This window comes from Apus apus, chromosome Z, assembly GCF_020740795.1.
Source record: "Apus apus isolate bApuApu2 chromosome Z, bApuApu2.pri.cur, whole genome shotgun sequence".
NCBI lineage: Eukaryota > Metazoa > Chordata > Aves > Apodiformes > Apodidae > Apus > Apus apus.
The window spans coordinates 16,060,354-16,204,532 of NC_067312.1; the positions used below are offsets into that span (position 1 = coordinate 16,060,354).

Sequence of the window (144,179 nt, forward strand, 5' to 3'; positions counted from 1 at the left end):
AAATTAAACGTCTATGCAGCTGATGACTTGATGCTTTATTCAACAAATTAATTGGATGTCCCAAGCAGAAAAAAATTATTCTATGTCACTAAACAATAAAAATATATTTTATCAGATATTGTTTTTTTAAATTATTATTTATTTCCATTAATATTTTATAAATAGATAATGATGCCCTGACCCTCCACAAGTGAGGGTTTGATACTGCAGGGTGCAGGTATAGAAGTGTATGGGGTCTAAATTTAAAGATAAGAAAGCTGAGTGACATATTACTTAGAATTACAGAATTGTCAGAGTTGGTAGGGACCTCTAGAGATCATCTAGTCCAACTCTCCCACTGAAGTAAGATCACCTAAAGCACATTGCTCAGGGATGCATCCAGGCAGGTTTTGGGTATCTCCAGAGAAGGAGACTCCACAACCTCCCCGGACAGCGTGTTCCAGTGCTCTGTCACCCTCACAGAATCACAGAATCTTAGGGGTTGGAAGGGAAAGATCATCCAGTCCAACCCCCCTGCCAGAGCAGGATCACTCAGAGCACATCACACAGGAACATGTCCAGGCGGGTTTTGAATGTCTCCAGCGAAGGAGACTCCACAACCTCTCTGGGCAGCCTGTTCCAGTGCTCTGTCACTCTCACAGTAAATAAGTTTTTTCTGATGTGAAAATTATTATTTGTGACATGGAGGCTCCAGCTCCAGCTCCCTGGAGAAGATTTTCAGGGAAGAGAGATAATTTGGTACTTAAATGTCATCTTTATGTCTTTGAAATGTATCAATACATTTACTGGAAAAGGTCTTCCTGATATTCACATGGAACCTCCTATGCTCCAGTTTGCATCCATTGCCCCTTGTCCCATTACTGGTCATCACTGAAAAAAGCCTGGCTCCATCCTCCTGACACTCGCCCTTAACATATTTGTAAACATTGATGAAGCTGCCCCTCAGTCTCCTTTTCTCCAAACTAAAGGGACCCAGCTCCCTCAGCCTTTCCTCATAAGGGAGATCTTCCACTCCCTTCATCATCTTTGTGGCTCAGGCCTGGACTTTTTCAAGCAGTTCCCTGATCTTCTTGAACTGATGGGCCCAGAGCTGGACACGATGTAAAGTAAAGAAGTTTTTCCTCATATTAAAATGGAACTTCCTGTGTTCCAGCTTGTGCCCACTGCCCCTTTTTCTGACACTGGGAACTACTGAAAAGAGCCTGTCTCCATCTATCTTGCACCCACCCTTTAGATACTTGGAGGCATTGATAAGGTCTCCTCTCAGCCTTCTCTTCTCCAGGCTGAAGAGTCCCAGCTCTCTCAGCTTTTTCTCGGAAGGGGACGCTCCAATCCCCCAGTCATCTTTGTTGCCCTCTGCTGGACTCTCTCCAGTAATTCCCTGTCTCTCTTGAACTGGGAAGCCCAGAACTGGATGCAGTATTCCAGATGTGGCCTCACCAGGGCAGAGTGGGAGAATGACCTCTCTTGACCTACTGGCCACGCTTTTCTTTCTGCAACCCAGGATTCCACTGGCCCTCTTGGCAAAAAGGGCACATTCCTGGCTCATGGATAATTCACTGTCTAGCAAGATTCCAAGATCCTTCTCCTCCAAACTGCTTTCCACCATATCCACCCCTAACCTATATTGGTGCTTGAGGTTCTTTCTTCCCAGGTGCAGGACCCTACACCTGCCTTTGTTGAACCTCATTAGGTTCTTGTCTGCCCAACTCTTCAGCCTGTCCAGGTCACACTGAATGGCAGCACAACCCTTTGGAGTTACCAGCCACCCCTCCCAGTTTGGTATCATCAGCAAACTTGTTGAGGATACACTCTGTCCCCTTGTCCAGATCATTGATGAACACGTTGAACAGGAGTGGATCAAGTATTGATCCCTGGGGGACACCACTGGTTGCTGGCCTCCAACTCGACCCTGATCCATTGATCACCACCCTCTGAGATCTGTCACAGAGCCAGCTCTCAATCCACCTCACTGTCCACTCATCAAGCCCAACTCTTCCTGGGTTTCCTAATGAGGATTTTATGGGAGACAGCATCAAAAGCCTTTCTGAAGTCAAGGTAGATAACATCCACTGCTCTCCCCTCATCTAGCCAGCCATTAATGGCATCACAGAAGGCAATCAGGTTGGTCAAGCATGATTTCCCTTGGGTGAATCCATGCTGACTTCTCCCAGTGACACTCTTTGCTTTCACATGTTTTGGGGTGATGTCCAGAATGATTTTTCCTATCACCTTACCAGGGACAGAGATGAGACTGACAGGCCTGTAGTTCCCTGGGTCCTCCTACCTGCTCTTTTTGAAGACTGGAGTGACATCAGCCCTCCTCCAGTCCTCGGACACTTCTCCTGTTCTCCACGACCTCTCAAAGATGATGGAGAGTGGCCTAGCAGTAACATCTGCCATCTCTCTCAGAACTCATGGGTGCATCCCATCAGGGCCCATAGATTTATGGATGTCCAGTTTGGCCCAGTGGCCTCTAACCTGATCTTCCTCTACTGAGGGAAAGGCTTCCTTTCTCCAGACCTTACCTCTTATCTCCGGGGTCTGGGATTTAAGAGGGCTGGCTTTTGCAGTGAAGACTGAAGCAAGAAGGACATTCAATAACTCCACCTTCCCTGTGTCATCAGTCACAGGGACACCCACCCCATTTATCAGTGGGCCTACATTTCCCTATTCTTCCTTTTTTTATTGATGTCCTGGAAGAAGCTTTTCTTGTTGTCCTTGATGCTCTTCACCAGCTTTAGTTTCAGGTGGGCCTTAGCTTTCCTTGTTGCACCCCTGCATGCACTTGCAACATTCCTGTATTTCTCTCAAGTGGCTAGACCTGTTTTCCACATTCTGTAAATTTCCTTCTTTAATTTTTTTCCAGAAGACCCCTACTCATCCATGCAAGTCTCCTACCTCCTCTCCTTGATTTCCTTCTCATTGGGATGCACTGGTTTTGAGCTTGGACCAAGTGGTATTTGAAAGATTTGAAAGTCGCCCAGCTTTCATGGACATCCACAGCTTCCACAGCTTTGACCCATGGTGTTCCAGGGAGTAGATCTTTGAAGAGGTTAAATGTTGCATTCCTGAAGTCCAGGGCTACAGTCTTGCTCATTTCTCTCCTACTTCCACCCTAAACAGTAAATTCCACAATTTCACAGTCACTACAGCCAAATTTTCCCCCAACTTACCTAGTAACCACAGAAATTCTGGTTCTGGACAATGGGTAAACAAGAGGGTTTCTTGGTACTTGGCTTTGCAAGTAGAGTTCAAAACCTGAATTAAGGATATGGATTTCTTAAAAATTAAGAGGAAGAGTTTGGGGTGCATTGGGATTCCCGATGGCCTGCAGATCAGTTTAGTGGAGCCCATGGTGACTTCAGGAATTGTCCCACATCCCATTGGTCTTCTGACCACACACATCTCCTCTGCTTTCAATGTGTGTGTGAGAGTAGGGTGCACAGTGCAAAACCAGTCTAAGAGTTTGACTAAAGTCTTTACGCCTCAAATGCCACGTTTACTTTTTTCTTCTAAAACATATCTAATATAAAAAAGAACTCCATCAGTCACCTTTCATATAACAATCAGGGCCACTTACCAACCACCTTCTAGCTCATAAGAAAGTGAGGTAACCTCAGTTTAAAACGTGTGTAGGAGGTGGCCACTGCCCCATCTCTCAGCATGAAGATTGCTACTGTAGAGCCAAGGCACCAAATTAGTGCAGCTGCAGAGGAGGGAAGCAAGGGAAAACTTGCATCCATTTAAAGGATGAGAATGTATTTAGGGACAGAATGAGTCCTAGATCCTGCTCCTTGGTTCCAGGATATTCTTTACATTGAAAAGCAGCTTGATGTAGGCATTATATATTATTGGAGGTAATGTTCCGAAAACAGCCTGTTACAACAGACAGGCTAATTATTTCCAGAAACTTAAAGTATGATACCTGGGATGTGTAAGATTGCTTTAGATTATTATAGATGCAGACAGCTGTGTGCAAGACACTTAAGCTTGGCAAGTGTTAGAGTAAGGTAAACATTTTACACATGTTACACATTAAAGTAAACTAGTTAAAGTAAACACTTGCCTATATGAAGTTTATATGAAAACCCAGGCAATTTATTTTTACTTTTGCTTTCTGGATCTCAAGAAGCAAATCTGTTAACTAAGGAGGTAGATAAGAGTCTGTAGAGAATAATGGTGGAGGGCAAAGAGAGAAGAGTCTTAGTTTATATAAATTATCAGAGTCTGGTTTATTATTTATCTGAACTGATTAGATGCTCGCATGCAGTCCTCTGTGCCGTGATCAAGCTGGCTGGAGACATATTGTCACACTGAAACTAATGCAATGTGAGTTCACAGATGGCTGAAAATAATCTTACATATTGCTCTCTGACTAAATGAATGCTTACAGGAAATGGGCAAGGATCAGCTTGGCAAGTGCAGAAAACAATTTGGGGACACAGGTGCAAGTGGATGTTCATTTATGAAAGAGGCACATGTAATTCCAAAAAGTTATTACAGCCATGTTACTTGTTAGATTTAGAATGTTTTTAGTTCATGCTACCTGGTATTGGTGAGCACTTTTATAATCAGAGAATCATAGAATGTCTTGGGTTGGAAGGGACCTCTAAAGATTATCAAGTCCAAGCCTCCTACAATGAGAAGGGACGTCTCACACTAGATCAGATTGTTCAGAGCCACATCAAGCCTGACCTTGAATGTCTCCAGGGATTGGGGCCCCACCACCTCTCAAGACAACCTGTTCTAGGGATCTACCACCCTCATATTCAAGAACTTTTTCCTAATGTCCAACCTAATTCTACCCTTTTCTAGCTTAAAACCATTACCCCTTGTCCTGTCATTACATGCTCTTGTGAACATCCCCTTTTTGGGGAAGAGGATACTTTTTCTGAATGACAGAGAAATTTGGGATAACTTATCATAATAATATAGATGATAAGCAGTTTAGAAAACAGAACCACCAAATCACTGTTGAAAGAATTTAATTTGTTTAATCTGGAAAAGATAAGAATGAAGAAGGGATATGATAACAGGCTTCAAATGCGTAATAAGTTATTGTAAAGAAGATGGTAATTGTGTATTTTAAGCCCTGAAAAACATTAATTATTTAACTTAATTTGTTGTAAGGAGCATTTATATAAGATACTAGGAAAACTTTCATATATCTAAAGGCCATGTCTACACCCAAGCAGGATACTTGGGTAGAAGCAGAATTTCCACAAATATATACTTTGCAGGATGAACTTCTGTCAGGGATGATCTAGGTAATGGTTTATACCTTAAACAAAAGGTCTGGAATATAAAATTATCGGGTTTATATCTGCAGCTCACTGATAAAAGTAAGAAGTACGAGGCAAATAGAAAATGACCTGTATATTTTCAGAGAGATTCAGTAATTAATTGCTTGGTTGTGTTCCTGGATAAGCTGCAAAATTTCATATTTGACTCACCATTCGTAAACAACAAAATAAGCATGGACTTTCTTATTTGGTATGTTCCAAGAGCAAGCTATTGTCTTAATGATTAGGTAAATAATTTTCAGCCCATTTATAGTTTTAAGGGAAATGTAGATGTGAACCTGTGTTCAGCAAATTAGTCATACTGACGCTAGGCGTGTTTTTCTTAAACCTCTGGATTCTTTGGAAACTATCTACCAAGAACATTCAAAATTATTGCATAAAATCAGATTCCTTATAAGTAGCATACTAAATTGTAATTATCATCATAATGGTATGTGGGATAACTCAGGGGTATGTAAGGCAGCCAGTCAGCATTATATAATTCCTGTTACAGGCTTTTTGAACTAAAGAATGAAAGCATAGTAATAGCTAGTAGACCAAAAGGAAATTTAGACCTTATGAAGTAAACTAGATTTTCTTTAATAAGATAGCAAATTTGAGAGATAAAAGTATTTGTGTAGGTATACTGGGTTTTATAAACTTTTCCATTTAACATCATATCATATTGCAGTTACAAAAATTAACATTATGAAATAACAATAAAACAAGTTAAATAATAATTAATTTAATAATTATGCCAATATAATAATTTTGCCAATTAATAATTGGCAAAAAGTAGGAATCAGAGAAAAACAACAAAGTATTTGATTTAGAGTGGAGTTCCAGAAGTGAGCACATTAAGCCTGGCAATATTTGGGATTTTCATCAATTACTTGGAGATAAACAAAAACTTCTTACATATGTGCACAAATTAAGTTCATAAAGCTTGTATTCAGTTGCAACAGGTGAACTAGTTTAATCCTCAGACTGATAAGTAAGTGCTTCTGCATGGTTTAGACACTAACGGTGCTGCTGCACTAAAAAAGAAGTCTTGAACTTTATCAGAGGAGGAGTAGTGTGCCTTATACTGAGTACCTGGAATAATTCTGTCTACTCAGAAACCTTGAGAGTAACTTAATTTTGGTCCTTCACAGACATTAAAACACTGGATAGCACTGCTTAGCTTCCGTGGAAAAAGGTAGATTGGAAACTAAGATTTGTATTAAATCCAGATAAACAACATTTTTAGATAAAGTATGTAACGGGGACAAAACTGGACTCACTCTGCCTGCAGATGTTCTGTCAAGATAAGACAGTTTTCAAGAGAACACCCTTTAGTCAAATGCAAATTAGGCTGCAGTCAGTTAAAAAGTAGTTGAGATAAATGTAGATAAAATAGAGAAATTTGTGAAGATGAAGTGTTATTCCCTTCTAGTTCTATGCTCTTTGGGTATATGAAAGAACGATGAACAAGATAACTATCTTGTTGCAAGAGTAATTACTGAAAACACTTTCTATCTGAGTGTGTGTACCAAACTGTTGGTCAAATAACTCATGATTGAAAGCAGAACAGTCATGGGAGTATGAAAAGAGTGTCAAGTATTTGTAGTGAATGATTAGATAATTTCTTGTATTCATGGATTTCTCTTGGACACTGTAGACAGCATGTTGAAGTACAGATAATTGCACCAACCGAGGTCTGCTAGCCTGCTGTGCTTCTGGGTTTTTTTCTCCTCTTGCTTATCTTGGTCTTTGTAGGAAGCAATATGTAGAGAAGACTGGACTCCTTATCAGAACACGTGATGTAAAGCATTGACCACATCAACTCTATTTGCCTGTTTTTTCACTGTGTAGGCTACTTGTATTCTCAGTTTACGTTGCCATTCTTCCAACGAGTGAAGTCCGATGTCATATGGCAACTGCAAACGTCTGCCAAAATGAAGAACTTCTTCCTTAATGGATTTTCTAGAATATGTTCAATGACGGATATCTGGTTTACTGTGCATGCTAAACTGTCTCAGTGTACCCTGTAGAAGTGCCTTGGTTGGCATGGGCTCCAAATCACGTGGTTGGGTAAAAACAAACTGCTGCATAGTATCACTGTCAGTGGTCCATACAGTACTGATTATATGCATTTGCAGGAAGAATGAGAGTGAGAGTGTGTCTTGTTCAGCTCTACCTAAGTGGCAAGAAATCTGTTGTGGATTTCATGCTCAATAAAAAAAAGATAAGAAACAGCAAAGGATTTCTGTGTGTTGCAACAGTACTGCCAGCTGTCCTCTGTTTAATTAGGGCTGTCCTTGTTACATGGTGCTTGTTTTACATGTGATCTGGCTCAAGTTAAGAAAATTCTCCATATTTAAATAAAACACAATAATGTTACAAGGAAAATGTTTACAATGTAGGCAATCTGGGAGGGACTGAAACAAACAAAAATCACTTTTAATTTAATAGTAGAACCAAATTGCAGCTTGATTCTAGGACTGGATTTGAAGAAAACTTGAACTTCTCCCTCAGGCTCAGGCACTGCCCAAAAATTCAAATTGAAGGTTTTCTGTGAGGTTCTGTGAAGTTGATTTAACTTATTCTTCCCAATACTCCTTACTTCCACTACTTTGCTTCCTGATATAGCCACACTTAAATTCTTCTGTTGATTTGTGATATTTCACTTTTCCTTGACCAGCAGTTTCTTGCATAAAACTCCTGTGCTTAAAACTCCTCATACCACCTTGCTGCACTTATGGCATTGATGCAAAATAAAGATTAAGGCTTTAATTTAGTTCCACGATGCTGGTATGGACCCTTTTATTCTCGGTTAATGTAGCTCTGAGCTAGCTATTTGTCTAAATAAGTAGCTAGAGGTTAAAAATTATCAATAAAACTTTCATGTGTGGCCTTCGATTGACCCACTCACCCCTTCCTGCAAGTCTTAGGTGACTCAGCTGATCATGCCACTTCTGAACAGCAATGAGCATTTGTGTTGGCAAGGTTCATCTTATTCTCCTCTGAAATACATGTAGTATTTACTACAAAACACAACTCTATTTGCATGACTACTGTATTTTTCTCAGCAGTTTTGTTTTCTAAATTAAAACAATGAAGAACTGTTTGAAGACTGTGTTTCAAACAGGTAAATATCAATTTATTTCTAGTTCCTTCCCGAACCTATTAAATGAGAAAGATGTGCCTTGTTTTGAGATGACCATCATGACCACATACCTCAAGGACTGTGTCCTGCTGCTGTTTGGCTCAGAAGCCAGCTGTATTATCTTTCCTCATTGTGAGTATTTAAAGACATGGCTACTAAAATAACTTTTCTGTCACAGGGCTTGGCACTCCTTCATTGTCTTTATATCTCTGACCACATTTAAAGAAGAGGGCTCCATGGAGACTTTCTCTAATACATCTTACATGATTTACTGTTCTCATTATACTCTCATTATTTTTGCCCCTGCCTGCAGTATGTCTGGAGGGGTTTTGTCTGTGTTCCTTCCATTGGACTGAGAAGACAAGAATACTCCAAATGAATATGTGTATTATTTTAACTGACTTTTCTCATAAATCACTCCTTTAATCACATCTCATCAGTAAAGATCATAACCCCATCCTCCCTGATATGGATTAGGGTATGCATAAGTGACACTTTAATGATAACAGTCTCATCTATTGATTGGTCTTTGTCATGTTCCACTAGGTCAGACAAGAGAATTGTAATAATACTTGAGTAGTAAGGTGTCTTCTTTTACCTTTTATTATTTGACACCTAAAACACAAGAGTTTTGATAACAATTGCACTTGTGCTATGAATAGTAAACTTATAGCTGCTATATATACAGAGAAATCAGAGCACCTGCCTTGATGACTTAGAGGTACAAGGTTTTGTTATCTAGATTAGTAAGAGCTGTGAATTTAGAGATGGACAATATCTTTGAAGGATGCTGATTAAGCTAGCTTCCTAACTAAGCTGTAGAAGCAACACCAGGGGATAGCAGCCATGCTCCTCTTGGGTGAAAATAAAGAAAACCACATAATAAGTTTGGCAGAAAACTACCGGTGGTATCTGGGTGCATGTGTGTGGTATTTATGACTACTGTGCAAATTAACATAGAATTATTTTAAGAAAATTGAGTTTGGGATGCACAGCATACTATATATATTGTGATATATCCATATATCTTGTCAGTGCTGCAATTAACTGGAAGAATAATTTTTCCCTCATCTCTCTGCATTGTAGTTATGCTGCACCCTGGCCATGCTTGAGGAGTCTAAGCAGTAACAAAATAGTGTACATGAACATTGTGTGTTTTCTCTGTTCCCTAGAACAGGGCTTAAGTAAAATGGTGATACAGAGTGTGAGAAGAAGGAACTGTGAGTAGCTGAGCTGTCCCCTCTGGAATGGGTGCCTAGAGAGGTGGTGGAGACTGCATCCATGGAGACATTCAAGGTCAGGCTTGATGTGGATCTGAGCAATCTGTTCTAGTGTGAGATGACCCTGCTTGTTGTAGGGGGGTTGGACTCGATGACCTTTAGATGTCCCTTCTAACACAATACTTTCTATGGTTCTATGATTCTAAGATAAATAGAACTATCTATGTAACGCAGGATCAGCTTGTCATTTGATTAACTACCCCATATACTTTAAAAAAGAACAAAAGAAAATAAACATAAAATGAGGACTACAAATCATCAAGGTGTCATCTGATCAAAAAACTTGCATTAAATAGAATAAATTGATTTACAGGTTAATTTATTGTGCTGTTAGTCACATCTAAAATAAGTAAAGGTTGTTGGACAGCATCTGTAAATCAACCCATGTTAGGACCTGGAACATTTGGAGGAGGAGTGGGTTAATAGTTTTATTAACTGTGATGTTATTCTTGCATGGATCACTTAAAAAATTCAAGATTATCTATGAAAATTACCTACTGCATTTTGTGCAAGTTACTAAATGTCAAAAGGAGGTGAATACTGACCTTTGCTTGGATTGTAACTGCCTGGATTGGTCTTGTTTCCTGCAATCCTGCAATGGAAGCTTAAGTTAGACCTAGATTGCTTCTCTCTCTAATGGTTAGTAAAAATGAACCAAATACCATCATGCTCTCACTTTCTGGAACAGTTTGTGCTCTGCTGAAAAAATTTACACTAGAGCTGCTTTTAGTCATTCTGATTTCTTTTATTTAGAGGGATTTTAGCTGCTTGCGTTTCCTGCTCAGCACTGCAATACACTTGTGTGAAGTAACTGATGTTGGAGAGTAGATGTAAACTGGATGGATCCAGTTTCTGTGTTTTGTCTTTTTTTTTTTTTTTTTTTTGAAATGGAATCTCTACATGTTACTGGCTTGAGTTTGAGCTAGTGGATAGTAATAAAAAGTAATAAAAGTAAAAAAAATAATAAGTAATAAGTAATAATAATAATAAGAAGTAATAATAAGTAAAAAGTAATAAAAAGTAATAAAAGCCTACTGCTTTACATAGATTCAGAAGATGAGTCATAGACTCAGAAAATATATTGCTTTAAGGGATGTTGGAAGAGAGCTAGTCCATCCACCTGTCTGTGGTAAAACCAGTAAACCATTCCTGATAGCTCTTACATACTTAAAACTCAGAAAGGTAATTGTGCAATTACCCTAATCAATTTACTCCAGAGCCTTTGGTGTTAAGAAGGTTTTTCCAAATATTTAAACTTAAATGTCTCTTACTTCAGTTTTATAATTTTGTTCTTAAACTGTCTGTGGTAAAAATAGGGATATTTTATTTATTAACAAAACAGAACACCCAACTGAACATGTGTGAAAAAATCAACACAACCAGTTTTCACTAGTCTCAACATGTTTGAAGAAATACTCTAATCTAATGGCTGTTAAAGTAGAACAGCTTCCTCTCAGCAGTAGTTCCATGTCAAAGTCAGGTGAGGCAAGCTGTACAGGGTAATAGGGGAATACTGTCCTATAATGGTCACAAGCATTGCTGCTTTTGAGAAGACCTCAGTCTCTAGAATTATCAATCCAGGATTATTTTGCAGAGCTTGTTACTGGGTACCTCTTTCATTGCAGTTTGATTTAGTAATATAATATAAACATTGTGGACAGAAATATTTAAGAGTTTTCTATGTAGTGCCACAGAATCTTGATTTTATCTCACACAGATACTACTTGTGAAGTAGAAGTTGAGGGTCTGGCTTCTTGAGATGTGTTGTATGTACTGTGTTTATGATTCAGAAGTGACTCACATACGTGCAGTCTTAATGGATCTGGGTGCCCAGCTATGGCTGTACTGCTTATGCACTGATCTGCATGAGAGCAGCGGCTGGGTGGGCATTTTTTGTAAGTCCAGAAGCCAAATGGAATTATTGACATGCCAAATAAATATGAGAACAATTGTATTGTGCCAGACTAAAAACTATCATTTATGCCTCCAACAATGAGCATAAGTCTGGAAAGAAGGATGAGCAGAAAATTTTCTAATATTTCCTTAAAGTACACTTCCAAAGTCCAGCACTAAGTAGCTCAAGCATTTTGTGGGCCAAACCTGGTGTCTTCTATTAGACAGTGGGCAAACTGAGACAACGGTTCAAAGCTCACTGAAGTCCTTTATGATGAAATAAATGATAGGTTTTAGGAAAATCTAATATATGTAAGGCTTAACTCCAAGTTGAATACCTGCCATATTAAGGGGTGAGGAGTAGCCTGCTCTTACATCTGGTCTTGTGTGTCACAGGCAGTTTTCAGTAATGGTTGTTTTTGCAAGGTGTCACCTTAAAATTTTCACTTTAATTTTTTTAGAAGTGAATTTTCATCCTTGGTACTTGGCATACATAGGATGTGGTGTTAGAAACCTCGTGCTGTATTGCATTGGATGAGTAAGCAGATTCTAGAGAAGCTCAAACTTAAGAAGGAAGTGTGCAGAGCGTGGAAGCTAGGGCAGGTACCCGGGGAGGATTACAGAGAGGTTGTCTGAGCAGCTAGGGATCAAGTTAGGAGAGGCAAATCCCTGCTAGAATTAAGTCTTGCCAGGGATGTAAAGAGGAGAACAAGGAAGACTGGGGAACTACTGTCTTGTCAGTCTCACCTCTGTGCCTGGCAAGATCATGGAACAGTTCCTCCTGGAAAATCTGCCAGCCATATAGAAAATAAGGAGATGACAGGCAACAGCCAACATAGCTTCACTAAGGCAAATCATGCCTGATGAATTTGCTGACCAGTTTGGTCTCTGTCACTTTCTGACTGAATAGAATTTGCCTCAAGTTCTACAGCTGTACACATAATCACAGTCAAGTTTGTTGTAACTTTAACATGTAGAATAGTCAAGATACTAGAGCAATCAGGGGAGCAAAGGGCCTATCACTACTCTTTCTGATTAGCTGACTTTCTTTATCTGGAGGCCCAGGCATTCTTTTACAACTCAATAGTGACTTTCAGTATGAATAGAGGCTGAACCTAGCTGAAGGATTTTGTATTGAGACACTTTGATTGTTGTGACACTGCAACTCCCCACTGTATGTCTCAATTACCAAAGAAATCTAATAATTACATCTATATGCAAGACTTTTCTCTCACACTGTATCTTTCACCTCAGAGCATTTAAGAACCATCAGTTAAACAAATTACTGAAGCAAATCTTATTTGCCTCTGTCAGGCAAAGGATACAGTACTTATTTGATAGGATAAACAGAGCCATATCTCTTCTTCCAAAGCTGGAATCTTTTAGCTTAATCTGTATTTAAGTTAGCATAAACGGGATGCTGTATCAGTAGCACTCACTAAATCAAATTGGCTGATGATAAGGAAGAGAAAGAGGCTGACCCTTCTTTTACAAGATTGCTGATATCTCCTCTCTGTTTCAACGCTGAAATAAGAGCCAGTCAAAGACACAGGTCATGTACTGGCTACCAATTAATAAAAACAATAAAGATTCTGAATAACAACAATAATATCATATAATTTCCTTCTGTTTCTCTTTCCTTGAGAAAACCATGGAAAGGGAAAGAAGAAGAAAACTACATTTCAGTTTGCAGCATACATTGTGCATGGTGGTTGTTTTAATAGCCAACCTATACTCACAATGCAGAGTTAACATTTGAACCCAATTTACATGTTTACTAGTAAGTATATGGCTAGTTTAAGGGGGAGTCAAAGGTTGTGAAAACACTACAGTGTCACTGGACCTCTGTGTTTTGTTCTACATGGAACCAGAAATATTAATAATCTTTTATTTATGGCATTAATGACAGCGTACTGCAAACATCAGTCATGAAAGCTCCTTTAATATACTGTTTATGAATCTTCTTGTTTCTAGGAATCACTATATGCAAAAGAAGGAAGAAATAATAGGAAATTACCATAACTTTACAAGAAACATAAATATACTGCACATAGAAGTATAATAGTAAATTGAAAACCACATATTTTTAAAAAAGATTCAGCAAAGAATGCATTTTTTGAACTCACATTTTAGTGCAAATTTTAAAATATTTCACTGGAATACTTATACCATGGTTTTTATGTACACCTAATACCACAATTTTTTATTATGGTTTGTTAGCAGTATTGCCTGAAAGGTCCCAGCCTACTGGTACTAACATCTAGAAGGTATTTATTGTGTTATTCTCCAAGATTCTGCCATTCCTGGACTAGTCTTTCTAAAATTGATTACTAATAAAGGAATTTTTTCAAGTAGTTAATTGTATTTGAAGCCTGCAGGGATGAATAGTAGAAGACCAAGCTCAAAGCATTTTGGTTGTCCTGAATGGATTATTTCTGTACAATTTGTAAAGAATGTTAAATTGTATGTACAGGGTGCTGATTAAGCAGTTGCCTTTCTGAAGTGTTGTCAGAAATTGTTAAAAAAAAAGAAAAAGAAAGAAAATATATAAGAGAAAGATAGGGTACTTATATGATTTTGTGATGCACATTTTGGAAAAAGGGGAATTGAGACTTTAAGAGTATTGCTAATGCAAGAAAGTATACAAATTAGCTGGGCATCATGAAAATAAGGGACTGGATATTAATTTTTCATCCCACTCAGACACACATCACTAAATAAAGCAAGTTCCTGCGTGTACAACATTAAATGCAATCTGTTTTTTTCAGCTATTTATAGCTAGGAAAAAGGTGCAGAGTCAGGTGTAGACCGATGTTTGGCCTTTTACCAGACTTCTGTGAAGACTGCTAGCAAATTAAAGGATTAAAAGTTCATTGCAAAATTAGTAAAACTGTTTCATAATAAAAAATTTATGTAACATAATGTAAACCAAGCCACAGAAGAGTCTGAATGGTGAAATAATGCATCTGAACCTTGGATGAATGGCTACACCAAAAATATGCACGCTTTACATTTCAGTAGTAATAAAGAACCTGTAATATCTTTATTCTTCATTTACTACATTATTGCAAGATAGAGTCTGAGGTTTGATGTAAATATATATTCTGTTTTTCCCACCATGGTACATTATCTGTATACTATCAGAGTCATAAATATTTTGCACAGAACTATACAGTTGGGTACTTTCTGTGGGTTTTTCAGATATTTTGATTATCATAATCTCATATTTGGACAATGGTCTGATTAGTTAATATTTTGCATTAATGAAATAATATACAGAGGCATCACTAAAGGTCATGGTGAGGAATTTCAGGATTGCAAATTCTCCTCATTTGTACTGCATTGACTTAGACATCAGTGTTCCCATATCAGTTACTTGAGGTTTTGTCATGGTTCTTTAGTTTTGCCTTTCACATTGGAGCATATTTTCTTTTCATTGTTGTGTTGGGCAAAGGACATGCTGTATTTGTTGTCTGGGATTAGTGAGACATCAATCAGGTATCTGAGATTCACCATGCTTAATTAGAAAAATCCCAAAACTTATTCTGAGAAAGCTTCAATAGAGTTAAACATGAGGTTCAAGTATTTGAGCTGGTAGGTGCGTAACTATAAAGCAGAATCTGATAGGCCCAAACCCAATTAATTTTTCATATTCTATCTATTGCTTATAATGCATTTTTTATTTGCAATTTCTCTGAACTTGTTTCAGTATATGTGTTGTTTCTGATAAGTAGCATCAGTAATCACACATTGACTAGCTGCAGTAGAAAGTATGTTTGTGCTGTGCTGCACTTTTCTTCTCTAATTTAGTTGGAAATTAGGAGGACACTACAAAAGAGAGGTTGTCTTCATGCATTAGTTTCAAGATCACTCCTTAAAATAGTTACAACTGAGTGTGTGAGTAGAGACAATCAATTTCATCAGGGACACAAATTATGAAGTTGTGCTCATACACTAGTATTCTTGTATTACTAAAGTTTATTAAACTTTGGTGATTTTAATAACCTGAAGTGTCTTGAATGAAGTAATAAAGTTTTCTGTATCTAAATTTTACTTTAAAAATATGAGTACACGTTCTTCTTCCTAAATCCCTTCATTCTTTCATCAAATATGCTTATTCTAAATTCATTGCTTTTTCCACTGTATAAACTAGGTGGACTTGAATACTTACATGAAGAATCTAAGGCATTTGGTTGTTATTAGTGTGGAGTTAGCTGACTCACACATGCAAAACATCAAAGAAACTTAAACAATTTTAAGGGATTTTTCTTTTGTTTTGGGGCTATACAGTACCAAACCACATCCTGTAGTACAATGGTTGTTTTCCATTTTTCATTTTATTTTTCAGAATCATTTCAGGTTAATAAAACAAAAAAAGAACAATACTCTTATTCTCTCATATTCTTCACATTTTATTATTTTTATTTAAATATAGCATACTATACATTGTTGCTCAGTGATTTTTTTTTTCTCTTTTCTTTTTTTAAATCCCTCCCCCATTTCCCCCTTGCGCAGCAGTTTGTTATACTGAGGGTGACAGAAAACGGAGCTTATGGTTGAGGATCTGTGATACTCTAGATAGAGTGTCTGCAGTTTGCTCTTTACAGTTAGAATTACAGTATATACCAAACACACAAGAACCATTGATTCCTTCAAGGTTTTTTATTTTGGTTAATTTTCAGAAACCAATATTCATGTCACAAATGGCTCCTGACTCACTTCAGAAAAGTGATATTTTCCCATTTTGGCCTCTGAGCAGCATGGTGTTTTGAGTTCTGTGATAACATTTATGCCTAATCCCTCTCCTGGCCGAGTCATCTAGATAATTCTGTCAAAAGAGAATTTCATTTGTACCCCAAATGTTCTCTAAGGGGTCATCAATACTGCATTCACCCAACTCACATTGAATGTTCACTGTGAGTGGTCCATTATGTTTTGTCATTTTTAATTATCTATTACAAATTTTAAACAGCAGAAACTTGCTTTTTATGATGGTAGCTAGGTTTTGCTGCGTCCTGCAATCACATTTAAAATCTGAAATTCTTATTCCCTTTCTAGAAAAATCTCATTTGTGAAAAAGAAAACTGGAGAAAAGTACAATGTCAGCTCTCATCTGAAATGTTGTCTCTCAATTAATTTCTGGTTTTAAAGCAGTTGACTTTATTTAAGGACAGTAAATACAGTCTGACCATTTTGTATTTTATGGGAAAGCTGTTATTTTTTTTTTGCTTTTCTTAAAAAAACAGCTAATATTTAAATAACAGATTAAGATTGAAGTGCTGGTTAAACATTGACTTAAATAAGTTATAGAAGATTCCAACAACACCAGCCTTTGTAGAGGTTAAACATTCTCAAAAAGACACATTAAGTAAGGCTCCCCTTTGTACCAAAATACAGTTTCCAGACAATAAAAATAAAACCAACTTTTTCACAACAAGACATACTGAAGATAAAACTGCAGCATCAATATAATCTCATAGTTATTACTTAAAGTATTTAGAACAAAATAATATTATACTACTTTTGTTTCTTACTAAAGACACTGCAAAGGCTTATTTATTTATTTAGTGGAATACAATGTGAAGACAGTGGTACAAATTGATGTACTGTTTTCTATTTATCTGCTCTAACAAAATGAATCTCAATATGGTTACATTGGTGAGCTATCCAGAGCTCTCTAAAATTACAGAGTAAAGCAAAACATAAAACAAACCTTACGTACCTTTAATTGAACAGACTTCATATTATGCTTAACTTTGTTATACTGCAGTTGCTCAAGTTAAGCCCTGGGACTAGTAACACTTCATAAAAATGTGCTGGATATTACGTATTTTGAGCCTTCAGTTACTATGATGAATATGAAAGGCATGCTAAAGCTGGGTTCCAGCACAGTTTTTTCATTGGCTCTCATATATTATATACAAGTGAGTAATAATCTCTGATAAATACACGAGCATGATTTTGTATCCCCTGTTCCTCAGTCCTAGCTTAGATAACACTCCTACTGTATGCCCATGATTCTACAAGCTGGTAACAAGGACAAATGTGCTGAATGGGCATATTAACTGAATAAGGAGTGCAGAATTGTATTGTCTTCTTAGCTTTAAGAGGCCAAATCGTACACCTGGGAATTACTGTTTAATTCTGACATTTGCAATCTCAGTGACTTTAACAGGGCTGCCCACATCTAGGTTCCAGCCCAAAGCCTGCTGAGGGATATCACCCTGATTGCAATATGTTAGATCTAATTTTGAAATGGAAATCAAAGTCAGATAAATACACATACAAATATGTTGACCCCCAAGTAGAGAAGTGGCCTCTTTTCTCATTTTCAAAATAGCAGAAAGACCATTTGAACAAAGCATTTCTTGACATTTATTCTTGAGTGCTGATAAGTAAAAAAAATTCTCCGACGTAAAGACACCCAATACCATAAATCCAAGCACTGCTTGTTTGGTCTTTTTGCTTAAGTGCAAGACAGTTTAGGAAAAAAATGGATTACACACATTAAATTCTGCCTTTAAAACCTTGTCTAATACCTATTCTCAGAGTACTTCTGAGGTTTTGACATTTTTACCTATCAACCTCTGTGTGAAGTACTGAGGAAAAAAGAAAATAACAAAGAAGCACATGAGGAAAACATTTCAAATCAAAAAGATATTTAACATCCTATTAAATAAATAACTTAGAGAGAAATAGAAAGAAATGAAGTTAGAACATACAAGTAAACCATTCTAAGTTTTGTGTTAGAACAGTTTTACACTACTTTGCTTATATTGCTTAATCCTATTAATTATTCCCCAAGGCTTCTCCAGAAATGTCATTATTTGTGCATATGACCCAAGTGCTTCCAGTAAATGCTTGTGTGTCTAACTGTTCATTGGATCATTAGGCTTGAATGAGTAATTAAGGTCTTTGATATGAGTTAGTATTCCATAAATAACTTTCCCCACGAAGATAATTAAACAGATTGTCTCATGTCCCTTAAGTTCCATTGCAGAGATTAAAAAAAAAAAATTAAAAATTGTTCACACTGGCAATAACTTCCATCCCATTTGATCCAGCTTCTATCTTGATTTTAAGATATGACAACAAACTAAATAAAAGTATTTCATGTGCCAGCAATGAGTACAAAACCTTCAAAGGCTTCCCCTGCTCTCTTTTCAAACAAGCAGATGTCTGCACTACTTCCTTGCTTTTACTCTTCAAGAGGAATACCGAATATTCTTGACATAACAGCCTGTGTTTCAACTGCATCAATAAAATATTTCCTTCATCTATGCCATTACTACCATTGGAAGAAAGTGAGCTGAAGTGTTTTTCCTTCTTGTTTTCTGTCCTCTCTTTGTGGCTCCCCTTCCATTCAGGGCCACAAACATTTGCCTTCCATTGTGTTTCCAATTTAAGGATGCATATGTGTTGTACCCATTTTCTTCTATTCTCTCCTTCAGTTTGCAATCACTGTTAAATTCCTTCTGTTAAAAGAAGAAAACAAATGCACAAATTCAGAATAACTATAATCTTTCAGATTTGCAGCATACTGAAGGTAAATAGTTTCTAAAATGTTTAAGAAGATTTAATGTGTCTATGAACAAGACAACAAATATGTCTGAATAATAAAACAGCTTCCATGATACAGATAAGAATTTCCTGGATGTTATTATCTTTTATTATCGCCAGAATCCTTATATACATCTAGGAAATATACGGAAAGTATCCACATTAATAAAAAGAACATAAGAATATTAAATATATATATTTCCCATTCCTATTTGATTCATGCATAGATTTGTGCATATTCAGAGTTTGGCTCCCAAAAATTCTCTTTGACTTTGGAATTAACAGTTAGTCAAATAATGACTGTTGGGGAAGACATTATCGAGACAAGACACTCTACAAAATGATACTGCCTGTATTCAGAAAGCTACATATAGATAATTTAATATATTTTTTGCCATAATATACCACCTCTGACATCAAAGTATTAAGAAGGTAGGTGACCATCAATCACATTTTTAAATGGCAGTAAGTTCCCCTATTTGCCAGCAGCTTATTTTGGTAAAGAAACCAAATAGTGAGTCTTCTTTTGCTCTCTCATTCTGGCCAAACTCAGTCAAATGGAAATATATTTGATAAACAGAAAACAGCATTACTTGTTTTCCCAAATACAGAATTGTACTTGAATCCAAACTTTTATCTCTATTTTTGGATAATACAGGAAGAACAGATGATGTTGTGATGCAGTTAAGAAGTCATATTGGCAGAGGTCTGAGTGTTATCCCAAGACTACTTAGCTCATTTCAAACGAATTTCAGCATAACCCTGCACCAATGTCCATTGTGCACATGCTTAAGAGTGTTTTACAATTTTTATTGGTTTTGTTTTTCATATCCATCTGCAAGCTGCCATGCTGTAGTAATAGTAATATGAAACTGCATGGCTTTGGAGGATGGAAAAAATAATAACAGAAGCATTCTTGAAATCTCTGAAGTATTATGGAATAGGTTTTGATAAGTCATTATGTTGTGATTTTATGATGTGAATATTGAAACATTATCTCAGCTGGAATGAAAAAAAAAGGCTTTTCACATTCGTAGCCTCCTGTCAACACTATTTCTAATACACCACGAATTACTGAATCTTATGGCAGCAGTTTCCACCTATGGTACATGAAAGCTGCTTTGACTTTTTTTTTGTGTGCACCTGGGTTTGGATGGACTCTGACCACATGAATCATGGCTAACAACTTGGGCAACAAAACTTATCTCAGGCTTTGGGATGCCCCATTAAAAATGCCTCAGCTAAACACTGTAAACTGAGATGTGTGAACTGAAGATGAATACTTCAGCTAACATCTTCACATATATACAGAAGCATACGCATGATCAATGTGTGTAGTTTAAATTACAAATGACAACTTTGTTGGTCACTCAGTATACCCTTTCACCTCTCGGTGGGGCAGGACTTAGCACAGCTTACTCTGCATTTCTGACCACCGTATTTCTAGAAATTAAAATCTATATTTACAGTAGTTTAAGAAACATTTATCTGGTTTGTTATTTCCTCACTGAGATTCTTCAACACTGCACAGGAGTTTAAAATTCAGAAGTAACTTTTTGAACTGAGAGTGACTAGCCACAGTGAAGATGAGAGAGGACAGTTTATCTAGTTTGTATGAACTAAAGCCACTCCTTAGAAATGCTTCCTTAAAAAAGAGGGCAAAATTACTTCTAGCCCCTTGAGTCTTAATTGAGACTGGCATTACCTCTTTAATCTCAGCAGAGGTAGGAGTCTTAGCTATGTTTCCCAAGGATGAACCCAGCCCCAGTACTTATCCGTAACCTGCTTTCTTCAAGCCTACCGATATTCTGCACAATGAGCAATTTGAAGGTTGGCTCATCATCTTTGCAGACGACTTGAAACAGTTTACTTTTATGTGGGCTCAAACTGACTGGTATTGGCAAAATAGTTAAAAAATTAAAAAACAAACCAGGTTTAAAACCAGAACAATTTGCTAATTTGTGTAATCATGTGGATGTGTGAGGGTAAACTTGGGTTTAGTAGTGAGATCTATAGATCATATTGCTTCCTATTAAAATGTCTGGCTAGTTACTGGGTTTTTTTGGTTGGTTGTGTGTGGGTTTTTTTTTTTTTTAATTTGTTTGTTGGTTTTTTTGTTTTGCTTTTTTCCTCCCCCCTTCATGAAAACATCAGTGATACCAAACTTTCACAAATACAAATTGAGTATTTATGGAAAATTTTCAAATTATACCCAAATTCTCTCCAGACAAACTTATCTATTTGCTGATTTACAAGTCTGTACCTCTCAGTGCTGCCCATAATCTTCTGTGCTAATTAATAAAGAAAATAGGGAGCTGTTTAAGTATAATATGAACTTAAAAAGCAATAGGAAGCTTGTGGACAAGGAGGCTGCTGGTTTACCAAAAGATGACATTTTGACGAACAGCTCATTTCAGCTCTAATTAGTAGTAATACACAGACAAATGAGGTTTTCAGTAGATAAGAGAGGGAACTATGCTGGCTGCTGCAATCCAGCTGGAAGGTAAAAAAATACTTACAGAGCCGTAGACTTTTCCTTTCTTGTTCATGGCTAAATAATAGTTGCTCTTAACGGACTTAACTGCCACAACTCCAATTTCTACAGATGTTATCTCCAATATGCCTAAAAAATAAAAATTGAGCTATTTAGTAACTTCATTAGAAGATTTTCTCACTATAGAAAAGACGATAAACTTGAAAACTACAAAACTTCTAATATTTAGAATAAACTGACCAAAAAACTTTAGCAAAATTCTTTGCTAAGGCATTACAAGAATATGCACAAACATTGTTTTAATTAATGTTTCCTTTGCTAACCCCACATTTTAAACCCCATACTGAAGCAACGCCATTCTTCTTAGCATAGATTTTCCTAAAATGTATCAGAAGAGACATATGAACCACATTAAACCTATTGCACATGTCAATAAAATATTACATTTACTCTAGTCTTCAAAACCAGTGGTAAACTATTTATTCCTTGTAGGACATTTAGATAAACTAAATCTCTTGGCTTCACTGAGCTGATAAATTCACTTTTGGCAAGTGTGTTGACATTTTGGGATATAGTAAGACTAACCCTAGCGGCCACATTATCTTTGTCTTTCAGATATCAGAAACTTTTCTCTCTGTTTGTAATAAATATGATTAATTTTTCTCTTTAGAACAAACTTTCTGCTATACTGGTTGTCTCAAGGGACCAGTAATAGGAGACAGATCTTTTAAATTCTGTTTTCTGCCTAAAAGTATACTGATTTGTAGGAGTTACTACAACTTATATTGCGACTTTAGAGATCCCTTCTCTGCTATCATTAGAATAACTGGATGACTGTGTGTTTTGGGCACTGTTTCTTCATAGAGGATAAATATGGCACTAACAAATAACTTCTAAATTGTTTATCCAGGTGGTATGCCTGGCTCCAAATTTCTCCCGATACTAAAGTAGACATTAAAGATATCAGAACAACAGCCCAACCAACTCAGTGGTCACTAATGGGCAATCTACAAGAGGGGCAAAAATGCTGGAAAATTTTAAAGAACATCCTAGACCAAGCCAACAGACAACGTGATTAACATTTCAGCTGGAAAAGCATGGATGAGTTGCTGCTTGCTTAAAAAAAAAGAAGACTCTGCAACAATTTCCTCTGAAATATGTTCTACGATTTTCATCTGAGCAGGGTAGTACTGGAAAAGCCATATGATTTTCATTTGCTTATGGTAACCACACATAAGCCAACACTGAAGCCAACACTGTAATGTGGTATGCAGTGATTTTTCTGGAAATGCTGATTTTCTGTCCCTGAAAACAGAATGCGGTTTCTTCAGACTACAGAACCATTTGGATGTCCTTGTTCAGAGGAGGTAACAAGGAAGTTTTTTCACTGTAAATATTTTTGAAAACGACTGCTTTATTTACAATGCAAAAGTCATTCTATATGGCCAATGAACTGGTCTATGCAACTCAGGAGTAAGGGTGTTACTTGTTCTGTGACTAGAAGCAGAGGCTTTGATGTTATTTGAGCGGTGCTGTGAATCAAGCATGGAAAACTGAGAGCTGACCTTTCCTGGATGCATTTTACAGTATATATCGGATACTTATATAAACTACTTAATTTTAATATGAAGATATAGAAATTCCAGTACAATTACCAGAGGTTTTTGTGTTTACTTAGAAAGAAGCATTGGCCACAGTTAGAAGGTCTATAGACCTCTCATGTAAGAAATATTTCAGTGAGAACTGCAATATAAAAAACAGTTGGTCTAGGATCTAGTAAAGGCCTTTGGAAAATTGACCAAAATAATCAGAAACAATAATATAAAAAAGAAGTTTATAATCCAAACCTATAAAGAACTCAAAGCAGTGGATTCTTGTCCTTAAATATCAAAATGCATAAATGTTGAGAGACATAAATCATAGAACTGTTTGGGTTGGAAGGGACCTTGAAGACCATCTGGTATTATTAAAAAAAAATAAACTGATAAAGCCTTCTGCTTCAGGATTTTTATGGTAAGTTTCTTAATTTTAATGTGAAAAATCAGCTGTAGAGAAAACTAGACCCATGTTGTGAAAGACCTGAATATCCATGGAGCTTCTTAAAGCCATTTGAGAGAAATTCTGCACTAATTGCCTCTCAGGTTGAAACTCGGACTTGAACAGAGTGAATGCCCAGTTGCGTATGGCACTGCAGGTCTGCTACGTGTGATGGTGTAAAACCAACAGTTCCCAAGATCAGTAGCACCCAACTCAGGAACAGCGAAGTCCCCACTGTTAACTGGAACTGCCTAACTACTGCCAGGCAGAAAAGATACTGCCTGTTGTTTAAATGAAAACTCTAAACACAATTTCCACTACTTATTTACATGTAATGTTAGCCTGAGAATTAGCACAAGGAGCTTAGGTGGAAATAAGAGGAGCTATAACCTAGTGGAATTCTGTAATCTAGGAAGAGGGAAGAGTCAGTTAAGACCCTTGACCAAATTTAAGGCTAACTTGCCTACTGTTGTGAAGAAGCCATATATGATTTTCCATATGCAAGACGAAAAGAATTATATTATCCCAAGAAAATTTGTGAGGGCTCCTTAATTAGTTCTTGATAGTCAGATCACATATACCATGCCATTGATACAAGCAGATCAGTGAATCCATGCGAGACAAGGCCTACTATGTTTGTATTATTCTTAAAATGTTGCTCATTTTCACATAAAATAAAAGTCAAAGTTGTTCTTTTTTTGTTCTGTGAAAGTACTAACACAGAGCGGTGGTCTTTAATATTTCTCTTCCATGAGGTAACTCCTAAAGTATTTCTGCTCAAAATCAGACTTAAGTGGAGTGCCTTAAGTTATGTGGATGACAAAATATTAAGGGGTAAGAATGTGGTGGGAACACTGCCACAATGCCCACTTCTTTTTACAGGTCTCATGTGGGTTGGTTTTTTTTTGTATTTTCTATGTAAAAAAATGATGAGAAAAATTCAATTAATTCTTTCAATAGAAATTAATTGCTATAACGTGAACTATGGCATGAGCAAACTAGGCTGGGTCCATTTCTAACAACAGCAGCAATAACAATAAAAATTATTGATTTTTATGTTGATGAGGAGTTAACTGAATTGTGTTTTGTTGTAATATCCTTGTAACAATAATATAATATATATTGATAACTTCTATAGATTTATTTAATTAACCCATTTAAAGTATTTTGCACTTGAGTGATGGGGATACATATCTCTTCAGTAAAATACCTAGGTTAAAGTAACAACAGTTTTAATATAATTCATGAAAATCTAGTATTTTTTGCTGGTAGGGTTTGTTTGCAGTCTCACACTCCACTATGTTCCCAGTGGGGGAGCTGAAAGGAGGTCATGAGGAGATATATTGCCACACTTATATTATATCCACAGTAACTACCTTGATTATACTTAGTCACACTATTTTAACTGTCTAATTAAATTTACTTTTTCAAGGGCATAAAAATGTTATATTTTCCTCAAGGTATTAGAGTTATGCATTGCGATTTGACTTCTATAGTACTGCAATAAGAAAATAATAAAATTTCCATTATTATTTTTGGTTGATAATTTCTTAGTTGTTTAGAAACATATATTTTAAAATTATTTTTCTCTTATTTTTTTTCTCAGCATATGCTGACTCGTCTCTGTATTTTTTCCCATCTTAAACACAGGTGTTGTATTTGCTACTTCCTCGGGTATTTGGGGAGCTGTTTTTCTCCTCAAGTGTTCAGAATGAACGCCTAGAGGCTTGGCCAACTTACAAAGCAGAGCAAGTAAATTTTATCAAAAAAACAGATAAAATATCCAACTGATTTTAATTTTGTTCTTTTTCCAATAAACAATAGCTTCTCTTTGGAGCTTATGTTTCTTTCCTATGAAGACTGAAACAAAAAAAGCATTTCAACATAATTCCTTGTATGTTTCTTGTATCTGATTTTATGCCATTCACAGAATCACCAAGGCTGGAAAAGACCTTTAAGATCAAGTCCAGCCTATGACCAACACCACCACACCAGCTAGACCTTGGCACTAAGTGCCACGTCCAGCCATTCCTTGAACACATCCAGGGACAGTGCCTCCACCCTTCCCTGGGAAGTCCATTCCAATGTCTAATCACCTTCTCCCTGAGGAAGTGCGTCCTAATATCCAACCTAAACCTCCCCTGGAGCAGCTTGAGGCCAGGCCCTCTTGTCTTGTTGCTAGTTGCCTGGAGAAAGAGTCCAGCCCCCACCTGACTACAACCTCCCTTCAGGTAGTTGAAGAGAGTAAGAAGGTCCCCCCTGAGTCTCCTCCAGGCTAAACAACCCCAGTTCCTTCAGCCTATCCCTATAAGACTTTCCCTCTAGTCCTTTCACTAGCCACATTGCTCTCCTCTGGACCTGCTCCAGCACCTCAATATCCTTCTTGAAGTGAGGGGCCCAGAACTGGACACAGGACTCAAGGTGAGGCCTCACCAGTGCTGTGTACAGGGGGAGAATCACATCCCTGCTCCTGCTGGCCACACTTTTCCTGGTACAAGCCAGGATGCCATTGGCCTTCCGGGCCACCTGGGCACACTGCTGGCTCATGTTCAACCAGTTGTCAACCAGCACTCCCAGGTCTCTCTGCTGGGCTGCTCTCCAGCCACTCTTCCCACACAGTCTGTAGTGCTGCCTGGGGTTATTTCATGCCAGTTTCATTGCTTGGACTCAGGTATTTCTATGCCTTAAAACTTTTCATTCCAAGAAAATAAGTAAATAATTTCCACATACAGTGAGACTTGTAATTAGGCCAGATAATAAGCATTTAAAAAAAAAATATTATTGGGTGAAAATTCTCAATAGTATTTACTAATTTCTAGTTCCATGCTTTTTAGGAACTTGGCAAGGAAATTAAAAAGAATTAAAAAATTTGCTGAGACCTCCATTATGGTTTTAGAACAGATAGCATACTATTATATCACAGCCATAATGCTGTAAAATTCAACAATTACAGCTAATCCCGTGTGACCACATCCACTGTAAAAGCATAGTTTTCAATACACAAACTATTTCCAACTCATTATAGTTAGAAACATTTTGAATATCAACTTGAGATGTGCCCTGTAGCTATGTGTGTGCTCTCTTCTCAGGTCCCAAAGGCTAGAAATAAATTCCCAATAGAAACCAAATAAATTTAACTTAAATAAACTGTATTTTTATAGTTTATAAAAGTGATCATTATATAAATAACAAGGCAACAGAAAGCTGACTGGATGTCTTGCTCTGCTCAGAGGGACTATAAAAATACAAGTGAAAAATTGTACTTACTTGATTCTGTAAGCTAACCCTAAATGGCCTGTTTTTATAAAAATGCTGGTAATATGAAGCAAAAAAATAAGAAAATGTCCTAGAACTTGAGGAAAATTATGTCAAGCAATTTTTAGGAAAGACAACAGAGTATCAGATGTATTATCAAGGCAGTCCTGCAATAAGAACCACTTCATTCTGAGACCAACTCCAACTTTGCAGTTTGAGGTAGTGACCATTTTTCTGTAGCTGCATCAGTTGTATAACAAGTTCTTAAAAAGCACTTTAAAAATCTGTAACCCCAATTGCAGTTCTCATAATGTAGAGGAAAAATACCAGATTGCATCTTCTCCCTTTTAGAGATTATCCCATATACATGGCAAACAACAGGCAGTCCCTCCTTCCCTTGCCTTCTGTCTGCAGACATATTGCATATGAAGAGTCAGTTCAGCTGGCAAGAATGTAATGATGACTGAGAACTTCCAAAGCTTTCCAGTTTCCCAAATGGTGACAAGAAGCTGCAGGGCCTGTGGAGGCAGCTGCTGCTCTTGGTGGGAAACTGGAGAGGGCAGACCTTGTTAACATTCTTTTAAATTGACTTTTCAGAATCAGTCTGTACACCTTTCAGGGGGCTTCTCTGAAGGGGTGGCTTGGACTGGCATTGACTTGGGTCAGAAAAAGTTGATGATAAGGTGTAATGCTAAAGACTTGATAGTTAAAAAACCTGTTCTTAGGATGGGGTTTAAAAAACTGAGAAGACTGGTTGGATATGGTCATGGAAGAGGGAAGTGCTAGGGATTATGAGGCAACTGACTCAATTTCCACTCTGTTTCACCACTTACACCTGTGCAAAGCAAGTCCAAAACATCCCCAAATTAGAAGATATATTGTTATTCCTATATATTATTTGTTTTGCATAAAAATTATTGACAACAGAAAGAGAAAGATGGTGGTGTAGAAGATAAAACAAACCTAGGGAACTGAAGATGGGCTAAGCAAGACTTGCTTTAGAAAGGTTTTTCAATGAAGCAAAGTAGTTACACTAAAATGTAATCTTACAGACTTTGCAGTTGTCTTTGGAAGGCAGCCTAATGTACGAACCCATGATACCACAGTTATGGGCAGAAATCTCATATAATAACCATATCTTAACCATAACTGCAGCTTTGACCTAAAAGTGAATTTTTATTTGAAGTTAAAATCAGTTTGATGCTTTTTATTAGTATTAATATTTTCTGAGATCTCCACCCTTTCTGCTCTAAATCAGAAGTGAAACTACTGAACGATAACAAAGCAAGCTGCTAATGTATCCTACTTAGATCACCTACAGCCAAATGTGAATGTCCCATGAGCTTTCCAGTCCATAACCCACATCTCATGCATTTGGATAAGCCTGAGATATGTATTCAAACTCCAGAAGGCAGAGGAAACAGGACCACTGAGCTCAGGATCAGCATAAGATGTGAAATCTCCATGGTGCATAAAAACCATGTAAAAGACTGATTATTAGAGCCAATGATGAGATCCACTCAGGAAATAAGGAAAATAAAATGCTTCTCCTTTCCTTAACCACTGCTTTTATCGCTTTAATCTCAGAGCAGAGCAAGGACCAATCAACCAGCTGTCCTCTGTAGACCAAGTAAACAAAAAGGTGGCAGCTGTAGGGTACACGGGAACAGAGAACCTCATTAGTGATGCAACAGTGAGAATTGTTAAAGAACTCTCTAAGTTTTGCTATAAGAATATCAGGAATCATTTTAGTTAGTATACATCCTGACATAATAAAAACAATTAGTTCAGGAGCACAATTAGCCTACATTTCCTGCTCTTCTCAGTGAAAGCAGGCAACTCCAAAAAACACTTCTGAACACCACCCTCTCCTTCTGTCAAATGTCAAAAGTTAGATGGGTTAAACTTAAGAAAAGGTAAGGCAGGAAGTGACTTTGAGGACATATCTATGCTGTGACTTAATATGAGTTCAGATCTGCCCTCAAGGACACCTTGTCCATCACTTTCATCCCTAAAATACGAGCATATAATCAGATTTAGTCAAAATGCTGGAACTTTTTTTATGGGAGGCTAGATAAACCTGTTTGCTTCTTTCACATGGATTTAATTAATGGTGTGGAAATGGGATGGTTACAGGTATAGCTAACTGTACCTAGCTTTGTAAATCAGAGCTCCTATTTCCTGAGCTCCATGCTTTGAGACAAGACAGAAGGATAGACAGCCAGCTATATCAATGTTGATGGAAAATATAAGGGTCTGAACATATCAGTGTGCTCGACCCTGACATTGGATGATTTGACAACTTGTATATTAGACACAGACAGTGTCAGAATTCATGATATGATCTGAGATGGAGGAGTTATAACTAACAACTTATACTAAGCAAGGAATGGTAGCAATTCATATGCCAAGAAAAAATAAAGGAAAACAAAACACCCCTGTCTAGTGCATACATCTGATTTGGTAGATTTCTTGATGAAGATGGCTTAAGGACATTCAGCCCTCCCTTCCCCCAGATACTTTTCCCTGCCTCTGTGCTGAAGTTCACTGACCTTTCCAATGTAACTGTTTGTGGAGCAGCACTATAAACAAAATCATTGCAATTATCTGGTTTGGAAATAACTCTCAATAAGAAACAAATCAGCCTTAAACCCTACGGACTAAACAAATCAAATTTTTGCACTCATTCCTAGTATTATATGTTTTCTAGACCTCCTCTTGCTCTCTTTCTGGTCTCTTTCCAATTGGCTAATTTTTTTGAAGTGAGGTGCCCAAGACTGTATCAATGTTCTAACTAAGGCCTGATGGGTACTGAATTGAGCAGAAAGATTACTTCATTTGTTTATAAGGAAACTCAGATCCCAATCCAAATCTTAATCGAAACTTGGCAGTCCATATATGTTTCCATTTAGGAGGCAGGACCAGGCCCTCAGGATTTCTGCCAGATCTTAAATTTCTAGGTCTCCACAGAAATACACAGGAGAATGGAAAACTTCTAAGAGACTAGCACAACTCAGTAAATTTTCTCAGAGGTTTGTGGAGCTGTATCTTCCAACCCAAGTGGAATCCTGAGCTACCTTTCACGTTCATGATAATTTAATTTTTCTCCTACATTTTACCATTCTTTTAAATTTCAATGTGAATAATTGCAAATTGGAAGAAACAGGATGGAGTAAAGGCTGTTCTGTTTTCCACCTATCCTAACACACAAGGCAGGGATAATACATAGGCAGCAGCACTGCAGAAGAAACAGTCAAAACACATGGTGACTGCCAGAAGTAGCTGTCCATCACCTGCAATATCAGGAAAGCCAGGTTTTCACTCAGGCAGTAAGCTGCTACTCAGTCACATGCTTCTAGCAGATACAGCAAATGGGGCACAAATTATAATTAAATGGAGCCAGTTGCCACTTATGCACTGACAGATATGAGCAGATGGAAGTGAGTCTAGGTTCTGAAGTAGTCAGAGTATGTACAAACAGATGAAAAAAGGAATCCCTGTGAGATGTTGTATGGAAGTTACGAGACTTTTAAAATTCAGTGTGCTGCAGATGGCTTCTGCTGCTTGTCTGTCAACAATCTTTATCCAAATGACAGGTTTGTTGCCTCCTACTGGGACTGTCTAACACATAGCTGTTGTTCTAGCTACGGCTGCTCAGCTCCACATCAAAATGATATAACAGTTTCTTTCAACAGTTATGTTTAATTTTGGGTCTCATTTGTTCTTATGCTTGATCTTGACTCCTCATTGTGCAAGACAACGGCACTGGATAACTGTGGTCTCTCAGTTGCTAGTATCACATACTTGTCTTCTTGTGGAAGGCAGGAGACAGAAGGACACTCAGAAAGCTTTGCAATGTGCATTGCACTGCCTGTGGTAGGTACAATCACCTCCCAAATCTGCATGAACATACTGGTCAAATAATGGGGTAATATAGAAAAATCACCTATTTCTACAGGCTTCTCCTTAAGGGACCATAACTAGGTACAGCATTAAGCAGTCTTCTGTTACTGTTATATTTCTCTGAAAATAAGGATGTTTTACTGTTTTCCCTGTAAAATCAGAAAGTTGCCAAACACACTAACCCGCCACATAATTAGTTGTTGGTTCTAATGGTTTAAGCCTGCTTTTGCCTCACATAGGATAAAGGAATCCTTGGCATTCTAAAATATGGGATCCACAAGTTTATAATGCAAGACTACTCCTGGGCAGCTCTAATGATCATCTTTTTTTTTTTTTTTTTCCACACAATTATCTGTGGTAGCAGCTATTCATCAACACTTTCAGAAGTTTTCTTCTACAAGGCATCAAATGCTCCTAATATCCTTGGTCAAACTAATAACTTTTTTTTAAGAAAACCTTATAATGACTGTGGGAACAAGAAAACAACTGAGAAGTTAGATTATGGCAGCTGTAAGGCGGTATAGGTGATCAGTATTAAGAAAACATCCATATATCAGTATTTCAAAATATCTTAACATTCCTGTTGTTTGTGCCTTGTAGATTTTTTTTTTCTTAGCAAATTCTTTTCTTACCTGACCTGGATGTGATCAAATAAAATAAAGGTCTCTGACCCTAATACTTGTTTTTACATAGCTTGGGTCAATGTTGTGCATGATTTAAGATGACCAGTCATAGATTTTGAGTAGCTCATAACCCCAGTGGGTAATTTGCAAACTAACTACTGTCTAAACGTTTACAGACAAAATATTTATTGAAAGACACAATTATTATAACAATTGTTATTAGACAGTCTTATAAATAAAGCAATAAATTGCAAGTTGTTACTCTATGACAAGATGTTAAGGCCAGCAGTTTAGTAGCTGAAAAGACCTCAGTGACCTCTGGTCTCCAGTTCATTGCTTTGTCTATTTATTTATTTTTTTTTTTAACTTAAATAATTCTGTGTATTTAATTAATCCTAAATTACAACCTATCAAAAATAAAGCATTCAATAACTACATTTTTATATTTTTATGTTATCAGATTCTCATTTTAATGCTAGATTTGTTCTTTGTCTTACATACTCTGTACAGTTTCGTCATCAAAGGTATGCTGAAACACTGAAGCAAGTAACAAGGTCTGTACTCCTGCACATAGATGTAAACTATTGCCTGCTGTAGTGCAAGCACCTGATGTATGTCTTTCACAGTGTTTTCATCTTTAATACTTGTCTGTCTCCTAATGTGGCTGGACTTGGTATCTTCAGTCTTCTAGCACAAACATTTTTTTTTAAGCTCTCATGAGCAGTGATAAGTACTGTCTTCTTAAACATTCATTCAACACCTCATCAAAAAGCAAGATGACAAAATCATCAATCTTGCACAGAAACATAAAAGGCTGATCTGCAGAGCACAATCACTTCACACCTTTCTGCTTTCATTATGTTCTAGTCTACTTTTATATTGTTTCTCATCTTCACTGCTGACATTCTGAGATAGCAACTAACAAGCATGTTTCACACACAAGATTATCTGATCTAATTGCACGTGCTTGTGCCTCATGTGTTGTCCATCTATACAAACTGTTTCCTTGCATTATGTAAGTCTCTTGCACAAATACTCACAAAATTATGCTTAGGACAGTTATTAGATAATATGATTTAGAAGGTTGGATATATCCTTTCTAGCTTTTCTACTCAACCTTCTGTATTTAAATTGGAGTTTCTGCTCACTGGAGTCTAGCAGCACAAAACCCCAATCAGCCAACCAATTCCAATCAATCACTCAACTGACAGTGACTCTGATTTCTGCTGTGATCCCAGCAGAAACCTTGTCAGGGGATGTGAAGAGAGCAGGCAAAGAATTTTCCGTCTTTTCCATGTACTTTTATGTCAGGCTCAGGGATACCTTTGCTTACACTAATGTCTAACATTGCAAAGAGCACCTGGCTCCTAGGCCATTTGGAGAAAAGTGGCTGACAATCATATTCACACCTTCTAGGGTGGTCTGGTACATCTCTGAGAGTGTTTAGTTCAATTTTCCTCAGACTATTACCTCTAGAGATTTTACCCATAACCTGTAGACATGCCTGTGTTTTTTCTGTTCCATTTCACATATTGTGAAGACTGTGCCAGCCCACCTGTTTGTTGTTTATATAGTCTGATGCCAAGGCCCTCTCAGAGGATCTGAAATAAGAGTGTATAAAACCAAAATCAGCCTGGCTTGGTCTTGTACATATTGCCTCTTAGGAGTGGTTCCTGCAGTGAACTAGCCTGAGGATTTTGTGGAAATCTCCCTCAGGAGCAAATAACTAATGGCAAAAAAAGCTAACTGTGAACTAAACTGTGCAATGTGAAGGATCAGAGTGCTGGATCCAAAAGCCATCTGGGGAACTAAGTTATTTGACAGTGTAGACCCTGTCTTAGCTATGGAGATGTGTAGCTGAAGAACAAAGTTCTGTATTTCTGTCTGGGATTTTCATGTGGAGGCAGACACTTCTGACCAATGGTGCATATGCTGCTTACACAGCCTGGGCATAGACAGTAATATAAAACTACCTGTGTAGAATGGTGCACATGAACCAATTCTACAGTTATATTCCAGCAAGCAGCAGCTTTTCTATAAATAGGTTGTGTAGCTGATGTATAGATGAAAACAAGTTAACAAGTAATGGGTTAAAAATAAGAACAAAAGCAAACAGTTTTCTCAGGAAATTAATCAGTAAAGTCCTGGCATTGTCTGTATTCAGAATATTAATTACTGATCCACAGTAACAACATGACAAACATTGCTGATTATACTAACTTATTTTTGAAGGAACTGAGTGTAACTGCAGAAGATTATCAAGATCCAAGCTGACAAGTCAATAAAATACAAGACCAAAATCAATGCAAGTAAATGTAAAAAGTGGTGCAGGCAGATAAAGTAATGGTAGGTTTAAAACCACAAAATGTGAACATATGGCCCAGCTGTCACTTAGTCTTACAATAAAAAAAATATAAATTAAAAAAAAATTGAAAATTAGGAATGTACAAGACAAGCTTAAGGAATGTTTAGGAAATGGAAAATACAGCAAAAACTTTAAATCCGTCTGTGCTTACATTTTGAGCATGCATGCTACCTGAGTCTCTCATATCATAAAAGATGGAGAAGAACTGGAAAAGCTACAGGAAAGGATAAATACATGATCAGAAATAAGGATTAACTATTGTTTGGGGAATAACTAAAACCTGGGGCTTCACAAGGTGGAACTGAAATGGTTTGAGGAGAATAATGTATAAAATTGTAGGTAGCCTTGAGAAAGTGAAGAAGAAACAACTGTGTACTGGATCTTAAATGAAATTATTTGTCAGATATTTAAAAGAAGGTAGCTTTTCACACTTGTTAGATTACAGTGATCATTGATGGGATGTGAGTTTACATGACTAGAAAAGCAATCAGAACAATTAATTCCAACATCTGGTTCCTAGAACAAGTAAATAGGTACCATCAGTAGTATCTGAATAGCATACTGATAGATACTAGGGAAGTGTAATAGGCAGTTACCACTATATACTTCTCCAGGCTTCTGCTACTGCCACTGTCAGAGCCAGAAAACCAGGATGACCTTTAGCTTGAAGCAGTGAAGTTGATCTTTAATTCTTTCATACATATCCGCTCATATAGAGAAATGGTAGAAAGCAGAGAAATAGCCAACACAGATTTTTCAAGAGCAATTTCTGCTAAATCTAATTTAATTTTATGGTAACAAAACAGGTCATATAATAAAAAGACCTATAATTTTTCATTATAATAAATATACTAGTTTCATATAAAATTGTATTTTAAGTAGGATCAAAAACAGTCTAAAAAACTGTACTTAAAGAATAACTCTCCACAATTCACTGCCAAGAAGGGATTAAGTATTGAGGAAATGCCAATACAGGAAGAAAAATAATGACATATCTATTTTGCAGACTATCTATTTTGTGGGTCTCTAGTGGTCTACAATTTGGGTTTGAGTGAATAATATGAAAAGCAAACATCTCCTTAACACATCTAAACATGAATGTAGTGTAAAAAAGAAAATCTTTCTATATCATTCAGCACTTGGAAGGCTTCATCTGGGCTCTGTGCTCATTTTGGTATATGTCTTAGGAGGACAATCAACATGGCCATGTGTCTAAAAAATATTATTTGCAAAGGAAAATTAAACAGTTTCATCCTGTTTATCTTCAGAATTGGAGATTCAGGAAATGAAGGTAACTTTAAATTCTTGAAAAATGTATGGAAAGAGGATCGGAATACTTCTTGCAAGAAGCAACGGAAATAATGGGCTCTGCAGCACAAAAGAATAAGGGAGGATGTTAAGAATAATAAGATTTGAATAAGCATGGTAAAAGCTCTCTGTATCCACTAAAGATGCAATCTTTAAGAGCAGGTGATAGAAGTGTCCAGCAAAGTTGATAACTGGTATCATCCATATGTACCTTGTGGAACAAAGGCATACACCACATGACCTCATGAGATATCTTCCAAGCCTATAAAGCTGTGCTTACACACAAAAGAAGTCAGTCAAATGTTTCTGACAATGCTGGACTTCTGGGACTTACAGGATTACAGAGCAATATTCTGTGCAGTATTTTGCACAGGAAGTCGAACGCTTCCAGAAATGTAGCATCTCACAGCGTGCATGGTGTGCAGCCAATATCCTGAAATATTCAGGATTTTTGGTTATACAAACGTCTGTCAGAACTACTCTATGATATTTCTGATCAATGCATTGGAATCCCAGAGAAAATGCAAAGAATTACTAAAAGGCTGAGACAGCAGAAGAAGCCAGTTCAGTTATGTGGTAGTTCTAAGTGACAGTAGGAATGTGATAGTTTAGATTTCACTCACAAAAACTTCAAGACCATAAATTGTTTAGAAGTGCATAATTTTTACAGATCATGTACAAACTTTGGAGATCTTCCTTCTGAATTGTGGACTTTATGCTTCTCATCCTCATATTCTTTATTTGCAAGTTTGTGCTTGTTGATCCTAATTGATATCTGATCAAATGCAACACTAACCATAACTCCATTTTATTGGAATCCATTCAAACACTGTCATCAGTGGTGTTTAGAAATGAGGATCCTTTGGTTTCTGTAGTGGAAAGCATAATTATGACGACTGTACTAGGCCTGTTATACTGAAATTTGAAAGCAACTCTGCTTAAAAAACCCCTGCAACATTATGCTGGTATGCTAGTTAACCCTACAGAACTTCGGATTCAGTGTCTGAAAGCTGTATTACCACCTCTAGTTCCTACAAGACTTAGAAATTTTTGTAAATATTTTCACAAATCAGGCTCATAGACAGCAAGTATTCTGCAAAACAAAGCATTATAACAACAGAACCACTTCTGAAAATTTGATCCCTAATGTCCAAGACCCTCTTCCCACCTACAGTGAATTATTTTCTTTCTATTCCTCCTTTTCCTGATGCCTCTTTTCCCTCTTAAATCCACTCTGTAATCTCCTCCTTTATCCTCGTGGTAGACACTAAAAAAACAACTTGATAGAAAAAGAGTAAGTTGAAACATATGACTAAGAATCCCAGTGGTTGCCTTTAAACTGTCAGCCAATTTATTTATTTTATTTATTTTGCTGTTTTGAAATTCCTGTGTGCCAAGACCACGCTCTGGGAGCTCCTTGCTGTGTATAAACTAATACAACAATCAACAGTTGCAAGCACTGCTAAATCTATTGTCATGCATCTGCACAACCATAATTCACTTCCATGCAACTACAAAGCAATTGGACTGCCTGACCCCAACTCAGTCACACCAATTGCGTTGTCAGCTGCCTAAGAAAAAATGAAAGCCCTCAGAGAAAAGACAAGTTAACAAACCAGTCTCTGGTAAGAAAGATGGAAGAAATTTTTCTATCAGGGTAGAAATAAAATTGCAATTTTTTTCCAGTTTTATGCCAATAAAGTAACATGAATATAATCATAACATCATACACTATTTGCAGGTGATTTTAAGTTTCTATGTCCCAGATGTTTCATGCATAAAATAAGCAACAGCTAGTGCTCTGTAAAATCCTTAATAAGACAGAGATGACAAAATCCCAGTTGGCAAACCACTTTCTCAGTTCTCTAGTATCAAAGTGGAACAGTTGGGGTGCAAGGAGTTCTAGGATGTTGCCTGAAGGGTCTCAAAGCTGTCAGTGCCATTGCTGCAAATGTCAGCTGAGACCAGTTTCCACTGACCTCAGCAATCATGGAGACCTTTCTAACTGAACTTAACTCATTAAATATCAATCTCTGATTTCCAAAGTAACATTCCCAGTGTTTCAGGGCACATAAAAGTGAGACCTGTGGCCACAAACCCCAGTTGAGGCAGAATACCCACGGTGAGGAAGACTGAAGTCTCCAAAGACTGATGCAAATTTTTACCAGATCTATCCTTCATCCTTACATTCCATTTCAACAGGAGATATCAGATTAATCAGTAAGTGAGCAGACTGGCACAGTTCTCAGATGGTTCACTGTTATTTGCTCAAAAACATTGTAAGTCAAGTGCTCAGAACATTTTAATTAGCAGAATTCTCTAATGTATGAAGCCTTATCTCTTCTACTTATTTAATGTATAACATGTACAGCTAGTACCCCAAAAAGTACTGCAGTAATCAGCTGACACTTCAGCAATTCCTAATTTCTGTGCTGCTTCAGACAAAATATACATAGCTCTTAAAACTAACAAAAAATGTTCTTGCAGATCTGTGGTCTGTTGTTGATTAAATCTAGCAGCTTTATTCCAGCAGAACTAATAACTTGACACTTCTTTGATTGCTTGCCTATTATTTCATAAGAGCTATATTTTTGTTTACAGGAAAACTTCAAGCTATTAATTAACAAACCTGAATGAATATTTCCAGCAGATGCAAAAGTTATTAGGAGACAACTAGCATGAATACTTAAACCTGACTTCAAAAACCTGGCTTACCTCTTAGTAACAATCAGGCTACAGTAAATCACTGATCGATTTGTTACAGAACTGCTCTATAATGTCTTCCCACTCTGCCCTCATATTTTTTATCATGTACATTAAAAACAGGTTATTACTTGTTTACTGATAACAGACTTGCCCTTGAATGCAATTTCCCTTGTATGTACATACCGGTATAAATATTAATATATCCTATAATTCTAGGATTGTTAGCTATCAGACCCAATTAGATCAGTTTGAGAAGACAGTAAAGACCATTGATTCAGAAGACTGATAGCTTTGTAGCAGTGAACTGAAGTTCATCGAGGCCAAGTGCAAGGTCCTGCACCAGGGCTGGGGCAACCTCAAGCACAAATACAGGTTGGGCAGAGAACAGATTGAGAGCAGCCCTGAGGAGAAGGACCCAGGGGCTTTGGTTGATGAAAATGTAAATATGAGCTGGCAATGTGCACTTGCAGCCCAGAAAGCCAATTGTGTATCAGGCTGCATCCAAAGAATTGTGGCCAGCAGGTTAAGGAAGGTGATTCTGCCCCTCTGCTTCACACTTGTGACACACCACCTGCAGTATTGTGCCCAGTTCTGAAGCCCTCAACTCAGGAATGACATAGAGCTCTTGGAGCAAGTCCAGAGCAGGGCCACAAAGATGATCAGAGGGCTGAAGCACCTCTCCTGTGAAGACAAACTGAGAGAGTTGGGATTGTTCAGCCTAGAGAAGAGAAGGCTCCAAGGAGACCTCATAGCAGCCTTCCAGAACCTGAAGGGGCTACAGGAAAGGTGGGGAGGGACTTTTTACAAGGATGTGTAGTGATAGGATGCGTGGTAATGGCTTCAAACTGGAAGACGATAGATTTAGGTTAGATATTTGAAAGAAATCCTTTACTGTGAAGGTGGTGAGGCACTGAAACAGGTTGCCCATGGAGGTTGAGGATGCCCCCTCCCTGGAGGTGTTCCAGCCTAGGTTGGATGGGGTGTTGAGCAATCTGGTATAGTGGGAGGTGTCCCTGCCTATGCAGGGGAGTTGGAAGTAGATGATCTTAAAAGTCCCTTCCATTTTATGATTCTATGTTTTAATGATTTTATGACCTAACAGAATAATAGCAAAGCTTGAAATAGGTCTCTGGTGTATGAGGTCTATTTCCGTGTTTTATCCAGTGAGGCTACAATATTTAATAAAGGAATACTTTTCTGGTTACCTCCAAGTATTTGAGTATCAATCTCTAAACCCCAGTTTAACAATTCCAATGTTGTGGATCACAGAAAAGATTTGTAGATGCCTTTTCAATTAATAAAATAATTTATGTTGGCAAAGGCCTTTGGAGATCGTCTGGTCCAAATCCCAGGGCCAAATTAAAAGTTTTGTCACATTGTTCTGTGTCTTCTGTTTTGCTATTTATGTAATCTCAGGCTGTCCTGAAAAGGAGTTAAGTGACTTTTATAAATGCGGATCCTTAGAATCCATCTCTATCAACCATCTTCTCCAAAACTGGATTGGCCATATGCAGACTGAAACCTCAGTGGATGTCACTGGGTTAGAATTGGCATCAGATTCAGAACCTGGTCCTGCTTCCACTGTAAATGTGTTAGCAGCATTAAGCTCAGAGAAGATCACTGACTTTTGACAAGAAGGTGGGTAATGGGACACTGAAACACATATACAAAAAGACAGTGACAGCTGATTCTGATTTTTCTTCAAACATGTGGATTATGTTACATCCACCCAAGCGCTAAGCTTTCATCTCAAACAGTTGTGAAGGTGAAGGCTTTTGGGGGTCTCATTCTCTAATTATGTCTGACTTAGAATTCACTTAACTTAGACTAACACAGATAGGAAGTCAACTTCTGTTAGCTGTTCCACCTTTCACCTTACCACACATCTGGGAAATATTCAGATCAAGATCATAACCTTGCATTTTGGCATTAGCTACCTAGAAAAACATTAAGATATCACCAACAATTTGCCTTTGACTGGGAAAATTAGAAGCATATTTGAGATGTAAACAGAGTTGTGGCACTAATATTGCTGGTAATGATTAAAGGCTGCTACTTTAACTAAAATGGAATAAACCAAAACTGACAGACTTAGTCCATGCCCATTTTCAGTTTAAACAAGATAAGGAAATCCCAGTGGTATATCATATTCTGAATGAGGGGGAAAGCTGGGAATATTTAGAGATGAGTATTTTCAATGAGGTCTACAAATGGAAAGCAGTATGTGTAAAGTACTGTAACAAATTTGTGGTTACAAAGCAGAAGTGGGGATAGGCTCTTCCTGCTGTAACAGGCGTCTCTACCACTTGAACTTAGGAAGAATTGTCTTTAATTGTAAACAGGCTAGACCTATGCCTACTGTAGAGTCAATGCAGTAGAGGGCAGCATTCATTAGAAAATTAATTTCATATTCATTGACAAATTAATTAGACTACCTTCAGCATAATTATTGTTTTACTTGAAGAAAAAATATCAGAAATCAGAAGCTGGTAATATAGGAGTTTGAATGGAAGAACAGCTAGGGATATCCACATGCATGGACAGGGAGATCCAAACTCCCTTTCCCCTGTGGTTTCAACTCAAACTTCAAGACTCAAGTCCAAAGTTGGGCTCATGTTAGAGAGCATTTGCTTCTGCAATCATGCTAGCAAACCTTGCTCAATTCTAGGAATATTGCTGACACTTTTTCTCATTAAATAAAAATAAAAATAATGCAAGAATGACTGCCTAATGTAAAATACAGCAGAGATCAAACAGCAGAAACTGAAGCCAAGAAAATTAATTCAGAATGAAAGTATAACATGTTAATGAAAAATTTTGATCAGGTTTTGCCAGCTATCAAAGAAAAAAATGAAGATTCTGTACATATTGATGTGTCTAGACAAAGTCTAATGCCTGTCTGGGATATATAATCAGCCTAATATTAATTATATTCAGAGTGGAAGCCACTATTCTTTTTGCAGTGTTAACTGTAGGAAATGCACTAGGATGCAAGATATAAGCAGTCACACTAGATGCTGTACACCTTGTCACACAAATAAGAACTCTAATAATTCCATTATATTAGCAATTTATTATAGATTTTTTTTTTAGTTTTTCTTCAAAGTTGTAGTTTTAGCTTAGAATTGTAAAAAAGTGTGATTTCCACACAGAAACGAGTTTCCTGTTGTATCAAATTTTCATATCAATAACCAACAAAATAGTAATTCTGTCATATCATGAAGCTGTATGTGCTGCTAGAGATGGTGAAATGAGATACAGCACACATCAATAAAAGCATCTGTCTTGCATGTTTAGTTACTTAAGCCTTTGATGTGCTTCAAGTATTAGTAGAGCTTTTTCCTCATCTTCCCCATTGCAGTGCAAGTTCAAAGAAAACCTATTATAAAAAGGCTGATTTGTAACAAAAGATTCCTAGCAGCTTTGAACTGCCATATACAATTTTAGCAAGTATGAGAAAAGTTATAGTATCTGAGCTAACATTATTTTTTTAGTTGGTGACCATTTATCTATCACAGGAGAAATAAATGAGGGTGATGTAAACAAAATATAGGTGCTTGGGGATACCAGGAATATACAAGGTGTGTACTGATTACAATATTCATTGTGAAAAATTTAGTTCTATAAATCAAATGTAACAAGCAAGTTTGTCTAGAGGAAAGCAGAAAATCTGAAGCATGCAAATACTTAGCTCAAGATAAAAAAGAATTATTTTACCTACAACCTGATTGAAGATCATTGCTCCTGACAAAAGTGATACATAGAGCTCATATGTGAAGGAGCTACTAAATGTTGGTGTCTCTGTAGGAAAGGTAGGAGCAGATGCAAACTTTTGAAGCCACTGTCTAATTTTACCCCATAGAAGAAGGTGGAGTGGGACAGAGAGAACATAATTTGCAAAATTCAAGAGACAAGGCATTTTGAATATACTTCCCCAAGTGTACATATTTTTAAAATTAATTTAGTTAATCAGCAACTTATTAGACTTATCTGGTCAGTATATGCTTTGATTTTATTATTAAAATATAATATGTTTGCTTCTTTGAGATAACTAGAATGTGTGCCTAAATCTGCCATCTTTACTCCTTAAGATTCTCCTCTGTTGTTTTGCCTGAAAACACAGGATAAATCAGTATTGTGAACAAAGCAGCACAACTACAATTGTTTGTAGATGTCCAAGACTAAAAGAATGAATACTGATTAACACTTACACTAAAGTAACTTTGGCATTCCTTTCCTCCAAGGAAGTACTGGTTTCAAATGTAGTTTTTTTAACACCTGTGACAATAAAATTCTAAGTAGTACATACGTATGATGTGCAGAAGCAAAATATATATGTGTTGGTGCTGGATGCAGGACTTTGCCTGCTAGAAAGAAATGAAAATACCACATTGTAAAACAAAACTAGCTCTTCTGAAATCCTTGGAATCATTAGTGCTTGTGACTAGGGAACTTGGGTAACATCACTTAATAGAACAATTAAAACAAAACTACAGAGGTTGTGCAACAGTTCAGGCAGTACAGCGCAGCCCTGCCTGAGCAACAAACTCCCACATAGGCCAGGAGCCTGCACTGATTGATTTAAATTATTTGATTTAAATAGACATATCAAGGTGACTGTTAAAAAATAAACCAGAAACAAATTATACATTTAATGCCATTATATTTTTCAGAGGCACTGTTGCCTATTTTGTACTTGTACTATGTTTAATATAGCTGTCAGCACAGTGGATTTCTAGGTGCTCATCATGCCATGCGCTAGCTAGCTCTGCAGCATGATTCAGCCGAGTGGCTTGACTGCTGCTGATACTCAGGCTAGCTATTTTCAAGTTAGCTGGTTTGAACACTTCTCTAAGGGCACGCTGAAGAAATACAGTGTCTTCCCTCCAGAACAGACATCCTTTCTGTTTGACTCATTCTGATTCTCTGTGCTAAGTCATTCTCCTGAACTAGATCTCATCTTTTTGCAGCCCATTGGTCCTGCTGACCAGTGATGTTTCCACTTTTGCTCCTGTTTTATCGTCTTCAGATACCGTTTAAAAACTGGCATCTGGTTGTAAAAGCTAAGTTGCTGTGAACCATTTTATGTGTCCCTTTACTTAAAAGGCACCAGAAAGACAAATGACTTTTAAGTTCAGCAACAAAACTGAACTGATAGAGGTTATATCTTGATGTATGCACCTGGAACTATCTACATTCATCTTGTTTGCAACATTAAATTTAACTTAGGAGAAGGTGTTTTTTTTTTGCATGCATATGTTTGCAGATGTATTAAACATATATATAATTGTATTTAAGTGTACCCCACTATGTCTCTGGTGTAAAAATACAGATGCAACCATGTGCGTGCTTGCTACTGAAATACTGTTTATGAGAACTTCTTATATATATTGAACATTTCACATATAATATAGAAATGTACTCCTAAACACTGAAGTACTTTCAACTGGATGTGAAAACCCTGGCATATTTTCCATTAAATGCCAAATTGATGCATAGCTATCAAATTGTTCATGCTCTCAAATTATGTTGAACACATATGGAGGGCACTAGTTAGTAATGAATATTCCTAATAGAGAAAATGTTGTAGAAAAGATTCTACATGCAGTAGGACAGTGACCTCTTGTAAATACTTCATGTAACTTAAGGGCGCAGGGTGAATTTGCTTCTCTTAAAATTTGATATATTTCAGTACAGGCATGAGACGTCATATATCTTCCCTTCTCATATTTCTACCCACAAGACAGATGTCAGTGATGTTTAATGGATAGGCCTTGTCTAAGCTATTTCCCATCCAGGGACAGGCAAAATAAAAGAAATAATAGACAGAACCAAGAACAATGTCTTTCAGAAAGTATTCTGAGCTGTTCACTAATTATGGGTATCTTTTCAGGTCAGTTGGGTTTAGCAAACTTTTAGAAAACATCTAGGTGAAGCACAGTTTGCTTTGGTGACACCAGAGAACATGCATGTTTATGCTGATATATCCCTAAATATAAGAATATGTAGTAATATGATGACTATTAAGCTCATTAATGCAGGTGTTTGCATCTTTCTTGACACAGAAATTTACTGCCATATGTCCCAATGCATGATTTTTCAATATATTGTAAGTAAGCAGGAACACCATCAAGTGACACGAAAGAATCAATAACAAAACCTGAAACTAATGGACTACATTGCAGTGGGCACTTCAGCACTGGGCTGAAGTGTATTCACAAAGCATACTCACAGATTAACCACAAATACATCACAAATGCATCATAAAAAATTTCTACGGGGACATTTCATTAATTAAGAAGAGATGGCAATGAAATATTTGGCCAGCTTTGCTGAAAAGGAATTGTGAAATGAAATTATGAAATCAGTTTCTGAAAATGGGTGCACAAAATGGCTGGAGTTTCAGTTTATCTTCCTGTGAGCCATGAGCAGGACAAATACAGCAGTGATAGCAGTTTTAGTAGAAATGTGTCACTTATAGCTAAATCTCAAGCTTGCTGTCTGACTTCTCCACATAAAATATTTTCACTTTACAGCCTGGAAGTCTTGCCAACACCAGAAACAATCTACTGCTTGAAAAAGGCTCAGGTCCCTGAAAACATCATGAATAATAAAAATAAAAGTTTAATGAATATTGCAGAATTAGTAGATATTATAGTACAGAGGAATGTTTATAGTTCATCATACAGCTTCCGCAGGAACATGATTTTTCCCTGTTTACTGCAGCAATATTTGATTTGTGCCAGTAGAGCGGGAAAATAAGATAAACACACAGTGACACTTGATATTGGTCTATATCTGAAAAGTTCATTCTTGCACTAAATCTGGTTCTACTGAAATTAATGTAGAATTTCTTTCAAACCTGCATCTCCCTATCCCTTCATAGTATTATGCCTCCTCAGTATCTACTGGTTGAGTGTTTGCCTCATAGATACATGAACCGAAATTACTTTGATTGGAGGTTGCCCTACAAAAGTCTGAATACAATATTGGGTTTTGCATTGATTTTGGCTGGCATAGAGTTAAATTTCTCTTTCATAGCTTTTATGGTGCTGAGTTTTGGATATGTGATGAAAACAGGGTGTTTTAGTTATTGCTGAGCAGTGCTTATCACAGTATCAAGGCCTTCTGTTTCTCATACTGCTCTGCCAACAAGTGGGCTGGGGTGCATGAGGTGGGAGGGAACACAGCTGGGACAGCTGAGTCCAACTGACCAGGGAGATCTTCTGTACTATATGGTGTCACGCTCAGCAAAACCAGGTTGAGGTGGGTATTTTGCTCTGTCATTGCCTGGGGATTGGCTGGGCATCAGCTGGTTAGTGTGTTTGGTGTTTTGTTTTGTTTTGTTTCGATTTGTTGGATTTTTTTCCCAAATATTTAGCATTCTTTAGCTTAAAGAATTTAATCACTTTTACCCTTCTGATACTGTGCCTGATCACCCTGGGTGTGGGAGTGAGCAAGCAGCCATGTGGAGCTTAGCTGCCTACTAGGGTTAAGCCATGTTAGTCTTGAAAAATGGTAGTTGTTCAAGTCATTATTATAGGCAATGTTACAGCACACCCCATTATTAAACAGTCCACCATGTCTGTCTTTTTTATAATTGCAAAAATACAAATCTGTAGCATTAGATTTGTTTTAATTTAAAAAGATTAAATGTTGACATACTATATACTTAAAGTATATAGTATATATAGTATATATATAGTATATATATATATAGTATATATAGTATATATATGATATTTACTTACCTGGTTTATTTTTCATTTCAAAAATGTTATTTAATGAGAAAGTTCAGCTGTATGACAACATATTAAGACTGACACTAAAATCCTGATATTAAATGAAGTCGTACAATTGCTAATGAAGTTAGATGTCAAACATTTGAGTAGTAAATGACATTATGAAACAGTTTGCATCAGACTTTTAGCGGAGAAAATAATTTCTTCATTATGATTTATTGAACTTACTAACTTCATTCAGTCATCCACTCAAAGTTAAGAAGTGAATGGGATTTTGAAAGATAGTGAAATTTTTAACTGAAAAGATATCAATAATAAAAAATAGTGTTAAAAGATGAGTTCTGCTGTTTTTAAAAACCCAAAGTAAACAGTAACCAGAAACAAGCAGTTTAGTATACTAACTGCCTAAATTTCTTTTAATTAATAAATTAGTTTATACTAAATGCAAAGTATGTTTTGACAAATTAATATTTTTATTTCTAACATAATATCATTTAATGTAATTTAAATAAGAAAACCATATTAAATTTTTTTTCAAATGTGACTTCACAAAAGTCATGTGTAAATTATTACCTTGTAAATAACTAACTTATCATCCCCCATTTTCTAGCAAAACAAAAAAGGAAAAATTACAAATCTATATAACTCTCCATTAAGCCATATAATTAGGTACATAGAAATCTGCAGATACTCTGTCGTTAACAAACAGGTAGCAAAGAGCTCTTAACATAGAACAGGGGGAACCAACAAAATTACTAAACCCAAGAAACACAAAAATATTATTTTAATATTAAATATTCCTGTTGTATGTTTTAACTCGTGCTAGTATAAAGTGGGGTAATAAAGCTGAGTTAAATTACTTGTTACATGAAGTAACCACATTGTCTAGTAATTTCAAAACTAGTAAACCTTAACTCCTTCTTAGGTTTTTGTTGAAAGTGATTTTCAAAAACCTGTATTGTACAGTTAAAGAATACAAATTTCCGCAAATTTTTTAAAGGGTCAGTTTTTTCCCTTTTTCTTCTGTATCATTAATCTCTTTTAGTGTAAGCAGTCATCTTGTCTCTTTCCACATCTGTAGGGTTAGTCCCTTTTATCTTCCTGCTCACATATATTAAAAGAGAAGTCTTGCATCCTCTTTCAGCCTTTCTTGTACTTGGTTAAACAAATACATTTTTTCAGATTCTCTGGTGAAACTGTGCCTCTCTATTGCAGAGCTATCCATAGATTGTGTCTGTCTCAGCTCCCATTTCCATGCTTTTCTTGACAAGAATAATATATTTTATTTCAGATGAGCTCCTAGCCGTGCCAGAAGGGAATCACAATTACTCCACTTGTACAGGAACTCTCTAATGCATTTATATTTTTTAATGTCTGCATCAAATTACAAATTATTATTCATCCTCTGATGAAGGTGTCTGCTGAAATCTTGTTTTCTGAGTAATCAATAGTTGCCTACAATATATATTCATGTTACTACCCTACAATTGCATGTCTTGCTTTTTAAGTTATCTAATTTCCTCCAACCTCTCAACAATCTCATAAAGTACTTTCTAATACTGCTTTATATTTATGAGATTTCTCAATGTCACACCACCAAATTTTATTTGCTTTGTTGTCCAAGTTGCTATTGAAAACATTGAAAATGTGTCAGCTCTCCTGAAGTCCAACCAAACAGATGAGATCTTATTAATTTTCCTTGTCCAGAAAAAACAATCCTCAAAGAGAGATAACAGATTACCCTGACATTATGCTCTCTTGGAAAATCTGTTTTAAGTTTTATGACATTTTCTATTTATTTCCATGCATTTAAAGTGAATATTGAAGAAGAGAATAATTGTATCCTATGACTTTTAGATTATCTGATTTTAATTCTGAGGACAATTCAAAAAGGAAAACAATATAATGGAGTGAGTAGAAGAATTCAAGAACACTCAGAATTACTAAGAGCAGTCTTCCTTCTCCAGAATAAGCAGTAGATCCCAACACTACTAATATTTTTTTTTCCTGATAATAACCAGTGGGAAAGCATCCCATTTCTTTATTGGATCCTACTCAGTTGAGAATATGTAATGTACTGGTGTGGCCAGCTTACCACAGGACAGAGGTCTCAAGATACCACTTTTTTTGCTAAAACCTGTCTTTAAGACCCTGTGTTCTTGAAAAAGAGCTCACCAAGTGATGCTAATCCATTTTTGTGAAAAAAAAAAAAAAAAAATAATGTCCTAAGCAAGCAGGAGGTCACTGTGAAGGATCACACTCTGTCCTTGTTTAGCAAGAGATGGAAGTGAAATTACAATCTTACTGTCTTCATGCAAATGAATGGGTAAAAGCATATGTAACTAGAAAACTAATATACTAACAGAAAAATTAGACAAAATTATTCTTTTCATCTTGTAAATAAGCTTATATACACAAGGCTTTGTGCAGAGGAGTGAATTACATCAGATCTTTGTCCGTAACTGTATCTGCATGTCATCCTGCTCAAACCATATGAAGTATGTACCTTATTTCTTACAATGACAAGCAGAGTTTTCCAAACATGGAAATTTTGGGCTATGTAGGTATGTGCATAAATAATATGTATTTCAGTTTAGCTGCGACAGTGCTTGGAGATCTAATGCAGGACCTATGGCTCTGTTTTGCAGAGTTCTGTATTCATGCTCATTCTTGAAATGACCCTGGTCCCAGGAGTTTCCACACTAAAAAATATTGACAAGGTGCAACAAATAAAATAAGTGAGCACTAGTCAACATTTTGACAGTGTGGTGAGGTCAATTAGTAACAGTTTTCTGGGTGCTTTGTGATATATGACTTGGAAGCAGAGACTGGAAAGGATGGTATAATGGGTTTTACAGACTTTTTCAAAGTGTGAGAAAGTTGAGACGGGACAAGAAATAGCAATGCCATTTGTGAAAGCTGGAGTAAATAACCAATAAAGACTAATATGGCTAGCAGAAGCCAAACCAGGCTTTCCAAAGGTTACAGTTTTCAGAATTCATAGCAGCAGACTTTGCTCAAGGAGTCACAGCTTTGTATTGTTTCCATTTCTTAGTGCAGATAAAAATACTCCAAAGATGAATTCTGGGCATAATAATGCCCGCATGAGAAAAATGAGTTGGAAATTATTTGAGGAAGATTAGTGGGAGATGAGAGAGAGAGATCACAGTGAGATCATCTCCAGATGTCAGAGACCTGAATCTTTCAGGGCAGCCGTGTGTCCAGTAGGGCCCTTTGAGATGAAACTGTTCAGAATAAGATGCTGTCAAGGATGAGTTCAAAGTCATGTTGAAATTGCTATACAGGATCATTTTTCAGGAGGATGCATGCTTGTCTTTAAGGCAAAGCAAGAAATTTGATACTTTGTCATCCATCCCAAGCATTCAATAATTTTCATGGATCATTAAATCTTGAAAACTAGAATGGGAATCTTCTGGGGTGCTCTGAGAAATGGTGATATAAAAATCTATGGGCTTTTCAAACTTTTAATCTAAGCTAAAAATTATTTTAATTCTTAGCTCTTCTTAAAACAAAAATTCTGCCAAGGCAGCCATGTTAGAAGTTGATTTATCTGGAAGTGCATTTAAACCTCACTTAAAAACTCCCATTCAAAAGTAAAGGTAATGAGTAGCTCTTGAAGGTAAGTGGCTTAAAAATAAAACAAAATAAAAATCAACAGTATATTTGAATGATATTCTTTTTTCTCACCTCACAAGAAGTACCTGCTTTCTAACGCTACATTTTAGCAATGTAGGGACCACTCTCTAATCTAGGTCTCTTTCAACCCAAACCATTCTATCATTCTATGATTCACACATTGAAATTCCTGTGTTGAAACTAATTGTTGTTATCCTACAGTTGTGAACCAAAAGTGCAGGGCAGATGTTTGAGTAATCTACGAAAATAGGACATGTTTAATTTGACATTGATTAGGAACCAGATATAAAGTTCACTGGAGTCAGTGAAAACATTTCCACAAATTTCAGTCTGGACCCTTTAATGGCACATATCTCAGTGAAACCCATTTCCTTACAACTGAAACTCAGCTCTCAGTCAGAATAAATATTACTTTATCAGGATTTGAAAATATACACAGAACAAAGATGTTTGTAAAAATAAAACATACCGTAATTACATATTAATGTAAGTTGATGATCAGCTATGTCTGCACCAGATGCAGTCAACAGTTGTTTCTTGTCAATCAACAATGAAGCACTTTTTAAAAAAAAAAAACAACAAACAAACCCCAAACCACAACAACAAAAATTATGATTACTATATCAACAACTCTCAGCAAATATTTGCCAACGGGCATTTCCTACTTGAACTCTTAAAGGGAAAGATTTGAATTCCAAAAACAAAATAGTGAAAATACAACCAAGCCCTTCCCACTCACAAACTTACTTGTCCTTACCTGTACTTACTCAGATACTTGTGTAACTCAGTAAAATAAAAGGATCCAATCCTCATCTACTTAATCTCAAAGCTGCTCCCCTGGAGTCAATGGGGTATCTTCTTCTAGACCTCAATGAGTTTTTACTCTGTTTCTTAGGATTATTTAGATAGTATAAAAACCTTTTAATTTGTTTCTTGGACATGAGGTTGTTTGGAATTTGTGAATGGGATTATATGTAAAGGCACTTGTGGTACATAACAGCCTACTGAAGTTCTTGGTTTCTGGAATTTCAGAAATTTAGTGACTTTCAAACGGGGATGCCCGGAGTTTTGTCACCTGCGACAAAATTTTATGGACAAAAAAAATCCACGGAGAACTAAAGCACAGAAAATGTTTTTCTTCTTTATTTTAGTCTGTGACATTAAATTAAGAGGCTACTTAAACACACAAAAAAGGCCTCAGCAGTTTCAACAGAGACAAATAAGCCTGGAGCTAAGGCACCAAAGAATTTGTCTCAAATTGTCGGTTTGCACACTGTTATTCTATTGCTGTAACTGCACAGAATAAAGTGGCACTGTAAGAATACAAATAGACGGATTTTCTTGCTGCTTGCAAAGTACTTTCTCTCTAAGATCTGCCATGCACCAAGAACTTTTGAAATGCCTTTATCAGTGACATCTATCTAGGGTAGTATTTTTTCAGTTAATTGTTTTGTATGAGATAAACTCTGCATAACAACCTTAACACTGGAAAATTGTGAAAGGTAGTTCAAGGGTTGCTTTAGAAGTGCCATTCTTCTTCAGAAATCGGTGGTTGACACTCTAGTGAAATGTAAACCGGCCCTATTCCCAGTGAAGTCAGTGGCAAAAGTACAGCTGGTTTGAAGGAAAACACCACCAGGTCCTACAGTTCCAGCTACTGCTTTCTTGCTATGCTGTAATACAACAAACAAATGCAGGAAATCTGCTGAGGATGCAATAGTGAGTTTGTCTGTCAAAGAACTAACTGAAATGAAAGCAGTATATTTTGTTACTCTGTCACTGATAAGAGGTTGCACCACAGTGTCATAGGAAGATAACTTTGATTTACATTACAAAAAGAAAAGTTTGCCTTGGATTTAAGCAAGAATTCTTTAATGCTTTCCACCAAAGAAACAAGAGGGTAAATCAGAACTATGCAAATTGCTTTAAGTAAAAAAAAAAAAAAAAAAAAAAAAAAAAAAAAAAAAAGTAAAAAAAAGTGTTCTTTCTTAAGGTTTATTCTGAGAGTGTTTTAACATACATTGACTGCTGAACTTTCTGTTCCCTTGTAATCAAAACTGTGGTTTCCAGTATACTGCCATTATACTATTTGAGCAAATGGATGGGCAAGGGCCTTCTCTATTCCCTTTCAGTCCACAGTTCACTTGGTTCAGTCTAATTCTTAGAATTTGCACCAAGAACCAGTTTCTTCTTATCCTTTTCACCCGACCCACAAATGTCCCTGGGGCACAGCTTATTCCAGAGGATGTTGCAGTTGTTCCACTCAATTCTGTTAACCTTATAACTAAATTAGGAAACCTTTTGTTGTTCCTAAACCAGGAGCAAATGCCTCATTTTGTAAGATTAAGGTCCTACAATTATTACAACAAACCCTGAAATCTCCAGTCTGATGACAATTCCTGACAAGTCCTCTTTCTCTTCCTTTTTTCCGTGGTGCTTCCAAAGACACAAGTGAAAGGCTTCACTTGTGCTGAGACAGTGTTTTAAGTCCTCATACAGCACTTCACAGAGCAGCTCTTGTGGTCCCAGAATTCAGCTTCTTCATACAAAGAAAACCCCTCCCAAATCAGAAGAAACTAGAGAAAAAGAAAGAGCAGCTTGACAAATTTTAAGTGTATGTTCAAAAATATGCAGTACTTTATTTTATGAGAAGAATAAATCAAGACTATATTGATAAAAGAGGAGAACCTACCTCATGCGTTTAGTTTGCAAACAACATACGCAAATTAGGGGAATATTTCTTTCAATGACAGCAGCAGAAAACCAAATTCTTTGACTGGTTGTTTAATTAGGCGAAAGGAAGCTGCATTCACTAATTACTTACTTACATACATATTTGTACTTAGTTTTTATTCATAACTTTGGTTTTCTAATGGTTGGAAATACGGAGATAACTTACTGATGTGAAATTAAATGAATTATGAATTCCAACTGACTGATTTGCTTTGGTTACTTTATAAACTGGTCCTATCTATTTATTTCTTTTTTTTTTTTTCTTTTTTTCCTTAGACAGGATCTACTAGTGACAGCTGAATGGCAACATCTGAATGGCAGTATTTAGCACTTCCAAGCCAAGTTTAGACTCAAGCAATCTTTCTTTCTGTTTTGTTTGTACTATTAATATGCTAGGCAGTAGCACTCATGAAATAACAATCTATAGTGAGATTATGATGATCATGTTATCTTAAACAATTTTCAACAAAAATTCAGACTTGAGCCAGATGATGCACATTGGTGTTCTATTTTGAGGTTTCTGCACAGACAATAACACCTCGAACAGCTTTTACATTTTCTATGAGATTAATATAATGTTAAAACCTACTTTTTAAAAAAGGATTTTGGCCTGTGGGTATGAAGCCTTCATTGAGCTCCATGAAATGAAGAAAAAAAAATCTTTAAACAGTGAAACCTACAGTGCACTTAGGCCCCATGAGTATGAGGCGATTGAGATAGTGGTACTCCATGCACCTTTTTCCTGGTTTGAACCAAGACAGAACCAACAAGAGAAGGAGAGGGTGTTGCCTCCTCTCTACAGTCACAATGTTTGCCTCTGAACCAGGCTGCAGTAGAAATGCACAGTGTGCATTAAGTGCATCTTGCACCCTCAGTCTCAAGTGAGCCTTGCCCTATTCTTTCCCTTTTCCCCTACAATATAATAACGATATTTCTGCAAAGTAAGAGAATAAATAATATTTGCCATAAAGGCATATTGTAACTGAGCTAAGGTCTTTATCTACTGGACTGGAACCAAAAGAATTCTCAGCCCGTTGGAGGATATTAATAACAAAAGACCGGTTCACATCTCAAATTCCTGGATTCAGCTTACAAGTTAACAAGGCATGAGGTGTGACCCTTAGTCTGGTTCTAACCCATCTTTATATAATGAAAGACTTTATCAAACTATTATCTATCAATTTCAGGGTGGCCCTCTTGCCTTCATACTTTTGTGCCATGAATTTCTGTGGAGTGCTGACTCCAGAGCTGAAAAAGACACCAAAAGCTGACTGCTGTATGCTGCCTGCTATGTGCACAGAGCACTGCAGCACTCCCAATCTACAGCAGTCAGCCAGAGGACTCTGCTTTTGTTGGTTCTTTGCTTTCTACGTGGCTGAGGCTTTCAACTCTCAGAGAATCACCAATTTGCCTCTGGGCTGGAGTTTGTAATGAAAGTCTTGGTGCCAGGATTTTGTACATTCTATTCTGCCTCTAGTCAGGATCAGAAAACTTGAAAAATAATTATCCAATTTTAAAGACAAAAAACAACAAATGGGTATCCAAGGAACTGCAAGGTTCAATATAGACTTATTTCCTCATACAGTTAATATTGGTTTACAAACACCAAGCCTAAGTTTAGCAGTGATTAAGATTGAAAACTCTGCAGAGCGATGGAGAAATAAATCTGTATTGAAGAAATCTACTGTGGTGGGAGAGCTGCCCTCTACAAATTGCCACCCACAAAGCCATATGAGGATTCCATGAATAAATGTGTGAACACTAGAGAGTGGGGTGGGAAACCATCTCTCTAGCCCAGGAACTATTTCACAATTTCAAGTGTTCCCATTCTGCACCAAGGAGGCTGACCAAGCCACTGTTACTATTGAAGTCAGATAGGTAGGTATTTGTGTCTGAAGCAAAATCTGTTACAATGCAAAACAGATAGTGACAAGATAAGTTTAAAAATCTGCAGAGTTGGAAAAAGAAAATTATCAGACTTTCTTACCACCAGAATCTGAGAGAAAAATTAGAATAGGAAAAACTTAATTGGAGTCTTGGTAGCCTGGCAAAATAATGTACAGGAAAAGTCCATAAGAGCTACAGCATAATTCCCCTTTCTCTTTTGAAATATAAATTATTCAGTGTGACAGCATCTAGTTATTGGATAGTTTAAGACTGGGGTGAGAAAATGCTGGATATCACAGGGCAAATCCAGAGCACCATAATCTAGTTCATGGCCTGTGCCTTGTTGCCTTCTTTCTTGGTGGATTTGTGACAGAGGTTACACATAATTTGACTGTTCCTGATGTATGTTCTTGATCAAATCTTAAACGCAATTCCATTCCCAGGTCAAGGGGATAGAGATATGGGGTTCTTCAGGACCTCTCTACTTTTCATTAACTTTAACCAAAAGTTTTCATCATGGGTTGGCAAATACATTAGCAGACTGTCCATGAAGTAAACATTCAATACCTCATCCTACAAATGACATAGATTGACAATTTCTATTTTGTGTTACTGATAAAAAAATTAAAATATTTTCATACCATAAAGACATCATTCAGACTGATATTAGAAGTAAGAATTTGCCATAAGAGTTTCACAAGGCTACTAGCTGTGAGAGACACCTTGATCTCTGCCATAATCCTTTGATTTTTCCTGGATATAAGATAGCTTAAGGAACACTGGGAGGAGAACAGGACATAAACGGGCTGAGAATGATTCAAAGAGCAGTGATGATAACAGGCTAATTTTCTGCATTTTAACCAGATATTGATGGCAAAAGCTTGAAATTTGGAAAACTTAATAGACAAAACCAATGGCTTCACTTATGACACTATTAGTCCAGTTTATATTCAAGGCTATTTCTCATTCAGACATGTAAGCTGATGGTGTTATCTTGCTACATCACATCCAAAGTGCTACAGGACTTTTATTGCTTCCTGTGCTTCCAGAACATTAATTAGCTCATGTCTGTATAGCTTTGAAAATTTGAAATGCAAATGTTAAATATTATTCAGTTCAACAGGTTGATTACTATTACATTAATTTTCACAGCTTTTATACTTCAAATAATAAACATGCAAATCAAGGAGGAAGATATTTTTTTGGCCAGTGAAATGTGCTTGCTTTGGCACACCTTGTACAGAAAAAACCCAGTATTTTCTCCAAAGGAAAGAAGCTATCAAAGCACATGGATGAACTTGAGTGTCTGATGTATACAATGCAAGTATTTTAGTAGCAGTGAAACATTGTCCAGCTGTCTCTTCTAAGCTTTCAATCTATTTTAGCAGGAAGCCAAATGGTCCTAGGCTGTTACATAAATTTGGTGACATCTAAAAGAAGTGCTGTGCTCAGTTGGACAGACAGGTTTTGCATGGGAATATGCCGTATTAGGAAAGTTATAAAGCAGCTGGAGATTTAATACAGAATCTGTGATGGATAAAATCCAGGGCTACTGGCTGTGCTACTGCCTGCCCTTAGTCACACCATCTCTACTCAACCAACACATGCAACATATTAACAATGCAATAATTAGTACACATTCCTGTCTGCTACTTAAAACTTTACTCCCAGATGCTGCTTTGGTCTGATCTCAATTTTAGTACCTTTGATGATTCTCTGCACTTTGTAATACCAGTCTCCATCGTTATTCATTAGACTCAAGAGTGGTTAGGTAGATACTAGCTGAAGCCAGGCTTCTCACAGGAATTCCCTTGTTTTTATTTAATGTGGCTAACTTATGTAAATTGCTATAAATCCTTTCTCGAAATTCTCTGCAATTTATGTCCATGCATGTGTTTATCTAGGCAAAAAACCTGCACCCATGAGAACAAAACCAAGCTGATAGATAACAAGCCAAATGATTAATTAATAAAAAAAGCCAAATAAAAAAAAAGATATTTTGCCACCTTGAATGATGTAACATCTGTTATTTATCTATTACTTGTACATACACACATTTTTACACATACACACATCTACTCTTTACAATTCTTATGGTTTCTCTATGCTCATAACACTGCAAGACACCTTCTACTCTTCTGCAGCTGGGCAGTCAGACCTGTTCATCTTACATAAATATTTCTGCCAAGAAAATGCTCATGAGATGCAAATAAGTAATGACACTTTTGTTCATTATTTTAAATAGTCACATATCTCATCTTTTATTGTTCTTGGTCTTGTCTTGTCTTTCCTATCTATTCCTTACTATTTTGTTGCAATGTATGTGAGCAGAGTGAAATTACTTGGCATAGCTTTCTGGACAGCAACTAGAAGTGCTTGAATGTGCCAAAGAGGTATGTGCATTTGGACACTATTAGTGGATGCCCAAAGGCTTCCAGCCTAAAAGATTCTGAAGTTCTTTTAATTTAAAATAAATATGAAGAGAAAGATTTAATACAAATATAAGCTGTCAAAGTTTAGCTTGACTTGATCAAAAAAACCCCAATGCTTTAAAATGTCTTTACCTACTTCTTTACTTATTGCTACAGCAAAATATGCTAAGTAAAAGGGAAAAAAACCAACCAATTACATGGTTTGCAACAATGGGAAATATTAAAAGCCAGAAACTGTGAAGCTTAGCAGACGCTGATTTTATTGAACATTTTGGGATGGAGTTGTTGCACGAGTTTATACAAATCATTAAAAAAGACACAAAACTGGTGTGATTTTTTTCTATGTGGAAATCTATCTTGAACTGGAAACTTATTTTAACATTTTTATGCAGTGAAACCCAAACCAGAAGCTGATGCTCACAAGAAAGAGCAGTATACATCTAGACTGACAGCACGAGCCCTTGACAACTGCCATTGTTGGGTTTTATACTGCTTTTTTCAAACTGGCTTGTATTTTCGAATTTTGACTTACTTTCTTTTTTCCTAGAAAAACTGAAGAGACATTCTTAGCTACAATTTCAAACTCTCTGTTTTTCTGATAAGTAGTTTAGAGGAATGTCATCTCTTATTGCACAATCAACATATATTTCAGAATGGTGCAATGGTTTAACTTGTGTTACCCATAGTGAGCAATTTTTCTACATGGACATTTCACATCGTGTTCTATTTCAAGATACGTCTTACACTACTCTACTTACTGGTCGGATGAAATAAACAAACAAAAACAACAAGCTACTCAAATTCCTCAGATCAGAGAGTGACTTATTAAGTGTTAGCATCCAGGAAGGGTGTCAAATCAAACAAGGGAAGAATAGAGCTTGTTTACCACACTCAAAAAACTACTTATGAAACACACAACTGGTTATCTTGATAATGGAAAAAATAAATAAAAACAAAAACCCTAAAACCCTACATAACTTGAAAAAGCTGGGGTGTGCAGATTTTGTCCAACTGAAAGTGCCTGGGTAACTTTCAAGGAAACTAAAGCTGATCCTGCAAACTCCTCCATCCAAGTGACATCTAACCTCAAGAAAATTATGCAAGTGACTACCAGAGGGTGTTGATAAAAAGAATGAGATCCTTTGAATTGCGAATGAACTCTAATTTACAAAAAATGAAAACTGCTTCACTTATTTTGAAAACCTGATCTCATTTGACAGAAGATAATAAGGTGTGCCAATTTCTACCACTGAATATTTAACTCTAATGAGTGAGTCAAAAGACCTTTTCCCCAGAACATCATTCTCTTGGGACCAGCAACATCTCGCCTGTCCAAAAAGAAAGTTGGATACACAGACTCTTGCTTACAAGAAATAAAAGCTCCACTTTAGAATATTTAATTCTAAAGCAAACTCTTTTCAAGTAGTCTTCTTAGAAAAACCTACCATCACATAGCAGTTATTTGCTCTTTACAGGCATTATAATATCTCAACAGCTTAATCTGTTTCAATTAATATGAAGCAGAATTCAACTCCCCTTCCACCCACTGTCCCTGAAAACAATATTAAATATAAACTCAATTATTACTATTGTGCCAAAATTTCTTAATTTCATTAAGTGGACTACCTAACACTATTTTATTACACAACATACTAGATTGTATAAACATAATTTTTGGCATATGTGTATTTTAGTTCAAAACTCTAGTTGGACAGCACAATACGACATTTGGCAAATCATAATCTTATCTTGGCTTTTGTAGTAATAATGTCTAAACAAAAGTAGACATTTACTGGCAACAGCAAGCAGCAGAACTTGTGTCTTTTCCTTTTCACCATTCATAGTATCATGCTGGCATTTGTTATACATTTCTAAGCACATTTTGACAGCTAAAAATGTCCCACATCATATCTCAATGTAATGGCTGTTTTACATTATATTTTTGTATCTAATCCACTTAAGAAAAAAAAAAGAAAAAAAAAAGAAAAAAAAAAAGGATGATCCAATTATTTTTGATACAAAAGAATTCCTTAGAAATTATGGTAATTAAATCTAGCAACCTGGAGAATTCCTTGAGTGTCCTATGATTTTTTTTGCTGTGATCTCATACAGGCAAATTCAAGACAGCTCCTATGCATGAAGTGTCCAAGTTGCTTCAAGCATACGAATCATATCAAATAGATTTAAAAGATTATTGTGCTGCTGCTCTGAAGAAGCAGGAATGAGGTGAGACAGAAGTGAATTGCCACGCTTTGAGCACACTGGTTGACCTTCCAACCCTTCCTCAACTTGTTCCTGCACACTCCAAAGCATAAAGGTGCCTCTTTTCTTCAAATAGAGTAAAGAAAATGGTGTTGGAATGTAAGAAAACATCATAACAAGAGATAGAGAGAAGCAGGTACTTGCACTTTCATGTCTGTTTTGTAAAGAAGATAACAGATTTAATTCAAGTTTAGTTTGAAATAAAATAATCTTAAAGGAGACATAGCTGTTCTGAGGACAGTTTTTGTTTGAAAACCTCATGCTTTCTGTTTTTAACCTAAGATCTACAAGGCTTCTACTAAAAAGAGAGAAACGATTTCTCATTATGCTTACATTGCTCTCTTGACAACACTTCCGTTTAATCAGTTTTACTATTTTCCCACTGAAAGTTAGGTTTTGGCTCAATATGGAAATTTCACAGTGCAAGAGAGAATTTATTTATTTTTAAACTAGCAAAATATCACAGATTTTCAAAACTTCTTGACAAGTACAATATATGCAGGTGTTCTACCAAAATTACTTCAAGCTTCTATTAAAAAAAAAAAAGAAAAAAAAAAGAAAAAAAAGAAGAAAATATTAGGTACTTTAAACTAAGAGAAAGCTTTTAGAAAGGACTATTTAGGTGTTAAATTTTTTGAGGACAGGTAGGAAACTTCTCCCCTGTATACATGACAGAAATACCACACACAGGATGTGCAGCTGACCAACAAACTTGGCTGGGCAAATGTAAATCTCCTGCTTTGCTAATGATAGCTTCTCCCAGCCTGTTTATGTAGTGTGCTGAGAGTGTGAACTGATGTGGATAGTACTGGAAACTTTCAAGCATAATTAACCTTCGTAGCCTCTTCAGGCAGTTTCACCTATAATCCACAGGTCTATATCAGAGAAGAGCAAAGAGTTTGTTTAGGTCCAGTTGCACTACATCACAGAGAAGTCACTGATTAAAGCCAGACAGTAGAAGAAAAGGAAAACAGGGGAAAAAAAAAAAACAACAAACTTGTCATGTGGTGCCCATTATCTCCATATATCAGCTGCAATAGCCCACACTTTTATGACATCTTGATGCATCAATGAAGCACGAGGAATAACTTTGGTTGATATATATATCTTAAGGTGGCAGGAACAAAGGAAATTATACCTAGAGGTTTCAGAAAATACTATATTGAAAAGACCTGTCTCAATAAAAAAAAATAAAAAATGACAACACATCCTTGCCAGCCTCTTTCACACAAAATCAAAAGACCTGTAGGAATTACACCAAATGCAAATACACAGATACATAAACCACACTGTTTCCTAAAGTGCCTTTTCTAAATGTGTGCTTAGCATAAAAAAAGACACTAATGAAAAAAAGTCCTAGTTGCTGAGCTTGCTCCATATACCAAACAAATGGCAATTGCCTTGCTACTCCTGAAAAAAAATTCAGGGGAAGCAATGCTTTGCTTGGGGACCAGAAAACAAGCACATTTCATAGAATCATAGAATGGTTAAGGTTGGAAGGGACCTTAAAAACCATCAGGATCCAACCTCCTTGCTATAAGCAGGGACACTTCACACTTGACCAGGCTGTACAAAGCCTCATCCAACCTGGCTTTGAACACTTCCAGGGACAGGGCATTCACAACGTCTCTGGACGTGCCTTACTAGCCTCATGGTGAAGAATTTCTTCCTAATATCTTTCAGTTTAAAATTATTACCCCGTGTCCTATCACTGCCCTTTCTAGCGAAAAGTCCCTCCCCATCTTTCCTGTAGCCCCTCAGGTGCTGAAAGGCCACTATAAGGTCTCCCTGGAGCCTTCTCCAGGCTGAACAACCACAACTCCCCCAGCCTGTCTTCATAGCAGAGGTGCTCGAGACACTGGGGAATGAAGCCAAGGAAATAAAGGTAGAGTTCTGCCTGTTCCCTTCTATATGGGCAGGTTTTTGTATGGAGAACACACTGTTAACCCATTATGGATATGCCTACTAATTGTCTAGGATTTCTAGCTCAATAACTCTTAGAGGCTGAAGCTGGAACTTTCTGCCCTTCAGTCATACACACATCAGTGCCTTGAGCCTTAGGTATTAACTTAGACACTTCACAGATGGTCAAACTGCTTGTCGGGGCCAAGAACTTGGACACAGGCCTGTGCGAAACACAACGTAGTCATTCTCTGTGTTTAGCATCACATCAGTGAAGAGCCTGATTATTTTGGCAAAGAATACTACAACACTCTTCTGAGCATTTCTTTGCTCCCTCTCCAATTCTTTTCCTATTCTGAAATTAGTAAGCTATACGTGAAACTTGTATGATCAAATATTATTTAATGTGAAAATTTCACTAATTATTTTCACTTTCCTGTAGAAATAATGGGATTCAACCAAAGTTTCAATTCCTCTTTCTAAAAATTATTTTTTTAATATACTTTTAAAAGAAAAACATCTTGTTAAACTTACAGTAGTAAAAAAAACAAAACAGAAATTTAATTTTGGACACTTTTCTTTATATGTTTCTAAGACACTGCCATAAATATCATGCTTCATCTAACCTGATATGATTTTGGACTTTGATTTAGTAGGAAAGTCTGTTTTAATATTTCATATTAACTCTAGTTGGGAAATGTTTTGGCATTTCAACATCTTTAGAAAAGTGGGAAAACTAAGTTCCTTCCCCAAAACACTCATACTCCTTTCAAATTTCAAGAGAAGTCATATGCCGATCAGTGAGAGTAAAACATTATATGATAAATTGTTTTAATTCACCTTGTCTACATCAATTGTGTTCTGACCATCCCTGTTAACAGAGTACTTCAGCCTTTCCAACACACTGCCCTGTTGAACACACTGTAAACCATGTCCATTTCTATAGTCCCTATTTATTTTATTTACGCAGAGGGCAGCCTTTGCCAAGTGGTGGATGTGAAGTCTTTTTGGGGGTTTTGTTAGTTTTGACAACCTTGGAATTCTCTTAGGTGTGGGACATGGTGCATAGTTCTGACTGGAGAGAGTAGGGCAATGAAGGACATTACTGGGACAAAAGAGTACAAGGACTAGTGCTGGTTATTAAGGTATTTTGGTTAAAAATAAGAATTATTGTAGCCCTTAGAGGAGTGAGAATGTGAAACCGCCTTCAGCTAAGGAGTATGGTGAGCAAACCTATCTGGTTTTAATTAAACTTGATAAACTTCTGAAGAAATTTATATGACAAACAGTGGTCCTAACAGGGGCTATATTAGGGTTTTCAGGAGGTTTTCCTTCATCCCACTTTCCTGTGACTTGATACAGTTTTAATTAATGGGCACACACTGACCAAGTGTAACAGATGCCCATATGGCTGCTGTGCAAGCAGTAGAGCTACTCAGTCATTGTAAACTCACAGCGATGCTGGCTGCTTCCTGCTTCTGGGACACAAGGCCTGCCTGACTACTTTAAAGTGATCCACCAAAAGTTGGTGCTAAAAGACAAAGCCGAAGAAAGAAAAGTAGAGGTACCATAATTCACTGCTTACATATTACATGGCTTGGCAGAAATTCTCTCTTCTAGCTACCCACCTAGCTATAACTCTCAAAATACCACAGGCCAGATGTATTTGTAGGTGGGAAAGGCCATTTGGAAGTGCCATTTTTAAGTGGACCAGTTTTTAAGGTGGCTGAAGGGCACAAAAATTGAGGAGCTTATTGTGTGTATTCAAAGTGCTTCTCCCTCCCCAGTCCAGCTTGCAGCACAAAGAATTCTTTTTAAATTTCCTTTTCCTCTTTATACCACCGCTGACCTTGTCCTTTGGCTATTTCAGCCTTCTGTAAAGCTGACATCTGCAACTTTTTCCAGGATATGCACAACCCATAAAATCCACTGTTTTTTTCTCTTGGACTAGATTCTAAGGCAGTATTATTACTTTTACAAGGTGCTGAAATAAGTCTGATAGAAATTGAAATCACAGTGTCAATAAATTGGCTACTTTACACTACCAAATTCAGGAAAATATGAGGAATGCATAAATGAGATCCTGGATGCTACACTTAGGTACACGGTCAAAACTCCATTATCTATGTTCAAAGTCTAAATTATTTTGGTAATTTTATACCAGGTGTCACTCCTTTTAACATTTTCTTTACTTTTTTTTCCTCATAGAATATCCTACATCCCTGTTATGAATCATGATCAAAAGAAAAAATATCTTTAACATCCAACCTTTACATGATTTCCCCAAACAGAGCTTAGCTGCTCTCTGAACACTCCAGTGGATGCTTGCTTTAGATCTCATCATCCAGGGTGGCTGAATTACTGTATTTAACACAATAAGATTAAGATGTGTGATTTTGCATGGGTGAAATTATAAAATGCTAACATGAGTCAGTTAGGGTTAGTAACCTCCAGTAAAATAATTACAACGTGTTGGTGGACAGCTTTTCCTCTACTCATTCTCTTCTGGTATTGATTCCATGATTGCAATTGTCTCAGGTTTTTTCAACGTCAGACCTGTTTCTCCTTCCTTTCTGTAGGCAATTTTCTATTGTTCCTGGGTCCTTTTTTTCAATTAAATCTGTCCTAAATAATTCATAAAAGCTTAACAATAACAAGAGCAAGAAATTAAAAATACTAATTTAAAGTTGATTTGCAAAATATCCTGGTTTTCAGACTGTTTGCTTCCAAAGGGACAGATTCTCTCCAGCTGGTATCTGTAGTGAATACATTGTAGTGAATGCATACATGATAAAACAAACTCAATTCCCAAATATTTCCAACGGATAGCTACAAGTTACCAGCAGCTCTGAGCTTTTTCTTATTGACAGCAGTTGATTTTCAAACATTGCCAGTTTTCTTGACTACACTGGCTGACAGGGACTTTAACCAAGACAAAATACTTTCCAATACCTCTTTCTTTAGATAGAATTGTCTGTTTTCTCTTTTAAATCACTTCTGTACTTTTCTTCTACTTTCTGTATCTTAAACTAGTGTTGAAGTTGTCATTTAATCTGTTCTAAATGTAAATTGGAGACATACTCTCCTATACAAAATAAACAGTATTACCTTTTACCCTTCAATTACTGTTTCTACAAAGAACAAGAATATCATCCTCTGCATTGTGAACATAAAATAGGTAACAAAGTAAAATAATGAGTCCAGGGTTTTATGATGGAAGAAGTATGAATAAGGAAAAAAAGATGATCCTGGTCTTTAAACCTTCTGTCTCAGTCCCTGCCTCTGCAGTAGGTGAAAATAACACATGCATATTTCAAGATTTGGCTAGCTCATGTCTGCAGAGTTCAAAACTTCTAACACTGACTAGCAAACATAAGATCTGTAACATTATATTTTTAGATTTTCCTTAACACATGAGAATTTTAACTACTTGTTACTTTCCTTTTTGCTGCAACTCCACAAACTTTCTGCCACTACTTGTCAAAAGTAAACACAGCGTTATTTTTCCAAGCATAGATGTATCACTGCAGTAAAACAGTCTGTTGGCCTAACACAGGATTCTGTAATACTGTCTTCTTTCTAAAGAACTGTTATCCAGTTGAAAAGTTCACCTTACAATATCAGTTATTTTTGTTTAGAGATATTTTAACTTTTTGTTCCTAATGGAAGCCAACGAAAAAAATGAGGGCAAGAGGTTAAACATACATCTGGTCTCCCTATTTAACACAGAGTTTTATCTTTTGCATGTTGCTTATGATAACTTGGGGGGGGGGGGGGGGGGGGGGGGTGGGGGGGGGGGCGTGGGGGTGTGAGAAGGGAAGGAAAAAAAAGCTTCATTGCCCTAACACTTGTGTATTTTTCTGTTATGAAAACGGCAGCCTCCATTTCTCGTTTGACATATGAAACAGCTCTGCCATAAAGACCTGTATTTTTTTTTGCTTTGTGTTTAATTGTTGGAGCCAAGAAAAGGAGCTGAAGAAATAAGACAGATCTAACTTGGGCTGACACTGTTTAAAAAGTAGGCTATGGCAAGCATGGCTCTCATTATATTTAAGTGAATTAGTCTGTTTCCTCTAAAAAGGGGGGGGGAAGGGGGGAAATGAGAGATTAACAAGGCACCAAGGGCCTGCTGTAAGATTTTGACACTTTTAGTGGCTTGTAACATATGACTTGTGAGTATCAGCTCTCCTTCAAAATCGGAAAACAAATCTACCATTTGGATAAGGAATGCAAAAAACCCCAACAACTGCAAAAAAAATCTGCTACAAGATCATGTTTATGAGGATTCATTAGCATGGTATTTATTGGTATTTTTTGCAGCAGAAGAATGAGATAATATCTTCAACTGACTAAACTCTGAAATTATTATTAGATACCTAGAAGTCTAACATATCCTTTGCTATGTGAAGCATATGCTGTGGTACTCCTGAAGACATTAACCTAATGTGTCTGAATACTGCAATAATGACACAAGATCTCAAGATGCTTCACATAATGAGAGTTTTCATATCATGAACTCAATAGAGAGAGCACTCAGAGGTGCTTACAACAGTAGCTGCACAAGGATTACACCTGAAGTGTAAGTGTGCTCTTCAGTTAGGGCCCTTACAGATTCTTCGAAACAACCATCATCATAAATGACACTTTAGTTGCATCATCAGGCAATCTACTCTTGCTTTATCAGTACATCTGTATGTGTGTAGCAGGAGTTTTGCACGCAGAACTTGACACATAAAACACATCTATAAAGGAAAAGCTTATGTATCTATTTATGTCCAGGTAGTGTGAAAATCAGAACAATTCTGAAACTGCCATGTAAAAATATTTAGTTGAAAACCCAACAAAATAAATATTAGAAAATGCCAGACTGTAGTTTACTCAAACACCAAAGTTATGTTCCCATCTTCATTATGTACTTAATGAGAAGTGTCTGGTAATGATAATGCTTGTTCTAAGCACAGGGTAACAAACAGAAAGTAGTTAGATGTTCTGATGTACCGATTTTCCTGCTTATCATTACAGATACTTCTTGAGTCTGCATTGTTGTGTGAGCACAGGCACTTGTGTACCTGTGCGCCCCTTTTTAAGGATTTAAAAATGAAATTAAGGTTTGGAAGACTCTGGAGAAGATAGCTGACTAACAAAATGACAGTCTTTTTAATAGCATTATTGAACTTAGTAGTTCAGACAGTACTAAAGATCTTCCTGAATAAAAGCATGTGGTTTTCTTTTTAAAAATTTCATTCTGGATACAGGAGTTGATATAATTCAGTCTGTACTGAAAAGATGCATCAGTCTTTGTTATACCCTGAGAACAGCTGAAAAAAGAAAGAAAGGTTATGTTTTGCTGACCCGTATGGTCTACTGTGTACATTTATAAAATCAGCAAAACCAAAAAGGGAAAAGTTCCACAGAAAAATTACTATAGATATTTTACAATAATGTTTGTCTACAAATCCTCCTCTTTACAAAATGTTTCCTGTTTTGCAAGCAGAGTCATCTGCAAGCAGAGTCCACAAATGCATGTGTGGTAGGAATGAAGGAATAAAGCAAGTGTGGTGAATTTTGAGCAAATCTGGATAATGCTTTGAGGAATTATTTGGTGTGTGGTCTGAGGCAAGAAGCCACAGAGAGGCGGAAGTTAATCTTATGTACTCCCCAGCTGCAGATATGTCTTTTTGAGAGCAGACTGCAGCAGGAGACACAGAAGAAATGACCAAGAGACCAGATTAATACCACATGAGCCAAGTGTCAGCCTCATTATATGTGTTTTCACTGAAGTTGAAAAGACTTTAACTTGGATGGCTGTCATTTCAAACAGAAGTTGTGACATGTGAAGCTGTAGTAAATTAAACTGAAAGAATAATGTCTGTGACACTAAAGGGGAAGTACCAATAATGAAAAGGTAGAAAAAAAAATAAAACACAAGCAAAAATTTCGGTAGCTCAACTCCAACACATAGAAAACTCTTCAAGGAAATTAAGCCAGTCCCAAATACAAATATAATAGGGCCTAATACAGTAAACATTAGATAGAGATTATGTTCAAATTTCTTTGACTGATAATACCTGACAGTAAAAAAAAAAAAGATAGTGAAATCGCAATTATATTTTGGCTTTTTAACTAAGGCACTCATATAGATCCTTGAGCTGAAGAATGTTGATATTCATACCTTTAAAGCAAAATAAATTTTGACATTGCTTGTGACTATAGCGCTCATGCAGCACAACCGGATCTAGAGCTCAGCTTGACAGGACAGATCCAATTTGTGCCTATGTTCATGCTGTTTGGTTAGGAGCTATTTTGCCATTAACTGTTGTATTATGCAAAAAAAAAAAAAAAAAAAAAAAAAAAAAAAAAAAAAAAAAAGTGTATTGAGTAACCTTGACAGAGTGCTTGCAAGAGAGGCAAGATTCTGAGGAATCTTAAGTTTTTCTAGTAAAAATGCAAATGCCTAAGTCTGGTGGAGAGAAGTAGCTTGCTCTTTCCTGTTCTGTAAGAGGAAAAAAAACCCTGCTTTTGTTATTCCTTGTATGAAAATGTTTCTGTGAAAGGAGAATGATTACCCTTTGGGTAGGCTTTTTTTCCTGGCACTCATCACAGTGTTACTGGCATGTTTAACAAATAATTTGTTTTCAGAACACCCTTGCTCATGTAGGAAGTATTACTATCCTAATTTTAGAAGCAGCAAAGAGCCAAAGAGAGATTAGAGTCAAATATATTTATACATTTTGGGGTACAATGGATAACAAACAAATATGAGACCTGATATTTCACAATACCTAATATTTTATGGCTCTTTCAAAACTCAAAATTTAGTTCCCAAGGGCTATCCTTGTGCCAAATTGTTCAATATTGTGCCCCTCCCTATAAACAGATTCCTCTTCTATGTTGCAGGAGGAGCTCCCTTTATGTCCAAAGTAACTTCACAGCACCTGGTGAAGAACATGAGCCTTTAGTTTCCCACAATCCTTCCAGCATTTCTGTGTTTCAGTCTCATCTTGTTAAAAAATTCATCATTGTCATTAACAATTTTTCTAAAATTAAAAAAAAAAAATCACAGGCTCTTCCACAAAGAGAGCTGGTGTTGGACTTTTTCTTTCCCAACCGTTTTAGTTTCAACCTTGATGGAGTAGCTGTTCTGTAGCAGTAGTGTTTTGGCAAAGGAAGGGAGTCCTGTCATCAGAACCTGGGCCATGTGCACTGCTATACATCCCTTGAGACAGAGAGGGACACAGTGAAGTCAGACAAGGTTGCAGTTCAGAGTAAGGTTTCCATTAGCTTCCTTGCCTCCAAGGAACAGGTGTCACAGGTACTAAGATATGGATGAGAGAGGTACTTTCAGCTCAACATGTTTTACACTTTTAATGTTTACTTCCAGGAAAGCCATTGGGAAAAAGATAAATGCCTGGGAAAGACACCGAGATCAAACTTTGTTGCACTGAAGTCAAAAGACTCTTTCAGTGAAGATCAGGAACTTTAGCATCTCCTAAAAATTCAGCAAAATGTATTAAAAGTTGGCACTAAAACTGCAGTCTTATAAAATTAACTTATTAAATACAGCCATTCTGCATCCTACTATAGAGTATACGTTCCCTTGCCCACTATAGTAACACCTACTGAATATATGAACTTGCAACAATGTAACTGCTTCAAATCTTAAAGATAACCTTACAAAATATGACCTACTTGATAACATTAAACATATCCACCATAAAAACGCCCTATTCCACCCTCAAAAGATTAAAACACATAGAAGTTTAGGATGTCTTTATGTCCTCCAGGTATAAATTTCTCATAAATATAGTGGATAGCACTCACAAAGTGAAAAATTGAAAAAAACCCACACCAACCAACAAAAACCTAAACATTTTCTTCTTTAACATGGCTTTGCTTGTGACTCCTTTAAAATAGCATATTACTTGCAATGGCAAGTTTGCCCACTTTTCTGATTGCAAGTAGTCAGCACTGACTTTGACACTAGTAATAAAGCAGGTTATTAAACCTTTTTAAGAGGGGAATGTAAGAAAAGAATCCCCGAGCACGTACCGAGTAGTATTTAGGATCTATAGAATATGGTCAGACACAATGAAAGTGGGAATGGGAAGAGTTAATATCCACACACTGATTCCATCCTTTAAGACAAATTCAGACAAATTCAACAGGCAACTTAATGGTTTCATAGCTTCATGCTGTGAGCAAACTGATGATGCCATGATATGAGACAGGACAATCCAACATCGCTGACAGTTGACAGCTGCCAAAACCAGTAAGCCACACTCCCCCTCTCCCTGCTTCTCTCCCACTCATGACACATGCTGCCTCTATTTTTTCTTGTCATCCTTTCTAGTGTTGCTCTGGCACTCATGACACTTCCCATCCCCTTCCTCTAATGCGGGCACGATATCATTGATTTATACTCAGCCTCCACTTAGCACCATGCCTTCATTCCAATTAAACAACATCCTGACTGCTTCCAAACTGCTTCAGTGTTCCCTCCACAACTCCCACACACACTGACTGTGGCTTCACAGATGTGCATCAGGAACCTGAAAAAAACCTTATGTTTATTTTATTTCTATGCTATGTTTGAACCCCTAATTTCAGTGACAGAAGAAGGAAGAGCCATTCACTCATCCCTGCCCCACCCCCCACCCCCCCATTTTCACTTCTGCTCCTCATGCAGGAAGAGGAGACAGAACTGCAAAAAAACAATGACGTTTATTGTCCTTCACATATGTTTTCCACCATGAAAGGAGTAGGCATAATATTGCTTTACTAAATCAAAGTTTATGAAAGATCTGACCTTTGTTTTTACATAAAATTAATGAGCTTTAGTGTTCCTAGTATCCATAGCCTTTTCCTTTCTTGCACACCACCAGAAATTATGGAAGAGGAGAGTGAGAAAAAGCATGAAAATTTCAACGTAGTTTTGACTCTTTTTTTTTCTTCTTTTTTTTTTTTTTTTCCCCCCCAAAGTCAGCTTCGATGTTTGTGAAAATTCCTGTTTAACTGTAGAAGATATACACTACTGACAGATTATTTAGAGGTAAATGTGAAAGGGGACAGGCTAATAATTCTTTAGGCTAACTATAAAATAGGGGAATGCTTTACAGCTGACATTGTGAGTATATCAACCCAGTAATTGGATGCACGTGTTAGCAGCAGTAAAAAGGCACTGTCCAGTTGTCCACCTTACATGGGAATCTACTTTGAGTGTATTCTTTGATTTAGTGTTGCAATTAGAACTGAATGTTCAAAGAAGGAACACAAGTGACCTAATTTAAAAGCAAAGAGTGCCATAAAGCAGTTACTTAGCATGTGACCTGGCCCACTTGTAACCATTTCTTTCCCCTGCAACTTCCATTTGTTGCACTGTACTCATGAAGTAGCATAATCAGGTTTAATAATCCACTCAGCTAATGAATTCAGTTTTAATATCCATTCAGTGGTTAATGATTAAGCCACTTCCTCCTCACTTCTACCCTTGAAGATTCAATTTTCTTTGTAAAAACAGAGAATTTTCTCAGACTGACTCTTCAAAATTTCATGTAATAATATTTCCTGTTTCCTTTTTACTATGTTGTAACTAACCAAGATGTTTTACAATGAATTAGCACTAGAAACAAGCAACTAATATAGCTAGGTAAGGGTCTTTTTGGTTAACAGAGCTAATGGTTGGAAGTACCATTGACTCTTCTTTTGTGTTCAAAGCATCTGAGCAATTGAGAGCTGCAATATTTAAAAAGACTGCATCAAAATAAATTTTTGAAGAAAAACCATGAGAATTTGTTCGGTAAGTACTAGTATACCTACTGACCAAGAAACTTAAGTGTGATAATGTGAAATAAATACAGCCTCCTTTTCTGATCTGATAATTTGGTTTTCATAGCCCAAAGCAAGCAAAAGTTACTTTTCCATGCAGTCTCATACAGCTGACTGTTGTTGTTAATGGTGATAAAGATTCAGACTGTTTGTGCTATTCAAAGTGGCAAGGAGGTCATCAGATTATAAATTCCAGAATATTAGGGTAGGTAGTTCAATGCCTAATGCAGACTACAAGCAGTGGTAGCAGGTGTTCAAAACGTGTCAACTAAAATTCAACTCCGTGCTGTTTTGAGGAAGAAGGAATTAAATAAGAGCTAGATTCAGAAAGCTCTTCAGAAAACAGGAAACAAAGAAGCAAAACCAGGTCATTGCATTATAACAAATCCCAGCCTGACCAAATAATTTCTCTGCTTTGCTAAGACTATTTCTACCATCCCAAATTTTAAGAATAGAAATATAATATTGCTTACAAATATTTTTTTTTTCCTATTTTGAATCTTTCTTTTGCTATTTAGAATCTTACTTGCTCAGAGAGCTCTGGAATCTACCTTGATGGGAGATGTTGCCCTGTGTTCATACTAGTACCTGCTATTTTTAACATAAGACCACAGGTTAATAATATTTGCTCATAGAAGGGTTTTTCGTTTTCCAAAATGAAGGGCTCTGTGGAATAAATGAAAACTCCCCTATTGCAGGATCTGATCTGACTCCCATTTGAAGTGAAAAGGCCCCTATTCAGACACAGCTCAAAGACATCTGAAAGTCATCTTAAAATGCCTTATTTCAAAACAGAGGGTCTTATCCTATGAGTGAATGCATCCAAGATGTTTCAGAAGTGTAAGCACATTCTATAGTGCTCACTCAGCTAACGCCATCTTCAAGGGAAGCTTTAACTGAGCCACTACCTGAGAACCCTCCCATTAAAAGAGCAGCACAGCACCTATAAGCCTACATGCCCCTTTCTTCTGCTTTATTCTGAGGTTTTAAGGAGAACAAACTTGAAACTGCCTTTTTTTTTTTTTTTTTTTTTTAAGGTGGCTGTAAGTTAGATTTATGAAGACAAAAAGACTTCTTATAACTGTATATCTTCAACAGATTTATGACAGAGCTATAGTATCAGCATGGAGGGTCCCCAAAGCAGGAATGCAGAAAGGGTAACAGGAGAGTGTCATGTAGATGTTAAATAGTACAATTTCTTCCACATTCATAAATCCTACGTGCCTAAGATTGTATACTGCTGGTTATAAATTATGTAACTGAGCTCTGCAGAGGAAAAAAACAACAAACCAAACCAAAAGCAAGACCCAAAGTGAGAAATCATCTCCGTAAGAGTCTCACTTTTCATATGAAAGAACCTAAGTTTCAAATTACATCACTAAAACAGTATTATTTCCTATTTTAAGTAATCTTGATTGGTAAAAAATTAAACCAGGCTTCTATGGATAACAAAACAAGACACATATGCCTACTAATCAGGCTTTTGGAAAACGAAGAAAAGTTCTCACATTGATTGTCAAACACCAGCTCATGAGGAGTCAATAATCCTGAAGAGATAGCTTGAAAAATGTTTGGTAGAAAAATAACATTCTACCAGGTATTCTAATCCGGTTTGAGCTTTACAGCTGAGGTTAAGATACCTATCAAGTTTTATGATTTTTTATACCTGTGGTATAAGCAAAAAGCTGGGTATCAAACTGATACTCATTTAATGCAGTTTATATATAGCTCAATATATAGAAGAAATCTGTATTTATATGCCAGGTAGATATGTACACACTTAAAACCCTCAGTAGTAATGCTCAGCATCGCTAGTAAAGTGATTGTTTAGAAACTTAAGAGATACAGAATAAGGCTCAAAACTTTCCTGCTATTATGCACTATGTCACTAATCTGATGATACACTAACTAACGCAAAACGAAAAACTATCAGGGACTTCAGCAGGTCTGCCCCCAGTGAACACCTACTCTGCAATTGCAGTGCTTTTGCCCTGTTCTGGATTAATCCCCTTTGGATGCTCAGAAGCCAGTTAACAGCCTCTCAGCTGGTGTAAGCCCTTTTAGCTTTGATTGAGATAAATTGTCTGATATAGCTGAGGATGCAGCCCTTTCTTGTCCACCTACTTAGAGCAGAGGTGACACCAGGCAGTGGCTGTGCCGCCATCTACCGTAGGTTCTGCATAGCACTGCTTGGTCCGAAGCCCACAGGAATCGCTCCAGCAACTCCTCCCACTAATATCCAGGCTCAATGACACAGACTCCACTCCCTAAACATGTACCTAAATAATGGCCTGATCCTGCAATCCTTGCTCAGGCAGAACTTCCTCTACAGACTGCAGGTCAGCTGCTGCTAATTAAACATCACAGATTATGTTACCGTTCTTCAGCTGCTAAAATCTGTCCTGTAAATTTGAAGTCTGTGTGTTTCATAGTATTATTAACAGTTGCCTTAAAAGTCAACTGAAAACAGTGTAACACTCCAAAATATGTTCAGATTTCCCTGAACCAGCTTATTATGTATCATGTAGTTCAATGCGTGCCCTCCATTAAACCCAAACAGCTTCACATCTTCAAGAAAGATTTCTGTGTGCAAGTAAAGTCAGAATCTGCACCCATGCAATTCTCTCTCTATTTTAATGTGTGGCTTAAGCTTTTCTTGATCATCCCAGACTCAAGTTATAGTGAAAGCTTTTGTAGTTGCTCTTTGGAGGCTTTTTCATTCTGTTTTATCCCCAACTATTATTTAAGTAACTAGAAGGCAGTATAGCTCTCCTTATTCATGCACGGCAGGGGCTCTTTCAAGAATAGGGTCAAGTAGCTTCATTGCATTGATACTATGGGACTAGCTAGTGGTTGCATTTCCAGGACAAACCACCAGATGTAAGGAACAAGTTAAAAAAACCAACACAACTAAAAAGTGTCTTCCTTCTATCTAGTGACAGACACCCTCCAGCTGTGCCCAATGCTGCAAGTTCCCTCAGCCTCCTGACAGAGCATTCAGAAGCCACTTCTGTTCCCATTACCCTGTAGGTAGAGAAAGGATAATGGAACAGTTCCAAGCAACCAGGTTGGAAGACATCTGCCAGAGTAAACTTTAAGTTAGCACACTCTACACAATATTTATAGAGCAAATCTATGAATGCCACTTGAGCCATTTAAAAGCTGGAAACTAAATTCTGTTTTCTGAATGTTTATTCTGACTCTGTCCAACTGCTCTTCTTACTTGACAGTGCATAATTGGCAGCCAGCCATGAAAGCTGTTGTCTAATTACACAACATATCATGATCTTACAGCCCTACAGATAAGGGTTTACTGCAGCATAAGTGGATTTTAAACATTAACATATGAGAAAAAGAAAATTAGTCTGCACATTAGAATATTTCAAAGTTTTGCATGTCAAATTCACTAATATTTGTCTAAGAAGGCATGGTTTTGAAAGAGGATCTTGGAGATTAAGTAACCTTTAATGTTAAATAAGCTACAATTTTGTGGGCTGGCTGACTAACCCTTATGCAGGGCAGTATGTCTTCCGATGTGATTACATAGTTTTTACTATCTTAAAGATATCACATATTTGCATAGAATCAGTCAAGCTGGGGATTATGGCAGCATTATGATGGCACAGCTACACATTATGAAAAGCATAGATTTTGTTAATCACTTGAAACATTTTGCTACATAGACAACCTTGAAATAAAGGTGCAGCAACTATATTCTTAAATGCTCTCAGTGTTTTCTGTAAAAACACAGTTTCACACTGCAAATTATAATGGCTATGAAAGAAGAACATGTGACACTTTATCTTCTGCTAACAAGAACCTAATTTTTTTGCATTCAAATATGGTCTAGGTCTGACTTTTTGATATAAATCTGGTTAGCAAGTTACAAATTTTAAGCTTATGGAAGTTCTTTCTTTACTGCATATAAACTTGAGGGGCATGATGCAACCATGTGTAACAAATATACTGTTTTGCTTTTATAGGAAATCATTCTCCTCTCCTTCAGCAGATCTTCTGCAAATGTGACAGTAACCATGACATAACCAAGAATGCCAATTCTCTTTCCAATGCAACAACTAGAAAACTAGGAAAAAAAGGGTCTCACCCTGTAGTCGCAGGGTGTTGTTCTTAGATGTACAGTGAAAGAGTGGAAAGAGGTATATGTGTATTTCAGAGTATTCTTCCTCTTCCTGGCAAGATCTCTCAGGTCAGCATGTGTACACATTCATTCCCTGAACAGTTCTCCTGGCTAAGTGGAGCTGCTCAAATGAGTGGCTACTTCTCTGAGTTCACTGCTGTCAGATTGGGCCTCTACTAGCCTTTTTGGCAGCTGTGCAGAGAATGGCTGGTGTTCTCAGGGTCACACAGAAACCTTTCTGAATCCCATTTTAGGACAATGATGCTGTCCTCCTCCACAAACAAAAGTGATGTAAGAAATGCAGTGCTATACCTGATTTCACACAAATGCATAAAAAATTAAGACTTCATCATAGCTCTGTTTTTCAAAAATTAGGCTATGAAATACAGAGAGAGAGGTGGTAAGATTCAGCTGCTTTGACATCTAAAGCTTTTACAAATATTAAATGCATGATAAAATATGAAGTTGCAAGGTGGAGCAAGTGAAGTAGTGACACAAGATACAGCAGCCCTCTCCTCCCTGTTTGTAAGCCTATGTTATGGGTATTTAATAGAAATACAGCTGAATTAACAGTAATGTCTATCATACAGAATGGCAACCTGCTGAGGTATCAGTACTTTGCACATTAGCAAGCAAGGGATCTAATTCAGTCACCTAAAGTTGTTTTAATTTAACAGAAGATTTATCCCCAGGTTTATCTGGGTTTATGTAAAACAACCAAAATGTGTTTCTTCACCAGTGAAGCAAGTCAGAGAGTTTCCTCCAACACTTGCATAACTGAGCTTACTTTCTCAGCATGGTACTTCAGCTGGACACAGTCACTTAAGAGTTACAATACAGTATGCTGTGATTTACTACACTTACTTCAATTTGAGACGGCACAGACAGGAAAGCCAAATAAAGGTTACATTTCTAGCACTAACAGTAAAAAAAAAAATTAAAAAAATACATCACCAGATGCATGCTTTTACTAAAAGCCTAATTAGTAGTACAAAAAAGGTTGAAACTACAACTATGGAAACAGCCCATATAACTTTCACCTTGAAATAATTTCTTAAAAAAAAAAAAAAAAAAAAAAGACAAATGCGTGTGAGGTCTGTGCGAGCCCAACCCCAGATGTTTACAGTGGGACGAGTAGCGGTGCGCGGCGCTGCCGCCCGGGAGCGGCGGGGCGCACGACAGAGCATCGCCGCACCGGGGGCGGCTGCGCGGCCGCGCACCGGCTCCCAGCACCCGCCGGACACCCCCACAGCGGAGAGCAAGCCCAGGCAAAACCACAGCCAGAAGGAAAAAGACAAAGCAAACCAAACCCCTGTGCCAGGCTCGGGGGAGGGGGAAAGAGGAGCATACAGCTCTCGTGCGGCTCGGGGAGAGGAGTGTGTGTGCGCGAGGGGGAAATCGATGCATTGTTTCAATATAGCGTTCTCGTCAAGGCACTTTAACGACAGGGGATAATGATTTTCAGATTCAGGAGACAATGACCCCCCACACACACTCCACGCCACATCCTTACAAATCTTTCTAATTTGCTCTTCTGCCAGGCAAAAAAAACCAACAACACACTGTGCTCGGCGAAGCCATTTGCAAAACAAATGTAACCGGAGAGATGTGCAGATGTGGGCTGGCGGGGAACGGCGTCCCAGAGGAGCCCACCCCACCTCTGCCCCTTGCCCCCTCCCCGCCCAGGCATCACCTTCCCCTTCCCTGCCCAGCGAGGGGGCTCGGGCGCTCCGGGGCTGCCGCGGCCGGGGCGCTCGGGGGGGAGGCGGCCCCTGCACGGCAGCGCGGCGGCAGAGCCGTACTTACTGAAGGGGCAGTTCTCCTTCTTAGTGCCGCTGACCTTGCCGTTCTTCTCGATCTTGAGAAAGTACTTGTTGTAAGAGTAGAGCTTCCTCTTGCGCACGTCGCCTTGGAGGTGATTGTAGCTCCGCACGTGTCTCCCCGCACTGGAAGGAGAGGAGAAGGACGAGGGGAAGGAGGAGGATGATGAAGAAGAAGAGTTGGTGGCCTCCGGGGACAGCATGTCCTGGCCGAGGTCATGGCAGGTGACAGGCACAGAAGACACCAAGAAGAGCAGCAGCAAGCAGCAACAAGGCAGGTGGGAAAAGGCTGAGGCACCATTTGTCAGTATCCATTTGCACATTGTACTGAAACTCTGGGCGCTGGAAAATGTCTTATCAAATGAAACATACTGGAAGGGTAAAACCTGGTAAAAGGCAAGTGGAGAGCCGGTGGTTGCTGCTTCTGGTTAGATCCCTCTGTACTCTGATCTGGCCTGAAGTAGGTGCACCAACATCCATAACTCGGGACAAACCGCCTCAGAAGTTGCTGCCTTTTAATCCTTCGAGTCCTCCCTCAGAGAAAAAAGCTGTTGGGTTTTTTTGGGGGGTTGCTGTAGTTAATCCTCTTTCCTTTTTCTCTTCCCCACCCCACCCCCCCACATACGCACACACTCCCCAACCTGGTTTGAGACTTCCCAGTAGTTATTTTGTTCTCTTCCTTACTCCTTTCTTCACCATCTTAGATGCAGAAAGGTCTGAAAAATAGATGACAGCAAAGTGAACAACAACAACAAAAATAAATAATAACCAGCGGAAAGGGGTGCTAGAAGGGATTTTTCACACATACCCCTTTACACAGACACACACACACTTTGTGGCTTTGCACCTTCTTTTGCTCCCCACCCCCTTGCCTTTTTGCAAATCCCAAACCAGTTGCACAACTCGTCCTTTCTCACTGACAACCCCAGAGGAGGCAGTTTCTTTGTTTTGCTTGAATTCTCCAGAACAGTATTAAAAAAAAAAATAAAAAAATCCAGAGAGAGAGAAAGAGAGAGAGAGAGAAAGAAAGAGAGAGAGAGAGAGAGAGAGGGGGAAAAAATCCCAACTTGTTTCCCCCCCTTCCTTTCCTTTCCCTCCCCCTTTGGTTGTAAACAGGTTGGAAGCTGTAGCCTAAATGTCAGCGATTACAAGTCAGAGGTGGGATGTGCCTCTGGTGGTCAACCCTTATTTGCAGGGGGTCAAGCAGCGGTGGGACATCTGAAACCCTTTCGCAGCCGGAGCGAGTGGTGCCTGCTGCGGAGGGAGCCCCGGGAGCTGCCCTCGCTTCCTCCCGGGCTGCAGCGGCAGCAGCAGCCGCCGCCTTCGGCTCGCTGCTAATTGCCCCTAAAGCGTTCTTCTCCTCGGAGTGCGGCCACCAGCATGGCTTAGAGACTCATGCTTTACTAATTTCCCTGTCTTCCAGGCTGAACCAATCCCCTCTAGGGAGGCTTCCCTCCCCCTCCCCCCGCACTTCCCCCCCCTCCCACCCCCAAGAAACTTGTTTTCTAGCGGAGGATTTTATTTTATTTTTTTGGCAGCGAAGTGCTTGAGAAAGCCACCTGGAGCTTGTTGCCTGCTAGACCTCCCCCTCCCCCAGCTGGAGGAGGGGTTGGGTGGAGAGGTTGGAAAGAAGTGTATACAGGCAGACCCTGGAAAAGCACATTATATGCTGGTCAGAGAGAGTAAAAAGGGAAGAGACATAATTAGCTCCTTTTCCTTCTTCTTTGCCAGCTTCCATGGAGGTCTTTCTCCCTCCTTTAATGAATCACTGATTTCTCGCTTCCGTTGCTGAAACAAAAAGTTCACACTTTAGCCTGCTCTTCCTTTTAAGCCTCTCAAGATTTATTGTGTCTCTTTCCCCACCCTCACCCTCCTTGTCTTTAAAGAAATCAGGGCCCTAAATGACCATTTTCTAATTGCTAACATGAGTCATTTACTGAATCACGCATCTGACTTCAAAGCAAAAGGGGCTTTATTGGGATTACAAAGGCTTCCCCATAAAACCTGAGTATTTTGCCTTTTTTTTTTAAACAAAACAAAACTAACACAGTATTAATTCCCAGAAAGAAACGAATTTTCCACTTTCAAGGCCATTTCAAAGAGATTTTTTAAGCTGTTACTTTCCTGGAGAGGAATATATATTTTTTTCTTTGATTCTATCTCTCCTAATGGATTTCTCATTTAATATACTGAATGTTGTGACAGATTCATATTTTTAGCCCATTACTGAACTGTCAACTTTGCCAGTAATTAATAGGCATCTTCCATAAACTGTACTAATCATTTAACACCAGAATAAGAGATCAGGGACTGACAGGACATGGGCAGCATGCAAGATGGTAAATTTTTCGTTCAGTATTTAGTATTGTAAAATAATTATTTTTTAAATCAAGTAGGTGGAACATTCACTAAGCGAAGGGAGTAGTGCAGAAGTGAGGCAGTACAGAAACACAGTGAGAAGCTCAATACATAAAGCCAGAACTTTTTTGAAATAGAGGCGTCTTAGTAACACAGATCAGTGGAATGCAGTGGAAAACTGCCTGTACAATTACATTTGGCATTTGGAATAAATCTTAAATTGAACAACAAAAAATAAAGAAAAGTACACATAGTTCTAAAATTATACTGATTCATTAGATTAGGATGTTAACTATATTAACTTCACAACAGAAATTAGAATTTTTTTTCTCCAATTATGTTGTTTATTCTAGAGAGACTTGGCTCCTAAATTTATGCGTTCAGCTTCTGAGGGTGACATTTAAACAGCCTTAAAAATGAAACCATTTAATGTTCGAATCAATATGTTTTATGATGTTATTTATGGTACTTCAGAGTATTTACTTTGCATGTATTTGCACTGAGTGCAAAGCATTTCAGATTTTTTTTTTGTGCATGTGTGAATCCAATTTAGGCTTTCCTTTTGTGGCAAATAATATAAAAATAAAGAAATAAAACCAAAATGAAAAGCTAAAGCTTAGTTTTATGAATGCTTACTTTTGGTGAAAGCTTACTCATTTTTTTTGGTGAAAAAGCTTACATGTATGTCTACAAAGCTGATGTTGTTGTTTGCTTGCTGCCTACCTTGGGAAAGCTACAATGTGTTACTTCTAAAATTGGAGTTTTTTTAATTTCAGCAGCTTAAATCATAAATACTTACTATAATATCTTTAAATTATACATTTTCAGAAATGTTTCAATTTAAAAAATATTTTTCCTGTTAAATGCTGGAAAAGACAATGAATCAGCTTTTTGAATATTTGGTGGCAGGAGAGGATAATAGTTCGGGGGTCAAACAGATAAATTTAATGCCCGTTCATTAAAAAATATAGGTAGTCTCTTGAATTTACTCAAGAAGTGTTGTGTTTCTAGCTTGTGATTGGCTGTATGTTGGTTGTAAGATCTTGTGGTTAAAACCAAAATCCAGATACCCGGAATTTCATTTTAAATCTGCTTCTGGCAGGTGCAGTATTCAGTGCAGTACTTAAAACTACTACAACGCCTAGAATCCTTTTCTATCCCATTGTGATGACAGGGAGTGCATTTACAAAACAGAGTCCAAATGAAAAGCTGACATAGCTTTTTAGATTGTATCTCATTCTTTCTTCTACTTTCTGTATAGCATTTCTTTTATAGCACAGTTGAATCCCTAAATACCTCACTACTTTGTATTGTCAGGTCACCTCTTAGGTTAGCCTGAGAAAGCCTGAGAAAAGTTCCACAGGAAAGATGCTCTATTTAACGGAATTCAATCTGTCCCAATAGATTTGAATCACTAACATAAATGTATGAATGTAGATTATATCTCTGTAATGAGGCCTGAATCATTCTCAGTTACTTCAAAGGACTGAAATTCAACCTTCCTTTTTAGCAGCAACAATCAGACCTTAATGGGTTCCTTTATTAATTGTTCCATTGCTAATCTTGAAAAGCAGCTACCTTCAGTACAGGCCTTAGACTAGAAATGGTACCTGAGGCTTCTGATACAGTGTTTCTGTTTTGCCTTTTGGTGCTCTGAGATTCTGTAGTAAGTTTCCTGCACTGCAGTTTTATAAATGCTGAATTACATTGACCCATCCAGAATGAAATAAAGAAAACTCTTTCTAAAAAATGTGCAAAAAGTAGAAAACTTACTTTAAGAATTTTCTTTTAGAGCTATTTTCTCGCTAAAGAATGTTCAGGGAAATGAATTGCATAGGTGAATTTTAATTAAAAAGTCTTGTAAAAATATGGTTTGATACATGCAGCAATAGTTTATGTCAATTTTTTGCCATTTGCTCATCAGGAAGGATGTCTTGAGGTTTTTTTGGGGTTTTTTTGGGTTCTTTTTGTAATTTTGGTTTTGGTTTTTTGCGGGTTTTGTTTGTTGTTTTTGTTTGTTTGTTTGTTTTGTTTTATTGTTGTTGTTTTTTTTTGTTAAGTTATTCTGTCTTGAATCAGAGAGGTAATACTTTAAGGTGTTTGGAATAGATTTTGCATTGTATGATTTTCTTTACACATTGTGTTATCTTTCCTGGTGTGGTAAATGAGTTCAGTCTATGCCTTTGAGTGTTACAGTCAATTCACCCTCAGATGTCATCAGCCCCTCAATCTTGATTGCTACATAGCAATCATGAGCATTTACTGCTTACACTATGATGAGAAATGGGTCATGGGACACAAATCTGTTCTTATTCAAGGTGCTGGGAAATTTGCTTGTGGTTTCATTGAGAGAGTTTGGGCCAGGAATATCAGAGATGAGATGAGGAACGCCAAATGCCAGTGACAGCTCAGGTGCCTCTGTCTACCTGTCAGTTCCTAACTGCAGTACTTGGTAGTGTTGTAAAACACTTATCTCTGTTATAAAGAATGGGCAGTGGCACACAGTGTTCACAATTAACCATCAGGAATGAGACAAGCTGTTTGATTTGAGAAGCAGTGCTACTTGTTGAAGTTGTTACACCAGGGAGTTCATGCCCAACAACAACAGGGACTGAAAGCCTTGTATTTAATCTGAATGAAAAATTTCATACAGCTTAAGGGACAAAAAAAACCCAAAACACACACAAAAAAACCACCAACCAAAAAAAAACCAACCAAAAAAAACCCCACTACAGTTGTTTTATTCTGAGAAATCTGCAAAATCACCATCATTGTATTTGTCTATATTTTTCACGATTTCATGCACCTTCATGTAATTTAAAATTGTCAAAATACTAACATTATTCTAATTTTAGGTATAGAGCAATGTATAAAATATACCCTTATGTTCTGAAAGGCCAGAACTGCAGGTGTTTTAACTCATCTCTGGTATGAAACTGGAATAAGACACACAAAATCAGAATACTGTTTTAGCTGCCTGCAGTGGGATTTGGTAGCATGTGAAGCCTACACCTTGGCTCCTCTGTGCTCACTCCTTTCCAAATAAGTATCCAAAACTGGAGAAGAACTCAAGCAAATTTTAGCAGATGTTAATAAAATGGTTGTTTCAGCATTTCTTCTTTATTTCAAAATGACTTGCATTTTGAGGTCAGACATAACAACAGACACATTCAAAATTAGTCTGAGATAACCAAAATGTAATTCAGCCAGAGCTGGTTCCACCCAGGGGTTACTAGTGGGAATGGCCAAGTACCCAGCCCAGTTGGAGGCTAGTCTGCAGGAGGAGTGGGATGGTCCTCACTCTGTGAGATCTGATGGAAGAATGAAGAGTTATCTGGACTTGCACTGGCAATAAGTAGTGATTAGCTGGAATATACCTTGTTTTATGATTTTCTTTTAAGAAACAGTCAAAATATGGCAGCTCTTGGGACCACACAGGACATCTTCTTGTGAACAGACATAAATTGTTGAGCCAGTCAGGATTGACCCCATTACTTAAATTAGTAATGTGTTTCTCCCTCATGGAGGCATTAACAAAACCGTCTGAATGCTGTGCTTCAAGTAGACAATTAAGAAATTTGTTTATTCTTCTTAAAATGTTAATTGTGGCCGTTCTTTTAGAATATGTTTGTAGTTATGCTATATTTGACAAAGAGATGTATGACATTTGAAAATATCAGTATTTTTTTTTAATAAATACAGCTATTAAAAAAAAGAATAAGTTAAAAAAATGCATTTTATAGAGGTCAGCTAGAGGAGACTACAGACCCCCAGACATTGAGCTTCATGTACCATAAATAACTTTGTCTGTGGGTTGGACACTGACCGTGTTTAGTAATGGTCTGCTGGCAGCTGGTTTTGCATACTCTGCTGCACAAACAATTAAAATGGCAATATTTTCAAGACCTTACGTTCATCTTGGAGGATTTGTTTTTCTTTCTCATTTCATATAGAAGTACCATGAATGCAGGCCTCTTAAATACTCATATAAATATGAGTGATTGAGAACAGAACTGTTAGAAACTGTCAGGAAGAGGAAAATGTCAGACAGGTCTTAGCAGATTCTGCTTTATTTTAATTATTTTTCCCCCGCCCCCCAACTCAATATTATCTAAGCATGCATTTTCCATGTGGGAGCCTACCAGAACTCTTCTGTGTGAACTGCCCTAGGTTCTGTAGTGGTCCTGCTCAGGCAGGGGGGTTGACTTCATCTGCAGAGGTCTCTTCCAACCCCTAACATTCTGTAATTCTGTGAAATACTTTGTGCATTCTGATATGCGCTCCTTCCACAAAAAACTATACATCTCTGAATTTTCCTTGTAACTGGTGATGCTGATAGTAGTGACATTATTTTTTTCCATACTGATCGTTCTAACTGCTAGTAGACCTTCTTCTGAAGAAACACTGTAAAATTTTCACTAATAATTCCCAGAATCCAAATCTTCAGCTGAAACTATGTGTTGGCTTATACAGATCACAGAATCCTAGGGATTGGAAGGGACCTCAAAAGATCATCTAGTCCAACCCCCCTGCCAGAGCAGGATCACCTAGAGCACATCACACAGGAACATGTCCAGGTGGGTTTTGAATGTCTCCAGAGAAGGAGACTCCACAACTTCTCTGGGCAGCCTGTTCCAGTGCTCTGTCACTCTCACAGGAAAGAAGTTTTTTCTGATGTGAAAATTTTTGATGTGAAAATTATTATTTGTGACATGGAGGCTCCAGTTCCCTGGAGATTTTCAGGGAAGAGAGATAATTTGGTACTTGAATGTCATCTTTATGTCTTTGAAATATAAAAATAAATTTACTGGAAAAGGTTTTTGTGTGGCTTGTAATGGAGGAAAAAAAAAAAGTTACATAAGCTTTTTTATGAACCAGTGTCTGTATCCTGAAAGGTGCTAACTATCAAGTGCTCTACCTGGATCCAACCAAGATCTTGTTTAGAGATCTTGTTTAGTGAAGCAACAAAGCCAAGCCTAAAACTCTGCAGCTCTGCCATGCTTCTTGAGTGCTACTGGAAGGGAGCGAAGAAGACACTTCTAGACATTGCTTGTGGAGATGTTTGAAACAGAGTTGACAGCTAGGAACATCAGCCCAACAGCTGAACATGCTTGCCTCACCACAGGCAACCAGGGTAGCCAGCTGGGCTAGTTAATAGCTCACATATTGCAGGGGGAGCTCACAAATTGCCTCTTCTTTGTCAGTTAATTTGTAGCAGTCACTGGAATTACTTCTGTGAGTAAGCACCTCTCAGCGTGAGGAAGGGTGATGGAAGTGAGCTCTTTACATGCATAGGAGTTTGGGAAGAGAGTGACAGCCCCCCATGCCTCCCACTGGGCGGGCACTGCTGGGGCTGCTGCAAGCCAGGCTGGGCTCCATTCCGCATTCCTGAGTACAGCATCATCTGAGAGACAGGTAGCACAGTACCTCTTACAGGATGCATTTCACCTCTGTTTCTACAGAAGTGTTGCACTGGGTTGAGCACCAGCTTTTCTAAGACCATAAGTTTTCACATGCATGTGACAAACAGATTTCCTTGAAGTGACCATGAAGACAAAAAACAAATGTACAATCAGCTCAAGTATATGGGATTTTTTCCCTAAGCACTTCAAAGCTTAGGGGATACCAGTACCCTTAATGTTATCAGTAAGAAAAGTGTTATTCAGATATTGTCCAGCTAGATACACCCATCTTACTGTTTAGTCCTGGATTTCAGAAAGAACAGCCAGACCCCACTGGTGTTCTAGGCTCTGTATCAAAGATCAAGACCCTCAAAGTCAGCTCATTGCTGAGATGTGTTGTTTTTTTTTTTTTAATATTATTTGCTTTTGTTTTGGGGTGCTCTCCAGCTGCTGATTACAACTTTGGAAATGCAGCTTAATTAGTTCTATATTTATCAGCAGACTATTCAGTTTTTATTAAGATCAAAAACAGAGAAAAAGGATAACAATATGGTATCTTCTTTCTAGCATTATTGAAAATGTTTACAGCATGTAAAAGATTTAAGCAACTCTGAAGAGCAGTCATCCATTCTGTGAGGCTTAAAGAGATTATTTTTCTTTGTAGCATATGGGTAACAACTGGCCACACAGATCCAATTGTTGCAGATTTTAACTGCATTGCCAGTTACTGATGGTAATGATTGGCTCCTACATTTCAGATTCAATAAACTTGACATCACGTTTTATGTACCCTATACGCAGTTAAAAGCATGGAACTTTCAAAATGACCCTGCTGGTTTTTGCATTCCAATAACTGCCAAAATACCTTCTTTGGTATTTCTAAATGCTAAAAAAAACTGCTGCAGTTTTTCTCAGTGCAGCTCACAGATATGTACTCCCTAAATCAGGCTGGAATTTGCCAAACCAAGAAACGTTACTGATCATAACAAGCAGTTGAAGCTGGTGTATATGGTATAAGCTCATTCTGAGTAGCTCTTACAAGAGCTTCTTGCACCCAAAGAATAGAGGGAAGAAGCTAAAGGGACACCTCAATTTCTCTTCTATTCTACTTATGATGTTGCCTTGCCTCTGTTATTCCTTCCAGCCCTGAATCATCAAATTATAAATTTTTATGACTACTGGGAAAATAATATAATCTTGGAGCTTTTTTTCCTATCTGAACAACAGAAATGTAAACAGCAAAGAGCAAGTTACTTATTTATTGGAAACATTGACTGTTGTCTGTGGAAAAACACTAATTGATACAAAATGCTTTATATGCAGAGAAGAGCATATGGAAAGGCTAAATACATTGTAGGCCAACCAACAATATTCACAGATGATGCAGGGATAAATGTATTTGCTTAGTTTCAGAGGTATTAAACACCAGTGCTTTTATTGTCTATGGAACTTCAGTGAGTCTGTTGTACAAATGATTTAATGAAACAGTGGAGACCCTTGCTTCAGATTGCTCCAGGTCAGCTTCAGTTGTTGGAGCTTGTTCCAGGCAGATGCCAAAAGGGACAAAATTCTTTAATTAATCTGCAATTCATTTATCAATCTAGCTAGCTAGGTAGGTAGTTAGTAAAGTGGCAGGTAAATGCTCCCTTCAAAAAATGCCATACATGAGAGACAGACATTTAGATTCATGGTTAACGAATGGCAATAAGTCAGGCAAATTCAAAAAAGCATTTACAAATAATGTATTAACTAATAACTACTAAACTGTCTTTCTGGTCCTCATTACCTATGGACATGCATCCAAATTTGTCAAGAGCTCAAATCATCAGATAAGCCAGCACAAGTTTGCTTTCTGGGAAGACGGGGGTTTGGACAATAAATCGCTTTGTTCTCTGCAGTTTGCAGTAGGAGGTGCTCCCCCAGAAGTCTAAGACTGGGAGCTTGTGTACAACTCCACTGGACAAGTTTCTCCCTGCTGGTTTGCAGTAGAAATATCCTTCCATTCTCTTGCAATTGTTTAGTGTCCTCAAATAGGAGCAAGTGAGAAGCCACACATCCTCCAAAATGGAAACTGTTCTTGAATATTTTTCAGAACAAACAGTATTGTGGATGCTGAGACAGCCTGTCCTGTTGCAAATATGGAGCATCTGCAGAGAAATGATGGCTGGGACGCCATCTCCCATGTAGTTCTCCTTTCTGAATACTGAATAGAATTTCGGGTAGAGAGTGGCCTGGCTCCAAGAATTACTATGTCCAGCCTGGACTTTTAACAAAAGCGAATCAATCAGCAACAGCTAATGTGTGAAAAGCATTGTTGTCTACAACAGGAGCAAATGTGCAAGTCATGTCTATGAAGAGATAATGACTGATGTTAACGTCTGGGAAATAAACACGTCAACTCAGCATACCGTGACATAGAAAATACTATCCATAATTAAGGCCCTCTAATCTATTACAAATCTTGAAGAAAAACTGAGCTTGGCCCTACAGAACTTTGAAACCTTTGCCAACTATCTAGGCAATATCTTATGCATGTGCTTAAGCACCTGCATTTTCCAATAAATTGGAATATGAGAGCGCATATGTTCAAAGCTACGTGTGTGTTTAAGTACTCTGAGGTGGGTTTATTCAGCTTTTTCTACTCTGTCTTTCTGCTGGCTTATAAAAAGTTCTTCTGATGTAGAATTCTAGTAGAAATCTGGGTACCTGGAGTGAGATTATTAAGATTTTTAAAAGATTAAAAAATATCTAAAATGTGAGAAAAAAACCTATTTTTGCATGGCACTTTTTCAACTCTGAATGATACTAACATTTTAATAACTGGAAAAAATGGTACTAAAGTAGTTGTTCTCTCAGGAGAAAGTAATTCTGTATGCAATGTTCAGTGTTTTTGATGAGCATTAAAAGGTTGTATGATCTTTTTCATGGGAAGTTTCAAAAGTAAGCTAGAAAGAAAATTGCTGTGTTGTGTTGGTTGGAACTGATCTCATGTAAGGATGAATTTAGATGTTTGCTGGATTATTTTTCTATAGTTGTAATGATTTTGAAGAAACCAAATAGGTCATGATTAAATGCTTAGCAAAATGCTTGCATTACTAAGGGCCATCTCCCACAAAACTACAACATAAGTAAGAACAGAACAAGCTCTCCCATCCTTTCACAATAATTTATTTTCCATTTCTTTTTATGAGGATCCTCTCTCTTGCAAACTTTAATTCTGCAAAACTTAGAGAATAAACAGGACTCAAATTTCAGTTGATTCTGGGCAGCTGACTTCAACAGATTCTATGTGGTTTTCCTGCACTGACCAAATTGTAAAAAATACATCAGGGCATGGCAAATCCAGAAATTCCCTGGAAATTCCCAGGACTAAGGAAGATAGCAATTAATACTCATGCAGTGTATGCTGATTTTTTTTCTTCCTATATTTTTCCCAGTGTGTTATGTTCGTGTTATTTGTGTACATCCACTAGGAGTTTGATTTATTTAGCAGCTTCTTTTGCACAGTGCACTGAATACTTGTCAGGCAGTATGATTGCTTGATCACATGTAAGTAAAAAAAAAAAATCAATAGCATAGTAGCAAAAGTCTTCTTCTTTTATTTCTAATCTCTGGGGTTTTTTAGCTATGCTATGCCTTCATATATAAGTAGTGCTCTCTGTTAAAAAAAAAAAAAAAGAAAAAAAGAGAATGCTAACAATCCATTAAATTCTGGGATACAAATTTTCTCTAGATTAAAAATGACATTTGCTTTAAGTACTGGCTCTTTTTTTCCATAATAATTGCTGGGTGATTTTGATTTAGAAAGACAAGTGAACAACATTTAAAGTCTTCAAGACGCACTATTGCATTACTGTAACATATGAATAACTTTGCTTTTTTTAGTGAACATTTGTAACCAATTAGTCTGAAGAATGCGTCCTTACAGCTGAGAAAATGACGACCTCTTCAGCTACCCTTGTTCTGCTATATTGGACATTGGTCTGCTATGACAGTGGTAAGTAGGACGTATGTGTGCATGTGGTTTGTGCACCAAAGTACTTAGCTGAGGGTGGTGGTAGCAGAGAACAGGTAGACTAAGTTCCTTTTACTCTTCTACGGCTGAATTAGAAGGAATCTTTTGCTGGTGATATAGCCAACCTTCTTGAAAAAGGGAAAAAAAAAAAAGTTACGAATGGCTGTCTGACTCAGAAAGGCTTCTTCTGTCATGTCATTTATTTGTCACTCTTACTCAAGGCTGTATCCAGGTCCTGCAAAAGGTCCTAAATCAATTCTGCAGCATGTTTGCTCTTAGAACTCCTGACAGTTTTGAATTTTGCTGAAAATACAACCATGTAAATTGTGTCAAAAATTTAACTGTGTAAATACTCCATCAGTTTGAAGTAGTCTTGTATTTGTACTTTATGGAGCCAGATTTTGTGCTGTTTTCTGTATAGATAAAATATGTGAAAAACAGGAATAACTCAATGCCAGGAATCATATCCTCAGATAACTGACATTTAAACAAATAATTAAATAATAAAAACACAGGAAGTTGTAATTTATACTGCCACAAATCTAGACTGAATCAAGCTCCTCAAAAATATGTGCATATACACATACCCTCACTCTCCAGTCCTTTCACTGGCACTTTTCACAACACTCTTGTGATCAGCTGTAATGAGTATGACAGCAAATTAAGGTACTGTGAACGTGAACTAAATATGGATAATGTTTGATGCATGTCTGATCAGTTGCTGATTATTCTTTACACGACTGTCAGAATGTAATTTCTTACCAGTAAGCTCAAGATGTCTAAAACATTCTTCCTACATAGTTCTATAAGAAAATGCATGGGTTACAAAGTGGAATCTCAACAGAAACACTGTAAGACCTGCCCAAAAAGCTAGATGCCTGAAGATATCATCATGTATACAAGTGAGATCCCATTTCCATAGAATATAACTACTGTGGGAATCTGTTCATAGTGAAGGATTTGGGCACTGTGATGTTCATCATCACAGACCCCAAGTATCAGATGCTTGGCTCGTCTACAAGGAGCTACAGCCTGTTACATCTAGATTGTTTTCTAAGAGGAAATATTCTGACCTAGTTACCACTCTGTTGGAGACCTAGGTACTGTTTCCATACTAGAATAAGATGCCTTCTTCTCTTTTGAATATCTAGACACATCAGGTAAATCTTTGTTCAAATGAGATTGGATGCAGTACATGGAAACTGATGTGAAAGCACAAACAGAGATGACTTTTTATCCATGGGTTCTTACTAATGTGATGAGACTTTCAGTTCAAGTATCTCTGCCTGAAGAGGACTTAGGTCTACATCTCCAGTCCAACAAAGTGCTTGAGCTGTGTTAGGTAAAATTATCTCTCTTCTTCTTAAGTAATTTATAGTGTAATTTTTCTACTTTACATACACTTACGTTCAGAAAAACATCAATTGTGGCATAGGGTCAAAGGTTTCCTCTTTAAATGAAGCAGGTGCTGAAATTCAAGTCTGTCCTTTCATGGTTATAATTGTTGACACCCATTGGATTGAATCCCTCTTTGAAGTAATCAGGTTTAGTTTCAGAATTCCAGCAGGACATAGAATCATAGAACTGAAGGTTGGAAGGGACCTTAAAGATCATCTGGTCCAGCCCTTCTAAGTAGTAGCATAGTTTAGATGAGACAGCCCAGCACCATCTGAGTCTTACAAGTGTGCAGTGTTGGGGAATTCACCACTTCCCTTGGGAGATTGTTCCAGTATCTGACTGTTCTCATAGGGAAACATTTTCTTCTGATGTCCCATTGAGATCTCCCCAGAAGTAACTTGCACCAATTACCCCCAGTATTTTCCATTTGACTCCTTGTAAAAAAGGAGTCTCCATCTTGGTAATCATAGAATCACAGAATCATCAAGTTTGGAAGGGACCTTAAGGATCACCCAGTTCAAACCCCCCTGCCATGAGCAAGGAACCCCACCACTAGACCAGGTTGCACAAAACCTCTTCCAACCTGGCCTTAAAAACCTCCAGGGATGGGGCATCAACAACCTCTCTGGGCATCCCATTCCAGTTCCTCACCACCCTTACAGTGAAGAATTTCTTCCTAATATCTCACCTAAATCTACCCTCTCTCAGTTTAAAACCATTACCCCTTGTCCTATCACTATCTTCTCTGATGAAAAGCCCCTCCCCACCTTTCCTGTAGCCCCCTTCAAGTACTGGAAGGTCCCTATAAGGTCTCCCCGGAGCCTTCTCTTCTCTAGGCTGAACAGCCCCAACTCTCTCAGTCTGTCTTCATAGCAGAGGTGCTCCAGTCCTTTGATCATCTTGGTGGCCCTTCTCTGGACCCTTTCCAACAGGTCTGTATCTTTCTTGTGCTGAGGGCACCAGAGCTGTACACAGCACTCCAGGTGGGGTCTCACCAGAGCAGAGTAGAGGGGCCCTGCTGGCCACGCGTCTTTTGATGCAGCCCAGGATGTGTTTGGCTCTCTGGGCTCCAGCACACATGGGTGCCTCATGTTGAGCTTCTCATCTACTACCAGCCCCAAGTCCTTCTCCTCAGGGCTGCTCTCCAGCCATTCTTCCCCCAGTCTGTATTTGTGCCCAGGATTGTGCCGACTCAGGTACAGGATCATGCACTTGGCCTTGTTGAACTACATGAGGTTGGCACTTTAAGTACTGGATCATGCCAATAAGGTCTCCCCTGAGCCTTCTTTTCTGTAGGCTGAACAAACCCTGTTCTCTCAGCTTTCCCTCATATGGCAGGCTTCCCAGTTTATGGATCATTTTTGTGGTCCTTCTCAGGACCCTCTCCAGCCTATCCACATCTTTCTTGTACAGTGGGGACGAGAACTGAACACTATTCCACGTGTGGCCTGACAAGATCTGAGTAGAGTGAGATGATGACTTCTTTATCTCTGCTTGTGATGCCCTTGTTGATGCAGCCCAACAACCTGTCGGTTTTCTTTGTTGCTGCAGCACACTCTTCACTTATGTTGAACTTGTTGTCCACCAGGATCCCCAGGTCCCTTTCCATAGACCTACTCTCCAGCCAGGTGGATCCCAATTTGTGCTTCACTCCTGCATTGTGCTTTCCTGGGTGCAAGCCCTTATACTTATCCACTTTTAACTTCTTAAGGTTCTTGTAGCCCACCCTTCCAGCCTGTCCAGGTGTTCCTGGAGGGTGAATCTCCTTTCTGCAGTGTCTACTTCTCCACTCAGCTTGGTGTCTTTGAACTTCATCAGGGTGCACTTGATCCCAGCATGTGCTTACACCATGACAAAAGGTATGCACTAGTGTGTGGAGTTGCTTGGTTCTGTCCAGTTTTAGGTGTATAAGTGCTTTTTTACATACTAAGAGTCTACCTGTAGGTGCCAATGCACCTTTATTGAAGCCTAAGGCCCCTAGGAACTTTAAACAATCTCTGAGCAAAGACCTTCAAAGTTCAGTGGATTAAATGCAAAGATCTGTCTTGAATTCTGTTTTGGATCCTGCAAATAGCCTTGGATTAACTTTATTTGTCCAAGGTTGGTTTTGGGGGACAAATTATATCCCATAGGCCCAAACTATATTTTGCCTTCAATAAGATCACAGTAAAATACAAAACCAATAAAATTTAGCTATGAGAACATTACCAAGAGATCTTAAAATGTTTTTCAAATTAAAATCCATGTTGTGTACTATGAAATTGAGGTAGAAGCTATGGAAGTGACTTTCTGAAGGCAACCCTGAAGGCTAGTAGCAGAGGTAAGAGCCAAATCTCCAAAATCTGAGTCTGCTACTCCATCTATGCAGCAAATTCTTTCTCCCCTGTAGTGTTCACCTACTTTGGATTGTAAAATAGCTGGCAAGATAAGATTTTGCTCATCTGCTTATTTGTTCATTTGCTATTTTGCTCATCTGATGTAGTTTAAAATTTTAAGAAATAAACCATTGAATTTGCTTCTCCATTTCTCAATTACATCTTGCTTTTCTTTTTAAATTACTACCAGCTTTATAGTTCTGTAGCTTTGTACATGGCAGGCTTTCGCTAAAACATGGAATAAAATTTACATTCATTTTGATAAAGATCATATTTTTTTCATTGACACTATAACCAGGAATAACTAATATGGCTATGAGATCCAACTTGCATTCTAATGCATGCTACAGAAAGTTTCTCTTTCCTGTAACTATCTTCCACACAATTCCTGTGGATGGTATAATAACTTGTGGTTAAAATTAACTTCCCGGAAGCCTCCAATGGTGAATTCTAGTAAAACCAGGAGGAAGAACAAGCTCTGAGTATTATATCCTGTGGCTTATGGAATAGAAATTCACAAATTTGTACTATAGCCTTACCCCTCAAAAATCAAAACTGAAACAATGACAACATGTTCCAGTTACACAAAAGTGAAACAATTGGTGTTTACATTCAGGACATTTATTTTCAGATGAAATGCTGAAACTTCTATATTTTATTTTCTGCTCTTACTGTATTTTTGAGATTGTTAAACTTTTCCTCTCAATGAAAAAGAACAAAACATAAGCTTGATTTGCTGATTAACCAACAGATGCTTTCAGAAATAGATTTTTACTCTTTCCTGTTTGTGCCATAGAAAATTAGCTTTTAGCTCTGATGAATCTGTCAATCTTTTAGGATGCTGTAGTTGTTCTTCATTGAAGCTAAAGATAGCAAAACAGTTTCTGTTTTAATTTTTGTCCAAGAGTATGAAAGCTGTGGAAAATGTTAATGTCATACAAAATGAGGGCTGACATTTCTACATCATCTGTCTTTGTGCTAGTCAGAATGGAATGAAAGAAGAAGATGTTGCAGTGAATCAGATCTTACAGTGCCAGATTTTTCATGTCATTTCCTTTAAGAAAAACATACTTACTTTTTTATTTTCATCGGAGAAGAAAAAAAAAAAAAAGGACACATCTAAGCTTATGGGTTTTAATTTTATTTCCACCAAAACCTTAGAGAGGAAATTTCTAAACGGTGAAGACAAGACCAGACAGTTTGTCTTTGTTTAAAGTTTCTTGTTGATGTAAGATTTAATGTCAGCAAACACTAGAAATAAACAGAATGTTTTTAAGAAAAAAGCACCCTGCATCAATTCCTTTTTAATGCTTTTGGCTGCTATATCCCAGCATGTCTCAGGTAGGTGCTGTGTTTACAACCTTCCTGTTTGAAGTTCACACACTAAAAGAAACCCTACTTACACAAACGAGACTGTTTACAATTCCTGAGCCAAAGGTCTGTCACATCAGCTGGAAAAAGGTCTCTGTTAATATAAGTGTTCTCTGGATCAGGCTAACAGTATGCTAGCTTGAGGTTGTGTTCAAGACTTTACAAGAGTAGTGATCAGATTGTGGTATCCCAGCCTGTTGTTAGTCTTTGCAGTAATGTAACTGTCTTGGCACATTTTGACATCTTTCTGTGCCAATCTAAAGATTTCAGAGAATTTCCACTGTATGGTTGGCCTGCCATGCTCTTGGCTGAGATCCCCTGTAGCTGCAAGAGCAGTAGTCACAGAAAAGGCATTGACAGAGAATCTGAGAGATTTGGAAAGGAGTTTGTTGTGAAGAATGGCTATTTTTACCCTGATTCTCTCTCGTGGGTAGCTGATGACAGATCAACTACCAAGCACTTTAGTAGAAGGGAAGAATCTCTTTCTTGCTTGAAGATTGTCCAAGACATTACAATATACAAAAAGTTGCATATTCATATAATAAATGATAGGTCTTGTCCCACAGAGGGACCTACACTTCCTGTGTGGATGACACAAGCAATTGTCATTTAAGTATTATATTCCACCTATATAAAAACCCAAACCAAACAAACAAAGAAACAAAAAAAGTTACTTAAACTATTGCAGTCAGAATTATCCTTGAACCAATATCACGGCCAAAGGGTTCACTGTGCACATTTTTGATGCAGGACTGTTACAAAGAAACCTGAGAACACACTAGCGGGCAGCACTTTAAGGACAGCACCTGTAAATCTTTGAAGAGATTCAAGATACCAGAGGTTGGGAACAACACAGTATATTCTATTTCTCTCATTATTGATTCTGAGCTGACAGCCTGAGAAACATTTTATTGCCTGTTTGAAGTACTGCCCAATTTACTTTGCCATGCTGGCACAGTTTGTGACAGAAGAGCCATGCAAGCTTGACTTTTTCATTCTAGGAAGGTTGGAGAGGTAATTGTGCAACTTTAGCTGTGACATTGGCGTCACTATTGCCTAGAAGAATCCCTTAAAGCACCTGTTGTAATCAATGGCTGTATGTTTTCTTTTATACATGTCTATAGATAAGAAGCAGAATTGTTCTAGCCTCTTAAGCTTGTTACTGGTTTAAAATATGCTAAATACTTATATTTATTATTTTTTTAAATATAAATGTATCTCAACTCATGAAATATTCAATAAAAGTGTATTGACCTAGAGAGGTCTGACTAAATCAATTTTAAGAACATACTATTAACTGCCTGGCAGCTGCTCATTGAATAGGCACAGATTGTCTTTCAAATTTCTTTTCCTTTAAAATTCAGCTTTAACATGAAGGAGAAATTTGCCTTATTGTAGCCTACTCAAAGAGACTGTTTTTTATATCCAAACAAACAAATAACTAGACAGTACCAACACAAAAACCCATTGGAAAACATCACATTCATGGAGCATTCTGAGTGACTATGTGTCTTTTTTGATCTTTCAGAATAGACTTCTAAACTCAACAAAAGCAACAACCTAGATTTTGCCCTAATTGCTCCTAGTGAGCAGAGCTGCAACACCTGGGTGTGTGCTTTCCCCTTATAAATTAAAAGGTCAAGCTAGCCCCTTCTCCCTTTAGGAAAACATCCTGTGTCTATGGTCTCAGTGGCCTTAGGCAGCTAATCAGTTTTGGGCCAGTGAGTTAGTTGTTTGTGGAGGTACCTAGTTTAAATTTATTTCCTCCCCCCACACCCTGTATTTTATTTTCTGCTGCTGGTTTCCTTTTGAAACGTTTTTAGTATTTAAGCATTAAAGAGATGATATTAAACAAATGGGAGTGCTGTCATAACCAGCCCTGAGCTCTACAGGGAAATTATTAATCTTTAAGCCAATGTCATCTGCAAAAAAAGCTTTTTGCCTTACTTATTAAGCTGTCTTTATCTCAACCCATCAGTTTTCTCACTTGTACTCTTCTAATTTTCTCCTACACTAATTCTTTTCCTCATCACATGGAGGGATGGACTGGGGAATGAGCAAGGAACCATGTGGTTCTTGGTTAAACCACGTCAGTTGCCTTCCCTTCCTAGGTCTATTAGCAGAGACTCACCCAGTGGGGCTGAATGATCACTGGGTGCCCAGCCTGCTGTAACAGAAATAAAATAAAAAGGGAAAATTAGAACACAGTGAAAAGGTAAGATAACAACTTGCACTTAAACAGAATGAAAAGAGTTTGAAAAGAAAACATACTCTGGATTACCACCTCATAATGTTTCCCTTCTGGAAAGCCTGAAATAAACAACCGAGGGTAGAGGGAGCTCTATAAAAATGCCACATATCCATTCCCATATTTTCTTTATACAGTCTTTCAAAATGCATGTTGTTCCTTTCTGTTTGTCTGAAGTTAGGGTGGTTGTACTGGAAAACATAATTTGCATATAATTTTTAAAAAGTAAAAATATTTTATCAGTCTATAGTGTTAAAAGTTTGCTTTTCCACTTCTCTATGTAAAATCTGCTGGTGTTTTTGAAAATAGTGCTTGCATGTTATATTTTAAAAGTAACTATTCTTATAGAGTAGTATTTCTCTCTAGGAAAAAAAAAAAAACACAACAAAAACCTCTTGGAAATATAAACAAAAAACCAGTTCAAGTTCTGAGATGGTAAATGAGAATATTGTGAATACGCATTTAATGTTTGTACCTAACTTAGCTGAGTTGTGTGAAGTTTGCAGAAGCTCGTTTATGTGAAGGCATAGTAGAAGGTCACAAAACCTTTTGTAATACCAGCTGTCATAAATAGCTAATAATAAAGTAAGGTTCTTGACTGATAACAGGTACTTGTTTCCTGAAAGAAAATCACCTAAATAAATATCTAACTATAGCACTTTCCTAGTGGAGCTGCTAACAGAGCAATGATTTTTAGGTAGTTACAGTTGACTTTACAGTGGCTGCCAAACACTCACATTGACATAACTTAGTTTATTTGAACATGTAAGACAGATGCAGAATGTTATATTAAACTGTATCTTGATTGGTTTGTTTTGAAGGTGTTTTTGTGGAAACAAAGTTTGCTGGTGATGTGTCACAGACTGGATACATTGGTTATCTCAGCTGGGTGACAGGGCCTCAAGACTCTGTGGGGTTAGTTTTACTCCAGAGGTATTTGTTTAAATCTTTGCTCTCTGTTTTTTTTTTTTTTTTTATCCCAAGAAAACTTATCTGGGGTGGAGGAAGAATTTGGCTTTGTCAACAGCATAATCTAGAGTATTGCAAGCTGTATTTTAAGTTTAAAATTCCAGATCAAAGAAGCTTTTCTGTTCTCCACACAAAAAGGAAGAGGAACAGGGGAAAAAAAGTGGCAGAAGAAATCTGTTGGAAAGTCACCAAGGCATTAAAAGTTTTTTACAATGTAATGGCTTTTCAGGGGCTTTCAGCTGAAAGATTCATAATCCAGTTATCATGCTTGTTATGTAATTAATTCCTCTGTTTTATGAAATATAGAAATGATTCTTAGCTATGGGGCAAAGGTGTGCCAGAATCGGTATTTATACACTGTTGTACCAAGGGGCTGCTGTGGGTGACCTTGTAATCATAACTCTTCTCACTTGTCTTCCTCTGAGGTCCTTATGCTCCAGTGTCTTCCCATCCTTGTTTGCACTCAAGTTCTTTCTAAAGGCTTGCTTTTAACAATGACCATAATTAATGACTGTGTTTCAAGGCTTCCCAGTACATCCTGTCATTTCAGAGCCTGTCTTCTATACTGTAGGCTCTGAGAGGCAGTATTTGTTTTCATGTTTTGTCTTATGCAATGCCAAGTAATTCATTCTGTTCAACAAACAACAAAAGTGGGTGAAATTTTGCTTACTGTTATACTTCTGCAAATCTTAAGCCTTTTAACTCCATATAGAGAGGAGCAAATGAATGTATTTAGTATACATTGTTACATACCAATATATACCTGTGCAAAGCAGAAGTCTATCGGGTTTCGGAATGGGGGATTAATTTATTAATCTGTATGAAGCAGATGTTCCTCTTTACTGGCATAAGCAAATATTTTCTTTGGTCATCTAAAGCATTCTATGCATTTTATGCTGCTTATGTTGTTGTTCCTTCTTCTCATCTTTATCATGGCTTCACACTATTCATGTATTATACCCCTACATTCATGAATAAGTGCAGCCCTCTTCTCCCCAGTTTCAGTTCAGCTCTTTCAAAAGCTGAAGAGTTTTCCCTGACGCTTTTATTGTTCAGGTGGGTTATGAGGTGTACAGATGTTATATTTGGTAATACATTGACTACCAAAGCATGTCTTGTTGCTCATTTGGTGGTTATGACTTGATGCATAGATCTATTACAAATATTAGTCTTAATAAATGCATCCTACCAATTCTGTAAGTGCAAAAGGATTTGTTGTTGTTGTGGTTTTTTTAAAGATGCTAGATGGCACTGCTAGTCCAGGCTTTCTTTTGAACAGCTGTGTTTCATAAAGCTAATTCTGCAAGTTACAAAAAGGGCATGTAAGGTATTACTTAAACTTGACAGCTAATGCATTCTGAGAAATATACACCATGATGCATAAAATAATGTTTCCACTGTAAGAGTATTCAGGTTCAGGTCTATAACCTCTAGGTAACTGCACTTGAAATCGTGATACAAATATTCTTGTGTTTGCATTTTGTCCAATGTCTTCTTCATATGCCACTTCATTTCATGGTTGTTGAGTCATGATAGCATGGAACTTGCTACATATTTCAATTTCTTTGTTCAAAATGTTAGCTGTGCAGTTTAAATGCTATTTAAAATTTAAGAATTAAAGATCCAAAAAAAAGAAATATATATATGCATACATTTACTGGAATAATTTCTTTCATAAACATTATGCCACTCATGGTGAAAGTAATAAAATAATTACTTTGCAGTGCTACATAGTATTTAAGTACCTTTGTAACCATAGTGCTCTCTGTTTTCATTATTCACTTTAACTTTTATTTAATCTATGATTGACTCTTCTTTTATAGAAGTTAGGGATTCAATGCCCCTATCTGTCAACAGATGAGGGTTTCATTTAAGGAAAACACAATTTTACACTTAAAAAATGAAGGAAGGAAGCAAAAAAAGCAATCTCATCAGTAAAAGACTCCAGTAACATGCAAAGTTGCTCCTGCTGCAAGAAGATTTGTGACTTGAAAAAGTTTGTACAATGTTATTGACTATTCATCCTCTGTTTAGTTAGTATCAAATTCCCTTCTTTTGTTTATTGTGCAGTAAGCTTACAAAGAAACTGCAAATTCTCAGCCTTTTGGGCAGACAGTTAGATACCGTGTCTAAGCGTTTGGAGCAACCAAACGGAACCTGCACCGTTCTGACCACTGGCTGGGTCACTGGCTGGGGCGTAAAGACTCACCTGAGTAACTCGAGAAATCCCTTCAATCTCCCCTTTTGGTTTGTCTTTCACAGCCCAGTACATTTTATTTCTTCTCGTCTGTCTGCTATCATGTTAACAAGCAAAGGAGAATCTCAACAGTTCATTGACAGTATAATAAAATGGGATTTAGATTTCAGTATTTGAAGAATGGCTTGCTTTTAGGGTTTTAAGCTTTCGTCTCATACTTGTATTGCCCCAGTGATCAAAAAAGCCCCCCGTCCCACAGTGTGTGTTGTTGGCCCTATGAATTGTTCACCTAAGCTTTCCAGTCATAACTGGCAGAGCATACATATATAGCAAACTTTATGCAATGTTACGTACTTCTCTCTAATACAATAATATTAATAAAGTGATATTCTGTGGGGCATTTCTCAGGTAATTGCTTCCATCTAGATAAAGCTGAAGATGCAGAGTCTAATTCAACAAAGTTGAATAGAGAATAGCCCAAATTCATTCCAGACGTGAACTCATGAAGTGAATTTGGCCTTGTGTATCTTCATAGAAAAACACACACTTCCTCTTGGAAACCCAATGCAAGTGTAACCTAAGATTATTGCTTTGAAAATCTGTGCTAGGTGATGCTCTCAGGTGAATATTGCGCTAAATATTTCATGACTGTTGACAGATGTTGCTTGACAATGTTGTGCTTAGTTTCTAGATGAAAACAACCACTGTGTTGGAAAAACTAGGCAGGAATGAGTACAGGTAGGAGGTTATTTATTGTTGATGGACCAACTATAGTGCAATGCAATACTGAAATATTTGCAAGTCAATATACTTGAAAATACTGCAAGAAAAAAAAAAAAGCTGTATTGTTGTTCTCAAATAATTATTTTGTATTTATTTACATTTATTCCAATATATTTTATCTGAGCAGAAGAGTAATGAGAATGATACCAATCTGAATGCCAAACATTATGGCATCTTTGGAAAAACCCCATCTATATATAAACCCTCAAATTTTACTAAAAATTTCAGTTCACCAAATATGCCAGCAACAAACACAATTGTTCTACAAGGATTAAAAGATATGCGTATTAGTTTGTCAGCTGTTCCTAATTCTGTATAATTTAGATGCCATGAACTGGAGAGGTGTGCATTATTTATCAATAATACATGTGTGGATTAGTTTCATGTGAGAGAAAGCTGAGTAAATAAAACCACTCTGATGTGCTTTATCTATTATTAACCAGTGCAACAGAATAACTCTTACAGTATCCCAGTATGCAGTAGGCATCAGTAACAATTTTAAAGACCAGTGACCTATTCTATACTCAGTTTTTGAGATTTTTGTTGAAGGTGTTGTGTTGCTATGTCTAAAAATAATGTAGGATTTAGTGTGATTTTCTGTTTAATAAAATATTTATTAATTTTGCTTAATCTAATTTTAATTTCTGTCAGCAAGGGAGGGTTTCAAATGAGATCCTCATTTCTTCAGAAACTCCCTTAACATATTAAGGCACTTGCTGAAAATTTCATTGCCTTCCCATATAGATATAGGATCTAGCCCAGAAGCTTTTATTGCAGAGTTGGGACTCAAAGAAGCAGAGGCTGAGAGCATCATAAGGAAGCACAATGAGAAAGGAAGCATTTGCTTTCTTCTGGAGTCTGTTCAGGAGGCTGGGGTTTTAACACACCATGCTGCAAAAAGCCTTGCTCCTTTCTGCTGTCTTGTTCAACCTCTATAATTTTGTTGTTGTTGTTGCTGTTTATTTGTTCTTTAGTTTAGTACAACATCTTCATCAAAGGGGTCTGAATCCATCAATTCCTTATCAAACATAGTCATCAGACTAATCGATACATGGAGAGCTTTGGCACATCTGAAGACATGAATTCAAATGTTCTCAGATAGAAAATTATTCTATCATAGTCTGCATGTATGCTCTCATCTCTTGGTGTAGAAGGGAAGGAAGTTCATGCAGGCATCTTCTAAATTAAAGGAAAGGCTCTTGCATTTTATACAGATCCTGCTTCAGCTGGTGTTCAGTAGGTGTGTTCAGAGAATGAGTCCTTGCTAAGAGAAATAGGAGTGACTTCAAATGCAAAGATCTTCTTATCTACCTCTAAGTATTATTGTTGGAGGTACTTGTCCAATTGACAATAGAGTAAGTGAATTTTATACTAGAATTCCACTGAGTAAATCTTGTTAAAAGGTGAGTTCTGCCCAAACTCCATTAACTGTGGTGACTTAATCTCCCTTAACCAGAGAAAAACTCTTGCTGACAATGCCAGAAAGGCGCACCAACATTGTAGATCCTGGCAGTTCGAAGGAAAGGTCTTGGCTCCAGGGTGCTGGCTCTAGACGGTGACAAGTTAAGTAGGAAGCAGCATAACACTTAAGAAAGATGTTGTTTAGTCTGTGCCAAACTGGAAATGGAAATTCACAATAACAGAGGTACTGTAAAAATTAGGAAGCTGTTGAAGAAGGATTTTCAGGCTTATTTTGGAATAAAATGCCTAAATTGCTCTTGAACTAGCATCAGACACCTAATGCTTACTTTTTGAGCCACTACATAGCTATCTTATTTATTTCAAGGTTTAAGTCTAGTGCTAAAGGCCTGATCTGCCTGCACTGGAGATGGACTTTCGACATTACTTTCGACAGCAGCAAACTTGGCTTTCATTTGTGTGCACACATAGTAAATCTGAGGTATCAACAAGCCCTTCCTGACACTACAGTATTTTTTAAAAAACGGTTTCATTTTTAACCAAGTTAATTAGTTTCCAAGTGAGTAGGATGCTTTTATACCCTCTTAATATTCTCTTTGCAGTGTGCTCGTTGCCTGGGGTTGAAGTGTTTTTGATTAACTATATGCGATAATGAAAACCATGAGAACGACCTTATACAGAACTTCTCTCTTTCTGATGTTACATATAAAACAGCGGAAGTCTTACAATATTTAACACACAGCTTTTTCTTTCCTTCTGCTCCTTTCCCAACCCCCTCCAAGCTAGAGCTCGAGCTAATTATGGAAGTGTTAGAAAAGGTTATATACCAAGACTTCGGTGTTCTGTAAGGTGTGCCCAAGCAGAGAATGTGACTATTTTTACTAGGGAAAACAGACAGCACACTCTGATAGGGACACAAAGCAACTGCAACAAGAGCTGCTTTGTTAATTATGATGTCCTACAGTGTGACTGAGTGTGACACTCAGCTGAGCACGTGTATGCTTAAGGCTTGTTAATGAAGCAAGTGGGACATCCTGCTCTGCTTGCACATTTGTTATGTTTTCTTGTAAATGTTGTTGACTGTTGAGTCTTTGCTACAGCCTGTTGGATGGTAAGTATCCTTTCGGGACTAAATAAGATGGCCAAATGCTAGAGACTGAGAAAACAGTACTCTGGATTCTATGTGATGAGCCCTGTTTTTCATGCTAATTCACATTGCAAAAATACTTCTTGGGTATGGATGACTCTCACGTAAAAACATACATAGCAGGGTGTAGTCACTCGTAAAGATCTGAAAAGACCTGGTTCCTTTCCCAGTAAAATGGGCAGGAGTTTTACATTTTCTTTTAGTTAGGGAAGGACTGAAATAGCTGAAAGAAGGACATGACCTTAATAGGCAGGTGTGTTTGCTGTTTCAGATGATTTAGGTTTGCATTAAAGAGGTCATTTATAGTGGCATTCAAATTTACCTTTACAAATATTTTAAGGCTATTAAGTTTGTGTCAGATTGAAAATCTCAGCCTTTCTATGTGTGTCCCTAGCGGTAGGAACTCTGTAGAGGTTGATGGCAGTCTCCCATTCCACTCTGTGGGAACTTGTGAGCTCTTGACAGATGATATTCCAGCTTACTTTGGGGAAGCAGGGGCAGGGGCAAGTGTGATGGTCAAAGCTCCTTAAAATAAGACAGAAAGAGAATTAGATCTCTCAAAAAAATGTGTCTCTGATGTTGAAATAGATTATGTAGAGTATTAAGCTTACTGGATATTGTTATACATTGTGTCAAGAAGATATCATACAGTGTGGTTTTGCACCCATGGGAATTTTGCTGCAGACCATCACTGAAGAAGGAACTTGAATCCTTGTATTAGTATTTGGTGTATATGTGTATGCTACTGGAAAAGTTTTTGGCATATATGTGGGGTGTTTTTTTTTTGTTTGTTTGTTGTTTTTTTTTTTTAGGGACAGAGCTATGTCCAGAGTGGAAAAGAATAATTAAGTAAAATTGAGAATTTATTGATTCTGTTTAATGCTAACCAAATTACCTCCAAACTGAAGCCAGCTTAGACTGATGCAAAACCCGGTTTAGATCATAGATTTGTATACTGCAAACCAAAATAGAACTTATTCTGGCCAAAAACTATTTTGAAGTTAAAATAATTCTACAGCAAGTGGAACTGCTTTTTAAGAGCCTACCATGGCCATACTTTGAAGAGCTTTGTAAGATGTTGCTTTACCAGGCTAAACATTTCTTACAGTTTGTAGACTTGTTACAATGAGAGGAACACTTTTGTTGGTATGTATTTTTAATTATTTTCACATTATTTGGCAAATGAGCAAACATTCTAGTACAGGACTGTATGTAATCACGCTTCCTGTAGCAAATATGATGAAGGTAACAAAGAAGGCTGAAACTACCTTTGTTGAGAGCAACTGAAGAATAGTGTGTAATACAATGGTTAGATACAACCGGTGCCCTCTTCCTCCTCCTAATAACAATAACAATAACAATAACAATAAACTTCTCCCTGTCTAACTAAAATCCTTCCTCTAGAACCACTTAGTTATGCGCTCCCTCACAAATGCTGTATTACAAATGTGCAGGGATCAAATTAGCTCTTCATACTTTCAGATTCGCATTTCTCTGAAGTAAACACAGTCTAAATGTTCAAAGTAAGAGCAGTAGCTTTGAAAAGGTGTTTGGGATAACTGTACTATTAGTTTTTACCACAGCACTATCCTGATGCCAAACAGACACATCACAGTATGTCACCTTTTGGCAGATAGTTGCTGGGCTGTAGTTTGCAGCCCTGCTGGCTCTACTTGCAATTCCAGAGTGCAAATCTGGGTAGAATTTGTCCAGTTGTGTCCAAAGAACATTGCTGTGAAAGTTAATGGGAAATTCAGGAATAATTTTTACTGTTGGGAGGAAAAGTAAGAGATCATGCCAAATATGACTCAGAGCCAACTCTCAGTTCCCATTTAAGTATTAGTAGCCTGATACAGCTTAAAACTTTTATTGCTTTAAATATCAAAAGTAACACTTTGTCAGATGTGAGAAGTATGACTCAACTTTCTACAGGCTAATTGTAAATGGCACAAAAATATTTTAAAAACATTTGTGACTAATTCGATATTACTTATTTGTTTAATTAGATTACCTTTAAACACAACCCCAAATTATTTTATAAATATTTAGCTTTCCAATAAAGCTATATATAGTTATCAGCCTTTTGATAGGAACCATCTGCAACACTTGAATGTTAGGCATATTAACATTCGTATTTATTATTTTCATTTAATTTCATTATTACAATTCAGGTACTTAAGGTCAAGGCCAAGCATGGATAGCAACTTTGAATTAGACAACTGCTAAAATTCCTTGTAGGTCATGCGTGTTTTTGAAATGCAAGTACTGTAGAAGGGAGACAAAGATCACACAGTCTAAGAGACAAGACAATGGTTGCTTCTGAACTGAATTTTAGACAGTAAAATCTGTGTATTTCATGAAAGTTATTTTGAAACTAGATAATTAATCATCTTTATAAGGACAGAAAATAAAAAAAATCCGTAACGAGAAAGGTTGTAGAGATAATAGTTTTTCATCTGTCAATAAATGAAGAAACATTTTGTTGGAAGCTTCTGGTCCAAAGCAGTAACAAATGTATCTTTCAGTGTCTCATGACCTTGTACATTTTATCTTTTGCAACTTCTGTTTACATTCCCTTTACTTAAAGCAATGTCCTCTGAAGTTAGAAGATAAACTATTAACTGAAATTTTTCTTACTGTTTCACCTGTTCAGGTTATATTTAATAAGCTGAAACCCTCTCTTAAATTATATGAAAGGTCTGCATTTCCTGACAATAATAAACTGAGTTCAAAAGGGTTTATGTGTTTTCTCTTATGTGGCTTGTGTGTGTTGCTGTTAAACTTTAGGATAAATATCTGTTGTCTGTGTGGATTTTCCTTGATGGTTTGATGTCAGGTGCACAGATTAGGACTTAATCCTGCAAACCTCTGCTCAAAGAAATACCACCAGTGATCAGGGGCTACCCACAAGCCTCAGATTTCAGAATGGGGCCCTCTCTGTTTTCTGAATACAGAATGCAAATTGTTTAGTCTGAATAGCTTGTGACATGCAGTCATTTCATATAGAGCTCATATGTAAATGCTACTTGACACTAACCAAACTGTTGCCCTTAATGTAATTGCTCACATTAGAAATGGAAGAATATTTTGAAAGGATAAAGCTATGAAAGCTAAAGATGCACAAAGATGCACATTGCTTTTCCTCCCTCAGACACTTCTGTGTTTTTGGTTTTTGGTGGTTTTTTTTTTTTTTTTTTTTTTTTTTTTTTTTTTTTTTTTTTTCCCTAGCTCTGATGCTGATATTATGTAAAAAGACAAAGGCATTTAATTAAACATTGTGGTAATATCTGTGTCTCTTCATAAGAAAAGCATTTTAAATGTAATATACAATGTAGATGTAGAAATTAGTTTTATGAAGTATGTTCAGAGCATAAGGCATTCTCAACTTTTTGCTGTGGTTTGTTATTTAGAAAAAGCTTCTGTTTCTCTGGTTTTAATGAGTGTATCTGTTTCAAAACATAGTGAGCTGGAGTACCTTTACAGCAGTCTCTGTAAGCTTTATCTGCTCAGCAGAGCTTACAAATTCTTACTAATGCAAAATTAGGGCACTAATTTATCTGGTTTTCCCCTCACCCTGAGCACTTGAGCAGGGTAGGGGAATATTATAAAAGGGATGAAAAGCTTTACCATACTCACCCTGCCGGGCAGAGGATACAGAAAATCACAGCTGTCCCTACCTCTTGGATCTGGATCCTATTAATGTCATCAAGCAGTGAATCATCTGTAGCTGTAGGCTGGACTTTTCCTGCTGTTAACAGGCCTCAGAATGAACTGAAGTTCCCCAAACTTTTTGCAGCTAAGTAAACTCAGTGTTACTCAAAAGTTTTCTCCAGAGCCTAAGATGACAACAAATGGGATAGTGTTAGTACAGCAACCCCATGGAGCTGTTTGATGTCTGCAAATCGACTGGAGTGTGAAAGCATATCTCTTGGGGGCTGCCCCTCCTCCTGGCCATAACCTACCCCTCTAAAAGGGTCACACTTTGGAGGCATGGCATGGCTCTGATCCTACCCTGCCTGCTAATTCTTCTACTGTCTTACCCATAGCAAGCTCTGCCCTTGCTACCTGGCCCATTCTTGTTATCTCTCATGTGAGACAGAAAAGTTGGAGACCGGGGAAGAGGCAAAATGCCTTTTTGCAGATTATAATACATGAGAAAACAGCCAAGCAAAAATGTGAGAGGGGGGTGAGAAAAGGGAAAACCAAAGCACATTCTACTTGTCCGCCTCCCCAGCCCCACCCTGCCCCTGATTTTGTGCTATTTCTTTGTTCCATCTGGTGGTTAACAAAGAGGGAGCTCCTTTCCATTAAATGTGTTCATAATACATCTGATACCTTTCTATTGTAGCGTATTAAACTATTTATAAAGACAGTCTAAACCTGGGAAGGCAGGTTCAACAGATACCCTATTATAATAAGCTGAACCTGAAATGCTTGGGAAAACATAGCTTTCAATGTCTACAGATTTCTATGGCTTTCCTGTCTGTTTGTTAGAGTATTTTTTCAATAGCGTGCAGTATTTAAGAACATCATTGTTAATTAGCCCAATCACATTGCTTGCCTAATGTCAAATGTTTTCAGAGTGTCGTCAAATTGCCAGGAAGAATGGATGGCAAGAAATAAATGCAAAATATTTTGTCTTTCATTAGAGGTCCCCATGCTGCTATTTTTAAAGATTTTGGACTGTAGTAAGAAGTTGAGCTAAATTCACAAGATTGGTAACCCCAAGAGTATTCTGGGGAGACACAGGAATTACAAGTGACTACAGATGGAAGTGTCATCTGAAAATGATGCTACATTAAGTGACTGCAACATCAAGACTCAATCACACAGTAAGGAGATGGTATTCTTTTCCCCATTATTGCTGCTTTACATTTTTTGGAAATCAGATCTGCTTGCCTATATACACTCCATTTATCTGTGAAATATGGAATGGATAACAAGAAACACTTGGATGCCACATTTCAGTTATAGAATCATAGAATGTGTTGGGTTGGAAAGGACCTTTAAAGCCCACCTAGACCAACTGCCCTGCAGTGAGCAGGGATCTCTTTAACTAGATGAGGTTGCTCAGAGCCCTGGCAAGCATGACTTTGAATGTCTCCAGGGATGAGGACTCTACCACCTCTCTGGGCAACCTGTTCCAGTGTTTCACCATCCTCATTGTAAAACACTTCGTCCTAATATCTGATCTAAATCTACCCTGCTCTAGTTTAAAACCATTGACACTATTGCCACGCTACACGTACGTGTACATAGTCCCTTCCCAGCTTTCCTGTAGGTCCCCTTCAGATACTGGAAGACTGCTACAAGAGACATGTCCCATAAGAAGGGAAAAATATTGCCATATATATTCTCCTAGGTGAAACTGAGGCACAGATTGAAACTGTCACAAGTTTTAATGGTACATTTAGTTCTGCAGTCCAAGTTTCTGGCTTCCAGTACCCTAGAGAAATAGGTTTCCTGCCTCAGTGAATCTTTGTTTATAGATCCTTGTACAGCACTGATGCCCGCAAAGAAAGAGGAAGAAGCAAGATGTGAAAGGTACATTGCAAATTAAAAAATCATACATATATTCATACAGCAATCAGCAGATTAGGGAACAGAACAGCATGAGTCTGAATTACATACAGCACAGGGCAAAGAGTTTAAATTTTATCTAGTTAAATAATTCTTCATACAAATCTAGAGCCTTTCTTCTCAAGGATCTCACAGAACTTTTACAAATTAATATACTATTGAATGTTTTCAGAGATTCCCTTAACTTTAATGGGTTTCTGCTTGAAAGCAAAAAGCATTTTTAAAATGTACATGAAGACCTCTATCCACTCTGACAGCAGCAGTACAGAAAATTTGATGTATGAACTGAACCAGAACAAGCTGGTTGTAACGCCTGTGAGACTAATGTAACCCATTATCTGGATTTGCCAAAAAAATGGGTTAACACCACAGTTTTGTCAAACAGTACAGTGGTATTTAGTGATGAAGAGTTATATTTAATTTGAAAACGAGTCTGTTCGCAGAATAATGCCACCTAGCACCATATTAGGACATCAACTTGTATGGCTGGAGGAAAGAATGTGACCTATCCACCAGCCCTTCATGCTGCAGAATCCTGGGTTGGAAGTCTTCCACCCAAGAGCTGGCTAGACTTAGCTCTAACATCGTTATGAAATGTCAAAGTCAATCTAAAATGGGGGTAGTTCGTGAGTGTTTTTTAATTCCTCCCAGAAAAGCCCTCTATTTGAAGTCTGATTTAACAAAAGGGTGGTCAAAGTGAAAAAATTTGGCCTTTGAAATGCAAAAGCTCATTCAAGGTTTTGGTGGTGGATTTTGTGGGATGTAGTATTTTGCTACAGACTTTTTTTGAGATAGAATTTCTGTAAGAAAATTCAATAGGATTTTGAAGTCTGAGTTAAGTTCTGATTTGATATACGCAAAATCAGCCTCAGATACTTCAGTACTTTGGTTTTACTTAGCTAATTTATGATGTTGTTGACTTTTAAGTGGTCTTGGCCTGTTCTGGATCATGAGTTTGAAGTCTTTTAGCTACTAAGTAAAAATTTTATCCTGGAACTGAAAGCTGCTTTCCTAGGGGGGCTTACTGGAATTGGAAGCCAGTTTACTACAGTTTTCCAGACATCCCAGATGTAAGAAAAAAATAGTTAGAGGGGAGGGAAAAAAGGGAAGGGAAAGGAAGGGAAGGGAAGGGAAGGGGAGAGGAGAAAAGAAAAAAGAAAGCAAAGCAAAGCAAAACAAAACAAAGCAAAGCAAAGCAAAGCAAAGCAAAGCAAAGCAAAGCAAAGCAAAGCAAAGCAAAGCAAAGAAAAGAAAAGAAAAGAAAAGAAAAGAAAAGAAAAGAAAAGAAAAGAAAAGAAAAGAAAAGAAAAGAAAAGAAAAGAAAAGAAAAAGAAAAGAAAAGAAAAGAAAAGGAAAAGGTTGCAAAGTAAGTTTTTTAAAACTGTTGTTTGTTTGTTTTGTTTTTTTTTTAGGTCTATATTTCGGCTCATAGAGTGATATGCTTCTTGTTTCCCATGATGTTTTTTATATCTGTTTCCTGATATCTGTCAGAGTGAGAAGGGTAAAAAAATGTATCTACCACCTATCAGAAGATGAATCCAATATAGTTATTTTGTAGCAATTTAAAAGTTCTTGTGAATAATCTAATTCTGACGTTATTCCATACAGATGAAGCAAGTTTATGTAGATATAGCAACACTAAGTGCTGTTGGTAGACTGCTGGAGAGATGTGCAAATCAGTTGTGAGATCTGAACCTTTGCCTCCTAGAAGATCTTGGAAAACATCGAATGGCATGTACTCCTAATTACAATTTAAAATCTCAAAAATCTTAAGACTGAAGAGCAGTAAGTCAACATGATCAAAATTGGGTTAATTAATTTTAATTTGACCTGGTTTGGGGAAAGTTCCTAATAAATCCTGAGCTTCTATTTGTGTTTTTGTAATTACTCCTTTAGAGTCTACATAGATGACCAAAGATTTCCTTCTGCTGACTTCACATGGGTATCACCTCCTTTCAGATTTTAGCTTGCTTTATAATCTTCATTTTCAGGTTGAGGTAGTATGGGATCCTCACAGCTGCAAAACAAACACTACTATAATATCTCATTTGGAGAGATCAGAGAATGCTGGAAGTAAGAATGAAATTGGTGATAAATACTTCTAAGAAAGTGGAAGAGAAGGCTGTGAGGAACAAATTATCTTTCACATTTTCTATGTGAGAACTACTGCAGATTATTTCTTCAGCTATTCTGTGGCCCTGGGGTGTTATCCTTGCGATTTCTTTCAGGGAAGTTTCTTTGGTGACAGTACAGTTTGGAAGAGTACAAAGGAGATGAACAAAGAGAAGAACAAAAGTTGTTATGAAATACCAGCAAAAACAGAAGGCTTGAGTCTTCTTCCTTTATTGAATATTGAACTTGTTAAACACCAATCTCCCCCTCATATTCAACATGAGGAAATTTTCCCCAGACAGTATTTTTCTGCCTTCCCTCCTCCTGCCTCCCATGGAAAGTATTCTGCTTTTCCTTTTTCCTTCATGACAGAAAAGATAAATAGGAAAAGCAGCAGTCAGGGAATGTTGTGGCTAAATTTACTCAACACCCTCATAAAGCCATGAAAAGACAGAAGTTTAAGTGAAAATATCAAGCCTTTCTTGACTGCATTGATATAATTTGGTTGCTGAATCTCATCATCCAGGAAGCCTTTTTGCAGGTTATCTAGATTTGTGGTTTTTTTGTTTGTTTGTTTTGGTTTTTGTTTTTAGGGTTGGTTTGTTTGGGTTTGCTGTTTTTGTTTTTGTATTTTGGGGGGCTGGTGTTCTGTTGTTGTTTGTTGTTGTTTGGTTGGTTGGTTTGGCTTTTTTCTTTGTAATTGAAATCTGTCTTTTTTTTGCTTGTGTTAATTAGAGATGTTGCCACTGACTTGAAGGAGAACATAAAGGCTTGAATTATATCCTGAGTGAGGTTCCTGGGAACACTTGGTGAATATAATTCTCAGGGAAGCTAATAAAATTTCCTTATACTTACTAATTATGGAAACCGAAGTTTAAATATGAAAATATGAATGGCTAATAAGTACATGTATTATAGATGCTGGTCCCATTTCTATAAATTTGCCCTTAGAAAGACCCCTGATGTCTTTGAAGGTAAAACATTACACAGGCCAAGTGTTAATAGCCACACGAAGACAAGTTCAGCGTGTAGTTCTATCAGCATAAATACAAAGTTATAGAGTTGCCTTTCAGTAGGCCCTGGGGAGGAACAATGAACATCCACTGAGACTTCAAAATAATTCAAATTGCTGCTGTTGTTCTTGAAACATTAAAGTGAATGATGAAAATGAGGAAACGAGTGCTGGCAAGAGGTTAGCAAGAGGCAAACAGTGTGCAGCCATGTCCATGCAGCTACCCTGCTTTGCCTCCTTTGCTTATGACCTGCAACGCCCTGAACACTCTAGTCCTGGATCTTTGCGGAAAAGCAGTTACAAGCTGTGCCAAACTGTGTGATTCTTTTGTGCTCTGAATACATGTCCTCCAGGGGCTAGGATGAAACCACCGCATTCATTTGCACTTGAGTAAAAACTACATTGTTTTTGCAGTCATTTGGCATCATGTTCAAAAAATATAAGGTCAAATTCAGCTCTAGTGTTGCAACTCGAATTATTTCAATGGCATTTTGCCCACCTACATCAGAGCTGGATTTGGCCCATCATCTGGATCTGTTTAGTGAATACTGTGCTAAATGTTCAATGCCTTGCACAGGGTTTTAGTTATGTGCTTACCATTGATTTAAATAGGAATTGTATTCTTAGGATCTTATCCAAATTATGAAACTGTAGAACTGTGAAGGGAATGTTTTTTTGTTAAAGTTTGTGTATCACCAAGCACACTAGAACTTAAACTGCAGTTGTGGTGCTGAGTGCATCTATAACACAGTTATTAAGGATGATAAAATACCTTGCTATTGCCTCAAAGAGAACACAACAACAGTAAATACTGAAGAGATTAAACTTTCTGACATGGGATTACTTTGCCTCTGTTTCTGAATAAGTGATGACTTCATATATTAAACAGGGTGAGTGTATAGTTTTGTTAAACGTGATCCTTCTAATTGCTTCTGAGAATATTTGAGGGTTTTCCTCTCGCAAGGCAATGCCAATTTAAAAAGTCTTTCTTTTTTCATCCTTGAGAATTCAATATTGCTGCTTTAATAATTCTACATATCAAAAAAAATGAATAGTAGGAAGGTATTTTAAAATTTTGCCTAGATTTTTACTTAATAGATATCTGCAAAATTTTGATGATCAAGGGATAAAGTGAATCAGAGGCATTCAGAAATATATTCATTACATGTCACCATGTGTTCAGCCAAAGGTGATTCGGTGGTTTTGGTCATACTTATTTTACATATAAAATTAAATTCTCAGATACAGGATGTTTTTGAAAAAACATTAATTTCCTAGGCAAAAACCTTGACTTCTTCTGAATCTATCAGGACTTTGGAATTGCTTTCATTTCTGATTGTCAAAATGGCTTCCTTTGACACAGAATGATCCTAAAGGCTCTAGCCTACCTGAATCAAGTGCTTGACACATGCCTCTCAGGATCTTCTTGAAAACAGTGCACCAATGGAGTCTCAGAAAAAGATTTTTCTTTCCATTTCTAAGAATCAGATTTTTCTAAGTCTGAAAGCTCTCTAGAAGAGAAATAAGCAAAAATTTTAGGTCTAAGAAAGGAATACAAATTGCTTATTTTCTTTCCAATCTTGGGTGCTGCTTTTTCATATTTGATTAAAACAAATTAAAAAATTACATTAAATTACCTAGTTAAGGCACTTAGCTTTAGATTTATCTAGTAGTTTCTTTCATGTAGTTGAAATTTGTCTTTCCTGTCTAGTTCTAAATTAATCAATGCTGTCTATAAATCTTACTATTTGGGATACTGTTTCACGATGTTTTAATCTTTTTGAAGGTCTAAGTGTATGTGAAATATTTGTACTGACTCTTTTTCTCCCTTGACTGGTGGTTCCATAGTTTACAGCTGTATGAGGAATAAAAGAAAACACAGAGTGGGGAAGGAGGGATGTGGTAAACATGACAGGGGTGAATTCCAGAAATTAAAGATACAGAACACTGCTTAATCAATGCAAAGTGTCCCTCTAAGGCCTGTGGGACAACATATGGAAAAAGCCAACTCTACATGAGAAGGCACTGGATTTTGAAAGTAAAATCTTTGCTCTGTAGAGAAGAGCTGTACCCCTGAGGGACATATGATGGAGAATACTGAGACTGACTAAGAATGAGTAACTCAGAAACCAGATGAAGGACACTGGGTTCACTGCAGCTTACGTTGCAAAGTCAGGAGAACAAGAGCTGTGAAGCTGCCATGAGTCAAAGATCTAAAGGATGTGTTGGAAGAGAGAACTGAAAAAGCAGGAAGCAGCAATTGTAGCTACAGCTCTCAACATACACTATTATATTTTCCAAAATAACAAAAAACTTGGGAGATTAGATCTGATGCATTACTAGTAGAAGCTGAAACCAGAGTGTGTTATTGGCAGAAAGTCAGTCCGTAGCATTTTATGGTTTATCGCTTGAAGATAAAATAAACTAAATAACTAGCTGATTTTATGTACTTTACAGTAATAATTTCAAAAGTATGACAGAAACTGGAGGACACATGCAGGCCTTGATCCCTAATGCACTAGTAGTTCAAGTTGGTTAACAGCTTTCTCCTGTAGCAGACAATGTAAAACATCGCAAGCAAAATATGTCATATATTTACTTCTGGCTGTAAATAAAGTGAAGAAAAACCCACTGTAGAGCTCTTTTTGGATTTGCTGATGAGCAGTAAGTGATCTAACACAAGTTTTTGGGAATGGAAGTTGTTCTCAAGTACTTAGGTTTTTTATACGGAATAAAAGTGATCTATTTGGTAGGACCAGGAAATGCCCTGGAGCTCTCCAATCACATGTTCCCAGTTAAGACTTCACACTTTAATACACAGGAAGACAAAGCAAGTTTAAAGTGAAGTCATTCATGCTGCTGTGTCTCAGTTACGGAACTGGCCATTAGAAAGGGCTAGGAAAATTCTTCAGGACTGGAAGAAATTCATCAGTTTGCAAGTACAGAAGACTTGTATACAGTTTGGATGAGCTGGCAATGCCATTGTAGTACCAAATAATTGAGTGACTTTTGACAGAGGACCAGCAAACAGGATTTCAATTGGTGAAGAAAGGATTTTTATGAACTAGATTGTATTTAAATTTCTAAATTGATCCTAGCCACTTGCGGCTTCTGTATGGGAAATTACTTTTATGCAATGCTAAAAGTTTCTCTGGGATTTGCACTTGAATAAATTGAGCTTGATTGGTGTGGAGTTTGGAGGCTGCAAATTAAAGACTTAAAGTCTTGGTGAAGACTATAAATGCTGGAATATAAAAATAACATTTGTTGTCTTTGTTAGTTTTCTATTATTTGTTTATTTCCCAGAGCTTATTTTTTCACTTCTTCTTTCCGGTGCCTTAATAAAAAGGCACTCATAATTATCAGAGTCCTCTCTAGGTAGCTGTCATCACAATGTTGTTATATCTCTTTTGTCAGCACAGTATTCCTGAATGTAAGGCAGTCCTGAGCTGCGAGAAAAGGCAGTAAAAGCCCAGAAGAATTGCAAAGAATTATGTGCCCATCCAGGGATCAGAAAATTCTTGGCTCTGGATTAGAAGATGTAGCCAGGAAAAAAATTCTGAACTTGGTCCTTTTTGGAGAACGCCTAGCCCAGTAATTAAGAAACTAAAGAGTTTATTCGTGTTGCATCCAAAACCAAGAGCTCATTCCTTTGTTGAAGACCTGGTGCAGAGATTTAAGAAACATCCCAAAGGATGAAGAGGAACTATCCCAGCAAGTTTGATGCCTAATAGAAGATGACTTGTGGAAGACAAATTGCTCAGGACTTGAGAGATCTCTTTGCAACTGATAGATATGGCTGAAAGTTGCCGATAATCTCAATCAAAGAAGATGAAAAGCTCTCTGCCAGCAGTTTAGCAGAAAACTAACAAAACCTAATCAAGAGACACGCTATTTGGATTTTAGAAGTTTGGACAAAAAGAAAACTTCTGTAGATATTTTTCATTAAATGATACTGAAGGGTGGTAGAGAATGGGTTGTAATGAGAAGTCCAGGTAAGAAAAATTACTAGCTTTTACACTGTTATCTTTCACATTATGTCTTTTTACTGTTCAGGTTGTGTAGGAGATTAAAATCTGCTTGTTCGTGTGGGACGAGACCAAATTAATAAGTTTGTTTCAATAAGCAAGCACTGTAGTATGGGGTTGTAACAGTAGAACAGTTACAGGTTTCACATGTGATTACGTAGATGCATTGATCATCAGGACTCATAAATGTACTATGAGACAACTTCTGGGGTTATATATATGTTATATATATGTATATATATATATGACACACACACACACTGCTAGAGCAGTATAATGCTATAGCTCTATTATCAGTAATTTGCATGCAACAGCTGTTCAAATTTAACACCAAAACTATTTTGAAATGGAGGCTTATGTATACATTTTTCAGATATGTCATTAATCTACAAAGTGTGGCTGGCTATCTTATATTGCCCCCAAAAAATACACCCAAGAAGGATTGAAAGCACAATGATCAACAGTGATAATTCTAAATGAAAGTAAACCCATAGGAACTTTTCCACTAAGTAGACAGTGGAATCATACACATTAGGGCCCATAGAACTGCATTTTCAGAAAACACTAACGTTTTGGGCAAAATTTCTTGCCTAATTTTACTTAATCCGCTATGCAAGTACTTACACTCACAAAGCCTATAATGAAAAATTTCACAAAAAATTTCTTTGCAAATTTTGTTGAAATAAGATTACAGGTTTTCTATGTCTCTTACCTTTCAGCAGTTTACTCACCCGACTAAGACACTATAGGAGCTATTTATTACTTGTTTTGCACAAATAACAATTTACATATATCCCAAAACTTGCCTTCTATTTTTCCTTTACCAGATGCCTTTCTAAAAATCAGTTTGTTCCTATTTTATGCAGATTGGATATGTCAAATGAGGTCCAACATCTCTCTCCTTGCCGTCTTTCCCCTGCAAACCTCTAAAACCAGGACACCCAAAGGTCCTGTCTTCTTATTGAGTGATCTCATTCATACTCAGATGTCTTGTGCTCTTAAGCCTGTGTAGAGTATCTTAATTTCCTCCTCCAAGCATGGCCTTGCTCTCAGGTACTGAGCCTGAAGAACAGATTCCAGTGCTGGTTTTATTCTTGTAGCAAAAGCTGCAAATCACAAAGGCTGCCTAAAAGTGACCTCTGCAGCACACAGTGATGACACCGGAACTACTTGTCTAGGAATGCTTCAACTCAGGTAACCCATCACCATTGTTTGGGAAGCTTTTCAAGCTCTGCTCCAAAATCTTTGCTTGTGGTAAGGTATTAATAGTGACCAGCCCAAACAGAATTCCTTTCAGGTCTATCTAGAGTGAAATGGCTGGATGGAAGACACCTTAAAAGCACTAATAGCTCTTATCATTAACAGATCCATTTATATCAGTACTATTATATATGTGCTTTCCTGAATAATAATTTAATTAGTTTTATAGGATTGTTCCCAAAACACTGTGGTGTGCAACTAGTAGTACAAGGTTGTAAATTATTATTTTATGCAAAAGGAGTAGTTAAAGCATATGATAGAAACACAGAATCACAGAATGGTAGTGGTTGGAAGAAATCTCTAAAGATCATCTAGTCCAACCCTTCTGCTAAAGCAGGCTCATCTAGAACAGGTGGCACAAGACTGCGTCTAGGCAGGTTTTGAATGTTTCCAAAGAAGCAGACTTCACAACCTCTCTGGGCAGCTTGTTCCAGTGCTTTATCACTGCCAAAACTAAGTTCTTCCTCATGTTTAGATGGACCTTCCTGAGTTCCAGTTTGTGGTCATTGCCCCTTGTCTTGTCACAGGGCACCACTGAAAAGAGTCTGACTCCATCCTTCTGATATCCATTCTTAGATATTTCTGAGCATTGATAAGATTCCCTCTCAGTCTTCTCTTCTCCAAGCTGAAGAGACTCAGCCTTTCTCCATAAGAGTTATGATCCATTCTCCATATCATATGTGCAGCTCTCCACTGAATACTGTCCAGTTGTTCTTTGTCTTTCCTGAGCTGGGGAGCCCAGAACTGGACACAATACTCCAGATGGGGCCTCACCAGGGCAGAGTAGAGGGGAGGAGAACCTCCCTCAACTTGCTGGTCACACTCTTCTTCATGCACCCCACGATAACATTGGCCTTCTTGGCCACGAGGACATATAATTGGCTTATGGTTAACTAGTTGTCCACTGGGACTTTCAAGTCCTTCAACGTAGAGCTGCTTTCCAGCAGGTCAGTCCCTAACCTGTGCTGGTGCATGGGGTTGTCCCTCCCCAGGTGCAGGACCGTACACTTGCTCTTGTTGAAGTTCATTACAATCCTCTCTGCCCAGCCCTCCAGCCTGTCCAGGTCTCACTGAATGGCTGCACAGCCTTGTGGTGTATCAGCTACTCCTAGTTTTGTATGATCAACTAATTTGCTGAGTACACCCTGTCCCTTCATCCAGGTCATTGATGAATATGTTGAATATCACAGGACCCACTGCTGACTCCTGGGGAACACTGACAGCTACAGGCCTCTGACTGGACTCCATGTTATAGATCACAATGCTCTGAGCTCTGCCATTCATCTAGCTGTCAATCATATGGTCTGTAAGTGCTACAGTAATTGATTAGTAACTTTAAAAAATTTGGAGTGTATTACTAATACTAAATACATACATTTTGTGGTCATAATTCATTTCCTAAGTACCTCATCTGCCTACTGGCATGTGTTACAATGTAAAAACATAGTTATTTTCTTTTTTTCTGGCCTGAAACTGAATTACACTTTTTGTTTCCCATTGTGGTAGGAGCATCAGGAAAGTCCTGTTTCTTCCCAGGGAGAGTGATTTCAAAGCTAGATATATCACTTGACATTTCTTAAAATTGTTTTCTCTGTTCCAAAGCATCTTATTTTACAACTTTCTATATTTACAGTGTTGCATAAAAAGAAATAGTGTTTGGCTTTGTTGAATAACAGCTGAACAGCTTGAAGTGAAGTATCTTCAAAGTAACAAGAATATTGTGCAAATACTTCAGAAAATCAAATAAAATAATCATAATCAAATGTTGCTCAGCTGTGTTTGGATCCTGCAAGTTAAATTCTGATCAGAATGTACAAGCAAAATGCTGCAAAAGCTAGCATGGGTTTACTGATGTTCTCTCTTCTGGGCCAAAAGCTCAGAGATTTGGATTCCAGCTAGAATAATTCTAAGAGCTTTGTGAACACATTCAATCAAATCTGCTTTTGATGCTACATTAGTTTTTGTTGGTTTTTGTTTGTTGTTTTTTCCAAAATAAGGCTTTCATATCTTAGCCTTAGGAAGTTTGAACCGCTTTGTGAGCACTCATGTCTATGATTGCACAGCTTTATTTTAGGCAGAACTCTTCTGTTAGTTTTATTTTCCATAATTAACTGCTTCTTATCACTAAGAATCTCCATCTCTTACGAAAAATAGAGGGGAAAGAGAAGACCAGCACTTCTACCATGAATTTACATGTATCAGAATATTGTGGTATTCGTATTTCTGCTGCAAACTATATTGTTGGAAAAAGACTAACTTTTGGTGCATGCTTCTTTGGGGAAAACTATGTGTTTGCCACTTTTTTTTTCCCTTTTAAATGTGTTTATGTTATCTTCAAATATAATTTTTTTTTATTTTTGCTTTGTCATTAGACTATTTTGGTTTTGTGGGTGAAGGAGACATGACACAGGGAGGCACTTATTTTCCCATCAGTATTCTTCTTTTTATTTTTTCTGCTTAGGCCATATGGAAGTTTCTTTGTGTACCTGAGGCTTCAACCAGGCAGAACAGGGTATGCAGTTTTTGTCAGCAACCCAGACTAGATTAAAGGATAACACAATTCTGTGTCTTCTCTGTGTTGTAACAAGTGCTCTAATTAAAAAGCGTTTTTCAAGTATGAATGTACTATAAAGAGTTGTCAGAGACCTGCAGCCAAGAACTCTAAGGATGGCCTTGACCCGTCCACTAAAGCTTCAGAATCTGTAGGACTGAGAAGTGGACTTTGATGTCTGTGTGTGAGAATAACCACTTGCTCCCTGCTGCCCCTGAATGTCCCAGTGCTTCTTCCTCTCTGATTATATTAGGTAGTATAACATGAAGGTTACTTTGATAGCTTTTTCGGTTCTTTACTATTCTGTAAAGAAGTTCCAACATGGAGAGTGTTATTTTGTTTTGGAGGTATTCTGTATTTTGGCGTTTATGCTAATAAACTTGTATCTTGTATATTTAGTATGATAAATTTGAATAAGGATTTAATTTCAATAATTAATTTGACTATTTGATAAAAGATAGGTTAAAAGTATAATTTCTTTTAAATTATCTTTCTTGACTCAGAATTTATACTATTTTTTAATCTTAGAAATGGTTCTTTGTGGTACTAACCGGAAAAGCCATGGAGTTATAGGATATATTTAAAATTGAATGTAAGTTGCTAACCAGTCAGAATTCTGTACAAGAAAAATCCCTCCTAAGGTTATGGAGCATAAACTAACCTTAGTTACTATTTATTTTATTTATTTATTTTTTTTTATTTTTTATTTGTTTCTAATTCTACATCTGAATCTTACAAGGGCTTCCTCTTCAGTGGGTCACAGTAGCCATGAATGTAGAGCTCACATTAAGTGAAGTTTAGATGCAGTTAAACCCACTAGAGCCCAGAGCCTCTCCTGGGTGTGATGGTACCTGTAAACCAACAGCAATATGTTGTATGTTTTTCATTCTTGATCTTGCATGTAGTGGAGGGCAGAGCTACAGAAAACAAGAGCGTTTTATGACAATGTGGTGACATTGCCTTTGGGACTGGTCTTCTCCAGTCATGGCAGTCATGGAGTCATGGCAGAACTTCTCTGCTTTGGCCATGCTCCATCTCTTAAAAAGAAGATGCCTTAGTTTCCTAATCCTATGTTTTGCTAGAGATGAGTGATGGTTCATTCCATTCAATTTTTGCCATTCTTGGCTGCTACTACTGCCAATCAGGAGGGAGGCAGGTTAAGGCAGGATTCTAAATAATTGCTGTTGAATGGATAGCTGTCATGGCTGTGCTAATAGGAAAGACCATAGAATACATGCATAGGAGATGTTTCTCTTCTCTGTATCTCAGCATAAAATAAATTATTCCTCTTTTAGTTCACTTACTGCTGTGGGCTATTCACTTGAGTCAGGAAAGTAGACTTTTGCCCATATGAAATCTGAGTCTTAATGGTCTCCTTCTGATTTGAAATTGCTGCAGTCCATCTGAGTATATTTACAGTTCTAACTAATTCTTTGCAGGTTCTTTAAACTGCAGTGTGTAATGTATGTTTTTACTTTTATTGCTCTTCCTGAAACTCTGATGTTCTGAAAATAAAATATCTATGTAACACAAGTATCATATTCTACATTTTTGGGACAGTTTCAAATGCAAAAAGCATGTCAAGGTGAATTGCATAATAGAATGAGGAATGTAGACCTGCATCATTGTCCTCATGGGAAAATAATAGTAATGATGTCTAATTCAAAGCCAACTGAAGTGGCCTTGGAAAGGGAAGAGGAAGCCTTTGCACTGGCTACAGATCCATTGTGTTCTGTACCTGGACACTTTGAAAGCCGATTGCTTTCATCAGCATCACTTTGCATTGCTTATTGAAATCTCATTATCATTTATGCCGTAAATTCAATTCTGGGGATCTAAAATATCATTTCCTATGCCACTAAGGTAATTTCTGATAAAATAAACATAGGTTTTGGAGCAGTATGCCCTTCAGAAAGAGACCTGGAATCCTTGGGGTTGCTGAGGTGGTTGATTGAGTGAATCTGAGCTAGGACCCCAGGAAAAGCAGTAACGACATACAGTCAAACACCAGAGATTATTTTGAACTGCCAAATTTAATCAGGGCAATGACCATTCACTCTCCTCTTTATCTTTGTTATTGCCCATTTTTGCAGATAAAAGAAAACTTGGGGTTTTTTTGTGCCTGGTTTTCAGGTGTCGTACTAAGGGAACCAAGGTAAGGAAAAATAAAAAGAAGAGGATAAGCTAAGAACAGTTTGCAGGCATACACACAAGCCTTTTCAGTGGTCAGGAGCCCTTATGATTTCCTAGATCATATTTTCCTGCAGGAAAATAGAACATGGTCAGATATTTGAACACATTTAAAACTTCTATTAACCCGTTGTCATAATTAGAGAACAAAAAAATATCTAAGGTTTTGTGGTTTTTTTTACAAAATGATAATTAGGTTATACAAATTTTAAAATTCCTGCTGTCAATGATAAATCTATCCATGGGTAACTAAGATAGATCTATTTCGACACAGACTTTATTCCAAACCTCTGGGTGAGTATTTTCTGCATAATTGTCCCTTTTTTTTTATCCTCTGAAGATGAGACGTTGCAGACCCTTACCACAAAATTTTGCCTCTCTGCATTCAGCTGCTGCAGTCTGTAGTTCAAGATTTCAAGGCAATCTCTTTGGGAGTATTTTGTGGTTGTTGTTTTTATTGTTTGTTTGTTGGGTTTTTTGCCCTTTTTTTTTTTAATTTGGGCACTGTAGCTAAATATATAAGAGAATGATTGAATAGTTTAATCATATATAGAACTAAAACTATAATGTGACTGAATCTTTCCAAGTGTAAAGAAAATCTGTTTCTCACCAAAATGGGACTTTTCAGGCTTCACTGGATTGTTTCCTCACAGTGTCAATCAAATCCAGAATCCTCCAGAATTATAGAGTGCCTCTGAGCTCAGCCTTCTAGCTAGGTCCTACTGATTATTTAAGTCCTGGGAAGAATATTTTTCATCCAAAGCAGAACATACATTCTTCTCTGAAAAATCAACTCTCTCTGCCATGTCTTTTCAAAGTCCTCTTTCACCTTCTTCCCCACCACCTACCAGTTTTAAATGATAGGCCTCAAGGCATATCCACAGGAATCTAGAGCCCACAAATTAAATTCAATATCCCGTAGAATTCTATCTTATTTCCAGGCCTAGGAGAGAAAATGGTAGTTCTATTTTTCTAGAATTTCTGTACAAGCTTACAGTTAATCCTTACTTTCTTTAGGCTCTTTTCTTGCTGGACATCCTGTATTGTGGATGTGTACCTGGATGGCACACTGCAGGTAAGACAATAGTATATACCCAAGTGTCTGGTTTAATTTTAATAATTTTAATTTTAATAATACAAACTGGACCCTGTGACAAGGAAGCTATGGGCATGCAGAAGTAGTTGAAGCATAGACTTGAGGGAATCTGACTGCATGCTTTGGTTAGGGTATGTTGAAGTTTATACCATTGTTTCTGCAGTCTGAACATACATAAAAGTCATCCCAAAGTGTATTAAAATTCTTCAATCCATTTCACTTTATCCGCATGAACATTTGGATAGCCCTTTTCATTGTTTACATTGTTTACAGCAAAAAAAGCCAATTAAAACATATAGTAGTTCTCTCTCTCTTTTTTTTTTTTTTTTTTTTTTTTTTTTTTTTTAATAAATGAAAACATAGTGTAACATAACAGTGGCTGACTCCTACCTTCCTTTTCCAGGTAAAATACTTACCAATTTTAACAGTGCTTTGCCTGAATAAAGGTTAAGCAAGGTATACTGGAAGCACTGCCAAGTAGATATGTGCAATTTTTGTTGTCTCTCACAAGTATAATTTGGGTATAGCTTTCCCCTCCCGGCCTTTAAAAAAAAGAAAGTTCTAAAAAGAAAGACATAGATCACAGTATCTATTAAAAGTAAAGGACTATGCTTAAATAATTTTTCAGGAATATCATGGACTGAAAATTTTCATATTACATAAAAAACTTCAAATATAAGTCAGTCTTCATATAACAAAGGAGTCACCATAGTGACACTACAGCTGGGAGTTCCTATTTATCCTCTGAATATAGAGGTATTTGTCTGGATACACCTGCTTTAGAAGCCTGCACAAGAAAATCAAAACCAAATTAATAAATTTAGGATGCCTCATACAATACATGGTAGTGCTTTTTTTGTCCTAAAACTAAAGGAAATCTGAGTCATTGCAATCTTAGAATGTAATGCCAGACAAATGAGAACCAGACCACAAACAGTGAAGCCAAGTACATCATTATAGGTTGAGTAATGTGAACGACTTACATAAACTATGGCTGAAAATCAGGATTTAGCAAAAGACCATCACCCTTAATGGCATTAAGGAGAATTAAAAGCTCATTACTCCAGAAGTTGTCTATCAGGAATAAGAATCTCATCAATCTAAGTCATAAATATTTAAGGAGGGTAATTTTTCTCTTGAATTTAACTGTTTTCCTGTATCTTACATTTCTTCCTCTGTTAAGAATTGCCTTTCATTTATCCAGTCTCTTCCCCAAAATGAGGAATTAATAGCAGTTTGTCTTCACTGAGTCTCCATTTCCAGCAGGATTTTGCAGCCCAGGATTTTTAGTGACATCCTATGTCTCTCTGATGACCTTTCTTTTTTTACTAACAATGCACTCTCATGAGATCAGTGCTAGGGTCCTCCTTATTTGATCCATTGGTTCCACATAATCAGGTGATCCTAACACTCTCTTGGAAAATAATGTGTTATTGGTAGCTGCAAGGTTGACAGGAATTGTGATAGCTTTGTTTCTGCTCTGTTTAAAAAAGATGAAAAACACTTATCAGCTAGCTGCCATCACCAAAACATTAGGTTCTTGCTGTCCGCACTGGATGAAGTCATTAATTAAGAAGCACCGTTTATGGGATGCACATGATGAATAAACCACGGATTATCAAAGGCTTTAAAGGGTTTTAGAATACTCTGGATGAGACTGTGAAGAGAGGAAAAATCAATCAGAGAACAAAACTAAAGTCCTTCAAGATGATGCTGTAACGTGTCCAGTGTTCTGTCACACAGACAAGTTAATAAACTCTCACTTTTCCTTAAGTTGCCTCAAAGAGTATGGAAATTCTTTGGTGGTAGGAGGTAGAAGACACTGAGGTCCTACTGAGAACAGTAGGGATGGCCATGTGATCTAAATGTATTGAGACAGACTATTCCGTAAGTCATTTAAGTGTGGTGAAACTCTTGAGGGAGTCAGCTTAAGAGTCATAAAGATTTTTTAGACATAATAATAAAAACGTGAAAAGTCCATTGATTTATAAGTTCATGGTACTCCTAGCAACAACAAAAAATCTCAGATTTACAGCAGTTTAAGTACATTTGAAATAACTAGTATTCAGCTAACTGAAGAAAAGAGTTGCTTTGGGTTTATTGTTGTTGGGGTTTTTTGTATGTTTGTTTGTTTGTTTTTTGTTTTTGAACTACACTAAATTAAGTCTGACAATTGTGTGGTGAAAACATTCCTTGGGTTTCATAATCATAGGAGAAATCATCAACAGAATTAATGTGGAGAATTTGCTTGCTGCCATCATTGATATTAAGCAGAATAGAACAGTTTCTAAGCACTAGCTTTTTACAGCTCATGTTTTCCAGTTACCATTTTAAATACCATAAGAAGCAGCAACAAATCTAATCTCACTTATGAATAGTCTTCCTAACAGAGTTTCTCATAAGAGGCACCATAGCATCCGAGTAGGAGACTGGTGATAGGGATTTGTTGGCATCTGCTGAAGATGGTGGAAGTGACATGTTTTTGAAGACTTGTCACAGGAGATATTTATCTCTACTGTCCCTGACACCTGCTTTCTTGTAGTCTAACTACTTGGTTTCAGGTATAAGAAGAGAGTTCAGAACCTGGCTTGCTCTTTGATACAAAACATAAACTGTTACCTCAATCAGGCAGACTGGAGTTCAACTGGAAGATAAGGCTTGAGGCTTAAAGCCATTTTACTCTAATTGACAGACTGATGATGTGCTTAGAAGATAAAAGCATATATATGTGCATGATTGACACTGAGATATTTGTGGAAGCCATCTTACCCATTGGTAGCCATGCAAAACCAGGTTAAATCATCAGATGGATGTTAATACTTACCTGGCTTAAGAATATAGAACAAACAGCTTCTAACTAGAATGAACTATGCGTAAGTAGTTCTTGCCAAAGCATGTATTGATAAATCCTGCTAGATTAAATAAGCTGCTGAAAACTTCTCTTCCAGTGAATCATGACAAACTAGGCATTTGATCTGCTTCTGCTGCTGGTTCATCTGGTACAATATGTTGTCTCTGGGTTCCTACAGAGAGAAGATTTGATACTATTGATTCATCTCCCTGGGTTCCAGACATAAGACAAAGTGAAATATTAGAAAGTAGAAAACTAAACATAACATCATTTTTTGAAATTGAGATAGTAAAGCATTTTATTTTCTATGATGAGTGTTGCTTGAACCACTTGAGGAGCCAGATGTTCTTTTTAATCTGACAAAAATAAACTTTGAATTTAAATTAAAATTCCACCAAGGATTTAATTATGTCAATTCCGATTTCACTCATTTTTCAAAAATTACAGACCTACAAAATTTTCTGGTTTAGTTGTCAGTCACTGTTCCAGACACAGATAACACTGAATTGCTTTTCCAATTCAACTGTAAATGCAATACTGGAAACTAATAACTATAGCAACTTCGTTATCCAGTCTGGATATTCAGGAACCTGCATTTCTGACCACTTCAAGTGTTCCTTGGCAGTGAAGTGCTGAAAAGAGCTAATGAGAATCAAAACACCTACTGGAGTGTCACTGTATTCTGAATAGACACCAGATGTTTCTGAATCAGATAAAATGACAAAGTGAGGCTTGGCTGTACTTAGACTTTACAATAATCTGTATAAATGTTTGTTTCCCACAGTTTTTTGTTTGGTTTTTTGGTTTTGATAGTTTTTTAATGATTATTATTTTATTGGCTTATCCTACATCTTGTTCTGATCATTCTTTATTTCTCTTTTTGACATACCAGGCCTTTACAGTCAAATACCTAGAAATATAGATAGGATCTAAATTGGGCGTGGGCACAAAAACTTACCATTGGATCAGTCAAAGCACAGAGCCAAAATGTATGCTGGCCTTGTGCTTCTATGCTAGTTGTGTAAAGATAGAGTACTTATTATAAAATCCATAGGTAACAAGTTAATTAAGCAATACTTTTGAATTATAGCTGAGGTACTGGTGATGATAATGCAACAACACTTTGTGACTCATGGCTGTAGCATCTTTGGTCTAGAACTAGGAGTCTTCAAGCTGAATTTAATTGTATCATTCAATAGCCATCAAAACTATGCCTCCAAATGTCTGTTGCCATGTGAAGATTACATATTTGTAGATTTGGCAGTAAATTTTTAAAGTGTATCTCATCTAACCTAAAAGATTCACGGAAATTTCAAATATTAAACCCAACTTAAGTATGACAGAAATGTCAAAATATAGTCACAATTACATAGACAGTGTCAATCAAGTGACAGTGGAAATCATTCAAGACTAGATTTTTTAATACTTAATGCCACTAATTGTTAATGAAATGTACCACTCACCAAATTCCATAAAGTGTCCCAAAATGGAAACAAAATTAATTCTAAAGACAATTACTGGCTCTGAAGGGACTAGGAAAATCCTTTATCACTAAGCCAAAATACCTTCTAATTCAGTGATGAGGGAATGCCTTCTAATGAACTCATTTAATGAACTTCAAATTTGCTTATGCAAAGCATAGATATAAATCAAAGTACTCCACATTTTGGAAGTAGCTTAATGTCTGACAGACTGAGTATACATCATGCCTTAGCAACTATTTGATAAAAACAGTTGTCTTATCTCAGTTTTAGAATTCTGCAAGGTGGATTACTCTGTTCCCATTAAATGAGATAAACCAAATTAATTTTTTAGCTTACCTGGGTGTGAACCTTTTGATTCTCCCATTTTGGTTGTGCATTTAATCTGATATCAAGACTTTTACTGAAAACTGAGGGAAAATATCTGCTTAGTTTTAGAGCTGTTACATAGGATTCTTCCCTTCCCTTCCCTTCCCTTCCCTTCCCTTCCCTTCCCTTCCCTTCCCTTCCCTTCCCTTCCCTTCCCTTCCCTTCCCTTCCCTTCCCTTCCCTTCCCTTCCCTTCCCTTCCCTTCCCTTCCCTTCCCTTCCCTTCCCTTTCCTTCCCAATTTAATTTCATTTTTTAATTTTTTATTTTATTTAATTTCATTTTATTATTTTATTATTTTATTTATAATAATTTTCTCTCTCTTGTCACAGCAGTTCTACCCTTCTGTTTTTATTTTCTTTTCTTATATGATTTGTTATTGTCTTCTATGAAGCAGACATTCTCAGAGAATGCAAGGATGCAACAAGGAAAGCTAAGGCCCACCTGAAACTAAAGCTGGTGAGGAGCATCAAGGACAACAAGAAAAGCTTCTTCCAGTACATCAATAAAAAAAGGAAGAATAGGGATATGTAGGCCCACTGATAAATGGGGTGGGTGTCCCTTGAGACTGATGACACAGGGAAGGTGGAGTTATTGAATGTCCTCCTTGCTTCATTCTTCACTACAAAAGCCAGCCCTCTTAAATCCCAGACCCCGGAGATAAGAGGTAAGGTCTGGAGAAAGGAAGACTTTCCCTCAGTAGAGGAAGATCAGGTTGGCCACTGGGCCAAACTGGACATCCATAAATCCATGGGCCCTGATGGGATGCACCCATGAATTCTGAGGGAGACGGCAGATGTTATTGCTAGGCCACTCTCCATCATCTTTGAGAGGTCGTGGAGAACAGGAGAAGTGTCCGAGGACTGGAAGAGGGCTGATGTTGCACCAGTCTTCAAAAAGGGCAAGAAGGAGGACCCAGGGAACTACAGGCCTGTCAGTCTCATCTCTGTCCCTGGTAAGGTGACAGAAAAAATCATTCTGGACATCATCCCAAAACATGTGAAAGCAAAGAGTGTCACTGGGAGAAGTCAGCATGGATTCACCCAAGGGAAATCATGCTTGACCAACCTGATTGCCTTCTGTGATGCCATTACTGGCTGGCTAGATGAGGGGAGAGCAGTGGATGTTACCTACCTTGACTTCAGAAAGGCTTTTGATGCTGTCTCCCATAAAATCCTCATTAGGAAACCCAGGAAGAGTTGGGCTTGATGAGTGGACAGTGAGGTGGATTGAGAGCTGGCTCTGTGACAGATCTCAGAGGGTGGTGATCAATGGATCAGGGTCGAGTTGGAGGCCAGCAACCAGTGGTGCCCCCAGGGATCAATACTTGATCCACTCCTGTTCAACGTGTTCATCAATGATCTAGACGAGGGGACAGAGTGTATCCTCAGCAAGTTTCCTGATGATACAAACCTGGGAGGGTTGTTGACACTCCAGAGGGCTGTGCTGCCATTCAGTGTGACCTGGACAGGCTGCAGAGTTGGGCAGAGAAGACCCTAGTGAGGTTCAAGAAGGGCAAGTGTAGGGTCCTGCACCTGGGAAGAAAGAACCCCAAGCTCCAGTGTAGGTTGGGGATGGATCTGCTGGAAAGTAGTTCAGAGGAGAAGGATCTTGGAATCTTGATAGACAGTGAATTGTCCATGAGCCAGGAATGTGCCCTTTTTGCCAAGAGGGCCAGTGGAACCCTGGGTTGCAGAAAGAAAAGCATGGCCAGTAGGTCAAGAGAGGTCATTCTCCCACTCTACTCTGCCCTGGTGAGGCCACATCTGGAATACTGCATCCAGTTCTGGGCTTCCCAGTTCAAGAGAGACAGGGAATTACTGGAGAGAGTCCAGCAGAGGGCAACAAAGATGACTGGGGGATTGGAGCATCTCCCTTATGAGGAAAAGCTGAGAGAGCTGGGACTCTTCAGCCTGGAGAAGAGAAGGCTGAGGGGAGACCTTATCAATGTATACAAATATCTAAAGGGTGGGTGCAAGGAAAATGGAGACAGGCTCTTCTCAGTAGTTCCCTGTGCCAGAAAAAGGGGCAATGGGCACAAGCTGGATCATAGCAAGTTCCATTTTAACATGAGGAAAAACTTCTTTACAGTGAGGGTGACAGAGCATTGGAACAGGCTGCCCAGGAAGGTTGTGGAGTCCTCTTCTCTGGAGATATTCAGGATCCTCCTGGATGCAGCCCTGAGCAATGTGCTCTAGGTGATCCTACTTCAGTGGGAGAGCTGGACTAGATGATTGCTAGAGGTCTCTTCCAACTCGGGCAATTCTGTGATTCTGTGGTTCTGTAGCTTGTAAACTTTTGGTATTTCTTTGCTTTTCCGTACAATTTCTGAATTTTGACCTTATTTTAGCCACTCTTAGACACATAAGCCTATGTTCTTTTTCAGATCTTTATGCAAACCATTAATAGTCTTTGCATTTTTGTTTTACAAACATTTCAGGTGTCCTATAGAGTTCCTTATTTTTTTAGTTCATGTGACTTCATTAATTAGCTCCAATGATTTCTTAGCTCACCTGTCTGAAAAAGCCTACATTGCAGATCCGCTTTTGTTTGTTCTTCTGTTTAAAGTAAACCAACTCATGATAATTGTTTTCATGGTCATTTATTTCATGATGACTTTTACTACTTGCTGAAACAATTTCTGAAAGACCATTACATCTCATGGGTTCAGTTAGTTGTCAGGTGTGAGTTAGCCCCTTGAGGGCTATCTCTAAGTTATTAATAGGTTGGATATTCAATTTTATAGCCTCCCATAAGGATATAAATTTGCAGTAGCATTTGTCTCAAATAAATTTACCAAGATCTTTGTATCCAAAGCTAATATAAAGGGTCCACAAAGATTTCCAACATTAATCCCGATAAACTTGCATCATTATTCTTCATCAGAGACTAACTTTTTTTTTCTTAATTAGAGTTAGTTTTATTTATGTTAGTTCTTATTCACAGTGTTTGTCATCACTAGTATTCCGTTTGGCACCTTCATCTTTGTGTTTGTCAGTTCCTCTAAATCGGGCTCCTATGCCTCAATTACAGTAGCTGTTTGTTTCTTCTTCTGTCTCTGGTTTCACATTCTGCACTAGCAGCTCTTCATCCATTTTTCTCCCAGGTTCCTTGTATTCATACAATAAAGGGTTCAGTTGTGTGCTATGAATCATGCCTAAAATTTCATAAGAGCAAGTATCCCACACACATTCGTTGTACACAGACTTGGCTTCTAGTTTCATTTTAACAAAAGATAGATCTTTGTCCCTTTCTCCAAATATCAGCAGAGCATAAGCTTACATTTTTTGCTCAGTAATCATAGCACAAATTCAAATAACATCCTAGGAGTCTAGTCAGGCAGTAGGAATAAAATTCAAGTACTGGTCAACATTTTCAATGAGATAAACCAGGATTATTCCTTTTAATATTAATTAAAATTTAAGCTGGATTGAGAAACTGTCAAGTTCTTGTCCCAAGCCACCAGAAACCTAAAAAAAAAATATATCGGAAACTGAAATTATATTGATATTTTTTAACAAGTTAAATGTAGTTACTGGGCTGTGCTTTCTGTCTTACTGCTGCCCTACACCAGAATAAGGAAGCCTGGAAACGTCAGCTCAGCAGCAGCAAGCAAGGCCAGGAAGCTCTGCTGTAAAGGGGCTGAAGGGGGGACCAGGAGCACCTTGCCTTGCTTGGAAGTTGGCGGACTCCTAGTGTTTCCAGTCTCACAGTGCTGGAAGTCTTTATTTCCCAGCACTTTCCACATCCTTTTGCAATGTCTGAATTTACCATTTTCGTCTTAAGAATTGTGATTTTTAAAAAGGAAGATGCAAATTTCTGCTTGGAGGAGGGGGGAAAAAAAAAAAGAAACAGGAAAAAAAAAGAAACTTCCAAAACAGTTGAACAGTCCTAATGAAGTTTTAAATTCTGATAAGGGCTGAAAGTGTTTCCCCTTCCTGCAATGTCTCTCTCTCAGCCATTCACTTCCATAGGCAACTGCCTGCAGCTGCTGAAAATTCAAGTTGCTCATTTCATCTAACCTAAATAAGAATTTCCAAGGAACATTACCTGAAATGAACTCTAGATCCATAGAAAAGGAATGAATTTCAGCACAGAAAAGAGTTAATTATAATTTTATTGCTGGAATAACATATATTGAAGTCTGGCTTCATTGTGTCATTGAGTGCTCAAAAGCAGTAGTGCTAAGACCTGAGTCAGCATTATCTCGTTGTGCAAGTAATTATTAGATAGTTATCAAAGTCATTGTGGAATTCTGACCACTGGCAATATCTGTCTGAAAGATTTAAAGGCTACATAAGTGGTTTAATAACTGCAGTTACACAATTAAAATTGTGTCAACAATAAAAATATTCATTGGAATATATACAATTAAAATTGCTTAAAATATTACCATTATATTTACATACATCCTAGGCTACCATTCACTCCTGAATTGCTAAACAATAGCGTGGTACAGACTAGTTTTATTATTTTCAAAAAAGTTAGGTATGTTTTTGTTTACAAATTGTGGAAAATCACTTCTGTTCTTAATTAGTTCATATTTTAATGTATGTGTATTTTTAACAGATGTTATTTTAATATATTAAATAACACATATTTTAACATATGTGCTTTTACTGACATTGAATAAATGTAGCCAAGCATAAAAAATTAGATTCTACCTAGTACAAACTTTTCTAGGAAGGATCATATTATAGTCATACATTCCTAATGGTGTTGGACAGACATTCTGTAAATACCTACCTAAGAAAGAATACACATTTGTTAATCTTCTAAACAAATAAAGAAAATATAAATTTAATTTTAATTATTATAATTTTATAATTTATATTGCACTTTTGTAACGTGCACATAAAATTATATTTTTTTGCACAAGTCAGTAAGAAATATGTAAACATTATTGTATTATTTAAGTCATATGAAAAACACCATGCTGCCACTCGCATCTCCTTGAATTTTTGAGACTGGGCAGATAACTTCAGCTACACTGATCACACCAAACCCATGGGTCACAAATGGGAAAAGACATCAGAAAAGAAGGTCTGTAATTTCTCACCTGTTGCTTGCTCATGGAAGAAAGAGGTAGAGTGACTCCTCTTCAGCAAGGTGGCCACTGAAGTTGATGTCTGGTAGCGATCAGTAGCTCAGAATGAAAGCTGAGGAGATGGCCTTGATATTCTTCTCCTCACTTCCTGAGGGGCTCGGGGTGCGCTGAAGCCTTTTCTGAGGTGTAGCTTATGTTGCAAGTCCAGCTCATCCACCATGGGCTACATTCGGCCCCTGAGGAGCTGTAGCTCATACATTACAGGAAAGAGCCTTTCCAGAAATTAATGTCTCCTCCTGCAACTACATTTAAAATTAATTTGTTAAAATCTACTCTGAAGAAGCTGAATGATAACTTTCCTAATTGTTGTTGGTCCTGCTTCTGCTCTTTACAGACTCTTCATCCAACTTCATATTTCTCATCCCTCAAGGTCAGTCAACACAGCAATACGTCTTTGTCATTTTATCTAAATGTAGTGTGAGAATATGGACTAAAATCCATCTTTATTAAGGAGTTGGGAAAATTAATGGTTATTTTGCTGACAGCCACTCTGCATCACTGGATAGGAAGGATGAACGCTGTGCTTAATCTGATATTGATTTGGGGGTTTTTATTTACCTTCACAGTAACAACAGGTTAGGACAATGCATTAAGCAGGAGTTGAAAATAATTAATCTGTTCCTTGACAGGCATTCCTATGTGCTTAGTTAGATTCAGATTCAGAGCTTTGCTAAAAACCAATAAAAACTGACTGCAGAAAGATTTAGTTTGATGACCAAATTCTCTTGGGTGATCATCTGGTGGTTACAAAGATATGCCAGGTTTAACAATAGGCCGTAACTCTGCAAACAAGATACTTCAATATAAGCTTTGTTATAGCAGTTTTTTTCCTGTTTACTAAGGTTGTGGTCTTCAGATAAGTCAAATAATTGTACTTGAGACAATTGCTTATGATGAGCCAACTCTGTTGAAATAAAGAGCTTTTGAAATTTCCTCTTGCTTTCTCTAGGGATTTCTGATGTAAAAATGGATTATGATATTACTCTAAGAGAACTTAGTACAGGAGGAGCTTTAAAGGCAAATCAATATTTTTTTTTTTTTTGGTCAAAGTGACAACTTGAGAAGGAATTCTGGCAGAAACATTTGTATTATAAATATTCACAGGATGCCCAGGGTAACCAATTGCATTATTTTACATTATACATCTTGCACAGTGATAAAATATGTGTTTTTTGGGGATGCAAACATAGAACTGCTCTAATTCTTTGTTTTCACATATTCATTGTTTAAAATAGGATGAAACATTCCTTGTTAGCATATCAGCCAAAGGAAAGCTAAAGGAGATTTATCACTTTTCTGTTCAGATATAAAAGGGAGGGGACAAACTGTAGTTTTAGTGGAGTCTGATCCTAGCTCCTTTGTGCTTACAGGAATAAAAAATCTTCACTTCATATCACCCTGCCTGACACTCTTGTGTGTCTCTGAATCTTCTGGGCTGCTGTAACAGTCACTGAAATAAAGTTGAGAAATCATCCTGAATCTCATGGACATCTAAGACAGGTAAAAGCCAATTATGAAAAAACCCTGTCCTTCCTAATCTCAGTAAGAGGCTCCTTACTAACCTGCCTTCTTCTAATTGTGAAGTTTATTTACAACAGCGTCAGTGTGGGTTTGCTGGACTGACCCTAGAGAAGGGACTTTGTGCTGCTGTAGACCCTGCTGGCTTCCCTGACTCCTGAAATTGAGAGCCTTACTATAATGCTGTGGATCACACAATTTAACACTTTCCTCTTTCTCCTGTCTCCAGAAGCATATTCCTTCTTTGCTAAACCTTACATATATGGACCAACTCCAAAACTGTCAATAAGACTGCATCTGCAGCACGGATTACATGAAGCATAACTTTAATTTCCTGATTTAACACTGTTCTGCATTTCATGTTTGTTATTCTAGTTATGCTGTGTATGTTATTTGTGTCTTAACTGAAGCCCACCAAAAACTGGTCATCAGAACTGACAGCTTCTCTGCAAGACCCCATTCCTGTAATGTTTCTCTGCTTCTATTGCTAATTTTACTCCTGGGGCAAATGCAAAAATCGACTGAGGGAAAACTGAGAATGAAAATGGGGCTTTAACATCCCTTGTGGGATTTTTTTTTTGGGGGAAAAATTAAAAAAGAAAAAGAAAGAAGACATTTATTTTAAAATAAATGTTTAAACTTTTTATTACATCAAGTGGTCTAACAAGGGATACTTTTCAAAAACAAAAGATTGGAGTTTTGGACTCTCACCAATTTTTATTGGAGAGAGAGATTAATACAGAATATGTTTCCAAAACACGGACACTAGGGAGGCCTGAAGCAATTGTATACCTTAAATACTCCCTTTCCTTCTGCCTTCCATTTGCTGTTTTGCTGAGCAAACCAGTTTTAAATTTTCAAGACTTTTCAGATAACATTGCAAAGAATGCAACCTTACTAGTACTGTACAGAAAGTCACTATAAGTAGGTGTTAATGGTTCCAAATCAGATTCCAAAGAAGAATAAAATACAGATTATTCCTATATGTCTGCTCTGAAAAGACTTAACCCACCAGAGGATCAAGGTAAGTCAGGCCATGTTAATCAACTAGACAACAACTCCTAGCTAACTATTTGGAAGAATGAACTTGGGCATGTCTATTTTATGCAGATTGCTCGCTCCCCCTGCTGTGGTAATACTGCAGAGTACATAATAAGTATGTACTAAAAATAACAGGAAAGACACCATAAAAATAGAACTTGTAATGCAGTGGATAACTTTGCAAAAAAGATTGGGGAGCAATAGATTTGCTGGGCACTCTTTGTAAGGACTCTCTCTTTCACCAGAGAAAGCAGTGCTGGCAGGAGCAGTGAGACCTCAGCTCCTCATACCAGGCAGGACCTGCGTCCTTCCTACGGATGTCTGGCCCATCTGCTCTTGCAAGCTGGTGATGAAGGCACCAGGAAATATATTCTCTGTCAATACTCGGAGTATGCACTTAACTAACACAAACTTTGCCCTGGTTTGAGCAGCAGGAGGCACTGCCCCCGCACCAACCCAGACAGCCGCTGCTCATGACCCACTTGCTTCACAGCAAGTGAAACCTGTAATGCAGCTCAGAGGACTCAGAATATTGCCCAATTAGCTAAAGGATTGGTTTGAAATAGTTCACAGTGAAGACAGCAGGTAATTTTTTTTTAACAGATGGTAGAAGTTGCAGTGAACTTCAAGGATTTCAGGCAGCTGCCCCCATGTGAAACCAAGGAGAAACCTCTGGTCTTCCTGCTGCAGTGTCACCCCCTGACTCCTCAGCCACCTCTTCCCTGCCTGATTACATACAATTTATGTAAAATGATAACTAAGTTTTTTATTTGTATCAGAATGATGTGTTGGTCTGAAAAATGAATAAAGACAACAAGCTGACAGGTTTTCCAAGGGTCTTTTGGCTTTTGTGGTGATCAGAGAAGGAAGTAATTGCTGCAAACATTGGTTAGAACAGAAATGAGTAAGGACACAAAAGGAATGCAAGATGTTCCTGATGTTTACATAAAAAGTAGCAGTTCCCCAAAGGTCTTCGGGGTCCTGTTCCTGCAGAAGGGCAAGATTTGTTTTGTGTGCCTGTGTACACAAAACATTGCTATGGTCTTTCGCAGGCAGATTTTTGCAGGGATTTTTGCTTGTGGCAGCTGGATGAATGTGCATGAACACTGATCACTCTGCTGTGCATGAGTCCTTTTGTCAGCAGACCATGACTTCAGAGTGGTTGTTCCATTATGGTATAAGACATCCTGGTGTTTGGGAACTTGTTTCCTTTTGGCCTGGAGGGGCTCGGTGGTCCTTTCAGAAACACCCCTCTGGGCATGTTCCAATCTTGTTCTAGGCATGCCTGTAGGTGCTCCAAGCTCCAACAGTGAACCAGTTAAAGCTCCAAGTGAACTTTAGTGGTAAATGTTTCATAGTTTTGTAAAATCTCTGATGTTCATAGCTACCTCAAACAAGTTCTTTTCAGAAACATAAGTGCTTAGATCTTTAATTGAAGGATTTCAGAGGCAGAAGCGTTAACATGTCCAAATTCCCAGTCCAACAGACAACTGGAACTGCCTAGTGCTCTTCAGTTCTGGATCAGCAGGAGTAAAGCCTTTGTTTTTAAATTGAAACTTGTATATTTGGAAATGCCCTCAGGGCCTCAGACAACACATCTGAGCAAAGATCTGAGTGGCTGAATGTTAGAGCAAATGCCTCAAATTAAAGACAGTTACTCTGGAACTGGAGAGTCCTCAGGCTGTCATGACTCAAACCCCATGTTCTAATGGAGAAGACCTGCAGGTTTGTGGAAGGTGCCTCTCGTTTGCCAAATGTGTTAGAGAAAAATTAGCTACTAAGCCTGACAGGTGGAATGGTTGAAGGTGTATACTTGGTTCCTCACATACTGAACTGGTGATACTTGTATAAATGAAGCTGGTGTATCTCTAAACACCTGCGAGGCCACTGTTGGCCATCTGGAATCCAGGTGGGAAAGGACCAGGAAGCTGAGAGATATGTTCCCTTCTAATACTTTTCAGTCCTACTTTCTAAGGAAATTGAGATATGCCAAGGTGGGTGTGGTAACACATCTGAGGCCATCAACATGACTGTGCTTACTCTGAGTACCTCACAGCTCAAAACTGAGTATCACCCTTTTTTAGGGATTCTGCAGCTTTTGAGGACTATTACCTGCATAGAACGCTTTACTGTGTACTTACAGTACATCAGATACTTCTCAATTTTTCTTATGTTATCATGGGTCTAAAAAATAGTCCATTTACTTATCAGTACATATGCTCTTGTGCACCTATATTGCCCTTTATTTAAACTTGACTGTAGACACTTTCAAAGTTAGAGCTCTAAGCAAAGCAAGAGGTTCACATTCCAGACACTCCAGCTGAGCCCTAAAAAGGGTAATGCTATTTTACACAAATAGAGAATTGGACTTCACTGTGGGAGTTTTCTGCTATGAAAGGTAGGCTCTAAGCCTGATCTTGTGTTTTAAATTTAATCAAAGGTCTTGTTTAATTGCACTTGTGCTTGTGTAAATCTGAAACAATTAACTTGCAACTAATGTAGTAGTTCTGGTGTAATTTCATGCAAGATAGATCATGATCAGCTGCAATTAACTGCATGCTTTCCTGTTTAAATGTGTGTATCTCAAGAAGCACAAATTCTCTCAAGACAGTGTGCTTTTTCTTCACCTTCTCACTCCTTTTCCAGTATATCACAACTTTTCCAAATGAATTACTTTGGTAGTAAAATTATAATAGTTGTTTCTCAACCTAAGCACACTAAAATAAAGTAAAATAATAATATTAAACCCCCCTCAAACAAAAAGCAAAACCCAAAAAACACCACACCTTAAAACCTGAACCCATTGAAGCTGAGTTGTCCTAGTATAAGAATTTATCTCATGCTATAGTTTTGTATCTGAGAAGGGCTCAAGTCAAATCATTTGATCCAGATGTGGGTCTAAGACGTCCTCAATCCAGACTCAGGAAACACTAAAATTTAAGACTGTTTCCACAGTGTTTACCTTGCCAAGTTGTACACATGTGTTATTTCCTATTCCTGGTTTACTTATTAAATGGAAACCTAAATTTATCATTTTGTTATTTATGGTCTACCATAAAAACTACAGGATATACAACGCAAGGAGTTAGAACTGAGGAAGTTCAAGCTTAGCATTTGGCTTTCCTGACTTTTGAATGTATGTTGCTTTATCTGTATTAGCTAGCTAGTATTTTTTTATATAAATTTACTTGCTTTATGGAAATTGTAAGAGCTGCAAGGCCATTTTTGGCTCTCCCAAAGCTGTTACTCTCTTACCTTCTAGCTCTTTAAAATTGTTTCATGCATGTTTACAGCACATCCCATATTTGGATTCCAACCAAATAGTTAAATAAACAGTGGCTAATCTAACTGACTAGTATGAAACCTGCACTAAGGGTACGAGGAAAGCTGTTAGTTTAAGCCATTGCTTGCTTTAAATCTCAGTTTTGATGTAATAGACAGGAAAGGACTCGCATGCAATTCTGCTCTTGCTACACTGAACTTGGAGAAGGAGATTTGAGACCCCTGGGAAACAATGCCACCTGTGTGCCTGCTCTGCTGGTAGCCACACTTTGCAATTCCCTCTCCACCTGGGGAGCAGCCAGATAGGGACTCCCATCCTTCCACCTGCTTCAGCCTCACTTCTCCTCTAGCGCAGGCAGTGAGTCTTTCCTTAGCTCTGCTGAGGCTATTTGGGCAGAAGTAGAAAGGGAGAGCAAACGACAAAGAAGGGAGGAAGAAAAGAAAGAGCGAAGGAAGGAAAAAAGAAAAATTAAGAGGAAGGAAAAGAGGAGAAAAGGACGAGGGAGTGAGGAAGCAAGAGGAAGAAATAAGAATCATAGGACCTAGAATAGTTTGGGTTGGAACAAACCTTAAAGATCACCTAGCTCCAAATACCCTGCATGAGCAGCGATAATTCCAGATTGCTCAAAGCCCGAGCCTGCCTGTCCTTGAAGACGTTTGCAGATGAGGCATCCACAACTTGCCTGAGCAACCTGTTCCAGTGTCCCACCACCCTCACATTAAGTAATTTCTTCCTAATGTCCACCTAAATCTCTCCTCCTCCAGTTTAAAACTGTTACCCCTCATCCTATTACTACATGCCCTTGTAAAAAGTCCCTCCCCAGCTTTCCTGTAGGCCCCCTTCAGGCACTGGAAGGCTGCTAGAAGGTCTCCCTGGAGCCTTCTCTTCTCCAGGCTGAACAACCCCAACTCTCTCAGTCTGTGTTCACAGGAGAGGTGCTTCAGCCCTCTAATTATCTTTGTTGCCCTCCCCTGGACTTGCTCCAACAGCTTCATATTCTTCCTGTTTTGGGGTCTCCAGAACTTGACACAGTACTCCAGGTGGGGTCTCATGAGAGCAGAGCAGAGGGTCAGAATCACCTCCCTTGACCTGCTGGCTACACTAAGAGAAAGAAAAATAAAGGATATGGAAGGAAGAGAAAGAAGTTATTTTTCTCGCTAGTGATATGAGGAGTTGAAGGGAAGGAATAAATAGCTGGTGGCAGAAAAGAGGAAGTAAGATGTCTTCTTCTGACAGAAGTTTACGGTTAGATCAGTTTAGTTGTAACATCAAGCTGCATCCTTAGATAAAAACAGGAAAGTTAAACTTTAGCTGCATGTTAAAATTATAAAAAAAGGGTGAAAAGTTACTTGTTGGAAGGAAACTAACAATGTGTAGGGAAAAGCTAATTTCCAGTTACTAAAATAATCACTAGTAGTAATTCATATATAGATATGAGGTGTATCTTGGAGAGTGTTAGAAAAGAAACATATCTTTAGTGTCCATGATTGGAAGTGACTTTTGTGTGACCAAACTGCAAATAAAATATCTGCTTAGATATGTAGGTATTTAATTAAATATTTGGGGTTTTTTTGCTTCACATATAACTCCAAATCAACAGGCTATATTATTTATTATAGAACATCTCCCATTTTATGATTCCGTTGCATTCCTGTTTCTGGGCACTAAGACAAAGTAGATGAAAACAGAAAGGCAGGGGGGTAGAAAGTGCAAGAAAAATTGTCCCTGGAAAACAAATAATCCTGTTTTTAAACTGGACTGGTTTTTGGTAGGATTGCTTTTTGTGCTTTACTTTCTTAAAAAAACCTGGCTTAACATTCTTGGACGATGGGCACAGTTCTAACAAGCAGACTTCTCAAAATCAGTATATTCTGTCCTCTCCATGACTCTATGCCTGTTTCTTTCCTCATCACTCTCCTTGCTTTCTCTCCTTTGCTTGGAGAGAAACAAAAGAGATTGACGTTTCCTATCTGCATCCATTGGCAATTTCTCTTTTCTCCTCTGGTTCACCTTCTTCTTGCCATCCCTTACCTCCCTTCTTATGCATGTAGCTGCTATTTCTCTCTTTGGGGTTAACTGCTAAACTGATATTAAAATTAACAAGGTGTTTCTAACACAGAAAGTGAACTGCAGTGAAGAGAAAATGAGGACTAGCAGGAATGACATCAAGGACTGTGAAAAGCAGACATAAATTACAGTGCTGTTGCAATGCTTCTTATGTTAAACAGTGATTTATATTGTTTTTCTGGTTTTGTGTTCTGTCCCATGTAATGCAAAACATATTGCTGACAGATACCTATTTTGCTGTTGTTTTAAGCAGTATCCTCTTACAGTTCACATAGTTACATTTTATGCCAGTGCTGTAGGAATGTAAAAAAGATCTTGTGGAGGACAGCTCTATATAGTGAACTTTCCTAGAAACTTCTCTTTTTTTTCTGGGACTCATCTAACCTACATACCTTACAGGTATCCCTGAAAATCAACACAGTGATCAGGTACCTGAATCATGTACCTGATTAGGAGCCTTAAAATTGTGCTTGGGCTATACAGGAAAAGTCTTTACAGAAAAAAAGAAAAGGTAGGAGGATCAACCAGAGCAAATGCAGAAAACAGAGAGGGATTTACTCATTAGTTGTGACATTTTAAAAAGGTAAAGGAGCTTTATATTTTTTTTCATAGGGCCAGCTCAAATTGAAATAAAACCACTGTACCCCTAAATGTGACAGTCTAAATGGAACATGTGCTTAATGTTCTTCTGCATTGAATTAATAACTGCAATTGATTTGTGCTGTATTTCTTTATAGTCCTTGTTTAGACAAAATCTTTATGATGTTTAGTTCATATATTACTAATAAAAAAAATTCTCAAGTTCTGTGTGACTTCTAAATTATTAACTAAACTATATCTACTTTTGTACTGAAATGTGCTGTTTTGGTTCCTTGTTGTGCTAGCTTGTGAAACTATGTGGGAAAAGTGGAAAGCAGTTAAAATTTTATAACATAAGACACTTATCTTCAACACAAGCTGACTCACATCAAGTTGACAGCTGTTTTTATTAGTATCCAACAGTTATCTCTCAGTTAGCAGTGTTAATCTTTCCAAACAAATTTTCCTACAGGCTTAGGTTAGCAAGGCCGCAAAGGCTGTTCTTTTCTGTTTCTATTTGGACATGGTGTCCTTACTCAGGCTTATGCAGAAGCCACAGCAGGCAAAGAAATGTGTCCTGAACTTAGAACAGACTATTTCTAACATCTTAAATCTAGTCTATTTAGAGGTCTAAGTCCATGTCTGATCTAAAATAATTCTGTGGATATGTACCAGAATTGGACTACACCCAGGAATCAATAATTTCCCTTAAGTCTGTATAAATATGTGTGCATGTACATGTGTACACGCACATATGCACATAAAATATAAATTAAAAGTGATATAGGATCTGTTAGCTAAATAATTGTTGATTGCTTTTGCCAAAGCTGTATGAATGATCATTGCATTTGACTTGTATTAGAAATACTTCTGGTGAAGAAAAAGGCCTTGAAGAGTCTCATAAGGAGAAATTCTTCTGTACCTCAGAGTCCTCACATTACTTATGGCAAAGTTAAAAGCAATGGGGAACCACCAGATGAGCTCCCTTCTCTTCTACCTAGCCTTTGTTCAGCCCAGTTTTGATACTTGCCTAGTCTTAATTGTTTCCTGTATTCACAGTTTCAACACAGTTTAGAGGCTATCCCCTCCCTGTAATCTAAGAAATGAGCAATTTTGCACTATATGCTCTAACCCAAAAAAATAAAAGTTTCTTAGGGATTACTTTCTAAGAAAACTTGTAATAGTTTTCTAATTTTTTTTCTCTCTATTCTGAAATCGGTATAAATCCAAACCTCTGTGAATGGTTTGGTTTAAGAATAGCTTATTGCAGATTTTATTGTTTTCTTGTTGTTGTTCCAAATCAGTTTGAATTAAGCTAAAAGCAAAAATTGTCTGCAAGGCTTTGTGCAGTGACATACTGGCACTGCATCTTCAGCAATACAGATAGTTCCATGTGGATCTAAGTTCCCTGACACTGAATTTTTTTTTGGCTAATAGAGGATACAAAAAAAGATATAACTAAAGACCTTGAGTATAAATTTAAAAATTAATTTACACGTTTAGAACAATAATATAGGTCGTGTCTGTGAAGTATTTTGTGCTTCACTGAAGAGTCTGTTTTTAAGTAATTGGACACTTCACCAAGTAAAAGCTGAATTTCTGTAAGAAAGTTCGCTCTACAATCTTGTTTGCAGAAAGTTAGAGCTACATCTGTCTTCTGCCAGACATATGCATTACTCTGGAAACAGATAGAGCTTTAAAGGAGTATAGGAGAGGAAACCAAGGTTTCTGAGGAGCCTCAGTTTCACAAATGAAACAATGAAAAATGAAATAAATCTAAACAGAAGGGTATTGAAATAATTTTTAAAAGTGCATTCAACTACTCTCTCTAATGCTTGGGTTGGATGACAGGGAATTGGTCTTTCTCAAGAAATAATAGTTTGACTGTTGACCTACTCCATTTGATTCCATTTCACATTCCAGAAGGAAATGATAAATGTAATTGGAAAATAATTAGAAATTCTAGATTGGCCTTGTGAGATATTGGATCTGCTGCTTAATTTAACTTAGGTTCTATTCAAAAGTTTAAAATCTGAGGTATCTTTTACTCTTTCACATGCTAAGGAGCTGATGTAGTATCTGTAAAAATAGTCAGCTGTCTAGAGATGGCAAAGGTAATTGCATATATGTTTGCAGCACTTCTGATGGAACAGAAGGTTTTGATTTCTATTGGAAGATGTAAGAAACAGACATAAGCAGAGACATAAGTATAGCAGAAGTTAAAGATTTTCATAAACTTATGCAAAAAGTATTAACTACTATGTGACATACTGGATTTAATATAAACTACAGTCATATTCTCTTCTGTTTCAAATGTTGGCCTTCATATGAATGTGCAGTTTTTCTAATTTATAAAGGTTGTTCTGAATGTATTTGGCTGAGGCACATACAAGGGAAAAGGAGGGGTCAAAATGACATTCTAGGTAGGATGGTGCTAACGTGAAGAGAATTAAGCTGCACCAACCTCCCAGGTATGACTAGCTGGTGATCCATCAAAATTCTAATATGCTATCATTAACTAGACCCCAGATATCATTCCGAAACATGGACTAAGCTTTGACTGAGCCAGGACTCACTGTATGCCAGGAACTCTGAAATACAGGTATGGCTATGCCCAAACTCACTCTGGTTTGAGTGATGAATCTTCTTCTCACACAGCATTCCTAATATTCTGTCTAATATTGTTTAGAGACTAGTACTTTGTGTCAAATTAGCAAAACATTAATTTATGCATTCACTCTACACCAATCTCATTATACCAGATTTAATGAAATTTTAATTAATGAAAGTACTGCTAAATTCCACTGATATACATAGGATTATTTTTTTCAGGGTTTATTACTTCAGATATGGTTGTGTTATATAATTCTGTCTGCCAAGATGACGTGAAGATATTTATGCCAGCTCAGGTAGAAAAAAATATCTTAGAAGCAGTTGGACAAGTGTCATAAAAATAGTTGTATCAATACAAGACAAAATATCTGGTTTAGGTTGAATGATAAAAAAAAAAAAAAAATGTTTTTGTAGAACTCTTATTTCTTGCCTGTAGAAAGACTTTAAATATAAATTATACTTCTGGAAACCATTTTAACCAGCAGTTCAACTGAATGTTATTGGGGCAGCCAACAAACCATGTAATTTCCCAGAATAATAGTTGGCTGTTTTCTGAACTGTAGATATCCATGATGTGTTCATGAATCTTTGAAAAATAGACCTTTGCACTGGCAGATGAAGTTTTGTCAAAATAATTATAGCATGTGGTAGAGTTTCAGTATTTCTAGATTAATTTCCTTTTTATGTTTGGTTTCTGTGAAGAAAATATAGTTTGAACAGCTGTGCATAAATGCTGAGAAATCATTTTTTAAGGAAAATGGACAGCAACTTTGCACTGGATATCAGTTGGGTCTAATATATGAACAAATAAAAATAAAAACTGGACCAAAAATTGCATTGGAATACAGTTCAGTTTGTCTTTGAAGCAATCTTGTGTGTTGCTTATTTGAATTCTACAAAATCTTTTAGTTGGTGTATTTACAGAATATGAATTTTGTGGATGCCTCTGAGAACATAAAGGCAACTTATTAAGACTCTTGTCAACATTCTTAGGGATGTTCTTCAGCCACTGTGTCGTGTTCTTATTTTCTTCATTTCATTTAGCTGCTGGACGTTGACTGCTGCCAGTGGTTGGTTTTTTGTTTGTTTGGGTTCACTTTTTTTTTTTTAAATTTATATTTTTTTCATTTGGAGATGTTTGTTCTAAGATGTATTGCCCTAAAGCTTCTAGACTTGCAACCCTAGAGCAAGCTAGTAGTCTTCCCATTCTCAGTGTTCTGGTATTCAGTCACCATTGACCTGACCAAGTCTAGTAGCACCAGATTTTGAGGAAGGCAACTGGTTGCCAACATGACATCAACATGAGCTTCAGCAATACCATAAACTTTTACAGTCAGATTTCTTGTGTGAGGTTCTTAAAATCTTTCTGTTTACATTTGTACTGCATCAATGGAGGGTTTTCTGTTTGATGAATAGGGTGTAAAATGCTTTCCACATGAGGGTATGCCCTGTTACAATAGGCAGTCAAAAGATGCCTTTCTTATGCCATTATTTCAACACTGGAAT

General features: G+C 37.4%; 1 protein-coding gene across 1 annotated transcript; it reads right to left on the reverse strand.

Annotated features, from left to right (window-relative positions):
* Positions 1-16,063: 16,063 nt before the first annotated feature.
* FGF10 (fibroblast growth factor 10) lies at positions 16,064-76,814 on the reverse strand. The gene is made up of 3 exons (XM_051642596.1): positions 76,242-76,814; positions 21,686-21,789; positions 16,064-19,081 (listed from the first exon to the last, which is right to left on the reverse strand). Exons 1-3 carry the CDS (start codon positions 76,576-76,578, stop codon positions 18,884-18,886), a joined length of 639 nt encoding a protein of 212 aa, XP_051498556.1. The 5' UTR covers positions 76,579-76,814; the 3' UTR covers positions 16,064-18,883.
* Between the last annotated feature and the right edge of the window lie 67,365 nt (positions 76,815-144,179).

What these genes read in the sequence shown, in the direction of transcription:
- FGF10 (XM_051642596.1), bottom strand. Translation starts at nt 76,578, where the DNA reads ATGTGCAAATGGATACTGACAAATGGTGCCTCAGCCTTTTCCCACCTG. An exon ending in GAAGGAGAACTGCCCCTTCA is followed by an intron (nt 21,790 to 76,241) that starts GTAAGTACGGCT and finishes TTTATTTTTTAG; the next exon opens with GCATATTGGAGATAACATCT. An exon ending in AAGGAAAAGTCTACGGCTCT is followed by an intron (nt 19,082 to 21,685) that starts GTAAGTATTTTT and finishes TTCTTTTAACAG; the next exon opens with AAGGAATTTAACAGTGATTG.